Source organism: Crotalus tigris, unplaced genomic scaffold (assembly GCF_016545835.1).
Source record: "Crotalus tigris isolate CLP2741 ecotype Arizona unplaced genomic scaffold, ASM1654583v1 scf7180000021317.425702, whole genome shotgun sequence".
Taxonomy (NCBI): Eukaryota; Metazoa; Chordata; class Lepidosauria; order Squamata; family Viperidae; genus Crotalus; species Crotalus tigris.
In genome coordinates, this window is record NW_024098451.1 from 291,138 (window position 1) to 425,702 (window position 134,565).

General features: G+C 43.4%; 3 protein-coding genes across 11 annotated transcripts; 1 reads left to right on the forward strand and 2 right to left on the reverse strand.

Moving 5' to 3' along the window:
• Positions 1 to 7,994: 7,994 nt before the first annotated feature.
• Positions 7,995 to 38,039, reverse strand: RPUSD1 (RNA pseudouridine synthase domain containing 1). Of its 7 annotated transcripts, none has more exons than XM_039369905.1 (8): positions 37,908 to 38,039; positions 37,238 to 37,347; positions 35,759 to 35,824; positions 20,620 to 20,812; positions 19,873 to 19,996; positions 14,350 to 14,452; positions 13,573 to 13,674; positions 7,995 to 11,222 (listed from the first exon to the last, which is right to left on the reverse strand). In XM_039369905.1, exons 3-8 carry the CDS (start codon positions 35,790 to 35,792, stop codon positions 10,825 to 10,827), a joined length of 954 nt encoding a protein of 317 aa, XP_039225839.1. In that variant the 5' UTR covers positions 35,793 to 35,824; positions 37,238 to 37,347; positions 37,908 to 38,039; the 3' UTR covers positions 7,995 to 10,824. The 7 variants fall into 7 exon arrangements, with proteins under 7 accessions (XP_039225839.1, XP_039225843.1, XP_039225841.1 ...); XM_039369909.1 differs by lacking the exon at positions 37,908 to 38,039 and having other exon boundaries at positions 7,995 to 10,228; positions 10,993 to 11,222; positions 37,238 to 37,884; XM_039369907.1 differs by lacking the exon at positions 35,759 to 35,824.
• A 10-nt stretch (positions 38,040 to 38,049) lies between these two features.
• On the forward strand, positions 38,050 to 93,360 carry CHTF18 (chromosome transmission fidelity factor 18). Of its 3 annotated transcripts, none has more exons than XM_039369903.1 (22): positions 38,050 to 38,212; positions 39,123 to 39,371; positions 40,523 to 40,667; positions 41,466 to 41,658; positions 41,799 to 41,888; positions 46,294 to 46,346; positions 54,924 to 55,074; positions 59,347 to 59,559; positions 60,374 to 60,471; positions 63,391 to 63,514; positions 65,246 to 65,382; positions 66,456 to 66,549; positions 67,280 to 67,378; positions 69,840 to 69,970; positions 71,304 to 71,469; positions 73,689 to 73,913; positions 74,697 to 74,846; positions 86,995 to 87,125; positions 90,001 to 90,127; positions 90,805 to 90,856; positions 91,682 to 91,739; positions 93,109 to 93,246. In XM_039369903.1, the coding sequence occupies exons 1-22, from the start codon at positions 38,125 to 38,127 to the stop codon at positions 93,113 to 93,115; spliced, it is 2,781 nt and encodes a 926-aa protein (XP_039225837.1). In that variant the 5' UTR covers positions 38,050 to 38,124; the 3' UTR covers positions 93,116 to 93,246. The 3 variants fall into 3 exon arrangements, 2 of the variants coding, with proteins under 2 accessions (XP_039225837.1, XP_039225836.1); XM_039369902.1 differs by having other exon boundaries at positions 38,051 to 38,212; positions 90,805 to 90,939; positions 93,109 to 93,360; XR_005559941.1 differs by lacking the exons at positions 90,001 to 90,127; positions 90,805 to 90,856; positions 91,682 to 91,739; positions 93,109 to 93,246 and adding an exon at positions 76,881 to 77,067 and having other exon boundaries at positions 86,995 to 87,131.
• On the reverse strand, positions 93,350 to 121,408 carry GNG13 (G protein subunit gamma 13). Its single transcript, XM_039369912.1, has 3 exons — positions 121,007 to 121,408; positions 95,578 to 95,728; positions 93,350 to 94,293 (listed from the first exon to the last, which is right to left on the reverse strand). Exons 2-3 carry the CDS (start codon positions 95,673 to 95,675, stop codon positions 94,188 to 94,190), a joined length of 204 nt encoding a protein of 67 aa, XP_039225846.1. The 5' UTR covers positions 95,676 to 95,728; positions 121,007 to 121,408; the 3' UTR covers positions 93,350 to 94,187.
• Positions 121,409 to 134,565: the final 13,157 nt, after the last annotated feature.

Here is a 134,565-nt window from a genome sequence, read left to right on the forward strand (position 1 = left end):
TCTAACTTTCCGAAAAAAAAAAACGCTAGAAAGTCTGCCGATCGCCATTTTACTTTCCCTTTCAGCAAAAAGCAAAAAATAAAAAGAAAGACTATAACAAAAGAATAAACCTTTAAATTTAAAATACCTATAAAGTCAAGGAAAGCAAAAAAATAAATCCTCTAAACAACTCTGTCCGCTTCTTAAAAAAAACTCACTAGATCATTTTAAACGCGGAGGTGGCTGCGAGGGCTTGTTTTGTCCCAAGGACAAAAGCAGCTGGGAAGCGGAGACAGTCTGAACTCCGTGGGAGCACTCTATCACCCCCAAAAAAGGAAAATTGGGGGTACATAAGAGGCTCTACCACTATTCAGACTACCCTCTGCCCCCCCCCCTTTGCCCGGGAGGGGGATTTTGAACCGCTGAACAGCTGATGTCTGCTGTTCATAGCGGTTCATTACACTTACCCAGGAGGACGGCTAGAAAGTAGCAGCCATCGCCCAACGCAGATCCACCGGAAGAAAGTGGCCATAATTTTAACATGAACATACCCAAGAGTCATATTTTTACTTGCATAGCTGATTATATATATATATATATATATATATATATATATATATATATATATATATATATATATATCACACATACATACCCTTTATGGATTACTGCCTTGTCGTGGCGAAGGGGCTTGCGTAACTCAATGAAGCTATAAGCTATGCCGTGCAGGGCCACCCAAGACGGACAGGTTATAGCAGAGAGTTCTGACAAAATGTGATCCACTGGAGAAGGAAATGGCAAACCACTCCAGTATCTTTGCCATGAAAACCCCATGGACAGTACTAAAAGGAAAAAAGATATGACGCTGGAAGATGAGCCCCTCAGGTCGGAAGGTGTCCAATATGCTACTGGGGAAGAGCAGAGGGCTAGTACTAGTAGCGCCAGAAAGAATGAAGCGACTGGGCCAAAGCCGAAAGGACGCTCAGCTGTGGATATATCTGGTGGTGAAAGGAAAGTCCGATGCTGTAAAGATTTTTTCTCCATAGGAACCTGGAATGTAAGATCCATGAATCAAGGCAAGCTAGACGTAGTCAAAAAAGAGATGACAAGACTGAACATCGACATCTTAGGAATCAGCGAACTAAAATGGACAGGAATGGGTGAATTTAACTCAGATGACCATCAGGTATACTACTGTGGGCAAGAATCCCTCAGAAGAAATGGAGTAGCCTTCATAGTCAATAAAAGAATAGGAAAAGCAATACTGGGATACAATCCTCAAAATGACAGAATGATCTCTATTCGGATCCAAGGCAAACCATTCAATATCACAGTAGTCCAAATCTATGCTCCAACCACTGGTGCTGAAGAGGATGAAATTGACCGGTTCTATGAAGCCCTACAGCACCTTATAGAATTAACACCAAAAAATGATGTCCTTATCATCATGGGGGATTGGAATGCTAAGGTAGGAAGCCAAAAGATAACCGGAATAACAGGCAAGTTTGGACTTGGAGTACAAAATGAAGCAGGGCACAGGCTAATAGAATTTTGTCAAGAGAATACGATGGTCATAACAAACACTCTTTTCCAACAACCCAAGAGACGGCTCTACACATGGACATCACCAGACGGTCAACATAGAAATCAGATTGACTATGTGCTCTGCAGCCAAAGATGGAGAAGCTCTATACAGTCAGTAAAAACAAGACCAGGAGCTGACTGTGGCTCAGATCATGAGCTTCTCGTTGCAAAATTTAGGCTTAAATTGAAAAAAGTAGGGAAAAGCACTAGGCCACTCAGGTATGAACTAAATCATATTCCTGATGAATATACAGTAGAGGTGACAAATAGATTTAAGGAATTAGATCTGATAGACAGAGTGCCTGAAGAACTATGGATGGAAGTTCGCAACATTGTACAAGAGGTAGCAACTAAAACCATCCCAAAGAAAAAGAAATGCAAGAAAGCAAAATGGCTGTCTGAGGAAGCTTTGCAAATAGCTGAGGAAAGAAGGGAAGCGAAAGGCAAAGGAGAAAGAGAAAGATACACCCAATTGAATGCAGAATTCCAGAGAGTAGCTAGAAGAGATAAGAATGCCTTCTTAAATGAACAGTGCAAAGAAATAGAAGAAAACAACAGAATAGGGAGGACCAGAGATCTCTTCAAGAAAATTGGAGATATGAAGGGAACGTTTCATGCAAAGATGGGCATGATAAAGGACCAAAATGGCAGAGACCTAACAGAGGCAGAAGAGATTAAGAAGAGATGGCAAAACTACACAGAAGAACTATACAAGAATGAGCTTAACATCCCAGATAACCACAATGAGATGGTCATTGACCTCGAACCAGACATCCTAGAATGTGAAGTGAAATGGGCCTTAGAAAATCTGAGCAACAACAAAGCTAGTGGAGGTGACAGTATTCCAGCTGAGCTATTCAAAATCTTAAAAGACGATGCAGTAAAAGTGCTACATCAATTTGCCAGCAAATTTGGAAAACTCAACAGTGGCCACAGGATTGGAAAAGGTCAGTTTACATTCCAATTCCAAAGAAAGGCAATGCCAAAGAATGTTCAAACTATCGCACCATTGCACTCATTTCACATGCTAGTAAAGTTATGCTTAAAATCCTACAAGCTAGACTCCAGCAGTATGTGGATCGAGAACTACCAGAAGTACAGGCAGGATTTCGAAGAGGCAGAGGAACTAGAGATCAAATTGCCAACATACGCTGGATCATGGAGAAAGCTAGGGAGTTCCAGAAAAACATCTACTTCTGCTTCATTGACTATGCAAAAGCCTTTGATTGTGTGGATCACAACAAATTGTGGCAAGTCCTTAAAGAGATGGGAGTACCAGACCATCTCATTTGTCTCTTTAGAAACCTATATGTGGGTCAAGAAGCAACAGTGAGAACCGAACACGGAACCACTGATTGGTTCAAAATTGGAAAAGGAGTCCGGCAAGGCTGTATACTGTCGCCCTGCCTATTTAACTTATATGCAGAGCACATCATGAGAAAGGCAGGGCTAGATGAATCAAAAGTTGGAATTAAGATTGCCGGGAGAAATATCAACAACCTAAGATATGCAGATGATACCACTCTGATGGCAGAAAGTGAAGAGGAACTAAAGAGCCTCTTGATGCGGGTGAAGAAGGAGAGTGCAAAAGTTGGCTTGAAACTCAACATTAAGAAAACCAAAATCATGGCATCCGGCCCTCTCAATTCCTGGCAAATAGATGGGGAAGAAATGGAGGTAGTGACAGATTTTATTTTTCTGGGCTCCAAGATCACCTCAGATGGGGACTGCAGCCAAGAAATTAAAAGACGCTTGCTCCTGGGGAGGAAAGCTATGGCAAATCTAGACAGCATTCTAAAAAGCAGAGACATCACCCTGCCAACAAAAGTGCGTATAGTCCAGGCCATGGTTTTCCCAGTTGCAATGTATGGCTGTGAAAGTTGGAGCATAAGAAAGGCTGAGGGCCAAAGAATTGAGGCCTTTGAACTATGGTGCTGGAGAAGACTCCTGCGAGTCCCTTGGACTGCAAGGCGTTCAAACCGGTCAGTCCTAGAAGAGATCAACCCCGACTGCTCCTTGGAAGGCCAGATCCTGAAGTTGAAACTCAAGTACTTTGGCCACCTAATGAGAAGGAAGGATTCACTGGAGAAGAGCCTAATGCTGGGAAAGATTGAGGGCAATAGAAGAAGGGGACGACAGAGAATGAGATGGCTGGATGGAGTCACTGAAGCAGTAGGTGTGAATTTAAATGGACTCCAGAAGATGGTAGAGGACAGGAAGACCTGGAGGAACGTTGTCCATGGGGTCACGATGGGTCGGACACGACTTCGCAATTAACAACAACAAATATATATATATATATGTGTGTGTGTGTGTGTGTGTGTGTGTCTGTGTGTGTGTGTGTCTGTGTGTGTGTTGAGAAAAGTAGTCGAACACCGGGAAATCATCCGAAAACCAACACATACAGACAGAATTTTACACTACAAGAGTAATCATCCCATGTCACACAAAATAGGCTGTATCAGAACGCTATTTAAGCGTGTGTACACTCACTGCAACACGGATAGGGCAAAAGTTGAGGAGAGGAATCATCTATACCAGGGGTAGGCAACCCAAAATACTCAAAGAGCCACTTGGACCCATTTCCCACTGAAAACAAAACACAGGGAGCCGCAAAACCCTTTGGATATCTAAAATGAAGATAAGACTGCATATATCCATATATATATGGATATATGCAGTCTTATCTTCATTTTAGATGTCAAAAGGATCTCTCTCTCTCTCTCCTCTCTCCCTCTCCCCCTCCCTCTTTCTGCCCTTGGTCTGCTAGTCTTCTTCCCCCTGTGTGTGTGTGTGAGAGAGAGAGAGGGGGGGGCACTTGCACTTCCCCCCTTTCTCTCTTTCCTCTCCCTCTTTCTTCTCTCCCTTTCTTTCCTCTCCCTCCCTTTCTCTTTCCTCTTTCTTCTCCTTTTCTCTTTCCTCTTTCTCCCTCTTTCTATTTACTTTCTCCCCCTTTCCTCTCCCTTTCCCTTTCTTTCCTTCCTCTCTTTCTCCCTTTCTTTCCTTTCTCCCTTTCTCTCCTCTTTCCTTTCCTTTCTCCCTCTTTCCTCTTTCCTTTCTTTCCTCTCTCTCCCTTTTTTCCTTTCTCCCTCTTTCCCCCTTTCTATTTCTTTCCCCCCTCTCTCCTCCCCTTCTTTCATCTCCCTTTCTTTTCTTTCTCCCTCTTTCCTTTCCTTTCCCTTTCTTTTCTTCCTCTTTCCCCCTTTCTATTTCTTTCCTCTCCTCCTCTCCCTTTCTCTTTCTCCCTTTCTTTCCTCTTTCCTCTCTCCCCTCCCTTTCTTTCCTCTCCCTTTCTTTTCTCTTTCTTCTTTTCCTTTCTCCCTTTCTTTCCTGTCTCCCTTTCTATTTCTTTCCTCTCCCTCACCTTCTTTCATCTCCCTTTCTCTTTTCTCTTTCTCCCTTCCTTTCCTCTCTTTCCTCTCTCTCCCCCTTTCTCTTTCCTTTCCCTTTCTCTTTTCTTCCTTTCTTTCTTTCCTCTTTCTCCCTCTATTTCTTTCCTCTCTCCCCCTCTCCCTTTCTTTCATCTCCCTTTCTCTTTTCTTTCTCACTTTCTTTCTTTCCTCTTTCCTTTCTTTCCTCTCTCCCCCTCCCTCTTTCTCTTTCCCCTCCCTTTCCTCTCTCCCTTTCCTCTACCTCCCTTTCTCTTTCCTGTTTCTTCTCCCTTTCTCTTTCCTCTCTTTCTCCCTTTTTCCTCTTTCCTCTCTCCCCCTTTCCTCTCCCTTTCTTTCTTTCCTCTTTCTCCCTTTCTATCCTTTCTTCCTTTCCTTTTTCTTTTCTTTCCTCTTTCTCCCTTTCTCTTTCCTCTTTCCTTTCCTCTCTCCCCCTCTCCCTCTCTCCTCTTTCTCCCTTTCCTCCCTTTCTCCCTCTTTCTATTTCTTTCCTCTCTCTCCCCCTCTCCCTTTCTTTCATCTCCCTTTCTTTCTTCCTTTCTTTCTTTCCTTTCTCCCTTTCCTCTTTCTCTTTCCTCTCTCTCCCTCTCACTTCCTCTTTTCTCTCTCCCCCTCTCCCTTTCATCTCCCTTTCTTTCTCCCTCTTTCTCTTTCTTTCCTTTCTCTCCCCTCTCCCTCTCTCTTTCCTCTCCCTTTCTCTTTCTTCCTCTTTCCTCTTTCTTTCCTCCCTCTTTCCTCTCTCTCTCTCTCCCTCTTTTTTTCTCTTCACCTCCCCCCCCCTTTACTAACAGAACCAGTTCACCTACCAAAACCTTTAACTTCCTCCTTTAGAGATGGGCAATGTGGATTCACCACATTCTGACCAAGAGAAATGCCAGCACCTCTCATCAATTCTGCTGCAGGGACAGCAAACGCTGTATGTTAGTAATATCTGGAGAGCTACAGTTCACCCGCACCTTCCTGAAAGGCTGTCCCATCCGTTGCAATCTCACGCTTTGAAAGGCCCCTCCCCCTCCTCCGCTTCAAGCCGACTGCACCCAGCAGGGAGCCTCAGTAGCCGGCGCGGAAGGGAGCAGGGGAGGAAAAGAGACAGACCGTCTCCTCGCAGCTCACTTCCAATCCCAAAGTGGTGAATCCTGCTTGGGATTTGGGACTGAGAGGGGGGAAATCCTGGCTCCTAAACTGCAGGGACTTCCAACCACAGAGCTTGCTTGGCTCTGTTCCCAGCCAGCGCCACGCGTGCGCAAAACAACAGCAACAAAATACTGCGATCGAGACTTACCCGTCTGCCTGGCTCCCGGACCTCGGTAGCAAGCCATTTGAAGCAAGCAGCCTCATTCGCAGAGAGGAGAGGAGAGAGTGAGGGCGGATGAGCTGAGTTTGTGGCAGGGATAACAAGGGTTCGGGAGAAGCTAGCACGAAAGTTCCGTGTCTTTTGACTTAGCTCACCTTGTCCCCCACTGGTTCTTTGCCCGAACAAGTCACCCTCTCTCTTTCTCTCTCTTTCCTCTGCCCCCCCCTCTCTCCAGATGAGGAGAGAGAGAGAGAGAAAGCAAGGCAGACGGCGCCAAAGGGGCAGGGAGGGGACGGAGGCAGGAGGTGGTAAAAGTCGCTGAAAGGTGCCCGGGACCCCAGGGACCAGCCCGGGGAGATGCATGGTGAGCTCGGCTGCCTAGGGAACGGCCTGGGGACGGCCCAGGAAGTGATGCCCCCCTGCTGCAGCCTGCCTGGCCCAGGGAGACATATGGCCGGGTGAGTGGCCCAGGGACGGCACAGGAAGCAATGTCCCCCTGCCACCCAGCCCGGCCTGGGGAGACGCAGCCGCCGCCCCAGCCAGGACTGCCACCTGGCCTGGGCAGACACGTGGCCAGCTCGACGGCCCAGGAAGTGATGTTCCTGCCGCCCCAGCCAGGATTGAAGCCTGGGGGGGGGGCAGCAGGAGGAAGGAGGGGGAGGGGGAGGAGGAGGCTCCGGAGCCGCAGGAGATGGCTCAAAGAGCCGCATGCGGCTCCGGAGCCGCAGGTTGCCGACCCGTGATCTATACCATATTTGCAGACAAAATGGCTATCCAATTGATTTCATCAGACGGTACAGCAGGCCATATGAACCTCGCAGAATGTAACACACAGGCACCACGACATGGACAACTCTGCCATACATCAATGGGGTATCAGAGGCGACAGCATGGATATTGGCACCATATAACATTAGTATTGCCCATAAACCAAATCAAACCCTTCGTGCCAAAATAATGCGCCCCAAAGATCCACTCCCCAATGAAGAAAGATCTTCAGTGATATATAGAGTGAAATGTAAGGATTGTCACTGCAATTACATTGGGGAGATGACCAAACGGCTTGGAACTAGAATCCATGAACACAAGCTGGCCATTAATTGACATGAGCAACGCTCGCAGGTGTGAGTCCATATGACCAACAACAATCACACGTTTGACCTTGCCGGGGCGGAGGCCATCGCACAGGGTGTCTCCAAGTGTGGCCGGTTACTGAAGGAAACTTGGCTGTTGGATGAACATTCAATGAATCGCCACATAGAGTTGCTGCCTGTTTATCAGGCACTAAGGAAGTGGGAACAACAATGCAACAACCCACAACGAGTGCAACAGGTATAGCCTATGCAAGACCAGAACCTCGGTCTCATGCAACAACAAAGAAATACGACCAGCAAAGGGGAGAAATCCCCAGCACGATTCATACAGGAGTTAATGATGGGAAGCAGAGTGCCACACTCACAACAAGGGATGGCCATAAGACAGGATGCACTGGAGGATCATCTTATAGCAAAGTACCCAGATATGCCCAAAGCGGGCAAAGAGAGTGGCAATAAGAGAGGCGGTGATCCCTGAACTTACAAATATACAGACGGATGCAAGATTATTAGAAGTAATACGGTCAACTGGGGCGGGCAGACCAGTGATGCGTTCTATGAGCAGAGCACAAAAACTGCCAGTCTTATGAGCAGGCTTTCAAATCTCTGGCATTCCACTCTGATGATGTTGGCAGTTAGCCGACGAAAGCTAAGTTTATCAAACAGTTGTTAGTTTATTAACTACTTTTCTCAACATACATACGTACATACATAGATACATACATACATGCATACATACATACAATTTAACGATGGTTTACTGCTAACCTTGTACATTTAAGGACTGCAGCCACAAATAAGACCATTTGCAGAGTGAGCATTCTCTAGTGAAAAGAGCTGTTTAATGCACCAATTTCAAAGACTGAAATTAGAATATTGGAAAGCTAAGGGGAGGAGTTATGCACAGAATAATCTATACCTGGTGTGATTTGTACAAAATTCTACTTAAATTGTGAATATAAATAACATACATTACAATTGGTTACTAGAGTTTTAAAATATTGGCAAACATTTAAGCAGTTTCACAAGATCATAGGTATGACATGGGCAAGAAAGTATAGAACCAAGGAGATAAAACCTGCATTCTATGTGGACGCCTTTCATACAATCTCTGGAATCTACCAAAAGACACATTTTCAAAACCTTTTGTCCTTTACTTAAGAGAAACTGGAATGCAGCCCCATCATTTATAAGTCAAAAATAAAAGCATTTGCCTTGTCATTTCTCCATCAGACTTCAGCAACAATCAGAATCAAAAACTCATAAGCTACACCTAACAAAAGGGAAGATGGGGGAATATCATCTGTTTGGTATGCAATTAACTTAAAGCCATTTGAATATTTTATGCATTTAGAAAATGCACCACAAGCATTATTTTTAAAACAAAAATATTGTGGTGAAAATAATTCAGACATCCTAAAAATATATTATTTACTATAATGTTCTGGAACAGATCTTACTGTACTGTTGAATAAAGGCTAGTTTTCTCTCAAACATCTCTGCAAGTTAAAACCGTGAGTTTGATCATTGGCAAGCAAATAATTAGTCAAAGGTGTGCTTTGATGCCACAAAAAAGCGGAAGCCAGCCAGGCAGCTTGGCACATAGAATTATCAAAAGGCTGTCAAAATATCCTTTAGAATTTGGCAACTGCAATCATACAAAGCCTCACCCCCTTTTTTTACTCCGTAGATATGACACGCATAAAAAGGGGGCAGGGTTTCAATTATAAAGATCTGCTGATATAAGTTCTACAGAGGAATTATTGAGTCTGTCATTTGTACCTCTATAACTGTCTGGCTTGGCACAGCAACCAAACAGGACAGCTACCGACTTCAACGGATAGTTAGGCCTGCAGAAAAAACAATCGCAACCAGCCTTCCATTGAGGACCTGTGTCCTGCACCAGCCAGAAAGAGGACTGTGGAAGTATCTACAGACTCCTCACATCCTGGACATAAACTGGTTCAACTCCTCCCCTCTGGATGCCGCTATAGGGCATTTCATGCCAAATAAACTAAACTCAAAGACAGTTTTTTCCCCATGCCATCACTCTGCTGAACACTAAATTCCCACAGGTAGGCTGTATTGCTATTATCATCTTTCTAATCTTCTCATGTCTCATCTTTTCTCATCTTTCCTACTATCTTCTCCTATTGGTATCTTATGATTTATCACTTGTTTTTATCTTATGATTAATCATTGTAACTGTGATTTATGACCTATCACTTTGTTGTTGTATGTATGTATTCTAAGAGCTTCTCCACTGGAGACAAATTCCTTGTGTGTCCAATCACACTTGGCCAATAAGAATTCTATTCTATTCCATAAAGTCATCCTGAGTTTTTTTAGCCCTCCATCAACACCAGTATCTCCCACACAGCAATAAAACATTCAGTAAATTGTATCCACACGTCCTCCAAGGTTAACCTAACCAAGCCATCAGACCCCCATTTTTCTGTCATTTTTTTTTTTTTTGAAATCATTCCCACATTCCCCACAATCACATGATCAAAATTTAGGCGCTTGGCAACTGGCATGTATTTATGATGGTTGCAGTGTCCCAGGGCCATGTAATGACCTTCTGACAAGCAAAGTCAGAATGGGAAAGCCTGTCAGGTCCACCGTGCTGGTGTCCTGCCATTGTGTTGGAGGGGAGGGGAGGCTCTGCTGGCATTCTTCACATGCTTCTGCTTTTGTTGTAACCGCTTGGGAATTAGGGAGGGGGATTGTCTTTGGACACGGAGCAGACTCCTTCCAAGCTGGTAACAGCCTGGTTCCAAGGCCGATGTGCCCTGAGGATGACCTGTTATCTGTTTTGCACTTCAGCATTCTGAAAACAACCTTGCGGAGTCACATTGGCTGCCAGTGAACTGGTCAGGAAGTTGGGTCTGAAAAAACAAAAGAATTGCTTTGTGCGTTGGGTGGGACTATTAGATTCTGCCTGAATTTACTGCATCTACGTTCTCTCAATAAAAGTTCTTTTGATTAACCTTAATAGAGTCAAGTGTTGTGTTTTCCTGAGAGGACCAGTGGGGCAGGTCCTTACAAAGCCAGCTTTACAAAACAACTGTTACTAACTTAACAACTGCACTGATTCATTTAACAACTGAGTCAGGAAAGGTCATAACATGAGGCAAAACTCACGTAACAACTGCCTTGCTTAGTAACAGAAATTTTATACTCAATTATGGTCATAAATCAAGGATTACCCATATATCAATTTAACCCCTTTGTACACCCAGTAAAATCACCAATCCTGCCTGCCTGTCCTCTCTCCTGACTGCTGAGCCAAGAGAACTAAAATATTGCAATGCAGGCACATGACTTTTAGAAATACAATCTAGGAGTGCAGTGTTCCTCATTCCTTGGGAATTTTGCGACTAAAGCAGAAATGTGTCCCTATTTAGTCCTGGGATCAAGGCTGTTCACCAGCCACAGTGTAAAGAGAGATGGCTTCAATTTCAATCACAAAGATGTAGCCATTTCATTCCAGCACCCATTCAGACAACCACTGCTTGCAGTGGGTTTGCTGTTCCTCCATCTCTTGGGTCTTTGTTACAAGTATGACCTCACAATTTGGGACAGCAGATGGATCTTCCTGCTTTTCTTCCTCCCCTGCCCAGATGCTCTTGTCTTTCAATTCCTGGATTACCTCATCCAAGTGGTGTGTAAGACGCTGAGGGACCCAACTCCTGTCAAAGGAAGGAACAAAGGGATCTGGAGCGCTCACTTCGATAAGCTCCTTGCTGGTTGGAATGCACAAATAATGTGCATGCAGCATCATCCGATATGGAGCACTGTCCTTCTTAAAGCTATAGGTAAAGTCCCCCACAATTGGGTGCCCGATGGCATTGCAATGGACTCGGAGCTGATGGGTTCTTCCTAAGAAAGAAGACAACAAGGAAAACAAGTTTCCAAACAGGGAAATTTAGGCTGTTTGTGCAAGATTGTTTCCAATTCTCTAAAGATGACCTTGTGCAACAACATGCATATTTGCTATAAGTACAGGAAATTATCCATGACCATTTATCAAGCTGTGACTTAACACCATTAACACCATATTCTGGAATCATTCATTCAGTCATTGTTGGGGTGATACAGAGTTCTCCTCATTACTATTATTTTGATGCAATGGCTGGATGATACTAAAAGCCACTATTGGTAAAACTTTCTCCCAGTGGGGTACTTCGCTGGTATGACAAATACATTCCCAAAAGTAATGCCACAACAGAAACACCTGCTTTAATTTTATTTACATTGCATGTTTCATTAAAATCCAATATACTTTACGAAAGCCACTATCATATAATCAAAGCTTTCACCTTGACACTTTGGACCCCCCTGCAGACCCTCCCCATTTTATAAAGAAGAGAGTATTTAGTTTACTATTATAACTATTTTTAATCAGAAAACATTAAAACTGAAATTGAGTAAGAACTTTTGGAATTCTGTGGTGTGCCTCTGGAGTCTCAAGCTCTATATACCCTCTGCAAAGTCCCTTGGCTAAGGTGCCACCTCTGCAGAGGGTCAGCTTTTCCCTCCATTTACTCAGCTACAGGATGGAGTCTTGGATCTCTTGTGCTCAAAATTGATACTAGACAAAATGTTGTCTTATGTTAAATGTTTAGAGTCTGGCAGAAATCTTTCCCAGCACAATTTGGAGATCAAACCTGCAACCCTGCAGACAAATCCACTGCTCCACCTCTGAGCTTTAGCCTCTGAGCAAAATTATAATCAGTTTTTGGAAAATCACTGAGCTAAGAAGTCAAAAGTCTCAGTCTAAGACAAAAGTTGCAATCTGTAATTTTTCTCCTGGAATGTACAGATAGGTCTATACCAGTGGTTCTCAACCTGTGGGTCGGGACCCCATTTGGGGTCGAACGACCATTTCACGGGGATCGCCAAACAACGCAATCTGCCATTTTTTCCCCCTTTTCCTTAGCTGTGCTACTCCCTTTTATTCTATTGGCTTTTGAAAGCCAATAGAATAGACTCTCTTGAATAGAGTCTAATTCTATTGGCTTTCAAAAGCCAATAGGAATTGTCCAGGCTGTCTCTGCCCTGCTGAGCCTGCCAAAAGTCCCATTCTGCAAACGGTGCTGAGTAGTCCTCGACTTACGACTGGTTGAGTAGTCCTCAACTTACGACCAGTTAGGGGTCGTGGCATTAAAAAGGTTGAGAACCACTGGTCTATACAGTCAAGACTACAAAACTGGCCTAACTCTAACTTTTATACTGCCATGTCCTGGAAAAAAGCAAGCAAATAGAGATATTTTTACTTATTCAGTGTGTACATGCTGTCATTCTAGTATCTGACTAACAGAGGCTTGACTAATATATATATGTCATAGGACCATTATTGTTTTTATTTATTTAAATTTATTGGTAGCCCAATTCTAGTGGACTCTGGACAGTGTACAAAACTAGAAAAAATCATAAAAGCTAAAAATATAACATCAGACACCAGTGATTAAAATTATCCAACATAAACAAAATCAACAAAAGAGGAGCCATTGAACAAAACAATAAACATCAAGCTGGGAGCAAAGCCAATTTTTCAAACTTTCCAGAACCCTAGGAAGGAGAGTGCCATTTTTCTCTCTGGGGGGGATGATATTCAGAGGGTGGAGGCTGCAACATCTTCCCACAAGATGATCATGTTTAATGGACGGGACTTAGAGCACACCCACTCTGCTGGAACATACCTGGCAGGGAAAAACAATTGAAGACATGCAATCTCTCAGCTATCCAGACAACATGCTAACTATTATCTTGTTTTATTTCATGGACTGTATCTCTTTTACCATTTCACATCAGGAAGGATTTTTAAAATGCATTCAATAGTTAATACCCCTCACTTTCCAAAATGTCAAGAATTTAAGTAACTCTAAACTGTCCATTACATAACAATGTTTGGAACATAACAGAATTTTTCACCCATTAATTTGAAATAATTATATGTGGAGCAATTAAAATTTAAAATTAATTTTTAAAAAAAAATATTTTTTCTACCACAGATCATCAGCAATACATGTAATTTCGAAGCTTACTTTCTAAAGGTTCAGTGGACAGGGAGATGGGTGGCACATAACTTAAATAAACAAATGGTTTTAGCATTATTTGTACCAACCAAGCTTAAAAAACAATAAAGAAACAAGGAAGGGTGCAAACATCTCTTCTGTGTGGCAGAAGAGGAATTTTGTGCTAATTCTGGGGGACGAGATATCTGTACCTGTGAGAGGCTGTAAAAGCACTTTTGTTGCTGGCTCTCCACTGTACAACCCATGTTCTAGGACTACGAGTTCTGACTGACAAGGTTTTGGGCTTTTGCAACCTGTTAAGAATTAGACATTGTTTTTGTTAAGAAGCGATAACAGTAATTCAGCAGTTTCAAAAAATTCAGCATATGGTCCAGTAAGATACATTTTACTACTATTATCTTGAAATCTATGATGCACACAGGCTGATACAATGTCTGTCTTCTAGGAGAAAGAGGATAGTATTTTTCTAGGATTATGTATTCAACAAATCGACAAATTAAGGCAATCATGTGTAGTTCTCATAAAGAGACAAACTAATTATGGTTTGTTTTCTTTCCCAAGTTTAAACAATTCTCTGAATTAAGGATTGGTTGAAAAGCTAGCTGTCTTAAACCTGGCTCACAAACCAGTGTTTGATGCACAGACACTGTCCTTAAGTTAGGTACAAAGCAGATTAAAGCACAAAGGAGTACAAAGGCAGATGACTGCTTAAAAGGCAGGGAGCTGCCTGCACCTGAATCAAGCTACAAAGTCATCTGGACTAAGCTGCATTTCCTGTCAGAAGTATTTGGGTGTTTCAGAGGGCATCTCTTCCAGGTCTGCCTAGAGGATTGGATTGTGAACTTTCAGCTGCTAAAGCAGGTACAAAGTAAGGAAACATACAGGGGCTGAGTAATGAAAGTAATTAAAAGTAAAGAGAAAACCAATCTATTAGTAGATGTTATTACTCAACAGTCATAGCAGCCTACCATCGGTCCCTTCGACACACATCATGTGAGTCAGCCCTTCAGTCGTGTTCTTCCCTATAGCGAAGCAGATCGTCCTCTTTGCCTCCTGGATGTGACCTCTCACCTGTCCAAACAGAAGACACTTCTGTTACGATGCCATGTTGGTTAGTTTGTTAGACTAATATACTGCTTTTCCTCCAAGAACTCAAGGCAATATACATTATCCTCTCATTTTTCCCTCAACAACCACGTGTTGTAGATTGGGCTAGGAGGGTGGAAGTAGCTCGGAATCCAATCTGGGTCTTCTTCTCCTTCATCATCCCACTTTGGTGATACCAAATGTCATTGCTGCCATTAAGAAAAAAATACAAGGTAATATAAAAATCCTATCTGTAGGAGTACGAAATCAATAGAGCATGGGTATATCTACAGAACTAGAGAATCTGAATTTTGTTCATCCATCCATCCATTTGATTTATTTACAGATAGTCCTCAACTTATGACCATACATTGAATTACAATGGTGCTGTAATTAGTGACTTATGACCGGAAAATGCACTTTGTTGTTTTCTGTTTATTTATTTTGAAACCTGCTAAAGATCTGAATTTATTTAACTTAATCATCAAATATTCTATATTATTTTGGGGGTCTTGCAGGAATATAACCAGATCATCAGCAAATGCCCTCAGTTTATAAACTTCTTTCTTGATACTTATGCTCTTTATCTTGTTTAATATCTCTAATTGGCTTGTCAGAAGCCAACTGGGAAGGTTGCAAATGGGTTCACAATCCACGGGCACTGCAGCCATTGGTTGGTTGCCAAGTGTCGAAATCATGATCACACCACCATAAGATGCTTTTTCTGTTCCAGACATTACCAATACTTGCAACTGACGTCCCATTCAATCAGTGGCAAAGGGATATTTCCAAGTTCATACGGCAAGGGAAGAAACCAAGAATTAAATAGAAGTTATTGCAAGATGCTAAGGAAAAAGAGGGTTTGGGTTTACCAGATTTGAAACTGTATTTGATGCATGTTGCCTGGCCTGGTTAAAAGAGTGGGTGAACCTCCAGAATAAGAGGCTACTTGATTTGAAAGGTCATGAACTAAGGTTTGGATGGCATCATTATTTATGGTATGATAAAGTTAAAGTTAATCTTGATTTTAATAATCACTTTGTCAGACATGCCATATTACGAGTATGGAACAAGTATAAAACAAGATACTCTACAAAGTTGCCTCTTTGGACATCCCCAAAGGAAGCTTTTTTTAAAGAAAAGAAATGGTTGTGAAACCGGACTAGTGGATCTATGGTAAAATAATACTTTTCAACTCAGGTGACCCTATTCTTAAATCGAGGGAAGAGTTAAAATCAGAGGGTTATGTTTGTCATTGGTTTACATACCAACAACTGAAAGAAAGGTTTAAACTTTAGCTTTGACTTCATTAAAAATGAATTTGAAACATTGTGTGGTAGTGAAGAACATATTATTGCTAAGACTTATAAAATGCTATTGAAATTGAATTTGGAAAGTAAACATGTAAAACATTGGGCAAAGAATTTTGGTTATAATGTGATGCTGGAACAATGGGAGAATATGTGGATGAAAAGTTTAAAATTTACATTGACTTACAACTTAAAACTTCTACAAGTTGATGTATGATTATTATTTAACACCAGACAAGCTATCTAGAATGTATAAATGTATTTCAAATGAATGCTAGAAATGTAAATGTAAAGAAGGGACTTTTTATCATTTATGGTGAACATGTGATAAAGCATGATTGGAGAAGGATTCACATTTTGATAGAGAAAATCCTTAAAATAAAAATAAACATGAAACTAGAAACTTTTCTTTTGGATTTAATGGAAAAAGATTTGGAAAAAAAAATTGATCCTGTAGAATCTTTGATGCTGTATATGTTGATGGCAGCAAGACTACTATATGCACAAAAATGGAAGGACATTTTGATTCCCACTATGAACAAATGGCTACAGAAGTTGATGGAGTTGGCAGAGATGGCAAAATTGACTGTTTTGATTAAAGAAAAGAATATAAGTACCTTCGTTTCTACATGGAGACCGCTTCTGGACTTTGTGCTTGAGATGGAAAAAAATGAAACCTTGATTCTGGTTTCACTGAATAGACCAGTGGTTCTCAACCTGTGGGTCGGGACCCCATTTGGGGTCGAACGACCATTTCACGGGGGTCGCCAAACAACGCAGTCCGCCATTTTTCCCCCTTTTCCTTAGCTGTGCTACTCCCTTTTATTCTATTGGCTTTTGAAAGCCAATAGAATAGACTCTCTTGAATAGAGTCTAATTCTATTGGCTTTCAAAAGCCAATAGGAATTGTCCAGGCTGTCTCTGCCCATCTGAGCCCACCAAAAGTCCCATTCTGCAAACGGTGCTGCACCAGTTGAGTAGTCCTCGACTTACGACCGGTTGAGTAGTCCTTGACTTACAACCGGTTGGGGGTCGCGGCATTAAAAAGGTTGAGAACCACTGGATTAGACTGATTTGTTGTTACAGAAATGGCTAGTTTTTACTATTGTGAAAAAGTAAAAAGTTGAGGCTTGACATTAATGGTTTATTCTACTGCAACAGGGGATGTCGAAAGTCAATCTCTTTTTTTTTTCTTTCCCTCCCTTCCTTCTCCCTTTTTCCTCCCCATTGTGTCCTAATATCTGCTTTGTATTTTACTTTACAATTTAATAAAATGTTAAAAAAGGCATTTAAAAAATTTAAAAATTTACTAGAGTTTTTGGCCCCTTATGAAGTAATATGCACTTTTTTGTTGTTGGAAATATCAGGCTATTTTCTAGGAGATGCTTTGCTCTTAACCCTGACATTAAAGTTTATCCCTTTCCTCCCTGTCCACAAGCATCTTGTATTTATCTCCTCCCCCCACCCCCGCTTTCTTGCCCTTCAATTGTCAGGACACTATTGGGTATTTCAGGTACAATGTGCTGATATAGGCAATCTGCTTAGTAGTCCTCCACACTGCTCTCAGCCTCTGCTGTGGGCGCCGCTGCACAGTTGATCTTCTGTACTGCTCTCAGCCACTGCTTGTTCACCTCACTGATCCTCAGGGCACTTTATTGCTGCCATGCAGTTCTGCCCCGCTGCTACTCAAGGTCTGCCATGCTGCTCACAGTTGCTGATGTTTGCTGCCATTTAGCTCCGTTGCACCACTGCTCAGTGGCCTCCATTTGCACTGCACTGGCTCCGTTCTGGTGTCAGGCTGAGTCGCTGGGCTGCCTCTCCGTCTCTCAGCTCAGCTATCTCTCCTTCTCTCAGATGGGTTGCCGGTCCACCTCTCAGTTGGGACCTGGGTTGTCTCTCAGCTGGGCTACCTCTCAGCTGGACCATGTCATAGTTGGGCCCGATGGGCCACCTCTCAGCTGGGCTGCCTCTCGCCAGAATTTGGAACTTTGAATCTAAATAAATGTTTGATTTTCAAGATTTCTCTTCTCTCCAAGTCCAGTCTAAGTCCAGTCTTTTCCTCCATTCCCTTTTTTTAACCTGTGGTTGCAATTCTGTGCATGTTTGGGTTTTTTTTTTTTTTTTTTAGGTTTTTAATTAGATTATTCAGGAGAGCCCCACTTCTGCATGTCTGCTCTCTCCAGCAGCTCTCTCAGTTGTGGATCTCTGGAGCTCAGTCTGAGTGACCATCGGATTCTTGGTCACCTCTCTAAGACCCTTCTCTCCCAATTGCTCAGTTTGACTGGGAAACCAGCACTTGGAAGAGTCCTGGTTCTGCAAACTTCTTCCATTTGAGAATTATGGAGGCCACTGTGCTCTTAGGAACCTTCAGTGCAGTAGAAATTTTATTCTAGCCTTCCCCAGATCGGCCTTGTAATAATCCCACCTCTGAATTCTGCAGACAGTTCCTTTGACCCAAAGATGGTAAGTTCCCAGATCCAGGTGGCCCTAAACCCAAAGCTACTCAGTGTTGCCAGGATTGAACCAAAGCCTGTTGTTCCCCATCCAAGCCCCTATGATCTCCAGACTGTGACAGGATGTTGGCAGCATTGCTTACTTCACTAGGGAAGTAAACAAAGTATATAGCTAGCTGGGCATTAAAACCCAAGGTTATGGATGATCTCATCCAATATCCTATAGAGGTTGAACAGGAGTGGACAGAGTACCAAACTCTGTAGCACTCCATAATCAACCAGCCATTGAGGACGGAAGAGAACTAGCTCAATGCAATGCTCATGGACCGCCTGAACATAACCCAAATAAAATATGATAATATTTTGTTTTAAAAACACTTCAATGTGGGGAAAAAAGCACGCGCAGCAAACTGCCATGCTTCCCCCCCCCCACAAACCTCATAACCTTTTGATACCCTTTGTCCCAAGGAAGCAGCCAAAAGATCACCCCCTTTTGACTTAATACCTTACCTACCTAAATAAATAGTATGCTTTAAGTTCCCCCTTATCTCTTCCTGTCTTTATCTCTTCCTGTCTTTGTCAGTTCTTTCTCCTTTTTAATCTACCTGTATTTGTTTTTACCTGCTCTCTGAACAGGTAATATGTTACTAGAAAATAGTTGCTTATATGAAGGAATTTTTCAATTACTTTATGTCAACAGCTAAAGGTTAAACTTATGAATGTAAAATGTCAGCAGTTAATGGTAAAGCCTATGTATGTAAAAAGTATATAAGAAGCAATAAACTCAAGAGTTTGTCAAGGTGTGTCCTGCAGCTTCAAACCTCTGCTCAAGAAATGCCTGAGTCTTTTTCTTAGCATCGTTACACTTCAAAATGTTTTTTAAAAGCCATAGAAGCCAGTGGAGCACCAGGGAGGGGTGGCGGACGCCTTGACCGCAAGAAACAAGGAGAAAAATCCTCCTTACGGAGTGTGAAATTTGCTTACTCTGCCTTCGAGTCTCCGTTCCCCACATTCGTTGACCTGTGCCATGGCTTCCTCCTCCTCCTCCTCCTCCTCTCCCCTTTCTCTCCTGGCTCAGTCTTGCTCCTTCTCTCCCTGCTTCCCTCCTGTCTCCCTCTTTCCCTCCAGTGGCACCTGGAAGAAAGAAGATCTGCATGCGGACCCACCGTTCTGTCCCCCACCTCCCCTGCACCTAAGGCTGCTAGCCTATCCCTTAGCATGCAGATTGCCCGGCAGATAGTTGTCCTGCGCCACGAATCAGCCAGGGATAAGTGTCCCTGGGTGAATCACCCATGGCCACATGGTGAGGAATAGAGGACAGGGGACTAGTGCTGGGGCAGGAGTGCTGGCAGAAGGCCAGCTGAGAATGAATGCCTGCGAAAGTTCAGCTGCGATGGACTGCCCAGGGTAAAGCGGGCATGGCAATATCCCCATGATCAATAATCCCATTCCACTACAATAGAGCAGCTTCTCTTGTTATATGACAATTTTTTTCTTATCACCCGAACACGCTACTGCTCAGCAAAGTCTATCCTCTTCATTCAAAATTTAAACATTCAGAAAAAAATTCATTTCCATTTCTACAATCTAGAAAACACTGCAGTTTGGCTGTCACATAGTGGAAAGAACAGGGGTAGTTTACCAATGCAAGGTAGGCTTTGGTGACTGTCCGGTTTTTGAAACACTTGTATACACTGCCAGCTGCCTCTCTGTTCAGTGCCACACAAAGTGCTCCACTGGTGGAGAAATCCAGCTGGTGGCAAAACCTAAAAATAAAAAAAAGTACTCAAAGTATGTTCATATGTAAACCCAATTAAAATATTTGTAGACCCTTACTCATTATATTTCAAAAGAGTTAAATATGACATGGCTGAGGCCTAAAAGAGGGTCGGTTTCTTGTTTAGAGCCAAAGGACTATACCTTTTGTGGGATCACAGCTGTTGCTTTTTGGTAATGCCAAAAAGCTGCTCACTCCCCTTCAGAAGCAAATAGAAACTTATGAAGTTATGATAAAAAAATAAAACACAACCAAAACACAACCGATCAGAAGGCAAAACTAGTAACATCAGAAAAATATAAAATGGGCAACCTAGCAGCAATGGAAGCATTGATCTAAAACAAATTGTATAGGATTTTAGAAAGCAACCGTCCCATTCTCAGCAGGAACATCGAGCAGCTAAGAGAAGGCCTTGCTATAGTGCTGAGCTCCAAGCATTGCTCCAAACAGGAAAGGCTTCAATACACAAGGGAGTAAAAGCAGCATTCCCAGATGTAACAGTGTTGGAAACAAGCATTGGTGCTGAACTAGTTGCCCTCTCTTAACAGATGGGACTCATGGTCTCCATCATCAACACTCGCCACCCTGCCTCACGGAAACCTACCCACTTACCGGAAGCCATAGTAAGTGCCTGGATCAGCAAGTTCTGGAAATCGGTATTTCAGCTGACTCTGCAGTGTCAGCTTTTCATACCACATCTTGCTGTCAATGCGGACATCCCAGTGCTTGTTGACCACGATGAAGTCCTCACTTTGATACAAAATTGACAGGTTGTCAATACTTACAGGCTCCATAGTGGCAAACTCTTTGGAGAAAAAGACAGGAGTTCTGAGCTTTGGTAACTGTTACACTGTATTTTTCATCAGATGTTTGACAAATACGATTCACACCATTAAAGGATTATAGTGTCCTCTAATCAGAAATGTTTGGCAATCAGTTAGGATTTTCCAATGGGAATGGGAAATCATTCTGCACATATCCCTTGACTCAGTAAAGTATCTGCAAAGCACCAACCCAATGTTTTATGAATAGCTACTAAAGTTCAGTGATAGACCACCAACTAAGTTAAAAACCATATGATTAAACAAATGCAGAATTTGGATATATGGTAGTAATATTTATGCAACAATGGGAATTTTAATGGCAGACCATTACATTAATGCCAAATATCATACTTAGAGAAAACTGTTATAAGTTTTATTATTAGTTTATTACTTCAGTCCCGATCTCTAAAATGATATTATTTTTTAATAAAAACACTAGAATGATCAGGTCAGAACGTCTATGGAGATTCTTAATTCTTCAGGTCATAGTTGTCCCAAGAGTGCTTTTTCAAAGGGCAACTGGACTGTTTTTTCCTTGAAAGCGTCTCATCCAAGAATCTGCTTCAAGTCTGACTGACTTGTGGGAATTGAAGGAATTATATTCCTTGCACTCATCTGGTCGTTAGCGCTTTTTCTGAGAGCTGTTGAAGCCACTTGGGGGTTTATCTGTGACCTCAGGATCACCTGAATCAGAATGCAAATGGGTGTGGAACCTTCTTGGAACTGCTGAAAGGACCATGTTGTAAAAAGAAGATAGATGATGTCTTATCCCTCCCCCTCTGTTGAGAGAAGGATGTTAAATTTTAACATACATGATCTCTTTGACCACTCTTTCAAACTAGTGGTCCTCTCTGTCCAGAATGTGGACTTTCATCATCTTGCTAAAGGAAGATGCACAGTTATCTTGAACACAGATGACTACAGTGTCAAGGTTAACAGTTTTCTGAAGGGCAGTACTACATATGAGACTCTGAGGAGAGATCCCACTAGCAGTTATAAGAAAAAGATTGATTTCCTGCAACAACTACTGAAGGACAATGCCACCAACAAACCACAATGCTATCGCCTTTAACCTGGGGAAGCCACTCCATGCATATATGGACTCCCCAAAATCCACAAAGAGGGCACTCCACCTATTGTCAGCAGCATCAACTCCATTATCTACAACACTGTAAAACATCTAATCACATTAGCTCCTCCAGTCGGCAACACTACCATCACATCAGTAATTCACAAGATTTTGTGAGCAAGGTTTAGAAACTAAACCTGGATCCGGATGAGACTATGGTTTCTTATGGTATGATTTCATTCTTCACCTGCATTCCAACAACTGAAGCTGTCACGGTAGCGAAGAAACGACTACTACAAAACAGCACATTAGGAGACAGAACTAAACTCAGCCCAAACCACATATGTGCCATGCTGGTCCTCTGCCTGACCATGTATTCTAAATACAATGAAGGTTTCTACAGACAAAAACATGGCTGCACCCTGTGTTCTCCCTTGTGCCCAATTTAACACGAAAGAGATAGAAACCAAAGCCCTAAACTCCTTCACAGGAATTCCACCCACTCGCTGATATAGGTATGTGGACCATACTTGGGTCAAGATTAAAACACAGGAAGTAGAAGCCTTCACCAAACACTTCAACTCTGTGGACAGATACATTAAATTCACATAGGAAGTTGTTAAGGAAAATAGTCTGGCTTTCCTGGACTACACAGTACACATTAAGAAAGATGCTTTAACATTGAAGTTTACAAAAAACCCACACAGATCAGTATTTACATTTTGATTCTCATCACTCACTGGAGCACAAAATGGGAGTGATCAGAACCCTACCACTCGGCTGAAGGTTTGTGTCATGGTTCTTATAGACGAAACCAGTAGAAATAAGAACTCCGAGGCAATTGCTTTCCTCAAAGAACACATTTATTGGCTACATAATATTGGCACGAACAAAGGTGAACCCAAGTCTGAAAGTCCCCCCCCCGATGGTTACAGAGTAAAAGTTGAACTCCCCACCCCTGCAGTGTGTTATAAATCACAATCCTCAATTAATTACTTTGGCGGGCTTTCTAATGGTAGCTTCAGCTCGCCAAGCACTTAGGTAACTTGACCTTGGTTCCCACAGAACAATTTATTGTTGTCTAAACTAAAAGAATACATCTCCCCCCTCCCAATACTGTGGCAACCAAGAACAAAACAAAAAAGGCTGCAGCCAAATCCGGGCGAAGATTGACAGTCAGATCTCCTAAAGAAGAGAGAAATCCTGCAGGCAGAGAGTTAGAGTTAGGGTTTACTCTGGGCTTACTCAGATGTCTATCATAAAATTTGCGTATTAATCTATCAGTTTTTACATCAGTACTTGTAACCCAGGTGGCCTCTGATAGTGGGTAACCTTTCCGCTGCACCAGATACTGTAACTTTCCCTTGTATAACCAAGGATTCATTTTATTTCGTAATGAGTCTCTCCCTCAACAAGAGGACCAGGTGCTTGTCTTGGAGGAGGTCTCAGTGAGGACTCCCTGTATGGCTTCAATAGGCTGCAGTGAAATACAGGGTGAATTTTCCCTAAAAGACGAGGGAGCTTTAACTCCACAGTGACTGGGTTTATAATCTGCACTACTGGAAAAGGTCTAAGAAATTTAGGTCTTAATTTTTTACTAGACAACTTGAGTCTTAGATATTTTGTAGAGATAAACCTTTTCACCCACACGGAATGGCCTCTGGGGGGCCCTTCTCTTGTCTGCCTGCTCTTTGTAGATTTTTGAGGATTTTATTAGAGCCGTTTTTGCATTGTCCCAAACAGCTTTCCAAGAAGTTACCCATTGATCTAAAGTTTGAGAAACAGGAAGGTCCTGAAGGAGTTCAGGCATGGGAACGAACTCCCCACCAATAACTATTTTAAAAGGAGTGAATCCAGTGTTGCTATGCACTGTGTTATTGTAAGCTACCTCAGCAAAGGGGAGGTCGGCCCATGTTGTTTGTTGCTAGTCAACATAACATCTAATGTATTGTTCCACCATAGAGTTAGCTTTTTCAGCAATTCCATTAGTAGATGGATGAAAAGCCGATGACAGCCCCTGCGTAGACCCAATAAGTTTCAGAAAGTCTCTCCAGAACTTGGCAATGAATTGCACCCATCTGAAATAATCTGCTTTGGAGCTCCACAGAGCCAGTAGACATGTTTCAGAAACATCCTTGATAGCTTCTTTGCAGAGGAAAGACCTGTGCAGGCAATGAAGTGAGCTTGCTTAGAAAAAAGGTCAATCACAGTCCATATTACTGTATTTCCCCTACTTTCAGGTAATTCCACAATAAAATCCATAGCAATCTCTTCCCAGGGTTGGGAAGGATCTGTGACTTGCTGCAATAATCTTACCTGGGTGCTTACCTGGACGTTTTTTCATTGGGTTGCACAAGTTGCATAGCTTTTCACATAATTCTCAACATCATTCTTTAGCCTGGCTATCAAAACTGCTGTCAAATTAAATGTAAAGTTTTTAGGTATCCAAAGTGGCCTGCTTGTTTGCTAGTGTGGCTGCGCTGGAGGGCCTAAACTCTAAGGATTTCTGGTAGGTAGTTTCAATCCTTTCCAAGCTAACCTGTCCCGACAAGTCAGTATGGTTTTATTTGCCAGGAACTAGGAGTCAGTCTTCAACTCCTCCTTTAGCCTGTTTGTTAACAGGCTACCAGGTTCAGTTGATTTTTCCCATGATGCCCCCCCTGTAGTTACTTGAGAGACTGACTCTGGTTGCAGAATGATAGAGTTTACAATCTCTTTTCAACAGCTTTTGTATCAGGGCAGTCTGGACAGGGTGTCAGCTAGGAAATTTTTTCCTCCCAAGATGTATTTTAGTGTGAAATTGAAAGTTAAAATATTGTGCCCACCGAACTTGTTTAGGAGATAACTTATGGGGGGGGGGGGTTCAGTGCTTCTAGATTTTTGTGATCAGTCCACACTTCAAAAGGCAAGTTGCCCCCTTCAAGAAAGTGATGCCAGGTGAGCAGAGTCCACCACACTGCAAAAGCCTCTTTCTCCCAGACCACCCACCTTCGTTCATTATCTGTTAACTTTTTAGAGGTGACAAGGCTGCAAATCCCCCTTCCCATTCCTTTGCATAGCTACATCACTAGCATCGGCTTGGATGATGAATTGTTTCTCAGAATTGGGATGTTTGAGAACGGGTTCTGCTGCAAACAGTCTCTTTAAATTCTCAAAAGCAGTTTGGTATTCTATGGACCAAGGCAGGGGTTGGCAGGGATGTGGCTTCCCCTGTTTTTTCTGTTTTTAACAGTTCAGTAATTGGCAAAGCAATCTCAGCAAAGGAAGGGATGAATTGCAACTCTGGAGTTGCTTACAGGTCCTTGGAGTTTGCCAATCCAGTACAGTTTTTACTTTAGCTGGGTCCATCTCAACACCTTCACTGGAAATCCTGATGTCAAGACTGCTAACACCGGATGTTCTTGCTTGCCATATATGAAGAAGCAAACATGTTTTATTTAACCTGCATATCACTTCTAGAGTTAAAGTCAGACAATGTTAGAATAGCGGGTGGGAAAGTATGTTCTCAGGGGATAGTTAGCCACAACAATATTTCAGTACAGTATTTCCAAGGTCAGCTGTAACCAGAGGAGTTACAGGAGGGAAAGTTCACACTTCAAATTAATTGAAGAACATGATTGATGACTGTAAAATGAAGGAGTGAGTTATGCTTTGTTACGGGTGATTGGGGGTGGGAGGATTCAGTTTTTGGCTTCATTATGTACGTGCCGAAGCTATGTAGCAATAAAAGGATTCTTTAAGGTAAACAAAGCCTCAAAGTTCTTTGAAAAGCTGCTTCTTTTGGAACCATAACACCTATATCCTAGGTCAGTGGTAGCAAAACTATGGCAAGCATGACAGAGGCAGCACTCAGAGCCCTCTCTGTGAACACACACACCGTTGCCCCAGCAGTTTGCCAGAGTAGCAAGCACGTGGCGTATGGAAGCAACGGGGCAGGAAGTGAGCAAGCAAGCAGTGTTGGTCCCCCGGGGATGCCCCGGAGATGGCGAGGGACTGGTCCCCGCTGCCCGGGTCCTGCCCGGCCTGGCGGCCAAGGCACACACACAAGAGGCGGTGAGTGCACAGGGGCCAACAGTATCCGGCAGCAGGGACTGTGTAGCCTGCTGTGAATATCGGGCTGGCCCTCCAGCAACGCCATGGTGGCACCGGCAGCACACAGAGTCAGGGAAGCACGTGATGTGGACTGCTGGACATGCCTACTCCATCCCATCTCTTTTTGGTTGGAGAGCTGGTTGCCATTGGTCATCTCAGCCCCCTTGAGGGTCTTGTCCTTGCTTAGCGGGTGGAGCACATTCCCCTCGCGCACCTCAGTACCTACCTCAGCTGCTAGCCACTCGCGCAGGTCCATTAGGCTGCTGCCCAGAGCTGCAGGCCCACCCAGCATGAAGGAGATGAAACAGTCGGCTAGGAAGTCCCACGTAGAGGTGGTAGAGCACACCCAGGACCAGCAGGCAAAAGGCCACCCCAAGCGGGGAAAGCCGGATCCCCATCGGCTTCATGGCCACTCAGGCCCAGCAGAGATGGGGGGAGAGGCACGCAATCCTAGCTGGGATTGGGGGGGCCATGGTGTTGATGGGGATCTGGCTTTCCCTGCTCGCAGTAGCCTTTGGCTTGTTGGGCGTGGGCATGCCCTACCACCTCTACTCGAGCTTGCTAGCTGGCCAATTCACCACCTTTGTGCTAGGCGGGCCAGGTGCTCCAGGCGGCGGTGGCAGCCTAATGGACCTGTGCGAGCTGCTGACAGCAACAGCCCGAGTCGTGGCCAAGGTGCGTCGGGTACGTGAGGGAAATAGGCTCTACGCGCAGGGCAAGGGCATGATCTGTGAGGGGGCTGAGATGATCAGCAGCAACCTGGTCTCCAACTGCAAAAATAGATAGAACGGAGTAGGCGCGTCTGGCAGTCTGCATCACATGCCTCCCCCCTCCCCTAATCTGCCTGCTGATGGAGGGCTGGCCCAGTATTGGCAGCAGGCTGCGAAGCCCCAAAGTGCACTGGTCGAGGGGCTGGCAGGCTGTGGCTGCTGACGGACACCATGAGCCCCCATGCGCTTGCTGGCCTCTGTGTGTGAAGACGGATGGTGTCAGGCAGCAGCCACTCCAGCCCGCCTCGCCTTGCCCCACGGCAATGACACCCCCGCCCTGCCCCGTCTCACCCCACAGGACAAGCCTCCTGCCCACCACCCCACCTGCCAGAGAGCCCCTGAATTTCCTCAACCCTGCCCGGCCCCCACAGGCGTCCCCCCCACAAGCAATATTGAGGTGGCCACACCCACACCCACCCACTCTGTCATGACCACTGTAATCTACTTTGCAATAAATAAGTGGGTTTTGGGTTGCACTTTGGGCACTCAGTCTCTAAAAGATTTGCCATCACTGTCCTAGGTAATCCAGGCGTGTTTGGTGGAACTCGCATTTTGATAAGTTTGTGTAAAATTTAATATTTAGCAGTTTTTTGAACACTTCACATACTAATTTGACATGCTCTGCCATGGTCTCTGTATAGATGAGGATGTCACCAAGGTAGACTAAAAACCCCTTATACAGATGATTATGCAGTACTTGATTAATTAATTGCATGAACACAGTAGGAGCCCCCTGCAGGCTGAAAGGCATCATATTGAATTGTAAGCTTCCCAATGGGCTGTTAAAAGCCGTTTTCCACTTGTCTCCTTCCTTGATCCTCACTCGGTAATACACCCCTCTTAGGTCTAATTTAGTAAAGACTTTTCCTTTTGCTAAATGAGCTAACATGTCTTTCATCAAGAGAAGGGGGTATATATTCTCCACACTGTTTAACCCCTTATAGTCTATGCACAGCCCCATCAACCCATCTTTTTTTTTTCTTAAAAAGTACAGGGGTGGCCACTCAGGATTTTGCTGGCTGGATCTTATCAATGGCCAAGTTCTTATCAATATATGCCCTCAATTCCTTCAGTTCGCGGATGGTCATTGAATACATTTTTGGTTTGGGTAATTTGGCTCCTGGTAAAATTTCAATAGTAGTCTGTGGTTCTGGGGGGGGGGCAGGACATCACACTCCCCCTCGCTGAACGCTTCTGCAAGATCTCTCTATTCGCTTGGGATGAGTGGCTCTCCTGGTGGGGGACTCACAGAGGACTTCAAGGTCTCCAGGTGCTGCCCTTGGCTGTCACTGGAGCTACTGACTATGGGAGGAGGAGAAGGTCCTGTTGCTAATCTCAGAGTCCTCATTCTGTTCTTCCACCAGATCATAGGGTGCCAATTATCAAGCAAGCTAGCCTTAGGATTACTGCTTCTGTCATTTTGAGGATCATCACAAAATGGATTAGCTCCCAATGCTCCCCTATCTCTAAGTGCACTAATTCAGTTAAGTGGGTGGCTGGAACCCCTCCTATGAGAGACCCATCAGCCTGCTCAAACCTCATGGGTAGAGGCAGCAGTTTTGCTCTAATGCGCAGTTTTACTACAGTGGGGAGGTTGATCAAGCATCGGGTGCAGCCCAAATCAACTAAAATGTTCAAGTCCATCTGAGCCCCTGATTTAGGTACCAACAATTTGGCAGATAGAACAAATGGTGGGATAGGCTGACTCACCATCAGGTCGTCTTCTCCTGCATCATTGCTGTTGTATGGGTATGGCACGGGCAGGCATTCAGCTGAGTCCTCTTGCTTCTCCTGGGGAGGAGAAGTGACTTGTACAACTTATCCCTGGCTGACCCAATTCGATTCCTCTCGCGCTGGGGGAGGGAGCTGAGGGAAAGGGACCAGACAGTCTACTGCTCGACAACCAAGTTGCCAACATCTGAAACACTTGATCTGGGATCTAGCAGGAGCCCTAATGGATCCAGTCATCGCAGGTGAGGGGCATTGAGACGTTTGGCGTTTCACTAGATCTCGCCTTGGTCGGGGTCCTGAAGCTGCAGGCTTGTGGTACTGGGTCAGCTCGGCATCCAAATTCATAGCCAAATGGTACCAATCATGGAGTTGCTCAGGATTCCCACAGCAGATGCATGTCCTGGAACAGATTGTGGTCCAACCCTGCTTTGAAGTAGTGGATCAATGATTGTCCTAATCTGTTCCACTACCTTCGAAATTCTCTTATGTGCTCTTTTGCAGACCGACCCCTCTGCTTCACATTGTGGATGTCCTTTTTGGCTTGCACAGCTTGGGACATCTTCAAATCTGGCTCTTAGCCCACGTATGAATAGATCGAAATCTCATAGCTCTGGTGCCTGCTCCTCACGTAGGGCAGTCATCCACTCCATGGCTTCCCCCTCCAAATTTGCGGCTACAATATCAACTATTTCGGTGGCGTCTAAATAACAATTTACATGAGACCACACGTAGTTCGGGGAAACAGTCACCTTCTCGGGATCATCGTCAAAAGTGGGCTTGGGTGGGGTTGGATCTGCTGGTCATCAGTCTCAAAGAGCCTGCAGCAAACCAGACAAGTGGGATTGGGGTTGCTGAAATCCATCTCGATGGAAGACCCTTGGCAGGGGTCCCGGGCTGGCAGGATGTCGACGGTCAGGACTGGCACGACACTGGTAGCGGTCAGAACCAGCTGGGCGTTGGTAGCGGCCTGGGCTGGTCAGGTGCCACCGGCGCTCAGGGCTGGCATGGCACCGATAACAGTGAGGGCTTATCGGGCATTGGTAGCGGCTAGGAGAATGTCATTGACGGTCCAGGCTAGGAGGACATCATTGATCTGGGCTAGCGTGATGCTGGCTCCGGTCGGGGCTGGCAGAACACTGTTAATACTCAGGACTAATCTATCGCTGGGGTCGATCCAGGCTGGCGTGGTGTCGGTAGGAGTCAGGACTCTGCCAGTGCACTGGACTTCATATTAGGTCTGGATTTGGCAATGGGGAGGCGGCCCACACCATCACTATGGGACTGGGACTTTGCCAGAGCGGTGGGGTTTCGTGAGGTCACCTGCCTTCTTGCTCACCTGAGATCAACTGGCATGTGGCCTGTCCTTTGCCCATCTCCAGCCTGTCAAACTTCTCCCTCACTAAGTGGCTGTGATAGCAGTCAGGTATTTCCATTCCCCTGACTCATCCCAGGTGGCTGGCATCATCATAACAGGGGAACAGAAGCCCTGGGACGAGATCAGTGGGAACTTGACCTTTGCAGCTTTTACCGTGCTCTTGAGAGGTAGGGCAACATTTGACTGCTAGGTCCCTCCGAGGATGAACGCTTCTTCTCTCTGCATCAGCTTCTCCAACGGGACCTCTCGGGCCTTTGGTCTCACTCCGGCCACAAGGATTGCACTCTCCAGCAACTTGCACTTCATCCACTGCTGCCGCTCCAAGGCTCAAGATTAACTTCCCTTTCTTTTCCATCTCTGTGATCTTCCCTGAGTCTTTATCGTCCTCCTAGAGGCTCAGGTTTGGAGATTTTTTGGAGTCTTGGATTAATGTCATAGTTCTGATAGATGAGACCAGTAGAAATAAGAACTCCAAGGCAATTGCTTTCCTCAAAGGACACATTTATTGGCTACATAGTATCAGCACAAACAAAGGTGAACCCAAGACTGAAAGTTCCCCCCTCAATGGTTACAGAGTAAAAGTTGAACTCCCCACTCCTGCAGTGTGTCATAAACCACAATCCCCAATTAACTACTTTGGTGGGCTTTCTAACAGTAACTTCAGTCCATCAAACACTTAGGTAACTTGACCTTGGTTCCCACAGAACAATTTATTGAATACATCTCCCCCCTCCCAATACTGTGGCAACCGAGAATGAAACAAAGATAGCTGCCGCCAAATCCAGCAAAGTTTGACAGTTTGCTTACCAGTAAAGAGGGAAAAGAACTAAAACACATCAAGGAAGCCTTCAGAACTTGTGGTTACCCCAATTGGGCCTTCATCAAGTCCAGAAAAAGACCCAGCAGAAGCTCTTCCATAACAGACAAAGGGAACAAGGAATAGAATAGAATAGAACAGAATGGAATGGAATAGGACCTTGGAGATCTTCTAGTCCATCCGTCTGCTCAAGCAGGAGAACCTATATCATTTCAGATAAGTGCCAGTCTAGTCTCTTCTTAAAAACCTCCAGTGATAAAATGCCCATGATTTTTGAAGGCAAGCTATTCCACTAGTTAATTGTCTTCACTGTTAGGACGTTTTCCCTTAATTCCACTAATCAGCAGATCGTAAGCAGCGTGTTTTGAACGGGGTGAGAATACTGATTCTTTCGCTACTATTTTGATACTTGATTCCCTGGAAAAGACTAACTTCCAAAAAGCAAGAAAGTCCCCAAACGTGAGAAGGGGATTTTTGCCCTACCCTTCCAGAGAAACGAAAGTGGTGGCCCGATTCTTTTTGGGGGACAAAAATAGAGAAGTATATAATACTAAAGTGGAAGTAATATAAAGATATAGCTTTGACAAACTTGAGAACTTAGAAAACTGTTAAGATTTTTCTTTTAGAAAGAATATTGGGGTGAACTTTAAGAAACTTTAAAGCTGAAATAATTTTTCGTTTTCAAGTGCTGGAAAATAGATATCTAAGGACATCTGGTGGTGGAATAGAGGTACAGCACCAAATTTGTTGTGTTTAGAGTAGATTTTGCACATAACTGAGATATGAGTTGGATAGAAAAGTTGTTATAAGCTGGAACTATTTTTATTAGGTATAATATTAGAAAAATATGATGAGGAGATATATACTAAATGTTGCATGTATTAATAGCAGTAAGAATTGTATTTGCTTAGTGTTGGAAAAAATGAAAAAACACTATCTGAAGAAAAGAGGATCAAGTAAACACTGGACTGTGTAGAAATGGACAGATTAATATTGAAGGATAAAGAAAAAAAAGACATAGAATAATTCCAAATATAGAATGTAGCTTATCACTGGCTGGAAAAAAGAAGTAGAGATTAGGAATTCAATGTGTATTATTAAGTAAAAAAGGGTCCCAGACAACATGTTGTTTATTAAGCACGTACAATTTGTAAAAATAGAAAATTAATAAAATATTATTATTTAAAAAGAGATCTTGTTGGATCCTGAGCTTGTCTTCTGGAGTGTTGGCTATTCCTGCCAGTTTAGTGTAATCTGCAAATTTGATGAGTTCCCCTTCTATTCCCTCATCTAAGTCATTTATTTATTTTTTTATAAGTGTTTTATTCATTTTCTGTTATTACAAATCATAACTGCTTAGTAAACAACATGATGTCCGGGTCCATTTGTTACTCAATATTGCATCTTAATTTCTTTAATATAAATCTATTCAATGCTACACAATCCAGTGTTTTTCCCCGATCCTCTCTTCTTCCCATAGTGTTTTCATTTTCCCAACATTGAACAAATACAATTCTTACTATTATTAATACATACAAAATTAAATATACCCATCCTTTTCATATTTTTATAGTGTTATACAATAACAGTAATAATTTATAACCTCTTTTCTAACCACTTTATATTTTAATTGTATTTGCAATTAAAGTCTCCTTATTCAATCAATATCCTGTTTTTCAAGCTCTTATTTAAGTTTAATTTCCCATTGGTATTCAAAATATCTTTGTCAGTTAAGTTTTTCTCAAAGTTAGTTACATTTGTGTATAAATTTCATTTATACAAGCCATCGTAGTGTTTTTATAATTCCCATATCAAAAGAAAGAGTGCTATTCTAATTATAAATTACCTTTCTTATTATAAAAACCTGTTTATACCTATAGTTTATCTATTCTTTTGATCATATTCAAACAAATATTGGATCATATAATATCCCATCTGGTAAGTCAGATCTTCTGTTTTTTTAGTCTAACTCTAGCTTTTTTCCTTTGCCAATTAGCTTTCCAGGCCAAAGTTATTAAATCACCAAAAAATCTTCCTGTTTTTGTAAATATTGCTTGGAATGGAAAAAACAATTTAATTAGGGTATTTTTGAGGGGGAATTCTGCCCAGTAAGTCATTAAACACCTCCCACTTTCCTTCTCCCTCAGCTTCTTTTTTCATTTTTTGTCTCCCAATTTCTGGCATTTCCCCTAACAGCTTTATGATCTGTTTTTTAAAATCTTCTTCCTTATTCTCATTTATATTTTGAAAACCTAAAGAATAGGGTGCCTTTTCTATTTCTGTTGTTGTACTTAAGTCTTACAGATTTTTATTTGTCTGTGCCAATTTATGTTTCCCTTCTTTTATATCTTGTGTCTTTGAATCAATTTCCTCTGATTCATCTTTTGTTTTCTGACTTATTTGTTCATTTTTGGTAATCGTTTTCTGGGAACGTTCTAGTTGTAAGGTTAAGTTAGAGATTTGCTCATTTATATTATCAAAATTGTTTTTAATATCATCATGGTTTCTTCTTGCATCTTCTTTATGTGAAATAATTATCTCCTGAATTAATTGTAGCATAAAATGTATATTTCCTTCTAGAACAGTGGTTCTCAACCTTTCTAATGCCGCGACCCCATAATACAGTCCCCCATGTTGTGGTGACCCCCAACCACTTATACATCACTGGGTGCAAGGGGCGTGGCCAAAGAAAAGGAGGGAAAAATGGCGGACAGCCTTGTTTGGCGACCCCCGTGAAATGGTCGTTCGACCCCAAATGGGGTCCCGACCCACAGGTTGAGAACCACTGTTCTAGAAAATATTTACTTCTCCTTGAGGGGTCACCCCTACAGATCCTTGGTACTCCTTGGCTGGAGGCTTCAAATGGGGGTATTAAATATGTTCTCCTACCACTGTTGGCTAGATATAATGGATCCATTTTATTCTCACCCCTCTAGATATTCTGTCAGAACTGCTGTGATCCCCAAATACTAGTTTTGTCTAATACCACCAATCTTAATGTCCATGGAACAAAGTCTCATCTAGTTCTTCTGGTATTTATATGTAGTCTTTATAATCCAGTAGGTTCCAGAATAAAAGTCCACCATTGAAAGCAATATTTTGTAATAGACCTTCTGCTCAGGTGTCCAGAAATTGTCAATTGGCCAAAGTTTGCAATCCAAAGTATTCAAAATATTAAATCACCCTAAAAACAATCCAAAAGCCTCCCCCAGACAAACGTAGCCAAAAGTCAAATTTTCCTTTCTTTCCAAATAGTTCTTAAAAGTCAGAGCTCAGTATATGTTTATAATCCAAGAAGGTCAACAGGTTTCAAAACAATTAAGTTCTCACACTGTAGTAAGTGTACCAACTTTTTCTGTTGCCAGTGCTTTCTGTTGAGTTAAAAGTTACCAAACAACAAAGAAGCTAGATTGTTATCTATTTCTAGGCTTCTTGCCAAGTCTGCATCAATCATTGCAGCTGTGGTTATACTCTAATCCACCACTAGATGTCATTCAATATCCATTTTCCGACTCTTAAAACAGAAGGTTGATTTCTTGTATTTCACCCCACTATACTTTCAGAGAGAAAATCTTAACAATTTTCTCAAGTCTCAAATTTATCAAAACTATAGCTTTATATTACTTCCATTTCAGTGTTAAATATTTCTGTTCCCCATAGAAAAATTAAAATGCCACTTCCATTCCTCTGGAAGGGTGGCGCTACAATCCCCTCCCTTCTCGTGTTCGGAGGTTTTTAGCTTCTGGGAGCCTTTTCCAGGAAATCCAGTTGTAAAATAGTAAAGAAAGGATCAATATTCTCACCCTGATCCAAACACACTGTTTACAATCTGCTAATTAGTGCTTTCTTTCTTCGGTTGTCAGTAGCTGGCGGCTGGCCACATGAATGCAGCCAGTCTTTCCCCGCCGATTCAGAGGGCTTTCCTAGGATGAATCTCTCCATGATCTCTCCGTGATTGACGATGCACTCCTCCTTCTGCATCACCTCTCTGGGGCAATTTTAGGCCCTTTTAAGCCCCCAGCAGGGCAAAATTGGGCACAGAGCCCTACCTTCCTGCATATGTATAGCTACGACACCAAACCGGAAGTCTCATCTAAGTCATTTATGAAGATATTGAAGAATACTAGGCCTAAGACAGAGTCTTGTGATACCCCACTGCTTACTTCTATCCATGTGGATGTATTACCATCAAGGAATACTTGTTGAGTACGATTTGTTAGCCAGCTATAAATCCATTTGGTGGTAATGTTGTCTATTCCACATTTTTCTAGCTTACCAAGAAGTAGGTTGTGGTCTACTTTGTCAAATGCCTTACTGAAATCTAAGTATACCATGTCCACAGCATTTTGCTGGTCTATTAATTTAGTCACTTTATCAAATTAAGCAATATTGTTATTCGTTATGTTGTAGAAATATCTGAAAAGCTCAGGAATATCTGAAGAGCACACAACACACATGCACACTTTAAACCGAAAAATACACTAAGGCAGAAGCTTGTCTACCCCATGGATAAAACACAGAGACACAAACTGAGCTACGTGATATATACAATACAATGCACTGAGACATGTACAGATCTGTACATTGGAGAAACAAAACAACTACTTCACAAATGCATGGCATAAAATAGGAGAACACATCGGGACAAGATTTAATGGTCTATCTGCATTTGAAAGACAAATGTCACTCTTTTGATGACAGACACAGTCCACATTCTGGACAGAGAGGACCACTGGTTTGAAAGAAGGATCAAAAAGATCATCTACGTTACAGGTTGAATAGCCCTCTCTCAACAAAGGGGGAGGGATATGACACCACCTGTTTACAACACAGTCCTTTCAGCAGTCCCAAGAAGTTTCCACATTCTGATTCAGGTGACCCTGAAGGCACAGATAAACCCACAAATAGCCTCAACAACTTTTAGAGAGAGTGCTAATGACCAGATGACTGCAAGTCATATAAATCTTTCCATTCCCCCAACCATTCAGTCACAATTGAAGAAACTTCATGGATGAGAAGTGAAACACCTTCACGAAAAAAACAAAGACAGTTCAGTTGCCTTTGAAACATCACCTTTGGAAGAATCGGACCAGAATAATTCTTTCATATCTGGTGGCAATGCTGTAAAGCTCAATAATTCTGAAAAACAATCAGAAAACATCACAATGAAATAAAGTTTAAAAGTTAAATTTTCTTTTCCATCCACGATATTCTTACTCTGCCTCTAAAATGTATACAGGTAGTCCACAAGTTACAATAGTTCATTTGAAGTTACGTCCCTGAAAAAAGTGATGACCGTTTTTCGCACGACCATTCCAGCATCCCCATGGTCACGTCATCAAAATTCAGATGCTTGGCAACTGACTCATATTTATGATGGTTGCAGTGTCCCAGGGTTATGTGATCACCTTTTACAACATTATGACAAACCAAGTCAATGGGGAAGCCAGATTCACTTAACAACCATGTTATTAATTTAACAACTGCAAACAAATGTGACAAGAAAAGTCATAAAAGGGGGCAAAACTCACTTAGCAAATGTTTCACTTAGCAACAGAAATTTTGGGCTCAGTTGTGATTGTAATTATTTACTGTATTATTTAATTATTGTAATTATTTACTGTATTATTTAAAAACAGTAACTTTGAAAGGGACCTTGGAGTCCTAGTGGACAATCACTTGACTATGAGCCAGCAGTGTGCAGCAGCAGCCAAAAAAGCTAATACAATCCTGGGTTGTATAAACAGAGGCATAGAATCAAGATCATACGAAGTATTAGTATCACTTTATAAAACTTTAGTAAGACCACACCTGGAATACTGCAGCCAATTTGGGTCACCATATCACAAAAAAGATGTTGAGAATTTGGAAAAAAAAATTCAAAGAGCAACTAAGATGATTAAAGGTCTGGACACCAAAACATACAAAGAACAGCTGCAGGACTTGGGTTTGGCTAGTCCAGGGGTAGGCAACCTTGGCTCAGGAATTCTGTGAGTTGAAGCCCACGAGTTAAAAAACAGCCAAGGTTGCCTACCCCTGGGCTTGTCTAAAGAAAAGAAGAAATAGGGGACACATGATAGCAGGGTGCCAGTATCTCAGGGGCTGCCACAAAAAAGACGGGGGGTCACGTTATTCTCCAAAGCACCAGAGGGCAGGACAAGAAAATGGTTGGAAACTGATCAAAAAGAGAAGCAATCTGGAATTAAGGAGAAACTTATTCTATTCTATTCCCACAAAAGTATGTTGAACATGTTAACCGCTGCAATGAAACCTAACAGATTCCTTCTGGCCACCTATTCCATGGTTGGTAGATCTTATCACCAGAAAACTTCCTCATAGTCCTAAACATGACTTGTTTGGTTTGAGTTTATTTCTTACAAAATGTATATCCTCTTCTCATTCGCAAGATTCAGTGAGTTGTGTGAATCCCAGTGTTGTAATTTTTAAATTTGTGGTTTATGGCGCAAGGGGCAGCCAGAGGCCCCGGGCTGCCCATTGTTTTGCAGTCTTGGAATAGCCATCAAGCCTATACGAAAACTGACTGCACAGTACCTTATCACCTTTTACCAGACCCGCAAAACCAGTCCTTAAGGCTCCTGGGCACACCCCCGACCATTTTCCAGGGGCAACCCCCGGGTCAAGCAAAGTGAGATGGGCACCACCTAAATTTGAAAAATAAATAAAATATAAATAAATACGGTTGTGTTCCCCACTAAGAGCAACTAGGCCTAACAGAGATCTTGTCTAACGGGCGGCCACCCGCCTTTTTTGAGCAGTCAGGGAGAAAGAACTCTGCGCGTGGACAGAAGCTCTGCTCTCCAGCCATTCACAAGTTCGCCCAGCCCGCAGTTTGGGGACGGGGAAGCAGCCTCGCGCGCCTTCCTTCGGGGCCGCCGCGGGGCTCCCCGAGCCTCCTTCGCTCCTCCCGCCACTTCCCAGCCTGGGCTCCGTCGCGGTTTCCCCGCAAGGACAACCGGGCCCGCCCCGCCGAGCCCCCCGATTTGGGCTGAGGGGCCGCAGCCCAGCCTCCGCGGCCGATCTCTGGTGCCCGGGAGGCGCGCCGCTCCTTTGGCCGGATAAGCGTCCCGGCCATCGACGCCTCCCCCCTCGGTGCGGCCGCTCCGGCTCAGGGCCGCCAGCCTGGGCAAAGCAGCCAGGCCTCCCCCACCCGCGCGCCGCAAAGGGAGGGGCCAGCGAGCGAGCGAGCGAGCGGCCGACCCACCTGCCCCGGTCCCAGCTGTCGGCGAAGCCGGCCCCTCGAGGACCGCCTCCCGGCCCGCGCGGACCAATCAGCGCTTCCCTGGGGGAGCGGAGGATGGCTGGGAGGCTCCCCCGGAAGTACAGGTTTTGCGCGCGCCCGGCTGGCTCTCCGGCCGGAAGAGGGCGGCCCGGCGGGCGCTCCTCTTTCCCGCCGCCAAGCGGAGCGGAGGGGACGAGCGATGGAGGACGAGCGGGAGCTGTACGGCATCGAGGACGAGTTCGAGGCGCAGTTCGCCGACGAGCTGGAGGTCCTGGCGGAGCTGGAAGGTGGGCAGAGCGTGGGAGGGCGCGATGCGCTAACGCCGCCTCTTCGGGACTCGGGGACAAAACCAGACGCGCCCCGAAGAAGAGGGACGAGCTGCAGAGGCCCGGGGCGGAGGTGGGGAAAGGGCTTGTACGAGGGACTCTGCCGCCTCCCAGGACGAGAAGTTCTCCGCTCGGGGAAGGCGCTGCCGGCTCCCCACTGCGAGGGGAGGCTCTGGGGCTGCAGCTTCCCCTGTAACTAGACGGGCTGCTTTATCTGGGCCCTTCGTGAGCAGCTCAGCCAATGCCCTCCGCATCTCTGCTGCCATCCCGAGATGCCCTGGATCTCGGCAGCCCGGGTGCCTCGGAAAAGGGTCCCAGAATGCCACCTCCAGGCAATTACTGTTTAAAAAACCAAACGGATTCAGCTCTCACTCCAGGCCTCGATGACCAGGCTCAGGTTATCCTGCTTCGGCCGTGCGAAGACCCAGCTCTCTGGAGATGCCGGGAAAGGCGGACAGAGAGGCAGAAAAGTGGATGGACTCAGTTGCAGTGGTAGTGAATGCACCATGGGAAGACCAGAGTGGACACAAATCATCCCTGGGAAAATCTCATCTGTCTCAGTTATGGCTGTCAGTGACCTGACAGCAATTAATGGTCTCCCTTTTCTAATTATCTACCATATGTCCTGACCTGGTCCTAGAGGGTATTTCCATGCATATCAGTTGAGAGTACTGTTCTCTATAGAGAGTGTACCAGCAAACTTTTTAACTTACTTGGGCTAGATGAAATGGTTTTGAGACCAGATTTGGCCCATGTAATCTATCGTTGCCTAAACCATGGCATGGTCGAGGATTATGAATTGGTTTGCTCAACCCAGCTGGAGATTTGTCTCAACATGTGAATTGTTTAATTGCTGTCCTATTCTTCGCAGGTCCAACCCTAGCAGTAGGATGCAATAAAGTCTCAAAGTTCCGAAGCCAAAAGCGCACATTTGAAGAGGCGCTCTCTGCTGGGGACCTCCATTTTTGTCTGGAAAAAGATAGCCAAAACCAGGTTTCCCCCAAGAAGATGCTGGGTGAAGGTGACCCAAAATGTGAGGGGACAGAACACCCCCCGACAATCACAGAAATGGTAGAAGATCGTGCAGATCATCTTATCCAGAAGGTTGGCACAGCTCACAGTGAGTTTTAAAGTCCATTGTACAATAAAAGTGATGGTGTTTTGTTTTATCTGCTGATTTACAAAAAGATGGCTGTTACATTTAGAGTTTAATTAAAGAGCTGAAGGCAATTTGACTTTACAGAGGCTGTAGCTATGACGTGGACTGCTTGTGCTCTTTGGTGTTGGGGCAAAAGGCGAGATGGCATCTTTTGGCAACAGTGCCTTCCTAGATACTTCTTTGGGCCCTTTAAAGAGGAAGTTGGCATGTTGCAAAGCAAACTTCTCAGCCTTGTGGCAGAAATTTTTATCCCTTGAGGTGGGATAAACTGGCAGAATTAGTGGCAGAAATTTTTATCCCTCAAGGATTTGGAGTAATTTCAGTCTCCCAAGCATTTCAAACATTCTAAAAATAAAGGATTTTCCAATTTTAGGGAAGATACCAGTAAAGAAGGGAGACAGGATGCTCTCAAAAAGGAGATCCAGGAATCTGGTACAGCTAGTAAAAAGCCAGAGTCCCTGGGAATCATTGGAACCTACCTTTGGATGAAGATGGGGACTCAGTGGAGGAGTAGCATTGAATTGACAGCGAACTCCACCTCTCTCTCATTCCTGCTTAGGGAAGCAGGGTCTTTTATTGTCATACTGACTGTCTTTTATTGTCATATTGCTGTATCCTCATTGTTTCTTTTTTCATTGTTTATTCTTTCCATTAGAATTTGCTACTGTTATATTTACACTTTTTATTTCTCTGTTTTTATTGTTGTGAGTTGCCTAGAGTAGCCCCACAGTGAAATAAGCAGCAAATAAATTCAACAAAGATTCCCAGAAGAGGTTCAGATTCTCTGACAGGAGACAGAAATACCTGTCTAAACCAGGGATGGATAGCTTTTATTTGTTGGGGGCTGCAAGAGCATGGCCAATGAGGTGATGATACTCAAAACATAGACGTGGGCAAAATATTCAAATCCTTAAGCCTTGCAGAGGGTTAAAACTATTTTATTTCTGAAAAATGACAAAATTTGGGAAAATCTATTGGAGTTGGGAACGAAAATTTCTGAACTGGCTGACAAATTATAGGGGCTGAGGTCCCGCCCTGCTAGAGAGTACCAGGCTGAGGAAGGCCCATTTACAAACAAAACAGCTGTTCTTTGCTCTCTGGCATTCTGACAGCACCAAAACCAAAGCGGCGACGACTTGAAGCTGTGAAAAGGCTGGACTTTGGGCAGCTCAACAGAATTGTCTCTGAAGACTCACCACAAGATAGCTCAGCACCAACTCTTTCTCCTAATGCCCTTTCTGAATACCTGGATGCAAGGTTAGCTCATCAAGACTAACAAAACATGCTCAAGGTGGTCGGTGTTAAAGAGGTTTTTGTTCAGTTGGGCAGGTCAACCAAATCCCCAAAGTCAAAATGATACTAGATCTGCCCTCATAGGAAGTATGAGGAGCTTCCCCAGTTTTTCACCATTGCAGTGGGATATTTGTAAGATCCAAAGGCATCCCAGAAAATAAAAATAGTGTCTTTTTCTTTTTAAATATATTTAAAAATATATATTTTTAAATAGGACAGTGATAGGATTTGATAGGCTACTACAGTGTTTCCCAAACTTGACAATTTTAAGGCATGTGGACTTCAACTCCCAGAATTCCACAGCCAGCAACGCTGGCTGTGGAATTCTGGGAGTTGAAGTCCACATGCCTTAAAATTGTCAAGTTTGGGAAATACTGGGCTACTACACTGAGTTACTGTTGACTATTAGATGACAGCGGACAGGTACGAAAGCCATAATGACTGCCATCTAGTGGTTGTCCACCACCTTGCAGTCCAGTTTTGGTAGCCCAAGACTGAGGGAGGCTAGTGGGCAACAAGAGAAGGGTCTGGGAGCACATTACTAAAGGAAGATGAGTTATAAATAAGGTTGTGAAATGTGGTTACAGAAACATATATCTTCCCTTTGGCACAGAGCATGTGCCTTCCAGATACTTGAAAGTACATTACTTCTCATGACCAACCAGATGAGTTATAATCTGGAGACCACTGGAGCAAGCCTGTGTGCTGCCTTTTCAAAGGTTTGATAGCAGTTGTTCTTCTTTCCCTACTCTAACTGGGTAGGAATCCAAGACCTGATGTCGTAGACCCGGAGGAAATAAGTGACATAGTCCTGCTGCATGACACACCTCCAGGGAAGAAGGAATCCGGGAAGGTCCTCAAACGTCCACCCATCCTGCAGGACTACATCAATGTGACCTCTACTAATGGCACACGAATCTTTATGGTTGTGAAGGAGGATGACATAGCAATGGAGGTACCAATCGAAGAAGGGCTTGAGTTTTTGTGGAAACTCACGTGGTCTTTTTCTGCTTGTCTGGAATAGGGTGGGATAGGTTTGGAAGTGGATCACATCCTGCTACGCCTGTTATAGAAATGCTTTGTTTGGTTTTGCAGTTTGTCAGTTCTGTTAGTTGGAAGAGACAGAGACCACTTCACCTTCTGGGTGTCCCATTTGCCTACCTTAAAGAAGAAGTAATGGAAGAGGTACAGTTCTTCTCTACAACCCTCCCCTTCCCCCAAAGCAGAATCCTGCCTGTGTTCCATCCCCCCTGCCTGGTTCATCTGGCTTTTGCCTCAGCTTTTGGCAAAGATACAGCAGTTTGTATTGTTTGTATACGAAAACGCCAGGTCCAGCTTAATGTCAACTATCCCACTCAGTCATCCAGCAAGAAAGACTCCTGGAATATATTTTACTAAAGCTTAAGTAGTTACAGAAATAGCAAAGCTGGATCTGGCGTTTTCGCATGCAAACAATGCAATTAACTTTTTTTTCCCCCAGCCATCCCCCTGTTACCAAGTAATGTCCACTTGGGTACTTGGGTATTGTTTGGGTATCTTGGGCTTTCCAGCTTTGCATGTCTGGGGCTGGCTGTTGCTTCTCACACTTCTGGCCAGCACAGCTTGGTTCCCATCCCTCCCCTAATTCCTCTCTGCATTCCCATCCTCTCTTCCCTCCCTCCCTCCCTCCCACCCATCCATCCCTCTTGCTAATGTCAGGCAATCAGCTTGCGGTGCTTGGCTAGCAGAAAGGCAGCCATGACAGTAACTTTATTTTTAAATTTTATGGATTGAGGATGGCTTCACATTTCTATACTCTTAACCATCCCCAAGTATAGAAGAGTCTTTTCCCTAGCCCGTTTCAATGTTTTGCCCTCAGCACTACTCGACAGGCGATTCAAGAGGCTCCTGTTTAGTGAGCGACTATGCCCCTGTGATAGGGCTGAAGTTGAAACTGTGGCGCATGTCTTATCGTACTGCCCTACGTATAACACAGCCAGAATTAAATTACTGTCTCTCCTTGGAATGGATCCCTCTGGTTCTAATGTTAGTAATTTGGTCTTATATTGTCTAGGGGATGACTCCTCCTATATTACTTCTCAGGTTTCTAAATTTCTTTTAAGGGCTGTGACTATTAGAGGAGAATGTTGTAATTCCCTTTAGTCAAGGCTTCTGGTGTTAACTGTTTGTGATTGTATTTTTCTTGTGTTTTCTTTTGTTGCACTTGCATTTTGGTCTGTGACTGTAAAATAAAAATTATTAAATTAAAAATTAAATTATTTTTAAATTAGTGTGGTATAAATTCAAACCTGCTTAATTATAATAAAATTCAACTGCGAAATATTTAACAAAATAAACATGCAATAAAACATAAATATTATTACATTTTAAAAACTCCAGGCTCACAAGGAGTCCTGCACAGTTTACTTGCAGCCATGAAGAGGGCTTGCTGAGCAGGGTTCTGTCTCAGCCTCACTGCACCCTCACCCAAAATCCTTGCTGCTGCTGCTGTTGCTGTTGCTGCTGCAGTTACGCTGAGGCAGTGAGCTTGTCTCTCTTTCCTGGACAGCAGCAGAATCTACCAATTCTTACAAAGGATCTGGTCTTTCAGAAAAAATAAGTATTCTTTTTTATTTCCATTTTTATGTCTCCCAGTAGCCATAGGTTCTAGACTGCCCAATATTTTCAGTAGTTTGCCTTGTGGTCTCAATGTCTTTGCAGAAGTTCTGTCATTTTGTGGACAGACCGCTCTGTTCCAGTCTCCCCTCAGACACCAATTTTCATATAAGTCCAGTAATTTGTCCTTAAATCCATTAAAAATGTTACTTTATCTTCAATTGGTGCATAAATATGGCTTAACTCCCATTTAAATTAACTTGCATCCCCATTTAGCTACCATAATAGTCAGCCAATATCAATTCTGGTTATAACTGGGTAGAATGGCCCCAGGACGAGATAGGTGGTAAATAAATTTAACAAATATACAAAACATCATTTTAAAGGGTTTTTTTATATCAGTTCTTAGTTCTTATTCCTATCAAGAAAAAAGAAGAAAGTGTTTTTTAATATCAATATACAGCCCCAGGGAACTTTGTGTTGCCCCCATTTCTACTTCGCTGAAGTTAAAAAGCACTGCAGTAGAGTTTTTTTCCAAGCTTTTTCAGATTGTAGAACTTGCTTCTTTAAAGCAAAAAATCCTCTAACCATGAGGCACAGTCTAGTGTTAAAAAACTGACAAAATGTTCCCTGTCAGGTGACTATTAATTCCATAGCAGTTAATCCCGCATGTCAACAGCAGCATTACTGCAACATGAGTGTGATGGATTCTGTTAATATCTATGTAGTTCCCTTTTATACCTGATGCAGACAGGCAATCAGTGGGATAGATAATTCATTTTATTGGAGAACATACCGCATCCAACCCTCTCACTTGTCTTCTGATTGGAGAGACTTTGAAGTGAAGGCGGGTCCTGAGGATTCTATTTGGTATGTTAATTTTCATGGCTATCCACCCAAGGATGATAAAAAATTCTCTTTTTTAGCAAAACTTGCTAAGGATAAAAAATGTAATTTAATTGGCTTTCATTTAGCCACATCGCTTACCCAAAATTATATGTATCTGAAAATTATATCAGATGATCAATCGGCAGAATTCACTTATTGACAGTAAATGTGATGGTTGCAATCTGTTTATGCAAATTTATATGCAAAAATTATTTGAATTTTATAAAATGGATTCCCCAGTTACTATCCCAGAAAATTTCTCCTATATAAGTATAAAATAAAACTGTTGTATTTGCAAAATGAATATTTCAAATGTATAAAAATTAAAACTTTATTTCCCAATTATTTTGGAGATCAGTGTTTTACTAAACAAATATATATTCAATGATTGTGACATCATTGCTTTTCCTTAGAAAAAAAATTGCTGCAGACGCCCTGGTGCATCCATTTTGCCCTTAAGATTTCACAAAAACCCATCCTTCTAATGCAGGCATGTCAAACTCGCCAGCAGTTTGACATGCCTGTTCTAATGGAACCCTGGGGTTCTGGGAAGCGCTGTTTAAAAACCCTCTTCTAAACACTTCTGTGCCAGTTGTCATGGCCTCTGGTCAGAATCTAAATGCTGGATAATTACAAGTTTGTTCTTGCTCTCATTCAGAAATAATCCTCTTTGCATGGATCGTGTTTGCTTTTTCCATGCAATTCATTCTTCCATTTCTTGGCACACACAGGTTGAAGATTTCCTAGTTTTCATTAAATATGTTTTTTCTATTACATCTGAATTGGGAGCATCTGGGACAAGCCTGGAGCCACAATTCCAATTGGTTTAATTAACCAATATCTCACAATCAGACTTTACACCAAAGATGTATAGCTTCATACAAGAAGTCTCCAAGTGTGGTGGCCAAAGGAACACACGGAGGGCTTTTGTTGTATATAAATTCAACAACAACAATAATAATAATATAAAAAAGTTGGAAGGGACCGTGGAGGTTATCTAGTCCAACCCCCTGCTCAGGCAGGAAACCCTATACATTTCGGACAAATGGCTGTCCAGTCTCTTCTTAAAAACTTCCAGTGTTGGAGCATTCACCGCTTCTGGAGGCAGGTTGTTCCACTGGTCAATTGTTCTGTAAGGAAGTTTCTCCTTAGTTCTAGGTTGTTTCTCTCCTTGATTAATTTCCATCCGTTGCTTCTTGTCCTGCCTTCAGGCGCTTTGGAGAATAGCTTGACTCCCTCTTCTTTGTAGCAGCCCCTGAGATATCATGTCCCCCCTTGTCCTTCTCTTCATTAAACTAGACATACCCAATTCCAGCAACTGTTCCTTAGATGTTTTAGCCTCCAGTCCCCTTTGTTGCTCTTCTCTGTACTCTTTCTAGAGTCTCAACATCTTTTTTACATCGTGGTGACCAAAACTGGTTTCAGTATTCCAAGTGTGGCCTTACCAAGGCATTGTAAAATGGTATTAGTACTTCATATGATCTTGATTCTATCCCTCTGTTAATGCAGCCTAGCACTGTGTTGGCTTTTTTGCCAGCTGCAGCACACTGCTGGCTCATATTTAAGTGATTGTCCACTAGGACTTCGAGATCCCTCTCACAGTTACTACTATTGAGCAAGGTACCCCCTATACTATACCTGTACATTTGGTTTTTCTTGCCTAAATGTAGAACCAATAGGATACTTGAAAACTGTTATTCCTATATTATCCAGATAAGATCCCTGCTTAGATAGTGAAGATGTGGCAGTTGGATCATAGAGGATAAGTATCTCAATTTCTTATTTTGTGATTGAATTTTCATTTTGCACAAAGCCAGCATGTAGTTTTTTTTCAGCTTAGTCCAACATGTCAATGCAAGCATAAGCAAGTAAACCATGACTTAGCAAATTGTATGAACTAGGCTAATATAACTGAACAAACCATGATTAATAGCCATAATTTAGCAAAATTTTATATGGAGAGCTATGACATTTGGGGTGCACAAATCCAGATGGCAACTAATTAATAGAAAATTGCTACTTTCTAGTTTGGATTCCTCTCAGCTTATATCTAGTAGCTCATTTACATGTGAATCTAGCATTCCTGACTTTATTCTCTGTATTTCAGCGCCGGAAGCAGATCCTTGAGTCTTCGGAGCAGTTGATGGAAGTTTTGAGCAGGTAAGCTTCATAGCTCCTCTTCCGGTGGCCCAAGGAATCCCTTTGCCAAGTGAGATCCATGGTCTATCGCAGACACTCAGCTTTCATGACCTGATGCCTTCCAGCTATTCTGGGCTTTCAACTCCTGTCACTTCTAAAGAACACCACAATATAGTCAAAGTTCTTATTTGAGTATATAAATGGTGCTCTTAATTTCACAGGTTATTGTCTTTGATAATAGCTTTTCCCTTTTTTACTTTTTAAAAAATGGCAATGAATTCTAAGCTTGAGAAGGAAAGTTACATTTTCCAAGGTGAAATCCAGACCCTTTTGCTGAACTACCAAACTCATGCCTGGGTTTTCAGGCTGTAAGCCCCTATGGATAACTAGCTTGATTTTTGGGTTCATACAGTATGTTCCATGAGGCTTCAATGAAGTGAGCTAATCTGTGGTTGAGGGCCACCCAATGAATATTAAAATTTGAACAGCTTCAACCTGGGGTGATCTCAAGAAAAAGGGAGGTGGGATGGTTAGTACTTGGATAAGAGATTCCAAAGGAAATCCCAGAGCTGTGACTAGACCGGAAGGATGAAAAGCATTCAGGAAGACATCAGTAGCAAATCACTTTCATAATGCTGTGAAAATGCATATATGTCGCTTCCAGAGTCGAGCTTGACTCAAGAGGTTCTTTAATTTTGTACTTTCAGCCTTGTGGAATTTCCAGCTTCCCTTTTCCAGCTGCTGCTTATTGGCTCTTTCTCTAGGCAGTCTATGGGATAAACAAATTCTGCTTTAAATTTTTTATTAGTTTATCAAAATATAAAGAGAATGAAAATAAAGGGAAACTAGGGGAGGAAAGGACGTAAAGGAGAAAATGTGGGGTAGAAGGGGAAAAAGAAAAAAGGCATTGATTCTGACTCTTTTTAGCACAGTAGAAGAAGATAATAATATTACAGCTTCAGCTTTTTGCTTTTACACAATAATGTATACTAGCCACTTCTATAACAACAAATCTATCTAGTCAGCAATACCAAAATCAAAGTTTCATTTTTTTCCATCACAAATACCTGTCCTGTTTGGTTGCTATGTCAAACCAAACAGTTAGAAGTACAAATGACATTGGGTCTGTCATTTGTACCTCTATAACTGTCTGGTTTGATACAGCAACCAAACAGGACAGGTATAGATTTCAATGGATAGTTAGGACTGCAGAAAAAAACCATCACAGCCAGCCTGCCAGTGTACAAGCCTGAAAGAGGGCTGTGAAAATATCTACAGACTTCTCACATCCTGGACATTGCATGCCAAAAAAATAAGACTCAGTTTTCCCCCCATACCATCACTCTGCTGAACACTTAATTCTCTCCGTGCTTTCTTGGGCCTAAGGATACCTAATCTGTAGTAGGACTGTATTGCTATTATCCTTCTCACTTTTCCTATTACCTACTCCTTTTGGTATCTTATGACTATCACTAGTTGGTTGTATCTTATGATTTATGATTTTATCATTTTGTTGCTTGTATGTATACTGAGAGCTTCTGCATTGGAGACAAATTTCTTGTGTGTTCAATCTTACTTGGCCAATAAAGAATATTCTACTCTTAAAAAATATATACCCAGAAGAAACAAATGGAAACAAACATAGATACGTTCTTTTTTTTAATAACACAATCAATTTAATCATCTCTACTTTTTTTCCTTGCTGTGGGAAATATTTATTTCTATTTATGCTTATTAATCTTTATAGACATTTATATTAACATAATTTACTATACTCTCAGATTGTTTAACCTTAAAGGGTGAAAAACATTTTTACATCCATTTTAAAACTAAACTTTTCTTTAAAAATATTTCTAAAATCAATAAATTCTAATACATCTTTTTTTACTTTCCTTTAACATTAATACTTTCAAATTCACCTTTAATAATACTTTCCAAACTTTAGGAATTAATCAAGCATTATATATGAAAAAACTCAAACTCACTTCAGACTTCAAACACAAAGCTACATTACATTTTTATTTCAAAACATATAAAAATCCATCCTGAGTTCAATTATTAAATTTAAATCACTCCTTCAAGCTAATCCTCACAGAATAAAATATTTTTCTTTTCTTGAATGTCTATTAAGTCTCTTTTTCTCAATAAATTCTCAACTTTGTTAATATCCATGAAGAAAAAATCCCAACATTGTCTTCTTGAGAATTGTAGATTTGTTTGGAGCAACAACAACAACAACAACAACAACAATAATAATAGTAATAAAGTTGGAAGGGACCTTGGAGGTCAACGAATCCAACCCCCTGTTCAGGCAGGAAACCCTATACCATTTCGGACAAATGGCTGTCCAGTCTCTTCTTAAAAACTTCCAGGTTGGAGCATTCACCATTTCTGGAGGCAGGTTGTTTCAGTGGTTAATTGATCTGTCAGGAAATTTCTCCTTAGTTCTAGGTTGCTTCTCTCCTTGATTAGTTTCCATCTGTTGCTTCTTGTCCTGCCTTCAGGTGCTTTGGAGAATAGCTTGACTCCCTCTTCTTTGTGACAGCCCCTGAGATATTGGAACACTGCTATCATGTCCCCCCTCGTCCTTCTCTTCATTAAACTAGACATACCCAATTCCAGCAACTGTTCTTTATATGTTTTAGCCTCCAGTCCCCATTGTTGCTCTTCTCTGTACTCTTTCTAGAGTCTCAACATCTTTTTTACATTGTGGCCAAAACTGGTTGCAGTAATCCAAGTGTGGCCTTACCAAGGCATTGTAAAATGGTATTAGTACTTCGTGTGATCTTGGTTCTATCCCTCTGTTAATGCAGCCTAGCACTGTGTTGGCTTTTTTGCCAGCTGCAGCACACTGCTGGCTCATATTTAAGTGATTGTCCACTAGGACTCCAAGATCCCTCTCACAATTACTACTGTTGAGCAAGGTATTCCCTATACCAGTGATTCTCAACCTTTTTAATGCTGCGACCCCCCAACCAGTCGTAAGTCGAGGACTACTCAACCGGTCGTAAGTCGAGGACTACTCAACTGGTGCAGCACCGTTTGCAGAATGGGACTTTTGGCAGGCTCAGCAAGGCAGAGACAGCCTGGACAATTCCTATTGGCTTTTGAAAGCCAATAGAATTAGACTCTATTCAAGAGAGTCTATTCTTTTGGCTTTCAAAAGCCAATAGAATAAAAGGGAGTAGCACAGCTAAGGAAAAGGGGGAAAAAAATGGCGGACTGCGTTGTTTGGCGACCCCCGTGAAATGGTCGTTCGACCCCAAATGGGGTCCTGACCCACAGGTTGAGAACCGCTGCCCTATACTATACCTGTACATTTGGTTTTTCTTGCCTAAATGTAGAACCTTTTTTCACCATTGAATTTCATTTTGTTAGGTAGTTCTCAGTGTTCAAGTCTGTCCAGATCCTCCTGTATCTTCAGCCTATCTTCTGGAGTGTTGGCTATTCCTGCCAGCTTGGTGTTGTCGGCAAATTTAATGAGCTCTCCATCTATCCCCTCATCCAAATCATTGATGAAGATGTTGAAGAGCACTGGGCCCAGAACAGAGCCCTGGGGCACCCCACTACACACTTCCCTCCATGTAGATGCGGTTCCATTGAGTACCACATGCTGAGTATGGCCAGTCAGCCAGTTACAAATCTATCTGATGGTATTGCTGTCTAACCCACATTTTTCTATCTTGTCAAGAAGTAGGTTGAGATCTACTTTATCAAATGTCTTATTGAGGTCCAAGTAAATTACATCCACAGCATTCCTCTGATCCACTAATTTTGTCACTTGGTCAAAAAATGCAATAAGATTTGTCTGGCATGATCTGTTTTTGACAAACCCATGTTGGCTTTTTAGTAATGACTTTGTTTGCCTCTAGGTGTTTGCTGATTCGTTGTTTGATTATCTTTTCCAGAATCTTCCCAGGTATTGAGGTCAGGTGGATAAGTCTGTAGTTTCCTGGATCCATTTTTTTGAAGATAGGAACTACATCAGCTCTTTTCCAGTCCTCTGGTAGTTCCCCAATGCTCCAGGATCTTTGAAAAATATAATTCAGTGGTTCTGAGATCACACCTGCCAGTTCCTTGAGAACCTTGGGGTGTAATCCATCTGGTCCTCGTGATTTGAACTCGTCTAGGCTGGACAGGTGCTCACTTATCATTTTCTTGCCTATATTAACTTGTGTTTCTGTACTGTTTTTTATGGCACTATTTTTAATATGTTGGTCTATTTTTTCCCTTTGTGTAAAGACAGATGCAAAAAAAGAGTTAAATAGTTCTGCTTTCCTCCTGTTGCTTGTCACCTTCTTGCCACTTTCACCCACTAATGGACCAATCATTTCCTTCACTTTTTTCTTGTTTTTTACATGTTGAAAGAACTTTTTTTTTTGTTATTCTTGACTTTGGTCGCAAGCCTTAGTTCATTTTGAGCCTTAGCTTTCCTCACTTCATCTTTGCAAGCTCGGGCTATTTGCTGATATTCTGCCTTAGTTATGTGCCCCTCTTCCCACTTTCTATACTTGTCCTTTTTATCTTTCAATTTATCAGAGAGTTCTTTATGCAGCCATGCTGGTTTCTTTTGAGACCTGTTATTTTTCTTCTTCATTGGTATTGTGCTAGACTGGACTTTTATTATCTCACTTTTCAAAATTTCCCAAGCTTCTTGAGTTGTTTTCCCCTTGAGGATTCTCATCCATAGAATCCTTTCCAAGCCCTCTTTAAGTTTATTGAAATTAGCTCTCTTAAATTCCAAGACTCTAGTTTGACTGTGTTCTATTGCTTGTGCTTTCATAATGTTGAATTCCAATATTGCATGATCACTTCCTCCCAAGGTTTCTGTGGCTTCAACACCTTCTATCATTTTGTCTCTGTTAGTGAGAATAAATCCAAAATGGCTAATCCCCTAGTTCCCTTCTCTTCTTTTTGGAAAACAAAGTTGTCTGCTAGGTTTGTCAGCAATCTGTTTGATCTTCCACTTGGTGCCGAGTTTGTCTCCCAGTTGATGTCAGGGTAGTTAAAGTCCCCCATTACTATTGTGATGTGCTTCCTACATACCTTAGTTAGCTGACTAGCAAAAAGTTCATCTATTTCCTCTGGTTGGGTGGCCTACACCTATGGCAATGTCATTTTTTCCCCCTTTTATATTGACCCAAATGCATTCAGGACAGTTTTCATCATTGTTGTGCTCTATTTCTGTAGAAATGTAGTTATTTCTTATATAGAGAGCAACTCCTCTTTTGTTTGGTCTGTTTCTTTTAAATAATTTAAATCCCTCTAGCTGTGTGTTCCGTTTGTGGGTTTCATCCCACCAGGTTTCCGTAATGGCAATAATATATCTGCCCTCATTAACCTGAATTTCTAGTTCACCCTGTTTCCTGTTCATACTCTGTGCATTGCTGTATAGACATTTGAGTCCTTTATGCCTGACCCTGTGTTTCCTTTCTACATAACCTGTGTGGTGCCTGAGTTCCCCTATTTTCTTATACCTATTAGGTTAGTACACTTTGTGTGGCACACGCTATTAAAAGCTTGATGTTGCTTGACAGCAAGGTTGATATTGTCCACACACACATCTATGTTACATGCATTGATAGCCCTATAATTTTTAGATTGCCAGGGACAGGGATGTTCTGTATCATTTAACTCACTGTCCCCACTGTTTAGTTTAAATATTGCTCCAGAAAACCTGAATTTATTGCTGAGTAACTCAGTCTCTTTCTTTGATGGATGCAAACCATCTCTTTTGTACATTTTTTCATTGGACCAGCTACAGACATTGTGACTAATATAACCAAAGCCTTCCCCTTTACACCACCAATTTGCTATACACTGGCCTTTTCCATTTTGCTCCTTATACACTGGTAAAACCTCTGAAAAAGTAAGCCTACAGCCTATTCTGCTAAGTTCCTGCCCCAAGCTCTGGAAATCATTCTGCACAGAGAGCACATCTTTTTGGGACAGATCGTTAGTGCCAAGGTGTACTATAGCCTCCACATCACAGTCCTTGCTGGCATTCTTCATTATTTTAGAAATACGCTTCTTGTCCCTACTGGCAGTAGCACCTGGAAGACACTTGACCTCTTTCGAAACCTCTGTGTGCTTTCCTAAATTTACATCCCTTATAATTGAATCGCCAACCAGAAGGTGGTTTCTTTTTTTGGATGTCTTTCTGTTCTTGCATGACTGATGTGTAATACCTGATTCGCACTTCTCCCTGTCGAAAACAAGTTTTTCATCTCGGACCACGATCCCTTGCTCATTTGAGTTATCATCACAAATGCCTTTACCTGTCTCCTTAATGTCCCTATTAAGTCAGCAAGGACACTGTATCTGTTGTGCAGGGACACGGCGAAAGCTTTGTGTTTATGGTTCACACCTCTCACCCTGCCAGATCCCATGGTTGTCCACACTGCCCTTCTCCTGCAGGATCTTTGTAGTAGACGGGGCTGATAGCATGGAGGCTCGATAGAGTAGAAGGGCTGAACTGGACACCTAATTTCTGCCTGAAGAGCACAAATTACAGACCCTAGATCAGTGGTTCTCAACCTTTTTAATGCCGCGACCCCCAACCGGTCATAAATCGAGGACTAAATCGGTCATAAGTCGAGGACTACCCAACTGGTCGTAAGTCGAGGACTTTCCCTGCCCGGGAGCGCCACGCATGCATGGTGCCGTCCCCTGCACCGACCGAGGCGTAGCTGGCAAGCGGTAGAGACGGAGCAGGCCGACCCCCAGCTGGGCCACCAGTTGGCCCAGCCCAAGGGAGGTAAGGCACCTGACGAAAAAGGGGAAAAAAATGGTGGACAGCCTTGCTTGGTGACCCCCGTGAAATGGTTGATCGGCCCCAAATGGGGTCGCGACCCATAGGTTGAGAACCGCTGCTCTAGATAAATAATCTGTCCTTGTAGACTAGTGATTTCTTTAACTTATTCTTCTTTCAGCTGCGCTGGGAGTGTTGTGTTTAAACCATCATCGTAATAAAGATTGGTGTCAGATTTGTATTCCAAAGTTGCAGTTAAGTCCTTGCACTGTCAGATATTTCTGAAATTGCCTCAGTGGTTTGGTAATTTTCAATGCATGATTGCATCTCTGAATTACTGATCATTCCATCTTTGGAACATAATGGATCTATAAAGGAAATAGTTTTCTGAAAGTGTTTTTCAAATAGCTCTCTAAAAATATGTTCAAATTCATGTTTTGCCATTTTCTTAGCTCCTTGTGATCAAGAAATAAATGTTTTATAAATCAATTAATAGTTCCTGGCCAATCAGAGTTCATAAAAATCTGAACATTTCAGCCACCTATAACAAAGCAATCCAGAACTACAAATTACTTTAAGACAGTAAAATAAAACTACCTTTCTCCATCAAAGTGGAAAAAAAGATACTCCACTTCCTTATTTGAGCTCACCTCCAGGAACCGTCTTTCTTATCCTTTAAAAATGTAAGTCTCAGAAATGGGACAGATGTTCAAAAAGGAATAAGAGGCTCTACCTGAAAAGAGCCTCTTTTAGCTAATAAGGATAATCCCATAAAATGATTAAGAAATGACAGGTAGAATTTTATTGTTGGTTTGAAAAATAAATTCCCAAAGGGCTGCTTTTTCAACAACCAAATGATTGAACGGCTCCCTGGCTGTTCCAAAGCACAGCTCCCGGGGCTTCTGCAGAGGATATTGTGGGGTGATTCTGGGACTCTTCCATAATCCAGGAATCACATATAAACTAAGTGAATACTTGTTACTTCTGTTGAAAAAGCACAATCCAGAGAGACAAGCCTCCCTGGGCTTCTAGTCAGTCAGCCATCTTCACAGAAAGTCCTACGAGAAAAACAAATTCAAAGGGAAACGGTGATTTGCCACGCAGAGTTGGCACTCACCTAGCACAAGTCAGCAGTTTCTTAAACAAACTTTGTCTTTTCCAGCTCCTATGTGATCCCAGAAAAGCATATATTTGGTTTAAGGTAATTCCATCATACATGTGTTTCCCCCTTTGAAAGAAATTCAGCCCTATAAGATTATGCTGAAATTTACTTCTAGATGAAAGTTTCCCAGATTGTCTTTTTATTGGCTTTATGGGAGATTTCTTGAACAGTGCTGGAACATTCAAAGGCATGCTTCTTGCTTTTAATCCCATACATCTGTGCATACATCAGAAAACTCCTTAATACCTCATCCTTATTTTCACAAGCAGAGATTCACAGGATTTCCTTGGCTTGGAAACTGCTTGAACACTTTTGGGTTAAAATCTCTACAATCAAAAAGAGTCCGTAAGACTGTCCAATCAGCTGCTGTGTTCTTTGCCTTGATTAGCAAGATATGGATCCATTATGCAAAACGAAATACCTTAATTTGAGAAGGTCATACAGATTGAAGAGAGTGTTTTTTTCTTTTTGTTTTTGTTCAGCTGTTATATTTGTTAATTACTGCATTGTGTGCCACCAGAATCTCGAAGTTGTTTTTGATAAAACAAAAATTAACTGACTAGATTAAGCCTTACAGAAAAAATGGGTTTAAAGCCCTTCAAATAGCCAGGTTGGAGCAGAATTCCCTCAGTTCAAGTTTCAGCTTTTCCCAGACACGTTTTCAGCCAGATTCTCCTTCTTGCAGACTGGGGGCTGAGGAAACTCAAGATAAAGCCCCTGGGCCTAATGGGGAAGAAGAGAGCAGTGACAGATCGGAAGCAGAAGCATCTGCCCAGCACTCTCTCTGGGTTGACCGGTTCACTCCCAGACGCTACATGGAGTTGCTCAGTGATGATGTAAGTGTTTCCTTCTGGGCATCCTCGAAGTCAGAAGAAGGTAGGTAGCTGGGTGCTCCGCATATCTTTTGGAACTACAGTTCTGTATGCTGGCCAGACTGATAGGTGTGGACGGATAGATGTCTAGAGATGTTGCATCTTTAGCCACGTTGTAGTGCAACAAAGCTAGTTGGATATACTGTTACCCAAGAGAAGCCCAGCATTCCTGCTGAATTGCATATTTCCCTTAGGTTTCATGTTTTTAATTTAGTTTATTGATTAGTCCAGTGGTAGTCAACCTGGTCCCTACTGCCCACTAGTGGGCATTCCAGCTTTCATGGTGGGCAGTAGAGGTTTTATCCGATACTGAAGCACTTTCCTTTTTTTAAATTTAATTGATTTTTTAAAAATTTTTCATAGCATTATTTGAAAACATTTTCATTAGGTTTTCATAAAATTCCTCGTGACAATTTAAATTTCTGAAAATATACTATTTGTATCGCCCGCGCATAAGTTTAGTTCACGTTACATAAGTGAAACTAAATGGCGCTATAGTGCGACCGCAAACAAAAGAGCCTCGTCTCAGAATAGTTCGCGCATCTCCCCCCACACCACCCAGCTGTAACAGACAAGCAGAGCTGGTAGCCGGCACCCCCCCAAACCCAATCCACGATGCGTGAGAGGCATGCGCAGATGACGATACACGCGCAGGCTCTTTTGTTTGCAGTAGCACTGGTCAGTACGCAGTTAGATTTGTGAGAGTGAGCATGTGCCTACAGTTTCAAACAAAATATTGTGAGTCCATGTCTCAAAAAAAGAAATAACGCTCGTGGCTATTTGCCAGAGTATCTGAAGATGGGTTTCATAGAATCTGTTGTAAATAAACAACATCCAATGTGTTTATTGTGTCATAAAACAATGTCCAATGAGGCAATGAAGCCAAATGAATTGCGAGAACATCTTTCTACAAAGCATCCAAATGAAAAAGACACGCCCATTGAATATTTTCAGGAAATATATACAAAATTTCAAAATCATTCAACAATCGTTGCATCATTTAAGAAACAACATGCAGCGAACGAAGATGGATTAATTGCCGCTTATTGCATTTCACAATTGCAAAAAGTGGTAAAAGCTATAATATTGGAGAAACTGTAATAATACCCTTTATAAAAGAATTTATCTCAACAGTAACGCATCAGGATATACCTGAAATTTTAAAAACGTTGCCCCTAAGCGATAGCACAGTAAAGCGACGAATTGAAGAAATGGCAGACTTCATGCTTCTATATATGCAAAGTATAAATAAAAAGATAGGATTTAACTACAGTAAGTTGTTTTATAAAAATTTATTCTGCCAAACTTAGTGAAAGTCCGACATAAAGTATTTGGTAAGTATTTATTATTATATGCTTTAACTTGCTGTAACTCTGCTTTATAAATTTTATAAAGTAAAGTTACTTCCCTACTTTATAAATCACTATTACTGTGGAACCGGAGGGCGGTTAGAAAATGTTACTATTAACAGAGATACAAAAGTAGGCGGTAGGTATAAAAAGGTTGACTACCCCTGGCCTATTGGGACGTCCTCAATAAGTTTTTTAACATCTTCCAAGGTACAGACCCATGGACAATAAGAAAGATGGCACAGTTTAGAACTAAAATTGAATTTAGAGCTAAATTCAACTGAGAGCTTCCCAGTTAGATCAAATTGGGGTCAGTTGCTGAGATCATCTTACTTGATTACTTCATTATTTGTTGTATCCCAATACACTATTACTTCATTTGACATGGCCATTAGACTAATCCAGGGGTAGTCAACCTTTTTATACCTACCGCCCAGTGATGAAATTCTCTCTTCAATAGATTATAACGAAGTAGTTCAAGTTTGTCAATAAATAATGACACAATACTTTGGCAACCTATAAGAGTTTTATTAGCTCCTTGAAGCTGCAAATTGACATCATGAAATCTCTTGAAAATATCTGCCAAATAAAAGGCATCATTCTTTACTGTTTTTAACTGTTGATACAGATTGGTCTCATTATTACTTTCAAAAAATTGTATGACACTATCATATAATGCTACAAAATGAGCCACTGAACTTCTGTATGCAAAAGTAACGTAATAAAATCTTCATTATTGTCCTGGCAAAGCTGTCGAAACATTCTATCATTTTTTGCATTGGATTTGATCTGGTTTATGGCTCGAATTATTATAGTTAATGATGAATGGAGACTTGTATTTAGATGTTTTCCTGCAAGATGTTGTCTGTGCACCACACAATGAATACATAAAACATTTGGCATTTCTTCCTTCAAATAAGCAACAAATCCACGATAGCGACCTACCATTGATGGTGCTCCATCAATAGCGCATGCAGCAATATTATTCAAAGGAATATTATTTTTTGTAAAGTATGATTTCACAGTATTAAATATAGATAATCCTCTTGTATCTGTAATGAGATTTATTGCGAATAGCATTTCTTCTCGTAATGTATTGTTTTCATCAAAATAACGTACATATGCCATCAATAAAGTATTATTATCTGCAATGGTAGACTCGTCCAATTGCATGGAAAATGAAGAGTTTTGGAGAATACTTATCAGTTTTTTTTCAACATTAACTGCCATTTCTTCAATTCGTCGCTTTACTGTGCTATCGCTTAGGAGCAACGTTTTTAAAATTTCAGGTATATCCTGATGCATTACTGTTGAGATAAATTCTTTTATAAAAGGGTATTATTACAGTTTCTCCAATATTATAGCTTTTACCACTTTTTGCAATTGTGAAATGCGATAAGCGGCAATTAATCCATCTTCGTTCGCTGCATGTTGTTTCTTAAATGATGCAATGATTGTTGAATGATTTTGAAATTTTGTGTATATTTCCTGAAAATATTCAATGGGCTTGTCTTTATCATTTGGATGCTTTGTAGAAAGATGTTCTCGCAATCGACTTGGCTTCATTGCCTCATTGGATAATGGTTTTTTTTTTTTCCAGCTTTGACTTTATTTCAAAAAAATACAGTAAACTAACAGACATGTCCTACAGGAGTCTTCTCAAAAGCCATCCAGCTGCATTCGGTGGACTTAAAGCATAAGAGAGGTTCAGGCATTGAAACACTTGGGCTGATTTCTTTAGTCCAGGGGTCTGCAACCTTGACAACTTTAAGACTTGTGGGGACATGATAGCAGTGTTTAAACACCTGGGGAGTTGCCACAAAGCTATTCTCCAAAGCGCCTGAAGGCAGGACAAGAAGCAATGGATGGATTGCCTCGCAATTCATTTGGCTTCATTGCCTCATTGGACATTGTTTTATGACACAATAAACACATTGGATGTTGTTTATTTACAACACATTCTATGAAACCCATCTTCAGATACTCTGGCAAATAGCCACAAGCGTTATTTCTTTTTTTGAGACATGGACTCACAATATTTTGTTTGAAGCTGTAGGCACATGCTCACTCTCACAAATCTAACTGCATACTGACCAGTGCTACTACAAACAAAAGAGCCTGCGCATGTATCGTCATCTGCTCATGCCTCGCGCATTGTGGATTGGGGTGGGGGGGGTGCCGGCTACCAGCTCTGCTTGTCTGTTACAGCTGGGTGGTGTGGGGGGAGATGCGCAAGCTATTCTGAGACGAGGCTCTTTTGTTTGCGGTCGCACTATAGCGCCATTTAGTTTCACTTACGTAACATGAACTAAACTTATGCGCGGGCGATACAAATAGTATATTTTCAGAAATTTAAATTGTCACGGGGAATTTTATGAAAACCTAATGAAAATGTTTTTAAATAATGCTATGAAATTTTTTTAAAAAGTCAATTAAATTTAAAAAAAGGAAAGTGCTTCAGTATTGGACAAAACCCCTACCGTCCACCATGAAAGCTGGAATGCCCACTAGTGGGCAGTAGGGACCAGGTTGACTACCACTGCAATAGGCTATCCTATTAATTAGTGAGTCCAAACTCTATGCTCTAGCTGAAGCATATAGTTGGCAGTCAAACAGAATATAACTGTCATGGTTCCAACAGATGAAACTCTTCAAAAGAACTACAAGGCATTGTTTACCTTAAAGAATCTTTTATTCGAGAAACAAAGTATTGGCACTACATAGTTAAAGCCAAAAACTGAATCCCTCTCCCCCTGGGCACAAAGTAGCAAAGCACAAGACGAAAACAAGGTCTGTCACATTTGCCTGTTTTAATCGTTTGGTCCGGTTTGCAATGTGATTTGTGTATCCTGGAGTTTCATCCACTTCATCATCATTTTTACTTCAGTATACAAATCGGTGCCTCCTGAAGTGGCTAAAGCTGTGGGATGTGCTGGTGTTTGGGAAGGAGAAACCCTACTGGAAGATGCCACTGCCCTCCGGGATCCACCCTCCTTTCAAGCCTTCCAGAGACCAGGGAACCAGGTGGAAGACCAAAGCACAAATGACAGAGGAGGTGTTGGAGGCTGAACTGGACCAGCACAATCGACCAAAATTCAAGGTGGGGAAGCTGGTGACTGTGGCAAAGGCTCAGTTGAAAGCATAACCTTTGTACTTCAGGTTAGTGAGATCATTTTAAGCTAATCCATCCTTGACAAGAACTCCTGTCCTACAAGTTGAAAGTTGCCAAGGAGTGGTGAACTCACAGCAAAAGTTAGATGTGAATTCTAGATCCAGTAGGTTTTTTTCATATATGCATCACATGGAAGTTTGCACATCCAGTGTTATCTCATTGGCACATTTTACTACTGCTCTTCCACTTTCCATTTTGCATCTGTCTCAGCCTCCAAGGCAGGCAGAAAATCTTCTCTTCCTCACAAAGGAGACCCTTAGGAATGACTTCATCCCCTTCCTGGCTTAGAAAAGAAGGGGCTGCAGTGCCCTTAATTTTTGGTGCCAATGAAATTTGGTACTGCTGGTGAATGCTGCTTTCTTTTTTCTCCCTCGACATAAAAGATTCTTCTCCATTGTCTTCTCGCCATGTTTTGCTTTTTTGCCTTCTGCTAATCCATTTGTTCGTTTGGAAATTTTAAATTGTTCCACAAACTTTCCCCCCCCCTTCTAAAAACTGTTGAAAGTTTAGGGCACATGGTATCAACATTCACATGGGTTGCAGGTGTGTTTCTTTGTCTCCCACCTTCTGACTGTAAGTGAGTAACGCTCCTGGGGATCGAAGGTTATAAATGCTTATTTATTCATCCCTTTCCCCTCCCTAATTTTTAGTTTTGGGCTATTATTTTCTACACCACACTGATCAGCAATGAGTTTTGGAGAGCCTTTAAAATGGCTATAAATCATTTCTATTCTACCTGTAGATTGCTCTCCTTTGTGGACCACCTGGCTTGGGGAAGACTACTCTGGCTCACGTCATTGCAAAGCATGCTGGATATAATGTGGTGGAAATGAATGCCAGGTAAGTTGTAGTTCCCTTTTCTCAGCTTTAATGAAGTCAGGCAAAACTGCTGGACAACAAAGTGGTGAGTGCTAGAACACACTTTGTATATAAAAGAATCTAAACCCCTAAGCTCAAGTCAAAAACAGGCTTCTGTTTCTTTTCTGTGATTTTACTGTAACAGTCATTGCCTTCCTGCACGTCTGCCCTGTATCCATGCGAGCACCTATTCTCTTCTTTTGAGTTTGATAAATAGACCCCAAGAGTAGCGAACACAACATTGGTTCCCTTAGGAGGATTTTCACATAACGGAAAGGAAAAGGTGCTGTTGAGTTGAGCTGGAGAAGGAGAGAGAATGGCTCCATAAGCTTTGGCCATTGAAGATTCGTTGATTTTAGCAAGAGGAATACCAATAGAGTTGGAAGGGGAAGTGCCATAATGGAGAATACTGTACATGTGAATTAGGATTAGTTTTCTTGGTGTTTGGCATTTTCCTTACAAATATTCATTACCTTCCTTGGTAACATCATGAGTCTGATGTGGGGAAAGTGAATTTTTTTACTGTTTTTTATTAGTGAATAGAATAGAGCTGGAAGGGATCTTGGAGGTCTTCTAGTCCAGGAGGACTATACCATCTCAGACAAGTGATTGTTCAGCCTCTTCTTAAAAATCTCTAGTGATGGAGCGCCCACAATTTCTGGAGGCAAGCTGTTCCACTGGTTAATTGTCCTCACTGTCAGGAAGTTTCTCCTTAATTCCAGGTTGCTTCTCTCTTTGATCAGTTTCCAACCATTGTTTTCTTATCCTGCCCTCTGGTGCTTTGGTGAATAATGTGATACCCTCTTCTTGGTAGCAGCCCCTTAAATACTGCAATACTGCTATCATCATTTCTTCTTTTCTTTAGACTAGCCCTGTGGTGGCGAACCTATGGCACGCATGCCATAGATGGCATGCAGAGCCCTCTCTGTGGGCATGCGCGCTGTCACCCCAGTCCTAGACCTTCAGCTGTGTTTTATAAAACCCTTTTCGCTTTAGGCCTCCGCTGCCGTGTGCAAAAAAAAAAAAGATCAATTTCAACTTTTCGCGGGAAAAAAAAATCTCGCAAAGTTGGAATTGATTGATTGAACTTTTTAGTCCCACCCAGTCTGCCGTTATTACTGCAGCCACACCCACTCAATGGGCCACGCCCATCTGACACCCAACTATACATATGTGGGTTTTGACTTGCAGTTTGGGCACTCAGTCTCTAAAAGGTTCTCCATCACTGGACTAGCCAAAACCAAATCCCGTAGTCGCTCTTCGTATGTTTTAGTCTCCAGGCCTTTAATCATCTTAGTTGCTCTTCTCTGAATTTTCTCCAAACTCTCAACATCTTTTTTGTGATATGGTGACCAAAATTGGCTGCAGTATTCCAGGTGTGGTCTTACTAGGGTTTTATAAAGCAGTACTAATACTTCGTGTGATCTTGATTCGATGCCTCTGTTTATACAACCCAGAATTGTATTAGCTTTTTTGGCTGCTGTTGCACACTGCTGGCTCATAGTCAAGTGATCGTCCACTACAGTCCTAATGTAATGCCAGTTCAGTGTATTCTAAGAAATGTGTAGTATGGTGAATATTGCTGAGCTTTGCCATATAAGATTTTGATATTCAGTCAGATTTCTCAATATTTTCCTTTTTTTGTAGTTTTCTTGTTATGTGCTACATATTTGAGAGTACAGGTGGCCCACTCATTCAGTGATTGTTCAAAGTTACAAAAAACACCGATCAAGTGTTCCTTATGATCCTTGTACTTCTTTCATTTGCAGCATCCCCATGGTTACATGATCGCCATCTGTGCTCCTGTTCACATTTATGACAATGTCCCATGGTCACATGTTCACCATTAGCTACCTTCACTGCCAGCTTTCTACATGCAAAGCCAACGGCGAAGCTGATAGAAGGTCACAAATGGTGATCGTGTGATGTCCTCGCTTAACAACCTGTGATGATTCACTTAACAGCAGCAGCTGTAAGTGCCAGAACCGCTGTCACTAAGTGGCAAGTCATGTGTCACCACACTTTACAATTGCATCCCAATTAACTGTATTGGAACCAGGAGAGAGCACCAAGTAGCAAAGACTTGAGATCTTAATTTTGTCTTGTTAATAATCTAAGTCTTGTAATCTAAACAATTTATTGTCTCTGTAATGACCAAATTTCTCTGTGGTTTCTTCATCATAAAAGTCGATATTTGGTAAGGAAACAAGGAGAGATGTTTGGACTTATGTTTTACCTGTATTTATTCCAAACATTAATTGTAAGTTAACAACAGTAATTGGGAAGGGAATTTTCATCACTGTGTGATGCGGTCATATGGTGTAATGTCATATGACCATGTGGCCTAATAACAGCAATCTTTGCAGTCTGATTACTATCATTAAGTGGAAATCGCAGATTATTAAGCAAGCACCTTCTCACAATTTCCTGTTAGCTTTCCAAAACAAAGTCAGTGAGGACACCAGCAGGAAGTTGTGACTCTAGACAGCTAAGTGACTGCTACAGCCCAGGGCAAGTGCAGCTAGGCTAGGGATGACCTCTGCCAGCCCAACTGACCTTCATTGTCTTTTTCCTCCCATTGTTAACAAGACACACCTGAGCTGGCCCCTGGTGAAGTCGCAGTTACTTCACCCAAACACTGTAGTGGAAGCCATGGCTGCCCTGGCCCAGGACTAGGCACAAAACTGCAGCCATCCCATCTGCAGCTGCACTTGCTGTCCTGAACTGCATGCGCCCTGTGCTCAGCTGCCCCCAGCTGACTTTCCAGCGTCTTCTTACTCCTCCTACTGACAAGGTGCATCCAGCCTGGCCCTTCATGAGGCAACCGCTAGCTGTACGAGACTTCTTCCTGAGGTTGTGGTGACTTCCTTAACTGTCTTTAACCCAGAATGTTTGTTTTAGTGACGACCGTAACCCAGATGTTTTCCAAATACAAATTGAGGCTGCCACTCAGATGAAATCGGTGCTGGGAGCCAATGAGAAGCCGAACTGCTTGGTCATTGATGAGATAGATGGCGCTCCAGTGGTAAGGGAGTCTTGGCTGATTTATCTGTCAGTTCTTCTGTATTCTGCAGTTAATGATGTGAGAGAGCTTGACCTTCTCTGTGAAGCCCTGTGAAATAATAATGGTCGTTCCACATTCTCCTCTCAGAGATAAACACATCTAGCTCTCCTCAATTGCTTCCTCCATCTTAACAATTTCTATGAATCTTGTGTGGAATCTTTTTTAAGAGGTGCTTTATCCTCCATTTGGATGAATTGCTGTCCTGCTTAGGTCCTGACTCTGGTCCACCTGGGGTTTTCTATTTTCCTTCTCTTGGTTGCTAGGATGAAATGGTTTGAATATTCCGCACTCAAAACAAGAGACATTGTTGTCCAATGTTCAAACGGAGTATACTCTGTCCTTGTTTAGCAACTGCAGTTGGTTCCCATGAAATGGTCATTAAGCAGCATGATTGCTAAGCAAACCCCATGACTGAGAGACATTGAAGATTGCTGCTTGCTGCTGTCTCATTCAGAAAAAGTTCTCTCATGCAGCAGTGTCAGCAATGCTCCCACTTTGGCATGTGTTGTTATCAGGAACAGAAATTTGGGCATAAGTGTATGCATCGATCAGAAATCTTTCTTACTATGTGTATTACTGTCATACTTGCAAATAGTTGCCAGAAGTAGTCACTAAATGAGGACTGGCTGTAGAGCATTTGTGGTGTTAAGCAAATCTATTCGTTTGAATTTGCATTTTTGGCTGCAACAGGCAAAAAACACTGAAATTTGGTTACGTGATAGTGGAGTTATAAAGCTGACCTGCCCAACCTGCAGTCATGTGACAGCATTTATGGTGGCCACAGATGCTTTACAGACCATAAAGGACATGCTCCATGCCATCGTAATTTCAAATGGTTGTGAAGTGGTTGGTCGTTAAGCAAGGACTACTTGTACCATATGTGGGAGGTTGGCTACATATGCTGGGTCCATCATGAAAAAAAATTCCCTAAAGAATAATATTTTTTATTTAAATGAACAGTTTAAGATATGTGAAAGGAACAGTAGAGGCAACAGTGAAGCATGCTTTCTACAGTCTGTTTAAAAATATTTTAAACAATTTTGTCCAAATCACCACAAGCCAAAAAAAAAAAAAAAGGTAAGACCCCCTAGATGGACTGCAGAGAAGAGTAACAAAGATGATTTGTTTAGGAGCTAAACCATATGATGAATGATTGAGGGAACTAGATATCTCTAGCGTATTGAAGAGAAGGATTTGGGGTGACATGATAACTGTCTTACAGTATTTGAGGAGCAAGAAGTAATAGGTGGGAGCTGGTTAAAGAGACATCCCACCTAGAACTGAGGAGAAATTTCCTGACAGTGAGAACAATTGGTCTGTGGAAAAGATTGCCTCTTTGTGGGTGCTCCATCACTGGAGATCTTCAAGAAAGGACTGGATAACCATTTGTTTGGGATGGTGTAGAGTCCTGCCTTGGGCAGGACATTGGACTAGAAGACTGCCAAGGTCCCTTTTAGCCCTATGATTCTATGGGTAGAAACTATGGCTACTAGTCATGACAGATGAAAAAGTCTCCATGTCCAATGGTGTAGGATACCCTCTGGGGAACGTTTGGTCTACCTTCTTCCTTGCTTGTGATATGACTGGTTAATGATGTAGTGTTCAACTAGATTGATTCAAGATGACCCTTCTCAGAATTTTCTGGCCCCATGTATTATCCCTGCAATTATTTTGGCCCTCTTGTCTTTTCAGGCATCTATCAATGTGCTGTTAAGCATAACCAATCAGAAAGCTGGGATGGTACAATCTGAAGACCGACCAATTGGGGCAAAGAGCAGAGGACGAGGCAGGCTTCTTCTCCGTCCAATCATCTGCATTTGCAATGACCAGTAAGAGACTGTTTGGGAAAAGTATCTGTGAGAGCAGGTGCCACACTGGGTGCAAAGCACTGTGGGATTTTCATCAAGATCTTGGCAGGCTTTCAAGGCTAATACACCTTGATAGGATAAATCTCCCATTTATTAAAGTTGTCTGAACATTTTATTTCAAACCCCTCCTCCCTTTTTTATGTGAGATCTTGCTATTGCCCAGTCACCCTGATTCCCTATTAGATTCTTTGTTCTTGGGGAAACGTCTTCATTTGGTGTCATGGTGAAGGCACCAGACTCAAAACTGGGAAATTGTGAGTTCTAGTCCCACCTGGAGTGCAAAGCCAGCAGGGAACTTGGGCCAGTCGCTTTCTCTCAGCCCTAGGAAGGAGGCAATGACAAGCCACTTCTGAAAAACCGGGCTAAAGAAACCTGCACAGACTAGTCCAGGCAGTCACTAAGAGTCAAGAATGGACTCAAAGGCACCATAAATTAAAAAAAAATCCTCAGGAGGATCCCAATAGCATACATTTTGTTCCCATCTCTTTGAGGTAGGATGGGCTAAGAGAAAACTGGCCCTGGATCATCCCATCAATTTCTCCCAGGTCCCAGTACAACATCCTCACATCTGCAGTTATACCAATTTGAATATACACTTTTTTCCTATTTCCTTTTTTATTGTGATTATCAAATTTTATTGATGAATTTTGTGTCAGGGTAAAAAGAATACAATTTTAAGAAAAATAAAGAGGAAAGTGATGAATAAAGAAAAAATAGAGAAAAAAAGAATAAACAGCTTCCAATTCTCTTTACAAACGTTAGATAAATTTATCATCTGTCCTCCCTCTTTAACATTACATCATGATTCTCTTCTTCCCATATTTTACCCTTTCTAATCATCAAATCTATAAATTACCAATTCATTTTTTCCATTTTCAGCAAAAAGGGTGTTTCTAGTCACAAATGTCTTTTCCTTAATCTAAAAGTCAAATTTGTCATTTCTCAAATTCTGTTATTGTTACCAGCCATTCCTCTCTTACAAGTATGTTCATATCTTTCCATCTTCGTGCATATTTTTTTCTTCTATTTTCCAGATATGTTCCTGCTTTGCGGCTTCTGAAGCAGCAAGCTTTTATTCTTAATTTTCCTTCAACTTTGCAATCTAGACTGGTCCAGAGGCTACATGAGGCAAGCACACCCAACAACATAATTTTATATTTCCTTTTTTGTAATCATTTTCTCTGCAGTAAGAATATTGTGTGAGTAAGCATCGAAGGATGGTACAGGTAGTCCTCGGCCACCAATGAGCCCAGCATTTCTGTTGCTAAGTGAAATAGTTGTTAAGTGAGTTTTGCCCCATTTTACAACCTTTCTTGCCACAGTTAAGTGAATCATTGTAAATGTTAGGTTAGTAAGATGGTTGTTTAGTGAATTTGGCTTCCCCACTGACCTTGTTTGTCATGTCACAAAAAGTGATCTCATGACCCTGGGACGCTGTAGCCATAATGAATATGAACCAGTTATCCAGTATCCAAATTTTGATCACATGACCATGAGGATCTGCAACAATTGTAAGTGAAAAATGATCAGTTTTTCAGTTCCTACGTGCTTGTTTAGAATTACGGAAGGTCCTTTTATCCTTTTGTTGCCTGCAATGTCAGAAGGGACTTTGATGGCTCTCTATCTTATAAGATATCCTTGATGGCTCTCTATCTTAGAAGATGGACTTATCTGTCACTCTTAATGTTCAGAAGCTAGATAAAAACAATACTGGTACAAAGGTTTTTTGTTCCAAGCCATAGTCAGGATTTTGCTAATTACTTATGCTAATTACTGTAATAAAACAACTTTGCTAATACATTTTGTGTACGCAGGGCCATCTGTGCAGCAGCATAATGCCCATCCTTATGCTTTTCAGATTGCCATCCTACAGGGCATGAAAGCTGATATTGGGGCACTCACAGCATTGTGTGAGAAGACCGACAATGACATTCGCTCTTGTATTAACACTCTGCAGGTTAGTTGTATTGTTGGCAGATTCTGTTTTTCCCCATCTTGTAAGTTGAAAGCAGAGTTTGAATGCCATACAAATGCTCTATTATTATTTGATAACCATGCTCATACCGTCAGATTTAAAAGGTTTTGAATAAAAACTTCCCTATCATGGTACTGTTGGGTCACTATAAAAATGTGCTGCTGGAGAACCAGATGTGCAGCTCTAAAACAGGGCTTTTCAACCTTTTCAGAGATTGTACCACTTTTAGGATATGGCAATATTCAAGTACCACCAGTGGCCTATCGGGTGGGCGTGGCCTGCTCGACACCACTCACTGGACACAGCTGACTCGAGACAACTGGGTCGGAACAAGTCGCACCAGCCAACTCAATGTGGGGACGACTCAGTGCCCCACAAACTCCTCGCCTCCCCAAACTGCTAGCACCCAAGCGCATGCGTGCGTGCACACCGCATTCTAAGTTTATCCACAGAGGAAAGAGGGGGCCTTCTCCCCAAGCCTGGGCGTGATTGGCAGTTTGCTAGCTCAGATGTGGATAAAAGTCTCCAAGCTTGGAATGTTGTGTGTGTGTGCATGTGCATAGCATTCCAAAGGAGACATTCTTCCCCCAATCCCAGAGATCATTGGTGTTTCCCTGTCCGATGCCCCCTCCCAGCAAAGCAGGAGGTGGAGGACAACGCTGCTGCGTGTGGAAGCACAGAGAAGAAAGTTTGCAGGAAGCCATTTCCTCTGAGTCCAACTTCTGCCTTGACAGATCTCTGGAGAGCAAGAGGAGGTGGCAGGGGAGCAGTGCTCCCAGGTCCTGCACAGGGAAGGCTGGCTCTTCTCGCAAGTGAATTCCTGTTTCCAGTTGTGCCTGATAAGAATGCTGGTTTGTTGGGCAGCCTTCCCTCAAACAGCTCCTCTGCCACCCCCTCCTCTCCGGAGATCTGCAGGGGAGACAGAGATTTGGAGGGCAAGGTGCAGCCTCCATATTGGCCACTTCTACCTCTCCAAGCCCTCCTCAATTAAACATACATTATATAAATCAAAACACAGCCAAGAAAACATAGTTAAATCACTAATTACAGCTCTTCACATATTTTCTGGAAAAACCACCTTTATTGATGTTAGGAAGGAAGAGCAAACCTTATTAAGGAACTCTTAACAGAAAGGGAATTGAAGACTCCAAAAGGTCTTGTTCTTTCTAATCTGCCTTCCCTTTAAGCCTTTAGTTCTCATTATTTTATTATTAGGTATTTAAGAAGATGATCAAAGGTCTTCATAGCTCAGGATACTCACCTTAAAATCAAACCCATAAAAATTTAGTTAATCCGCAATACCCGCCTATGAAGAATGAAGATAATCTTTGGGCCCTGAGAGCATGCAGGTGTCAAGTCAGAATATTAATGGCACACCTGTCAGCAACTGGAAGCACATAAGTCCATGAACTTCCCGTTCCTGTCCCACAACTCAATTGATACATTCTTTAATTTTCAGACACATTGTTTTCGCACAGCTCCTTAAAAAACCCACAAAGTATACTGTAATTAGCAGGAAAAATAGATCTAGCATTTCTGAATTCCTTCTCCAAGGGGAAAAGGAAAGTTCACGGCCTGCATCTAGCAAAGTCATCAAATAACATAGTTATTGCTATTAAAGGCAAGAATAAATAAATCAATTTTGCAGCTCTCTCCTGTTACTACATCCTCTTACCTCCAGAATGTGGTTTAGGATTGCACAAGGGGTTAGGCTAAAATCCAGTTGACTGGTTTGCAGCCAGATGTTTGGTACAGACCTTGCCAATAGCCCAGGAAGGGGTAGAAAATCAGAGGAAAACTTGGCAATCAATAAACCATGATGGACTAGGCTTGTTTTGTCCTATTTTGATTCTCCTCCCCAGCAGCAGCCCATTGATTTTAGAACTACCTCCTTCGGAGACTTCCTGATCCTAATGGGGCTGGATCCTGCTTCCCCCTCCCCCCTGCAGCTATCTCCTTTGGAGCCTTCCTGATCCTGCTGGGCCTGCTGGCATGACATCGGGCAAGAGCGCCGGATGAGCCCCGCTTTGCAGGATGAAGCAGGCAGACTCAAGCGCTAGTCAGCCTGAGCTGTGCGCCAATCAGCTGGAGCCCCAAGATAATCCTAAGCACTCAGCAGAGCCCCGGCAACATCGCAGCTCCAGCTGACTCTCCCACAGTGCTTTTCAACCCGTCCTACGGCTACCACCTGTTAGGTGCCAGTGTACCACCAATGGTACATGTACCATGGGTTGAAAAGCCCTGCTCTAAAAGACAAGTGCAGAACTCAAAAATTGCTGCATGTCCATAAGGAGTAGAAATTTGGTGAAAGATTCTCAGACAGATGAACTTTTATCTTTTGCTTGCTCAGATTCTTCCTGAGCTAAGCTAGTAATAATCAGAATCCGGCATTTTTCTTCCTGTCTCCATCCACCCCATGTGACCCAGTTTCCTCTCGTTCAAGTTCCTGTATAGCCGAGGCAAGAAAAAGCTGAATGTGAGGACAGTTCAGGCTGCAACAGTTGGCTTAAAGGACCGGAACAAAGGGTTGTTTTCCATCTGGCAGGAGATCTTCCAGCTGCCCAGAGCACGGAGGTGAGAAAGAATTGTTACTGTGTCTTACTCAACCCTTTCTAGACAGGAGGAGACCAATTGCACAAGTTACAACCATTGTGTGCTGATTAAGAAGTTTGACTTCGAGACCAAAAAGACCCTCTTCAGCCCTACAACCTCAATAAAGTAGCCCTGACTCCGTTATACTCTTTCAGCTCAACCTACCTTGCCAGGGTGGTCATTGGAAGAAGTGTGAAAGATGCACAATGTAAATGATCTTTTGATCCTGGGGAACAAACAACAGCCTCCATCAGAAGCAGGAGCATATATAGATCAAAGCAAATCCAGTCAGGCCTCCCATTTTTAGTTTTGCTATATTTGCAAAACTGATTTTATTTCATGTTAATTCTCTGAAACATTCTTGAATTTTTAACACTTTGAAATTCTTTCTTAATCATTGTTTCTGAGGCCTGTGGAACAGGTTTTGCTGAAATTTTTCAAGTTCGTATCCAGAACTGTCCAATACAGATCTCAAAAGTTTTAAAACAGAAGTGCCTAAATCAGAATGACACAGGATAACTGCTTGTATGCGGCAATAAATTAAGTTGCATAGGAATTCATCAGTTATCCTTATTTGTGCAGAGGGACTTTAGGCCAGAGTTCCCCAACCTTAATGGCACGGGGGGGGAGGGGGAGGGAATGGTTTTGTTGGAGGGCCAGGCATGCACAAGCACCTGTTTTCCCATGAGTGGGGGCATGAGCATCCACAACACTCGTGTGAGTGGGGCTGCGCACGCACACACCAGCCAGCTACTCATACGGCCCAGTTGCAAATAGGCCACGGACTGGTAGTGGGCCACAGCCCTTAGGTTAGGGACCCCTACTTTAGACCCTTGAAATATTTTGTTCTGACTGGGAAAATAACAAACTATATATCATGACATTGAATGCACCTTATTTTATTATGATATTTGAAGAAAGCTAGATACAAGAGTCAATCCCCTTGGCTGATTAAAAAGGTTGCTTATCGTGTCACTGGATCATTGACTCTGCATCCTTCAAGCAAGACTCTTGCTCTGCTCTTTCTTCTGTGTGAAGTGTGAGTGCACTTTCCATTAAGGTTCCAGATATTAACATGTCACAGCTACCAGGCATTGGGGAGCAGATAATAGTATATTCAAACTTTTATTATCTAGAGGCTTTTCGTTTTCACAAATTTACTAAGATGAAGCATTCATTCATTTATTATTTAAGGTATTGACTGCCCTTTATCTGTTCCTTAACTGAAATAACATCAAAATGCCATTTATTGTCTTTTCTTTGCTATTCCCAAAGAAACCAACCTCTGTCTTATTGCTTCCTTTTTCTTACCAAGGAAGAACTTAGGAACAAACCCTTCCCTTCCAGCCAGCCTTCTTAGCGGAGCTGATGATGAGTTTGGCAGAGGAGAAGGTCAGACATCCATCAGTTCCTCCACTCAACAGTTTCATCACATTTTGCACCTCAGCGTCTCTTCAGGAGAACATGAAAAGCTTAGCCAGGTATCTACCAATGCTTAGATTAACTTCATTTCCTCTGTTCAAATCTGTCTCCCCATCTCACCACCTGTGACCTATTTGGCAGTGATCCAATTGTGTTTGGTTTGCTGAAAGAGTTCTATTGATTCATCAGAAAGAAAGAAATTGTATTAAAGTTTTTCACAAAAATAAAGCATGAAATACAGAGAAAGATACAGGTAGTCCCCGTGGTACGAGCCTAATAGAGCCTGCCCATTAGGCTCTAATCATCAAATGAATCAGACTCAATATTACTGTCATGTGTCTGACTAATGAAACACTTCAAAGTACTTCCAGGCATTGTTTAACCTAAAAAGCCTTTATTAGTGTAAGGAAGTGTCAGCACGGCATGGAGAATGCCGAGATCTGAATTTCCCTTCCTTTGCACATAACATTCCAGGCATTTCCCCTCCCCTATTTTGGGGTCATGATTCACATCTTCCAATTAACCTGGAGGGCAAAGATTCACTTCCGTTCCCTTCTGCCCGCTTTTCTCTCCTCTCCCATTCTCATCTGAATTAACTCTAAAAGTACCAGACAGTTCTGCATATTTTGTCGAAGGAAGAATATTCAATATTGGCAGCGTTGACAATTACAACATTTTAAAATCAAACTCATTAATTGAATCAAATGGATTGTTAAATAAACAAAGATTTGATTTACTATTTCCTCCAATGGCTGCCTGAAATGAGAGACTTTTCTCACCGCTGCTGCAGGCTGTTTCCAGGCACAAGTCAGCTATTTCCGGTTTCAGTAACCACAGAACTTGTAAACTGCCTCCCAAGTAGGCAGTAGACTTTTTTTTAAAAAAAAAAAAGCCCATTTGTTGCTAGGCAGCAAGCTTCTTCAGGGGCGGGTGGAGAACTCTGCGACTGCAGCTGCCCCTAAAATAATTTAGCTTAAGCATCTCCAGGAGTTTACAGAAATCTCTGATTTCTTTAAAACACACACACAAACACTTGCCGGCCATTAGCTTAAGCATCTCCAGCCAGGCATGCAGAGGGAGATGAGGGTGGAGTTTACAGAACTGTTGGTTTACAGAAGGGACCTTGAGGTCATCTAGTCTAACCCACTGCTCTCACAAGAGAGTACAGTACTGTACTGTACTTCTGATAAATGTCTACCAAGACTCTTCTTAAAAGCCTCCAGTGAGGGAACACCCACAACTTCTGGAGGCAATTTAAATTTAAAACCTTTTTTTAAAAAAAATAAAACACTGCTCCTTATCAAGACAAGCCTCCCCAGCCAAAATCCAAAGGGGGGGGGGATTTCCTTCCAGTAATTGTTAGCAGAATCTCTGGTGGGTCTATGCTAGGAAAAGGAGCAGCAGCAGCCACATGCTGTAAGTTTCAGGCAAATGCAATCAATCTTGCAAAATACCGTACTTACAAAACAATAAAAAGCAGAGCAGTTCCCAAAGTAATTACAAACAATACAGTACAGTACTATAGAGTAACAAAAAAGAATATTTTAAAATACTTATAGAAGTAATTCTAGCTCTCTACAAGCCAAGTCCTCAAGCCCAGCAAGCGGCAGATCTTCCACACGCAGCTCCAGGAAAACAAACAGTCCTACGGCCTGATCTTGCTTGTGCTGACCAGGCACAAAAAAACAAAAACAAAAAAAAACCAGAAAACCCCACTTCCGGCTTCTCGTAGGCCCGAACCGGCCCAGGCAAGTCAGCCGAGACTGAATCCAAGTCACATGGCTATAGAGGCCTGTTTTTGATTGCAATTTGGAATGTCTAATGTAAGTACCCTTTCTGAATAACCTCATTTTTGTGAAATCTTGCTAAATAAACACTCGTATCTGGGGGATTACCTGTAATGAAAAAGATACAAAAAGTGTGAAAGGGAATAGAGATAGTTTCTTTCTGTTCTTTGCTATCTCTCATGCTCTTCCTTTACATCTCCCATCAATAGTCCCCTTCCCCCTTTTGATCCTCTGTCGTATTCCTTCTTAGCTAAGGTGATGTGTTGCAAAATGTATTTGTATTCATTTCATATGATCCTCCTGTCTCCTTCAGCTCTGGCTAGCCAAGAATAAATGCCTGCGGTGGGTCAGCTGTGGGGGTGGGGCCTGTGGTGGAGGGGGTGCAGCCGTGTTCCCATGGTTAATTGTCCTGGACCCCATCTACATAACGGTCGGTTTAGTTTGGGACTCTTCTGTTGTTCCTGGCTTCACCCCGGCCATCTTTCTTGCAGGGCTTGTACGACAATTTCCTCCATATGAAGGTGAAGGATTCCAGTTTGGACTCGGTCTGCTTGGCCTTGGAGTGGCTTGGCTTCTCTGACCTGCTGGGCAAGGCAATCCTGTACAGCCAGAGCTTTCAGCTGATGAGATACTTACCCTTCCTCCCAGTTTCTTTCCACCTGCTCTTTGCTGCTTCCAGTATTCCCAGACTGATCTATCCACACAGCCAACAAGAGGTATGAATGAAGAGAAAACCATTGGGGACTGGCTAGGGCAGGGGTGTCAAACTGCCGGCCCACAGGCCGGTTGCATCGTGCAGAGGCCGCGCTCACCCCAGCTCCTGCAACGCGAAAAAAGTCACGATATGTTGCAACACGTCATGTGACATGGCAAGTTTGACACCCGTGGGCTAGGGAAAACAAAAAAGTGAGTTGTAACATCAGGTACCTTCAGGATTCAGAACATTCCCAGATGATCTTGAAATGGAGAACAGCCCTTTCCTCTCCTTGACTCCTGATGTGCCTGTTTTCAAAGTTCATATGCCTCTTATGGAGATGAGCCATAGTTTAAAGATAAAAAAATTGCAGTTTTGCATGCAAATTCAAACAGACTCAAGTTTGGGAAAACTGCAGAAAACTCCTAAGTGGAAGATCTACTGAATTGGTATCAGCCCTTCCAGTTAGATGGAAGAAATGAATGCCACAAGAAAGATTAGAACCTCATTTTATTATAATAAAAGAATCATGAAAGCCTATCAACATTTTTCCTTCTTTCTCTTTTATACCAAAGGTAGTCAAGGTGGGGTAATCTTGACTTTCTTTCCTGAACTAAGTTCATGTTTTCCCAACAATTGTTGCATTTTTCCTTAGGGCTCTCTATAGAAGGCAGCTTCTTAGGGAGGCTTTGACAGGCAAAAAAAAACTTTTCACAACCTTTGTGGAGAAACTGCTCTGTTTGTCAATATTGTGCATGACAGTTCTTTGAAACTTTGCCTGTCTCCTGTTGTTTTTCTCATTCAGGCTCTATCAAAACTGACCCAGATGCATCACCTGGTAGATTCCATGATTTCTGGAATTGCACCCAACTCGCGCAGTCGTGTCAGACCTCAATCTTTTACCCTCGAAGTCCTTTGTCTCCTCTTAGAGATTATTTCACCAAAACTGAGACCGGTAAGAAAAACTCCTTACTGGGGGTTGGAAGGGTTTCATAGGTCTGGACTGGCTGAAGAAGCAACACAGTGGCTAGAGAGACGATAAGATCCAAATCCTTAGGTCAAAGACATTGCCCCAGAGCTGCAGCTCAATCTCTGCTTTGCTCTCATTTGTGTTCTGTAGTGTAAGACATGAACAAGAGCCAGTTCATGGAGGTCTAATACTGCCTAAGCAAAAATCCAGCTGGGTGATCTTGGCCCAGCTTCTTTCAGCAGACAATGGCAAACCATTTCTGAGATCTTGCCAGGAAAACTGCAAGGACCTGTCCAGGCAGTTACCAGGAGTCAACAATGACTCAGAGGCACGCGTGCACACACACAGAGCATGAATGCAATAAAATGCATTCTGGCAAGTGATGATAAACAATACCAGCTGAAGCAAGAATGGAGAGCTACTTACCGAGAAAAACAATTTTGTGCCAGCCTGCCTTGCCAATTACTCTCCAGCTTAAGACCTGTCCACAGATTTGCACTGCTATAGCTTCCAAATAAAAATATTCCTATGAATAGAAAACCATTGTCTCGGGAAATGTTAGCAACATTTTCTTTTCTTGCCATGCTAATCTCAAGAAAATTTGTCTTAATGTATTCCCTGAAGTCTTCCGATAATTGAACAGTAACATATATCTATCAGATGCTAGAAGATCCTGCCTGATTGCTTCCAACTGACAAGATTCTGTGATTCTGAGTGAGTTCTGCTTGGCAACCTGGCATGATGTGGCCTATCTAATCAGCCAGCTTTAGATGCTGGTCTAAGCCATGAGTTAACTGTTTTTTGAAGTCTGCATGTAAGAAAGCAAAACCAAACAACCCTATCTCCTACCCCCATTTGATGGTGTTTGAAAATGCAGCTCATTTAGGAGAGAGAATATTATTCCTTCCCAGTTAACACAAATTGCTGTCTGTTACAGCGGGTGGGTAGAGCAAATGCCATAATGCACCTCTTGACACAAATGATGCAATTATTAATCATTTATGTTAGTTATATTGTGTCCTTGCAACATGTGAAATATTCTGATACCATTGTGGCCTCCGTCAGATGCCCAGGACTCTCCTGCCTGAGCATCAGTGTGTCCAGGAAGCTTTTTTGTTACCTCCCAGGTGCCTAACTTACTTCATTAATTAAAAATATTACTTGGAAAGTTTGGTGCAAGCATTTGTGGGTCATCTCTGATGTGTCCAGTTCCTCCAGTGATCCCTGTCCTACAAAACTGAATGGTGTTACACACTCAACCCCGGCAAAGGGCATTATCCAGAAGGACCTGGGGCTTCAAGAAGCCTAATTCTGGAGATAAAATCTGTACCAAACCCAGATTCAAATTCAAGTCCACCTCCAATTTCCAGGCTGGTTATAGACCAGTCACTCACTTTTCATCCAGCTTCCCTTTTTGAAGTATTATAGCGGTGATTATATTGGAGAAACAAGGATTAATTGTATCTTGTGCTGTCCCACTCACTCACAGTGGTGCAACAGTGGTTTAATGGGTTTATTAGTATTGCCCAGCAATTCCCTTCACCAGAAACCCAAAACTGTCCCAGTTAAGTTCAGCCAAAAGCAGACCAATGTTAGTCCACAGAGCAGTGGCCAATGAGTCCACAAGGGAGGGCTATCCTGCTGCAGCTGTGTTTCAACCAAATCATTCTCAGCCGGCTGCTCAAAGCCATTGACCAACTCCCCTTCTGGCGTTTCCCAAAGAAGACAGATCTACCAGGCAAAATTAAATCCACGACACAGGATTCACAAGACAAGAAAAGTCCAAAGTTCACAAGGCACGATCCAAAATCAAGGCACCATGTCAGTCGAAAGCAAGGCAGGAATCACAACAACCAGGAAATACACAGCTAGGAAATGAACACATTCCCAGCATTGTCTTCATCTGTCTGCTGTGCTTCTGGTGCAGCCCATCAAGAAGGACAAAGCTGCTTCCTCATGAGTAATCAGCTGACATTCACTGCTATTGCTTTTTCTCTGCCTTACATGTTCTCGTAAAAGATGCAGAAGGCAGTTCCTCATCATCATCATCATTAACCAGCTGCAGCTGTGTGCTTTCCCTCCTGAAGCCTCGGGACTATCCTGCTGCAACTGTGGTTCACTCTCAGCCAGCTGCTCAGAGCCATTAACCAACTCCCCTCCTGATGTGCCTGGGATTGGTTCATCCTCCCAACTGACATCTGAAGAGGTATCTGAAAGAGTCATCACACATCTAGATTAGCTCTAGACAAGAGTAGGGACTAGATTGTGGAGTATTATAGCATAAGACAAATAATCCATGATTGTAGACACCAAATAACATATGTATGTGTGAATCAGGACATAGCACAGCAGTGGATTGGGACTAGGAAGAGATCTGTTCCCCTCAGCTCACTTAGCACCTTTGGGCCAAGCATTTCTCAGCCCAGGGAACTTTGGAAAGAGAAGTGGGAAAAAAACTGGAAGGGGCAAGTTGTGAAAGCTTGAATGACTAGACAAAATAACAACAGCAATAATAATATAATTGTTACTTTTTATTTGGAAAATGTATATTTCCACCTACTTATTTATACCGACTCAAGGCAGCTTACAGAAAATAAAAACACAACATAAAAGAAATAAAATAAAATAACCCCACCAGGCGACAACACACACTCTTACCAGCCATTTAATGGGCTCCATCCCACTCTGGGTCCCCCAGGCTTGCTGGCAGAACCAGGTCTTCAGGGCCTTCCGAAAGAGTGTCAGAGTGGGAGCCAGTCTAATTTCCAGAGAGATGATGTTCCAGAGGGAGGGAGCCATCACAGAGAAGGCCCTTCTTCTGGATCCCGCCAGATGTATCTCCTTAGGGCACGGGTCGGCAACCCGCGGCTCTGGAGCCGCCTCCTCCCCCTCCCCCTTCTTCCTCCTTCTGCCCCCCCCCCCCAGGCTTCAGTCCCGGCTGGGGTGGCGATGGCATCGCTCCCTGGGCCGTCCCTGGGCCGCCAAGCTGGCTATGTGTCTTTCCAGGCCAGGCCGGGCAGCAGTCCAGGCTGGGGCAGCAGCAGGAGGGCATCGCTTCCTGGGCCATCCCCGGGTAGCTGAGCCAGCCACGCATCTCTGCAGGCCGGGCTGAGCAGCAGTGGGGCGATGGGAGCATCGCTCCCTGGGCCATCCCCGGGCCACCGAGCCAGCTATGTGTCTCCCTAGGCTGGGCCGGGCAGCAGTCCCAGTGGCAGGAGGGCATCGCTTCCTGGGCCGCCCCTAGGCAGCTGAGCCAGCCACGCATCTCTGCGGCCCGGACTGAGCAGCAGTCCCGGCTGGGCTGGGCTGGGGACATCGCTTCCTGCGCCATCCCCGGGTCGCCGACCCGGCCATATGTCTTCCTGGGGCGGGGCGGGCTGCAGGAGGGGGCATTGCTTCCTGGGCCATTCCCTAGGCGGCCGAGCTCGCCACGCATCTCCCCGGTCTGGTCCGTGGTGTACCGGGCGCCTTTCAGCGCCTTTTACTGCCTCCTGCCCCCCCCTGCCCCTTTGGTGCCGTCTGCCTTTCATTTTCTCTCTCCTCATCTGGAGAGAGAGGGGGGCAGAGGAAAGAGAGAGAGAGAGGGTGACTTGTTCGGGCGAAGAACCAGTGGGGGGCAAGGCAAGAGAAGTCAAAAGAAGAAGAGCTTTCTTGCTAGCATCTCCCGAACCCTTTTTATCCCTGCCACAGACTCGGCTCATCCACCCTCACTCTCTCCTCTCTCTACAGACGAGACTGCTCACTTCAAATGGTTGGCTACCGAGGCCCGGGAGCCAGGCAGGTGGGCAAGTCTCGACCGCAGCATTTTGCTGCTGTTGTTTTGCGCGCGCGTGCGGCGCTGGCTGGGAACAGAGCCAAGCAAGCTCTCTGGTTGGAAGTCCCTGCAGCTTAGGAGCCAGGATCTTCCCCCTCTCAGTCCCAAATCCCAAGCAGGATTAACTGCGAGGAGATGGTCTGTCTCTCTTCCTCCCCTCCTCCCTTCCCTGCCGGCTACTGAGGCTCCCTGGTGGGCACACTCAGCCTGAAGCGGAGGGAGGGTGAGGGGCCTTTCAAAGCGTGACATTGCAATGGATGGGACAGTCTTTCAGGAGGGTGCGGATATTGCTAACATACAGTGTTTGCCGTCCCTGCAGCAAAATCGATGAGAGGTGCTGGCATTTCTCTTTATCAGAATGTGGTGAATCCACATTGCCCATCTCTAAGGGAGGAAGTTAAACGATTTGGTAGGTGAACTGGTTCTGTTAGTAAAGAGAAAAAGAGAGGGAGAGAGAGAGGAAAAAGAAAGAGGAAAGAAAGAGGAAAGAGGAAGAAAGAAAAAAGAAAGGGAGAAGAAAGGGGGAGAGAGAGGAAAGAAATAGAAAAAGGGAGAAAGGAAAGAAAGAGAAAAAGGAAAGAGGAAGAAAGAAAAAGGGAGAGGAAAGGGAGAGGGAGAGGAAAGAGAAAGAGGAAAGAAAGGAAAGGGAGAAAGGAAAGAGGAAAAAGAGAAGGAGAAAGAAAAGAAAGGGAGATGAAAGAAAGGGAGAGGGAGAGAGGAAAGAAATAGAGGGAGAAAGGAAAGAAAGGGAGAAAGGAAAGAAAAAGAAAGAAAAGAGAAAGGGAGAGGAAAGAGGAAGAGGGGAAGAGAGGAAAGAGAAAGAGGAAAGGGATAAAGGAAAGAGGAAAGAAAGGAAGAAAAAAGGAGAAAGGAAAGAGAAAGGAAGAAAAGAAGGGAGAGGAAAGAAAGGAAGAAAAGAAGGGAGAGGAAAGAAAGAGGGAGAAAGGGAGATGGGGAGAGAGGAAAGAAATAGAAAGGGAGAAAGGGAGAAAGAGAGGAAAGAGAAAGAGGAAAGGAAGAAAAGATAATCGATGCTGGAGTGAACTGCGTTGTTGTAGGCAACTTCTGCGAAGGGAAATAGATCAGTTGTGCTGCTGATAATTAATAAAGCATCTTAAGTATTGTTCTAGTACTGAGTTCGACCGTTCAGCCCCACCATTCATTTCTGGATGATGACTAGATGACAGTCCTTGGGTGATTCCTAATAAGCTTAGGAACGCTTTCCAGAACTCTGATGTGAATTGTACTCCTATATCAGATATGATGTGCTTTGGGGCTCCATGAAGTCGGTATACGTGTTGAACGAAAAGCTTTGTCAGTGTCTTTGCATTGGGGATTTTTGGGCAGGGAATAAAATGTACTTGTTTGGAGAATAGGTCCATTACGACCCAGATGACTATGTTCCCCCTGTTTTCTGGTAACTCCACAATAAAGTCCATGGAAATCTCCTTCCAGGGCATTGAGAGGGTTGCTACTGGTTGCAGTAATCCAGCTGTTTTTCCTTGCAATCTCTTCGCTGAGGCATAGATTGGACAGCTAGCCACATAGCTTTCAGTGTCCTTTTTTATTGATGGCCACCAAAATTGCCTTTTGACCAGGTGCAACGTTTTCACATACCCGAAATGGCCTGCTGACTTTGAGTCATGGCACAACTGCATGAATGTTAATCTCTGGCTTTTGAGTATGTATAATTTCCCCCCAACCCATGGCAGACCATCTGTTATGGTGCATAGGTTCTTGTGGCTTAGGAACCATTCATCTGTTTCTAGCGCTTTTTTGAACTCGATTCCTGCTTGGCTTGCTAAAGGTTTTTGGAGTTTGGCTTGTGCTCGGGTGGTGACCTATGCTGCTAGTTGTTTATTTGGCATGAGTAGTTTCATTACGTCACTTTGATTACTGTTACACTGGGGCAGTCTGGACAAAGCGTCTGCTAAAAAGTTTTTTCCTCCCGGCAAGTGTTTTAACATGAAATTAAACCAGTGGAAATGTTGTGACCATCTCGCTTGTTTAGGAGTTAATTTCCTGGGTGTTTTTAGTGCTTCCAGGTTCTTGTGGTCAGTCCACACTTGGAAAGGAATTTTGTTCCCCTCCAGGAAGTGCCACCAAGTGAATAGAGCCCATCGCACTGCATAAGCCTTTTTCTCCCATACTGCCCACCTTTGTTTTGTCTCTGTGAGCTTCCTTGATGTGTATGTGCAGGGTTGTAATTTCCCCTCATCATTTTCCTTAAAAGTACAACCCCCACAGCTACATCACTGGCATCAGCCTCAATCACAAAAGGTTTATCAGTGTCAGGGTGTCTCAAAATCGGTTCCATGGAAAATAGTCTTTTAAGCCTTTCAAATGCAGCTTGACATTTCACTATCCATTTTAATGGTTGGCTTGGCTTGGGTTTCCCCTCCCTTTTGGTTTTTAGTAGGTTCGTAATTGGTAATGCAATTTGGGCAAAGGAGGGGACGAATTGCCGGTAAAAGTTAGCAAAGCCAAGGAAACTCTGCAATTGCTTTCTGGTGCGGGGCGGAGCCTATTCTAATACTGCTCGGACCTTCTTGGGATCCGTCTCTATGCCATTTGGTGAGATGAATATCCCAAATAATCAATTTTCTCCTTATGGAATTCTCCTTTAGAGAGTTTGGCTTATAGGCAAGCTGCCCGGAGCTTTTTTAAGATGGCTTTGACTAGTTTCACATGTTCTTCCATTGTCTCAGTGAATATCAAGATGTCATCTAGGTAAACAAGCACCCCCTTGTATAGGTGCTCCCGAAGTACGTCATTTATCAATTGCATGAATACTGCGGGTGCTCCTTGTAATCCAAAAGATAGAAACTTGAACTGGTAACATCCTAAGGAGCAATTGAAGCTGTCTTCCATTCGTCCCCCTCCTTTATTCTCATTTTGTAATAGGCTTCTCTCAAATCTAGCTTTGAGAAGATTTTCCTCTTTGACAGGTGGGATAGCATGTCTTTCATGAGGGGAAGAGGGTATAGATTGCTCTCACTCACTGCATTCAGAGATCTGTAATCTATGCAGAAGCGAAAAGTCCCTTCTTTTTTCGGAACAAAAATAAAACCTGAATAAAACCTCTTTCTAAATTTTTTTCTATGAACTTCTGCATCTCTAATTCTTGCGGGCTCATGGAATACAATTTGGTTTTGGGGAGTTTCACACCCGAGCGGATCTCTATGGAACAGTCCGTGGACCGATGAGGGGGCAGTTCATTGGATTTTTCCTCGCTGAACACTTCAGCTAGGTCTCTGTATTCCTCCGGAATCTCTGGTAGTTCTTTTCCCCACCCTACTGCGGCTTTCTCGGCAGGATTTCCACCATCTTGGGGTTGAGCTGGGTCCTTGGCTGGTTCCCCATTTAGGAACCTGAGTTCTTCATTCTCCAGTCCACCTGCGGGTTCCACTTGGTCAGCCATGCCATGCCCGGGATAAGGGGGCATTCCATGCCAGGGGTCACCACAAATGTTATAGTCTCTACGTGGTCCCCTATGGTGAGTTGGACTGGCAGTGTGGCTAGTGTGGCGGGTGTCCCCCTTGCTATGGACCAAATGAAATCATTTTCTTCAACCTCCTCACTGGAATCCCCAAATTCCCCACTAACATTGGGCTTATGAGGCAGCGGGTGCAGCCAGAGTCATTTAATGCCCTGATTTCCACTCTCTCGGGCACTCCAGGGCTAAACAATTCTACTGTCCTGGGGAGGGGTGCAATGTTTACCAGGGGTTCGTCTTCTGAGTTGTCGTCTGACGAGTTGGATGTCTCTCCTGGGGGTGTTGGAGTTCCCTTGTTTGGGTGAGGCAGGGAACTCGATGACTTCCGTGCTCTTCATGGCTGTCTCTTTCGGCTTTGCTGTAGTCTTCCTGGGTTTCCCAGCCGGGGCTCAATCAGGTTTCCGGACAGGAGTGTGTGAGCAGCATTCAGCTGTGTGGTGCCTTCTTTTCCTCATTTGAAGCATCCTGACGTGCTTTTGGCAGCTGGAGCTTGCTTCGATGATTCATGGGTTGGCTCTGATGGTGATCTTTCCCACGATTCCCCCCCGCGCCGTTGCCTCTTAGCCCAGTCAATCTACGCCTCCTCAGCCAGGACATATCAGTCTTGAAGTCATTCGGGGTCTCCTCGGGGGATGCAGGCATCATATAAGTCATAGTTCAGGCCATCCTTGAAATGCCCGATCAGGATGTCCTCTAGCCAATTTAGTTTGCTGGCCAGGGCTTGGAATTCTTGGGTGTATTCCGCTACGGGTCGCCTGCCTTGTCGGACAGTTTTTATTTGCTCCCATGCCTTGCGGTCAGCTAGGGGATCTTCAAAATGATGTCTAAGAGCTGCCATAAATTGATTAAGGCAATGCAGCTCTAGGGCATCGGCATCGTGGAGGTCTACCATCTAGTCCGCTGCGGTGCCATCCAGGGCTGCTTGCACGATGTGAATCCGGCCCTGGTCACTCGGTATGTCGCGGCCATATTCCTCCATGTAGTTTAGCACCTGGGTTAGGAAAAATCCCAGGTGCCGTGGCTCCCCATGGTATTTCACCTCCAACAGCAGGAACTTTTGAATCGATCAATGTCCATTCTTCCATTGTCCATCTCTGTCTGCAGGTGATGCTTGGCCAGGGGTGGCAGCGGCGGTTGTGATGGCTCCGGCTTCAGCGGTGCTTGCAGAAGGGCCCGGGACTGCTGGCTTGGCCCCCCCTTCATCTGTCCCTTCTGTGGAGTCTAGGTTGACGATGCCCCAATGTGGTCAGTTTTCTCCTCCCTCAGGGAGTCGAGAGTGATTCTCAACATGTCAGTGGCTTTTTCCAGAAACTGGCTTCACTAAGGCGGAGTGACCTCTCCATCTCGAGTTTCCAACCTGGTTGATGACTGCCTCATCTGAGCATCACCTTTCTGGCTTTCTTCTCTCAGTCTTCCTTCTTCCCGACACCCATCGACCACCTGGGCTTGTGGCGGCGTTCTGCAACCACTACCTCTTCTGACAAGCTCGAGGGTTCAGAGCTGTATCCACAGGGATTTGCTTGGTGGGAGGCTTCCCCCCCCCCAATAGCAGGTTCTTCCCTTTCCATTCCGTTATCCGGCATTGTTTGCTAATTACCCCAGTAAGGGTCTTCCTTCCGGGCTGACTGTTACTGCAGATCCTGCCTAACGTCAGGGCCCACTTCAAAACCTTATCCTAAGAACGCAGAACTTGTGGAAGCAGTTTCTTCCAAAAGGAACTTTTATTAGGAGAAGCTGATAGCAGGCATAATAAGTAGGATCTGAGGGTTTCCCGCTCAGATCAATAGGTTAAAAGAGTCCCAAGCAAACCTTACCCCAATAGTTCATCTGGTCAGTTTGAATGGGCCAATCCTCAGGTATTAAGTCTGCTGTGGAAAAGGAGCTGATAATGCAGGTCTTTCCCAGGCTTGCATCGATGTTGTTGGGTCTTCACACCTTCCCTTCTGTAATGGGAGATAAGCCAGATGGCCGGAGGCACATTCCTTTCTCGCCCCAAGGTAACATCAAGAGAGAGACAGTTCAAAGAGTAAATGTGCAGAAACTTTGGAAGGGATACATTATAGCAACAGAAAGAAACAAAGACAGCCCGCAACGTCTTCTCCCCTCCCCTTCAGGAGAATGGCAGAACCTGGAGCAATGAAATAAAAAGAAATAGAAAAGAGTCCCCCTTAATAATATATGGATTCTGACACTCTAGACTTCTGTTTGTCCATTTCATCCCTCTCAGTTCCTCTGTATATCACGGAGGACAGAGAGGTCTACGGGTGAGTAGAGGTTGCATGTGCGCAGTCCTATCCAGAGCCTCAGTCACCTTCCTATTCCAAACAAGTGACTAAGAACTCAACCCAACTGCAACAGATCCATAACAATAATAGTAAAAGTAATAATAATGCCTATATATTCAGACACTACCTTAGCAGCTCTTGGGTCCTTGGTCAGGACTTGAACTGTTAAGTGTTTACCAGTTCTAGACTGAGAATCAAATTGAAGATTAACTATTACTACTACTACTACTACTACTAATAATAATAATAATAATAATAATAATAATAATAATAAAGCTAACCTGGAGCTGGTTGAGATCAGGGGTGCTGAAGAAAGAAACTGAAGGCTTCACTTTGGCTGCTCAAGAACAAGCCTTGCAAACCAATTCCATGAAAGCAAAAATGCAACATGTCAGTGACAACAGCAAATGTTGCTTATGCAATGAGAAAGATGAAACAGTGGACCACCTTATCAGTGGCTACAGCAAAATTTCACAGACTGATTATCTACAATGTCATGATTGAGTTGCCAAAATCATACATTGGCAGCTTTGCCAAAAATTTGGTTTGAATGCAGCAAAACTTACTGGGAACACCAAGTTGACAAAGTTCTTGAAAATGAGCAAGTCAAGATCCTGTGGAACTAAATAGACATCTGGCCCACAACACATCTGACATCACTATTGTGGAAAAGAAAAAAGTTTGGTTCATTAATATTGCAATACCAAGTGATGCCTGAATTGAAGAAAAACAACTAGAAAAAATAACAAAATATTGTGATTTGCAAATTGAAATTGAGTGATTGTGGAGGAAGAAATCAATGCTTGTGCCAATAGTAATAGGAACCCCTGGAGCAATACCAAAAGGGCTGGAAATTTTGAACTTATTTTACCTGAATATTCTGATTTTGCAAAAAAAAAAACATTCTATTCGGAACTCAGACATTACCTTTACAGCTCTTAGGTCCTTGGTTAGGGCTTGAACTGTTAAGTTTTTACCAATTGCAGACCATGAATTGAACTGAAGATTAAGCAGTAATGATAGCCAATGTAAGGACCCACTCCAATTTGCATCTTAAGAAGACAGAACTCTTGGAATATTTCTTCCAACAGGCATCTTTATTAAGAGAAGATGGTTGCAGGCATTCTAGACAGGACCTGGGGCCCAAGTCCTCCCATTCAAGGTTTCAAGTGGTCCCAAGCAGCCCCACCCCCACCCCACCGTCCTTCCAGCGACAATCCCAGGCGTTACATTTCCACCCCCTTTTCCCTCACTGCTGGCAGAAGGGAGGCTTCAGAGAGGAGTACATGAAAGGTGATGGGCCCTATTGTTATGGTTAGTCCTTTTGGTGATATCCACATTCAGTCCCTTTGAAGTTGTAATGAAGGAAATGGGAGCCATAAAACCCCTTTGCTCATACCCCTTCCCCTTTGTAGTATGACAGAATCCAGAGAGGGCAGAAATGGGGTTTTCCATAGTCGATAACTAGAGATGAAATATAATTGGATTCTGACAAGGCGAAACAATTATTTAAACTTTAGTGATTGCCATCTGTTGGATTCCAGAACTTTCCTATTCTTTTAATCAAATTTTAATGTGTGAAATAATTAGGAAGCATTAAATCTAATAATCATAACCTCATGATTATTCATTCTGTATAAGTTGTAGTATTGATCATTAGTTTGATGACTTTAGTGGAGAAAAGCTGATGTAAGGACCTGCCTCAATCAGTCCTCCCAAGAAAGAATTTCAAAGGGAACTTTTATTCGGAGATGTTGACAGCAGGAATAGAAGGCAGGATCTGAGAATTTCCCGCATGAATCAATAGGTCAAAAGAGTCAATGGTAACCCCACCCCAACTGTCCATCTGGACGGTTCAAACAGGCCAGTCCACAGGTGTAAAGACGCTGTGGGAACAGAGCGATAAGGTACCGCTTCCAAGTTTGTTAGGTCTCTCTGCACCGCTTCTTCCACATCCAGAGATAAGGCAGATGGCCAGAGGCACATCCATTCTCACCCCCGATCGAGAAACATCAAAGAGGATAGAGCAAGGAACAAACCAAAGGAAATACACATCAGCAACCCCAAGCTTCTCCCTTCCCCCGGGAGAATGGCAGAACCTGAAAAGAACAAGAAATCCCGTGCCCATAGAAAGATAGGGTTCTGACAGCTGGTAAAACCTGTTGGCGCTGAAGACTCCATGATATCTTCACATCCCTCCAAATGCCCATTTTGGAGAATACTCATGGGAGGAGGCCTGGCCTCTGTCTCCTGCTTGCAAGCATCCCAGCAACATGGTTTCGTTGCTGTGAAAAACAAGACACTGGACTAATTTGAGCTTTGGCCTGATGGACCAGAGCTTTTTTGATGTCCTTAAGACTTGGGCTGCTTTCATACAGGATGATAGGATGAATGCATAGAGGAAGCCTCTACATTATCTTCAGACTGAGGGCAACTCTCCCCAAATATTATTGAACAGAGATCTGGTTCTCTGTCTCCTGCTTGCTGGATGGTGGGAGAAGCAAAATACTAAATTAAGATGATCCATTATCTTCTTAGGTGAACACACAGCTGTACAATCAGAACGAAAAGGAGCAGTTATCACAGCTGATCAATATTATGCTGACATACAATCTTACCTACCATCAGGAGCAGACTCCCGAAGGCCAGTACATCTATAAGCTTGACCCGTAAGTACCACCTTTTCATGTAGCAGATAGGTTTTTCATGATTTCACAGTTGTTCTCCCTGGAAATGCAATATCTCAAGCAAGTGTAGTCTGGACCCTTTGTGAAAATCAGACATGCCAGTGGTGATGGTGCTGGACCCTGAGTTTTATGATGCAGAAGAACCAACTGATTAAAAGCCAGCGGCATTTCAATCTACCAAATGGGATGGTTGAGTCCTAGTTACCTCCCTGAGAAAACCAACTCTGTGGAAAAATCCCTTTGGTTTCCAGGGTTGTGCACACAGGAGTTTTATACAAGGTTATGTTCAAAAGTGGCATCTCATAGCCAGAATCTGAAAATGCTTAGGGTTTGTTCAGTGGTGGGATTCAAATAATTTAACAACTGGTTCTCTGTCATAATGATTGTTTTAAGTATAAAAAAAACGATATACCAAAAGGTAGTTTATTATTTCATGTATTTAATACTTAAATAAGAACAATAAAAGAGGTACACAAAACTAGAATATGTTACCGTGTTTCCCCAAAAATAAGACTGGGTCTTATTTTATTTATTTTATTTTTACCAAAAGACCCATTAGATCTTATTTTCGGGGGATGTCTTACATCAGAGGTCACCAACCTTTCTCAGTTGGCGGACTAGAGGGAAAGGGAGGGGGAAGCATTTTACATGTGTGTGCGCGCACAGGGCCACAAGGATGCCGCAATACAAACATAGCGGGGCTAGCACCAGTGTGATACCAGCCCTGCTTCATTCTTGCATGGCGCAGCGCCCCATTTCCATGCCCCCTGCAGCAGCAGCCCATTTTTGCACCCTGCGGTGCAGCGGCATCCCGTTTTTGTGTGACTTGGCAATAGCCCATTTTTGTGCCCCGCAGCCATGGCACTAGTATGAGTGGGGGGGGGAGTGTGCACACGCACTGGTCAGCCTGTCCTACAGCCCAGTGGCCAACAGGCCATGGCCCACAGGTTGGGGAGCCCTGTCTTACATTACGGCAGGTGGCAAGTGCACTGGCGCAGGGCATGGCCTGCACATATGGAGGCAGCCCAAGGCCAAAGCACCGGCAGAACACCGGAGGGTCAGCGAGGGTGCTGAAACAAGCCATAATGTCTATAGTGCCCATGCTGGTTCCCCCTTCCCTGCCAGAGCCAGGATGCCGCCGTGTTTACCATAAGTGCTGGTACTGATAGATGCTGGCCTTCCCTCTGGTGATGCGCCTGGGCAGCTGTTAGAGAGCGATGGGCCCGTTTCAGGCCTGGCAGCCTTAGGGGGTTTGCCCTCTCACTCCCCTTCCGAGCCAGACTGCTTGCACTTTGGCCACCTGGCCCTCTTCGCAGCTCTGCCCACACAGCCACCGAAATGCCAGGTAGAGTGCCGGAGCCAGAAGGCATTGCATTTCTCTTCCACCATGGAGCTGGAGAGCTTGCCTCACCCACTAACCGCCCAGATGCCCTCCCTTCCCAAAGCATTTCTTTACTAACCTTTTTTCCAGCTCTGACGCGCTCCTCCGCCAACGTGGGCAGTCCCACAAACAAAAGAAATTTGCCAAAGTGGATCCCAGGCTGCAATATGTGCTCCAATGAAGAGACGGGAAGTGAAGCAGCCAATGCAAGGGAATGAGGAGCAGGGAGAAGAAAGAGGAAAAGCAGCCGAGTGAGGATCGGGGCCGTCCCAGCCGGTCAGGCACAAAGCACTGCCTAAAACAGCAGAGTCTTTGTATGCGCCTGCTACACGCTTGCCCCGTGTCAGCCATGCTCTCCATGCCTCGGATCAGCTGCAGCGCACTATGAAGAGCATGGCTAACAAGGGGCGAGTAAGTGGCAGGCAGGCACACGGTCTCTGCTGTTTTCGGTGGCGCTTCTTACTCAGCCGCTTTTCCTCTTTCTTCTCCACGCTCCTCCTTTCCTCACACCTGTCAACGCTGCTAATATTGAATATTCTTGCTTTGACAAAATATGCAGAACTGTCTGGTATTTTTAGAGTTGATGCAGAGGAGAATGAGGGAGAAGGGAAAGCCTGCAAAAGGGAAAGGAAGAGAACCTTTGCCCTTCAGACTAATTGGAGAACGTAAATCATGACAGCAAAATAAGGGAGGGAAAATGCTAGCAAAAATAACTGCTCGGTGGGTGGAAATTTCAGATCTTAGCATTCCCTTTCGTCATGCCTTATTTATTTGTCACATAAATAAAAAGACTTTTTTAGGATAAAATGCCTGAAAGTTCTTTGAAGTGTTTCATTAGTCGGAACCATGACAGCACCGGCTGCTCCACTTCCTGTCTCTCCATTGCAGCAGACATTGCAGCCCGGGATCCACTTTGGCAGCAGCAGGGTTTGGGGGATGGTGAGTCCCCATTCGTGGTGTGTCTGCCGACCAATCACCATGCCACCTCTTGGGAGGGCACTGAAAAAAGCGGAGTCCGTGTGTGCGCCTGCCTCACACTTGCCCCACGTCCGCCATGCTCTCCACGGTGTTGCAGCTGATCCGAGGTTTGGAAAGCACAGTTGACAGGTGACTGTGTAGCAGGTGTGCACACAGGCTCCACTGTTTTCGGCAGCACTTTGGTGCCTAGCCGGCCGCCTCAGGTCAGCTGCAGCGCTCTGTGGAGAGCATGGCAGACGCGGGGCGAGCACGAGGCAGGCGTGCACATGGACTCTGCTTTTTTCGGTGCCCTCCCAAGAGACGGCATGGCGATTGGTCGGCGGACACGCCATGAATACAACTCCTACTTCAGTGGGTTTTACAAAAACTTGTTGTGACCCAAATGCCAAATTGTATTCAAATGAAAGTGCAAGTGTGAAAAGGTGTGCTTTGTTTTTAACATGCTTTGGGTCTTGTTTCCTTTTACAATAATACTGCTGCCTTGGCTGTAAACCCTAGGAATGTGGAAGAGGTTTGCAGGTTTCCTGATCTCCCATTTCGGAAACCGCTGACTTACCAGGCCAAGCAGCTCATTGCGAGAGAGATCCAACTGGAGAAGATGAGGCAGATGGAGGCCCCTTTCCAGGTATCGACTTCCCTTGGGAAGCCTCCGGGCACCATTGGCTGGCTTGGTGGCTGGTTCTGAGGAGCTGTCAGGTCATAAGACTCGTGCTACAAAGGCACCTTTGGAGCTGGTCTCAAACTGCAAAATGCCCGTGCCCTGACGCCATCAGATTGGCAGGCATTTGGTGGTAATTCAGATGAGCCAAGCTCTCGTTTCATTGCCTCGTTTGCAAAGAGTGATTGACTACACCTGCCCATCACCACCTCACTTTCCCCCACCATGGAGTTATTATTCATTATGATACAATATCCAGAGGGCTTCTGAGAAGAAACATGGAAGGGAGGTAATAAAAAGAGGGCAGGGGGATCTTTGTTTGTTTTTCTTTTTTTGCCCATCCCATATCTTAAATCTGCCACTAACTCCCAGGTGTAGTGTTAGGATCACTCCCAAGGTGATCCATGATGTATTAAAAGAGAACAAATGTTTTTAATCTGCTCTTTTTACAAATAAACAATTTGGGGAAAATACACAATTTAATGGGGGCCTTTTGGAACTGATCATAAGGATTTTTATTTTAAGTAAATTTTAAGCGTAACAGTTGAAGATTGCGCATAGCTCTGGTAAAACTGCTGTAATTTTCCCCTTCTTTTATTCTTCCCCCCTCCTAACCACCCCAATGTTTCTCTGCCCTCCCTCAGGCATTAGAGGCCAGGTCACTCCCCACAGAAACCAACCACGAAGCAGGGACAGGTAGGGAGCTGCGCAAATCCAGGATCAGGAACCACGAGCAAAGTCTCAACCAAATTGTGAAGAGAGCGACAGTTGAGGAAAAGGTGATGACCATATATAAGAGCTAGAAGGACAGGATGGTGCAGTATTGTGGAGTTTGGCCAAAGCATGTGTGGCCTTGTGAGGCAAATTGTGCATTAAAAAAAGCCAACACTCTTTGGTCCGAGAAACCGCATGAGCTGCATAGCTAAAGATTCTGGAACACATTGCTAGGCAGTCTTGGAAAGGAGCTTGAGTTGGAGCCCCATCAAAACATCCACTAAGTAAGGAAGCTGCTTCATGAAAAATTACAAATTGCAAATGAAAAACATGATTTCAGTCCCCCAATTCTAGTATAGTTTTTTTTTTATAGGTTATTTTTCATCCCCTCAGATTAGCAAAGTTTCTAGTATAAATTGACCCAGTTCTCAGAAAACCTGGCCATGCCGTGCCCGGTTTTCTAGGCAGGAGGGCACATTTCCCAACAAAGCATCAGCTAGGAGTCACCCATTTTGTCTCAAATCACCAGTGGGGTCTAGTGAAGTCCTAGGGGATTTGGGAATGAAAGAAGATCATAAAGCTAAAGTTGAATTTAGCCTTGTACCTGTCAACGTCCCATTTCTTTTCATTGTTGAAAAATGTAGAGAGAAATTCAATAAAGAAGGTGCCAAGTGGGGCCCCTTTATGCCTCTGGGTGCCCTAGTGGAGATCCAGGCTCTGGCGGAGATTGAAACAGCCGCAGCCTGTTGTTTTTGTGCTGCTCTTTGAGAAGCGTAGTTGCTGATGATCTCTGCTTCCCTCCCCCAGCCAGAAAGAGACTTCTTTGGCCAGGTCATTCTCAAGAAAAAGGCAGTCCCTTCACCAGGTAAGATTTCGGCTAAAGGGAAACCTCCTGGCCCCTCCTCTGAGGAAATGGTGGGTTACAGTACAGTTCGGCTCACCTGTCAGATTGGATTGAAATGTCTCTTCAGGGAAATAACCTCATGGGGAAGAGGAAGCATTGGGTGGGCTGTAGCCAGTGGTGGGATTCCAATAGGTCAACAACCGGTTCTCTGTGTGGATGCCGCTTCCAGAAGTCCATTCTGGGCCTGGGCAACAAAAAATTAGCTACCGGTTCTGCCGAAGTGGTGCGAACTGTCTGAATCCCACCACTGGCTGTAGCCCTTTCAATCTTTGTCCTCTGCAGGGACAACAGGGCGTGATGCGCTCTCTGTTGTTAAAGCATACTGAGAATCATCGGAGTCCTTCCTTGCTTCCTTAGTTGGCCGTGCCAGTAATAGCATTCACTGGGTTTGAAAGTGATTTAAATTTGCAGCATAGAAATTGTAGTAGTTTTGAGCTTTAGTAAAAGGGTTGCTCAGCCCCAGGAAATCAGAAAGCCCATCTTGTCCCTGTAGTCCCCAAAAGGGGGACAGTCAAGGTTGTGGATGAAATTTCAGTGGCAATATACCCCACAACAGTAGTAGCATTCCTGGAATCCCCTCCGTGATATTTTCTTTAATCTGTTAAAATTCTTAATACATTAAAGTGCTGACAGAAACAATGAAAAGCGCTCAAGCCCCTTTAGCTCACTAAGTTAGTGGTTCTTAAACTTATGCAGTGACTATAAATGTATCATGATTATACCAACTTGAATATTTTTCTGTAGTTTATAATTGTGAATTTTTATTGTGATGATTGCACCCCAGTGAGGGACATGGTATAAAAAATACCTTGATTTCCTGACTTGATTAGGTCTGTCTTGAACTGAGAACCAGAGAATGGCTCAGGCTGGTTAAAGAAGGCAGTTCTAACCATGGTCAGTGATCAAGGCTTGCAGCCTGATAATTTCCTTGTCCTTGGATTCTTCAGCTTGTCCCACCAAATAACAGATTAGGGTTATTTTTGTTATTGTTCCCGTTATTTTGTGTTATTGTTATTTTGTTATTTTTTCAAGGGGAAAAAAATACCTTAATCTCTCCTTCAGGTAGGACAAGTTGAAGAACCCAACGACCAAGGAAATCATCAGGCTGCACACCTTGATCACTGATCATGGTTAGAGTTGTCTTCTTTAACCAGCCTGAACCATTCTCTGGTTCTCAGTTCAAGGCAGACCTAATCAGCCACCTCTTGTTTATAAACAAGTCATATAAAGAAGGGGGAGACTTTAGTTGTGTTATTCTAGTCACCATTTTGACTTTATGATTGTCAAAGCCCTTACAGCTACCATTTTTTCTTTTCTTTTTTCCTCCTAGAAATTAATCAGGTACCTGAGAAAAATACAGTAGAAAAGCAAATTGGAAAAGCTGTTGGGCAAAGTGATGTTTGGTTCCAGTTTAATGAAGGTGTTTCCAATGCAGTTCGGAGAAACATTTATATTAAAGATTTTCTCTAGCAATTAAAAAAATAAAGGAAATAAGGGCATGAAAAATCAGGCAAAAGGAGGAATTTTTAATGTATTTTTTGCATGAAATCCTATTTTGGAGTAAATAAAGATATGCTTAGTATTGCTTTATTTCATTTTTATAAACTTATTACACTCATGCAGTTTTCTACTGCAAAACTGAATTTCCTAAAATAGAAAAAAATGAAAATGCTTACAAAATGTATGTTTATATCTAAAGAAAGAAAGAAAACAGCAAACAAAATTAGATTTACAAGAAAGAGCAACTGGTGGGGTTCCTAAGAAGGACTTTGATTCTGCTTCACTCTTTCTGGTTACAATTAATTTCCATTCTTTTAGTTGCAGTGATTCAAAATAGGAAGTCTCCTCCATACAAATTTATCCCTCCCAATGGTTCCCAAATCATGAACCAACAGGTTTAAAATAAGCAGGTCCTAACATACTACAATGTGGCACTAGAGGCTCCCGTCATTCTGTGCCAGTGAAGAATAGCCCACGTTCATTCTGGTTCTCTCCCACCACACAACAGATGGCCAGGCCTCTATCCCTGGTAAGGATAATCCGGCTTTCTGTAGGACAACCCTTTGGAAGCAAACGCACAGCCAGGAGCTGGGAGACATTGTAAATTCAGTGCTGTCAGAATTTTAGAGAGAGCCACTGAGGTAAGGCCCACCTCCAGTGCTCCTTGTGCATGAAGCTGGATCTCTACTTAAGCCACACCCACCCCAATAGTGCCTAGGAGACCAAATGTTTGGGAAGCCTTTAGCATAGTCCTTGCTTAAGGCCTCAGCACTAACAAAGGACTATGAATGAGGATTTAGCCAGAGCGGCAAGCGAATAATTTTGGAGCCTTCTGTTTAATGCAATTTGGGAGCATGCCCAAAGGAAAGCATTTGTCAATCAGGGACAGTGCTGGGCTAAGAACATGGATTAGAGCATTGTGCATTTTCCTCTTTCCACCCAAGGGTTGTTTTTCATTCGTTCTGGGTTCAAGAATGGATCTTCTGGAATCCCCTCCTCGATCCATTTAAGGAATCTGGAAAGAAACAGAAAGCAAGATCTCTCACTGATAGCATCCAGTGTTATACTTGGTTGTTATACAGATTGATGAAACTATCATCTCCAGGAGTAACATTCTCATCTTTAAAAAATGATGCTAAATGGCTTCTAAATACAGTTGCAAGCAGGAATTTACAGGAAAGTAATCTGAAGTGTGAGTAGGAGCAACAAAAAATTTTGCGCATCCACATTACCCATATGAATCTCTGGATGGCTGCCTTTGGTATAATGTTATTTGAAAATTTCCAAAGCGTAGGAAAGTTCTTGGATACCTTTCTGTAAGAATCGCTGTTCTTCCACCATAATAATGGATGTGGCATGTCAGTAATGTACACTCCACATGAACCAGGCCCAAGCAGTTTGCCTTCGGTGACACAAAAAGACCTGGCTGGCTTTATGTCTAAAGGAAGACAAATAGAACTGGACCAGTTTTCTCTTTGCTAGTCCAAATCATCTTCTGTATCAAAGGAGGAGGAAAATTATGCTTCGAAACACACAGCAGAGGTGATTTCTTTACAGAGATGCCAAGTAATCCCAGCAGCGGAATTCACAGCCTGATTTCTCTGCACAGAGGCTTATCAATATGTTATTCTGATCAAAAGTCATTATCTAACTTGGTTTGGTCTACTTCAGGGGTCTTCAAACTTGGCCCTTTTATGACTTGTGGACTTCAACTTCCAGAATTCCTCAGCCAGGCACGCTGGCTGAGGAATTCTGGGAGTTGAAGTCCACAAGTCATAAAAGGGCCAAGTTTGAAGACCCTGGTCTACTTCAACAACCACAATGTTGGAATAACAGACTGGAAAATCTGGCCTGGATCTGGCTGCAGTTTGCCAGATTTCAGACTGGATCTTTCCAATTCTAACTGCAAATCAAATCTGGAAATGTAAATGTGCAGATCCAGCCTCCATGTTAACTTGTTTCTGAACTCATTTTCCAAGTTTGCATGGAATCCTGCTCACCCAACAGGTACAGTTCACGCAGTATACTAATTGCAAATAAATAAAACTCCCAGCCCTGTTGCTTGAATGCAGTTATTCATTATTTAACTGTTAAAATCTTCTACTGAAACCAAATAAAAAGACTGACACCTAATTACTGGAACAATAACTGAATAATCAAAATTCCTGCTAGCCCTTCCCCCTTGTGCATATTTCCCACTCATTTTCAAACCTTTTGTTTGCAACTTTAGGGGCTAGAAACTCAAGGCTTGTAACATTCTAGTTCTCTATTTGCACAAAATAATATCTGATGAACTCACTCAGGAATTGTTTTTGATGACACCTCCCGCTTGTAAGCCAACTGATACTTAAGGCTTTCAATTTCCTTTTTCCACTGGGGGGCATCCCACTCATCCATGGAGCCTGGTCTCTGCCGATCTTTTGGTCAAAGAAGGAAGGAGAGAGGCCTCTCTAAAGAGAAAACAAAAAAAAGGCTTTGTTAATTTCTAAGTACTCCAGTTCCAAAGAGCTTAGGACAAGTTACTCCCACCATCATAATAATTTTTGCCTGCAATACAGCTAGTCTTTGACTTATGACCATAATTGACTCCAAAATTTCTGTTTGCTAAATGAAGCATTTGTTAAGTAAAGTTTGCCCCATTTCACATTGTTAAGTGAAGCATTAATGTTAAGTTAGTAACACGGTCGGTTAAGTAAATCTGGCTTCTCCATTGGCTTTGCGTGTCAGAAGGTCACAAAAGGTGATCACAGGATCGTATTTGATTCATATTTGTGTCGTTTGCAATTGCCAAGGTTGCCAAGCATCCAAATTATGGTCACATGACTTCCTAGTTGCTGCAGTGAGTGTAAGTGTGGAAAAGGACATAAGTCACTTTTCAGTGCTGTTGCAACTTTGAATAGTCACTAAATGAACTGTTGTAAATTGAGGACTACCTGTGTAGGCTAGAGAGAAAATCAATGGTTTAATGCCAAAGGGCACCTTGGACTCTCCATGAATTTCCATCCAGGGAGGATGGATGGATGGATTTAACAGTACAGGCAGTCCTCAACTTACAAACACAATTGAGCCCGAAATTTCTGTTGCTAAATGATCAGTTGTTAAGTGAAATTTGATCCATTTTACAACCTTCTTGCCACCGTTTTTAAATGACTTACTGCAATTATTAAGTTCGGGACCCAGTTGTTAAGTGAATCTGGCTTCCCCACTGACTTTGCTTGTCAGAAAGTTGCAAAAGGACCCTGGGACCCTGTCATAAAGGTGAGTCAGTTGCCAAGTGTCTGAATTTTGTTCACGTGACCCTGGGGGTGCTGGAATGATCGTAAGTGTGAAAGTGGTCATAAATGACTTTCCAGTATGTTTGAATGGTTGATAAATGAACAGTTGTTCATCTGTACTATCTGTAGTTATAAGTCCATTGGATGAGCCAAAAACATAATAGGAAAATCAACAATGTCAAAATCAAAAAGTAATCCCGAAAAAAACCAAAATAACTGCAAATAAAACCCAAGATTGGCATTTGCCATCAAACTAGACCAAAGGGATGTTGAAAGAAAACTCTTGTAACCACTTTCCATCACTATAGCAAAGAAGAGGCTGCATAATGTGTCCCATAAGGTGAGTATTAGGCTTCTAATATTGCAATTGATATTTCTGTATTAAAGGGGTGAGGATGGTAGAGGAATGGAAATTAAACTATAGTCACCTAGAAAGAACAAGAGAGCTCAAGTTGCTAAGAATGGTTGGGGAACATGCTGGACTGGCCCCAAGGAATCCCAACTAAGGCAATTAATGAAATATTATTTCACTGTTTGTCAGTCCTGTTATCGCTCATACTGCTATTATCAAAGGCATGTGCTTGCTTGGTTTTATTTGCAGAAGTCAGTCTGTGAAGCTGTTCCAAGCCTAGTGATTAAAGGTCTTCTTCCTCTTTCAAGGGCTGGTCGAGAAGCATCTCCTTCCTTCTGGAGAGCAAATATTCAGCCCTAACCCAAAAGTGGCAGCAAAGGGGAAATCAGGCTGGATGGCTGGTGAATATCACCAGGAAAGCAGGGGTGGGGGCAGGGGGAGGAAGCGGGTCCACCACCACACTGGGCAGAGAAGAAGCAAGCCAGTCGCAAAGCTGTGCTGTGGCCCAGAAGCCGAAGAGCCTTCAAGACCCTAACCCTTTGGCATGCCGGGGGAGTTACTTTTCAAGCCTGTCTTGTGAAGCCACGCAGGCGCCAAGCAATGCAAAGATCGTTCAGCTTGACTTCCCCTCTTCTGGAGAGAAGGTTCTCAGCTGCAGTGTTCAGCCCTCTGCAACCTGCCCTGGGAGAGGTTGGATGACCAATACCTGAGAGCTGTGTGGCTGGGGATTATGGGCATTAGGATGGAAAAAATAAGTGTGCAAATGGTGAAGTAAATATCTAAGAGGTTGTTTTGGACTCCTTTGCCAGTGAATGCTGAAGGAAACCTTGGTTACCTTGTTTTTCTCACTGGATTTGTGCATCTAGGGACATATAGTGCAAGGTCCATCTGTCCCCTAACCCCCACTTCCCTTCTTTGGGGTTCCCAGGCTTGCCAAAGTTCTGCTGGAGGTTGAAGGTCACCATTCTTCTGCAAGATCTGCATGTTGGACCACCCGGAACTAGTGCTTTTTTTCTAAAAAAAAAAAAAAAAAAAAAAAAGGTGCCGGAACACACATCATATAACCCACCTTGCCTACCCTACAAGCTTCCATCCAAAAAAGGTGCCGGAACTCCGTTCTGGGCATTCTATGAGAAAAAAAACCCTGCCCATAACCACCGTCATTCAGAGAGGAGACATGGGGGGGGGATCATTTGCAAAGATATGCCAACCACTAACGATAGCTTTCCAATTCAGAGATGATCTGTGTGAAATATGGGATCTTTAAAATGGGCAAGCAAGCAGTTTTTCTGCAAAACCTGTGGGCTTTTTTTAACTTTAAGCTTATATCTACTGCCAGTCAAATAATTTTTCTTCCATAAATTGAATGGAATAAATCCAGATTCAGAAGCTCAAGTGTGACTCAGTGTCCATTTCTTTCCTTTAAAGGTTATTGAGCTTACAAAATGACCCTAGCATACTGTATATTCATCCAATATTTCAAAGGCTTGTCCCCAAGTTTCCCTGGGCTAACTGGGAAATAAAGCTCTCCCACCTCACATTTGCATCATTTATCTGGTGGCATTAGCATTTAACTAACAAATCCTTCTAAATGCTGGGGGAGGGGGGGAAGACCAAGCAGCTGCTGTTGGCTAGATGAAAATGCAAAATTTAATCTGATACGAAGAGCTGCTTTGGCAGGCCTGCCTTGGTGGGTAACAAAAGGGCAGGTGGCCGTCTGCTTCCAAAGCAACCCTTCTTTCTCTTGGCCTCAGAGTCCTCCCTAACAGAGTTGGCCCTACCACTTAACAAAAGGGACACAATCATTTAAGGCTCATGGGCAGCCAAGAATGAATTTGCACATGGGTATTTTCCACTTGAGATTATGGACATCGCTGTCCAATTTTGGCTGAGGGGGAAAGTGCAAATGCCAGCTCAACCTCATGTGATCCAAAGATACTTGTGGTACAAAAATGAGGACTTCAAACTTTCAGAAATGTCCAGAGGACACAGGTCATCTGTGGGAACCTCCATCTTTACACTCAACAGGGTTCAGAATACTGGGGTTACCATTACTCTAGTCTTCCACCTTCCGAAGTTCTTTTTAGGCAGACGTCTGTGGCATCACTCTGGTGGCTTTGAAGAATCTTTAGCCTCCATTGATGATATGGCAACTCTGCAGTCCCAATAAATACTTTTTTGAACAATTGTCCATATCATTCTACTGTTTATAATGTCCAAGACAAAGCACTTCCTTCCCTGCTTTTTTAAATGCCAATAATGTCACTGTCAGAATCCAATTATATTTCATCTTTAATTATCAAACATAGAAACTCCCAATTCTGCCTTCTCTGGATTCTGCCATAAGAGGGAGAAAAGGGGGAGAGCAAAGGGGCTTTATGGCCCTCACTTCCTTCAGCACACTTCAAAGGACTGAATGTGTGTTTATTGTGGCCTCTAAGCTTTAACATATCAAAGAAGAGTAATTGCCTTTCATGTAGTTATCTGAAGTCTCCATCCAGACGGAAGAAGAAAGGGGATGGAATTGTGATACTTGAAACTATCACTGGAAGGGGGGTTGATTGGGTGGGACTACTGGGGAACCCCTTAAAACCTTGAATGGGAGAGCTTGAACCCCAAGTCCTGTCTAGCATGCCTGCAACCATTTTCTCTTAATAAAGGATTCCTGTTGGAAGAGCTATTCCAAGAGTTCTGTCTTCTTAAGATGCAAAGTGGGGTGGGTCCTTACATTAGACAGGACTTGCAAAATTAATCCACCTGGAAGGTAGACCCTTGCCGGGGGATTTTGCAAAAATTTACCATGTCAGACAACGAAGCAAGAGAGGGAGAAAACTCCCTGGAAAGAGAGCCGCTGACCCAGTTGGAACCTTGCCAGATGTTGGGATCCGAGAGGCCAGATTTCTCAGAAGAAGAAGTGGTGGAGACACAGGACCACAAGCCTCGCTGGTCGATGGGCGTTGGAAAGAAAAGCGAGTGGGGAAAGGAATCAAGAAAAGTGACCCTGAGACGGGGAACCAAGCAACCAGAATGGAAGCAGGAGATGGAGAAATCCCTGCACGCAAGTGAAGAGGGAGGAAGCTGTATGCCGTACTCAGACTGGATCCTAGAGAGAGCTATTGACCTGATGAAGAGAACTCTCAGCTCCCTAGGAGAGGAGATTCCTGAGCCCTACGCCCGCCCCAGTTCCTGGAGCCACAAAGGGAGAGACACCGAGGGGGACGTGGAACCTGCAACCCCAGGGACATTTACTGATCCAGGAGCTCCCACCCCCTACCGGACCACAGATGGAAATCTGGACGGAAGACACTACCACCCACAATGGAGGCACCGATCCATTCCAAGACGTCCACCGTTGGAGGTGAAATTCAAAGGGGAGCCAACACGCTTGGGGTTTTTCCTAACCCAAGTCCTCAGCTACATGGAGGAATATGGGCAGGACATCCCCAGCGACAAAGCCCGCATCCGGATCGTGCAATCTGCCCTGGATGGACCAGCTGCAGATTGGGTGGTGAACCTGCATGACTCCAATGCCCCAGAACTCAGTAACTTCAACCGTTTCATGTCCTCGTTGAGAAGACGATTTGAAGACCCCCTGGCTGATCGCAAAGCCCGTGAAAGAATAACAACGATGAGGCAGGGCAAACGCCCAGTGGCTGAGTATACACAAGAATTCCGAGCCATTGCCAGCAAACTGAATTGGCCAGAAGACATCCTCCTTGGCCGTTTCAAAGACGGACTAAACTATGATCTATATGATGCTTGCCTGCCCCGAGGAGACCCACATCGACTTGAGGAATGGTACGTCTTGGCAGAGGAAGCAGAGATCGACATATTGAAGAGGCATCGCCGAGGAAAACAATGGAGCCGCCCCCCGCCTGAGCTGACACACCAACCGGTGAAATCATCGGATACAGCCAAGAAGCAGATGGGGTGTTTCAAGTGCGGAAGAGAAGGGCATCGAGCTGTAGAATGCCGCTCAAAGGCCCCCCAGCACAACCCAGACAGATCCCCAATCAACAAACCCAGAGGGTATTCAGCTAAGCCAAAAGAAACAGCCATGAAAATGATGGAAATTGCAGAAAACCCCACCTCTGCTCACCAAGGGGAAAGAACTCCAGCCTACACCACAGGGACGGTGGATGCCTCAGATGACAGCTCGGAAGGCGAACCCCTGGTAAGTGGACGCATCACACCCATCTTCAAAACAGTGACTATATTAATCCCCCCCATGCCCGAAGCTGTGAAGGTGAAAGCCTTAATAGACTCTGGCTGCACCCGCTGCCTCATTAGCCCAACACTAGTGGGGAATCTGGGCATCCCATCCAGGAGACTGGAACAACCAATCTCATTTGGCCAGCTAGATGGATCCATAGCAGGGGGGGTGCCAGCTACCCTAGCCACTCTGCCAATACACCTCTCCCTGGGCAACCATGAAGAGGACTTAACGTTTGTGGTGACCCCAGGTATGGAATGCCCAATGATTCTAGGGATGGAATGGTTGAAAAAATGGAACCCCTGGGTAAATTGGAGGACGACAGAAATCAAATTCCCGAAGGGGGACCCTATGGACTTAAAACCCCAAGAGAGGCTACCAGAATCAAGAATAGAAAAAGCATCCATAGGAGAGGAAAAAAGATTAACAGAAATACCAGAGGAATATAGGGACCTTGCTGAAGTCTTCAGTGAGGAGAGGGCGAATGAGCTTCCCCCCCACCGACCCACAGACTGTACCATTGAATTCAAGCCTGGGGCAAAACTCCCGAAACCCAGATTATACTCCATGAGCCCAAAGGAGAAGGAGGAAATGGAAAGATTTATAAAAAAAAACCTGGAGAGAGGTTTCATTGAACCAGCTAAGCCTAAAGTGGCTGCCCCGGTCCTTTTTAGAGAGAAGAAGGATGGCTCTTTACGTTTATGCGTGGATTATAGGGCCCTGAACACAATCAGTGAAAGCAACCTATACCCGCTGCCCCTCATGAAAGACATGCTGTCACACCTATCGAAAGGGAAAATTTTTTCTAAACTAGACTTAAGGGAAGCTTACTATCGCGTGAGAATCAAGGAAGGGGACGAATGGAAGACTGCATTTAACTGCCCCATGGGGTGCTATCAATTCAAAGTCTTGCCATTTGGATTACAAGGGGGCCCTGCAGTCTTTATGCAATTAATCAATGACGTTCTAAGGGAGCACCTGTTTAAGGGGGTCCTTGTTTACTTGGACGACATTCTTATCTTTACCGAAACAAAAGAAGAACACGTCAAACTTGTCAGAGCGGTTTTAAAGAAGCTGCGAGCCGCTCACCTATATGCCAAACTCTCAAAATGCGAATTCCACCAGGAAAGGATAGACTACCTAGGCTATCGCATATCCCCACAGGGCATTGAAATGGACCCAGAGAAGGTCAGAGCAGTATTAGAATGGGCACCACCCCGCACAAGAAAGCAACTACAAAGTTTCCTGGGCTTTGCAAATTTTTACCGCCAATTCATCCCCTCATTTGCACAGATAGCCTTGCCCCTCACCAACTTACTAAAAACGAAGGGAACATCCTCAGTAAAACCTAGCCAGCCACTAACATGGACAATGGAGTGCCAAGCAGCGTTTGAGAGACTAAAGAGACTTTTTTCTGCCGAACCAGTACTAAGGCACCCAGATATGGACAAGCCCTTCATAATACAGGCAGATGCAAGTGATGTGGCAGTGGGGGCTGTGCTATTACAAGAAAATGATGATGCAGTATTGCAACCCTGTGCATATACATCTAAGAAACTCACGGAAACAGAACAGCGCTGGCCCGTATGGGAGAAGGAGGCTTATGGGATACGTTGGGCATTACTCACGTGGCGACAGTTCCTGGAAGGCAACAAAATCCCCTTCCAGGTATGGACTGATCACAAAAATTTAGAAGCCCTGAAAACTTCCAGGAAACTCAATCCCAAACAAGCCCGCTGGTCCCAGCATTTTCACCAATTCCAATTTAAGCTCAAACATTTACCAGGAAGAAAGAACTTCCTGGCAGATGCACTATCTCGCATGCCCCAATATAACAGCGCACGAACCACAGACTCTAGACCAATAATGGCAGAATCACAACTGGCAGCGCCAGTAACCACAAGAACCCAAGCCAAAATAAAACCACAACTGGACAGCCAAACTGGGATTGAATTCAGAAAAAGTTTGGAAACAGATGATTGGTTCCAGAAAAACAAACATGTGTGCACAATGAGAGACGGATTGCCTTGGGTAGGGGAAAAGTTATATATACCAACAACTCAAAGACTAACTTTCATGCAACTTTGCCATGACACAAAATCAGCAGGGCATTTTGGATTTGTAAAAACGTTACACTTAATTAAACGGCAATTTTGGTGGCCATCAATAAAAAAGGACATAGAAAGTTATGTTGCCAGCTGCCCAACCTGTGCATCAGCAAAGAGGTTGCAAGGGAAATCGCCAGGGCTGTTACAACCAGTGGCAAGTCCCTCAGCCCCCTGGAGGGAAATAGCCATGGATTTTATAGTGGAATTGCCTGAAAGCAATGGGAATACTGTTATCTGGACAGTCACGGACCTATTTTCCAAACAGGTGCACTTTATCCCTTGCCAAAAAATTCCCACTGCAAAGGCCTTAGCAAAACTTTTTATCCAGCACATTTACAGATTGCACGGGGCACCCCAACGCATCATCTCTGATAGGGGAGTGCAATTTACGTCTACATTTTGGAAGGAATTTTTATCCCTCTTAGGGACCACTCAGGGACTGACATCTAGCCATCACCCTCAGACAGATGGACAAGCGGAACGCTGCCAGTCGGTACTTGAGCAATATTTGAGATGTTTTTTAAATTTCCAACAGAGTGATTGGACGGACTTACTTCCTTTTGCAGAAGTTGCCTACAATAATGCAGTCCACTCCAGCACAGGCTACACTCCTTTTCAAATAGCCAACGGCCAAAGTTTCAACCCTATGCCAGAGTTAACCCCAAAAGAACCAACGATCCCTTCACTGAAAGAATGGATGGAAAACCTACAAAACACCTGGCCAATAGTCAGAAAATCACTAGATGAAGCTAGGCGGGCATACAAAGCACAAGCCGATAAAAAAAGGGTTGAGCCTACACCATTCATTATAGGAGAAATGGTGTACTTATCTACAAAATACCTAAAGTCCCTACAGCCCTGTAAAAAACTTGGACCAAAATATATAGGACCTTTTCCAATTAAAAGGATCATAAATCCAGTAACAGTAGAATTAGAATTACCCAAAAACCTCAGGCAAATACACCCAATTTTTCATTGCAGCTTGCTGAAAAGAGAGCATCAGTCACCTCTACGGCCAAAAATCCCCCCCCCACCACCTCCAATCATGGTGGAGGGGGAACAACACTTCGAAATAAAAGAGATCCTTGACTCTAGGAGATATCGTGGAACAACTCAGTACCTAGTTGCCTGGAAACACCTCCCTGCCTCACAAAATGAGTGGGTCCATAAACGTCACGTCAGAGCCCCGAAGCTATTGAAGAAGTTTCACACAGAGTATCCTAACAAGCCTAACTAAATTTTTTACTTGTGTTTTCTTTCAGGTGGATCTCTCTTATTGTTAAGAGGGGCCGGATGTCAGAATCCAATTATATTTCATCTTTAATTATCAAACATAGAAACTCCCAATTCTGCCTTCTCTGGATTCTGCCATAAGAGGGAGAAAAGGGGGAGAGCAAAGGGGCTTTATGGCCCTCACTTCCTTCAGCACACTTCAAAGGACTGAATGTGTGTTTATTGTGGCCTCTAAGCTTTAACATATCAAAGAAGAGTAATTGCCTTTCATGTAGTTATCTGAAGTCTCCATCCAGACGGAAGAAGAAAGGGGATGGAATTGTGATACTTGAAACTATCACTGGAAGGGGGGTTGATTGGGTGGGACTACTGGGGAACCCCTTAAAACCTTGAATGGGAGAGCTTGAACCCCAAGTCCTGTCTAGCATGCCTGCAACCATTTTCTCTTAATAAAGGATTCCTGTTGGAAGAGCTATTCCAAGAGTTCTGTCTTCTTAAGATGCAAAGTGGGGTGGGTCCTTACAGTCACTTTTCCCCAAGGTGTCTCTCCCTTGGATCATCTACCATTTCCTCTCTCTTGGTCAGGATTAGGTCCAGAATAGCTGGCTCCCTTGTTTCTTCTTCCAGCTTCTGAAAAATGAAACTTTCATAATCTGTTGTCGGAGTTTGTCTTCCAGCAGGCACTGGAAATCTCCCATTGACCTGTCCTTTGGAGAATTTAGCAAGTTGACTTAGAACAGTGGTTCTCAACCTGTGGGTCGGGACCCCATTTGGGGTCGAACGACCATTTCATGGGGGTCGCCAAACAAGGCTGTCTGCCATTTTTTCCCCTTTTCTTTGGCCACGCTCCTGGCACCCAGTGATGTATAAGTGGTTGGGGGTCACCATAACATGGGGAACTGTATTATGGGGTCGCGGCATTAGAAAGGTTGAGAACCACTGACTTAGAAAGATATTGTTCCCATCATCTGCTTTAGAAAGATGGCATATACGAAACTTTTCAGTTGTACCCATTTATTTCTTATTCCTTCCAATCTTAAACAGATGCTTTCAACAAGTTCTTGCATTCAAGGACATGAATTTGGGTATGGGCATATAGACATCTTTACCAATATCCTTCAGGCACTACATTCACAAGTTACATCCTGCTTTCCCATATTAGTATTCCTAATTCCTTCTGTTTGTTATCCATTTGTGCATTGTAGTGGGGTTTGGGGGAGTCCCCATGGATTGGTCTCCATGCATTGAGCATCTGAAAGTACTCTTTCCTGCTTCAGGAGCAGCCATGTTTTCTGTAGAGAAGTTATCTGACTGAGCCTCTGATTTCGACTCCCTCTCCTTTTCAGTCAATTCAAGCTTAAAGTCTGAATGATAAAGTTCACAAGGATCTCAACAAATATATTTTCAACTTCTGGTTTGATGTTGCAGTGAGACGGACACAGGAAGATCGGGCTCTGTCTTTCAGATTTGAATTTGCCCCACTGGAGACCCTGGAAAGGGTCAAAAGTCACCCCAAAGAGGTGACAAACAAGGAGGGGACCCTCGTTGATCACAGGAGGGCAGCAGCCCTTTCTTTTGATCCAAGGAAGCCCTCCAAATGGTGGGGGGAGGAAGACTGGCTACATTCATGTAGCCAGTCAGAAGCTGCTGACAACTGAAAGAAAATAAGCACCAATGAGAGACTTTTCAGCAACGTGGATGAAACTGGATGGGACCCTATCCTCTCTTTATAACTCTAAGACTTTTTCTTGGAAAAAATTGCCCAAAATGCCCTCCCTGATGAGAGAGGGAAGGGGAATTTCCACCCCATTCCCTCAGGAAAAGAAAAGCAGCAAACTAATTGCTTGGGGAAAAAAAAGAAAATTACAAGATTAACTTGGAATTAATATACATATATGGTTTTGAAATTTGGGGACTAAAAGTGCTTTTGAGACTTTTTTAAAAAATGACACTTGAAAAGTTTGTAATATAAATTTGGATTTAAAAAGCTGGAAAACAGTGCTGATGACATCTAGTGGCAAATTATGGCACTACAATTTGTTATGCCTAAAGGAAACCTGGCTTGAAGCCCAGATTCAGATAAGACTCTTGCTGTCCTTGGAAACTTTCACTTTTGAAGACTGCAGCTTGGAAAAGGGGGAAAAAACACAACAACTCTTGGGTTGCTTATAAGTGTGTCAGAGATGATAAACTACTTTGAAATCAGCCTGCCTGAACTATGAATATAAATATTAACTGACTTTCAGAGTTGTGTTGTGAAACTATTTCCCTGCAGGAGAAACACACATCATTGCTTGAGATGATGGAATATTTTGGATTACAAATCTTTGATTGATGAACAATTTTTAATATAAAGACCACCTGCAAAAAATAAAATGGGTGTCCCATACTCAGCTTTAAACAGTAAAAAACCATCCTCAACACCTGTCCTCAAAGTCTTCAGATTGATATACCACCAAGAAAATATGGATGAAGCTCAGAAAGAAATTCTCTCCATGTTGAAATCAATACAAGAGACAATTGATTTAGCTCATGATAAGACTAAAAATAACACAGATAAAAGAACAATTTTCTAATCTAAATTTACAAACCCAGAAAATGACTACAAAGAAGGAACTAGCAATCCAGGAAATAGAAGGAAAACTAGAGGAAGCAGATCCAAAGATGGAGGACCTAAAGGAAGGAACTAACAGACAGACTCAGACTATTGAAGAACTAGAAGACATAGCGATAATATCAGAAATGGAAAAGACATCTTACCAATCAAGATTTCAGAACACATTTGAGGAAAAGGAAGAAGAACTGATTGAATGGAAGATAGAGCTGTTAGGAGAACTGTGGGGAACTGGAGAAGGAGGGAGGCTGTTTAATGAGTATCAATGGATTGAGCATTCTTCCAAAATACTTTAATCAAATGGTCTTTCTTATTCCAAACAATATACACAAAAACAAAGGAAAAATTAATTGATGATTCAAATGCATTGACTTGAAAAGGTAGTTGGCAAAGGAAGAAAGCTAGAGTAAGACTGAAGAAAATAGAGATTTTGACTCATTGGATGGGATATTAATATTAATTAGATGCTTGAATATGGTGGAGAACAGATCATACTAGAAATATAAGTATTATCATAACTAGAAAGATAAGATTTGTAATTAGAATATTAGATTTTGGTATAAGAAGGGAAACAGGAAAATGCTAAGAAGTTTGAATAAGGGAAGCTTGTGGTTACCCAAATATAACTTGTTTTGAAATTATAAACAATAGAGACATTTTGAACACTGATGGGAAATTAAAATTAAAAAAATGCAAAAACAGGATACTGATTGAACATATGGATATTAAGTGCAAAAGCAATTAAGACAGGCTTGTCAAACCCGCAATGTCACGTGATGTCGCACGACGTATTGTGACTTTTTCCCCATTGCTGGCAATGGGGTGGGCGCAGTTTCGGCATGACGCATCCAGTCCATAGGCCAGCAGTTTGACATGCCTGAATTAAGATATGTTTTGGTTAGAAAAGATATCTTAAACTGACATTATTGATATTATTAGAAAAATGCAACAAAGATGTTGATATTCAATTGTATATTTATTAATAACAATAAAAATTATATTTGCCTAGTGTGGGAAAACAACTATTACCAGAAGAAGAAAGGAAACATTTGATGATGTAATATTGATCTAGATTGAAGAAGTTAATATATACCACTGAATTATTAATGGACCTAGACAACACATTGTTTATTAAATATTTGACTGTAAAACTAGAAAATTAATAAAATATTTATACAAAAACAAATATATTTTCATCTGCTTTGTGGGGTGTAATCCCTAATGGGCCTTAAGAAGGTAGACAGACTGGTCTGGGAATCCAGATCTTTCTTGATGCCACCATCTTCTCTAGGCAATTGTTCACCTCCATGAGCCTTTCTTGCTCCATTATAATTAACAGGAAGAATGGATGAAGACACTATCTGCAACTTTACTTTCTTATCCAAGACTTTACAATCACTTTTAACCCTATAAAGAGTTTATCCTCTGCTAGCATTGTTTGTCCCAACATTGATAAGCAAGAATGGATAGCAATTGGTCGATTTAATGCAGTTTGGTCATCTTTCCACCATGTTCTGGTGAGTTTTCTACAACTACCTCAGAGGAAGCCTTTGGCTTTGATGATCCTTGCACAGTTGAGAATCTTTTCTATTATTCTGGAGAGGCCAGGATGATAATAATATCACAGAGGTGTTGAAGCTCACTTCCTTTGTGAGCTTCCAGTTGGTTGAGCAGCCTCAGTTCCATGGACCTTCTCCTGTTCATCCACTTCTTCTTGCCACTAGCTTTTAAACACTAACTTGCAACTTCCACAGGAAGTAGTTACTGTACTTGCTACTTCTGTTGGATTACTTCTTTCTCCTTGGGGGGGGGGTCTTTTTCTGATCATAATTTCTTATACTCTCTTCTTCTGCTGTTGCTAACTTTCCTGGAGAACAGGAAGGAGTGCTGCAGAAGTAGAATGGATGTATATAGTCCCTATACCTGCCATATGTCCCGTGCATCAAGAGATAGTTAGAAAGATGATCAAAGGCATCAAGGTGGCCCTGCCATTCATCCATAAATGAAAACTAAAGTAGCCATTTACAAATTCCATGATTCAATAATCACCTAACCCCTTTTTTATTTACAGCAAATTGCAATAAGAGTCTGTGAGAATCTAGCTTTCTGGTTGGGAGTGGCTGCTGGAGGTTTGAGTAGAGCCCTGTGTGCTTCATCTTCCCTGGAGAGGATTCCCTCTGGTCCTCTGACATTGCTGTCAGCCCCACAGGACAGGACAGGGCAGGACAGGCCAAGAAACCAATTCCACAGGAACCCTAAAACTACCTTTGCTGAGATTGCCTATCATGACATAACCTTGCAAGTCTAATTGTGTTGTACCTTCTCCCACTTGGGTGAATCAGAGAGGCAGCTGCCTGAGGCATTTCCAAATGGTATCTGATAGTTCTGGGATTAAAAGGAGCTTCAGCCCCTTTTTCCTAAGCAAGGGCCTCTGTATATCTCTGTCAAGGCCATCTTCCATATATATATTTGCTATATTTGCATCAGTAACAGCTGTGGCTTACTTATGTCTCTCACATGCTTGGCAAATCAGCCCTGCTTAGTCTCATTTCAGCAGCATCGATCAGCTTGTTCCTCTCCTCCTCCATAAAACACCCTTGCAAAGTTTCCTTTGCTTCCCACTCTCTGGTCACAGGTTCCCAGCTGCCTATCTTTTCTGGGGGGGGGGGGAGAGCAGGCTGAGGAAGAGGATGACAACAAAACTGCCCCAAATCAGGGGTAGGTTTCCTTCCTTTTGGGAGTGCAGAACTGGACAAAAAGGGTAACAATGATTTCTAAAAGAAACTTCACATTGTTTAAAAACTTGCATACCTTCAAAGAAGAAAAAAAATATTCTGTTTTTAGCACTATCTCTTCAGAATACCACTCGTTGGCACTGGTTGAACTATTATAATTCAGTACCTCAATCAACCCAAAGAATTGGATTAACTGACTAAACCATGTGTGTTTTGTATAAACACACAACCTAATTGTACAAACCAAAGATTTGCCCACTTGTGCTACACAAGACTTTTACTGCTGTGGTTGCTATGGTTCAGCCTTCATCTCTCTTCCTTTTAGCCTGGCCTCCATCACATGCCTAGAATTAGCCACAGCAGAGATAAAACACTTACCTTCCCCAGGGAAAGGCAGCTTGAAGCAACCTCTGCATCCTGGAAACAGAGGGATTGGTCTCTCTGTGAAAGTGGGGAGGCGAATGCACTATTGGGACCTGATTTGATTAGAATTTGAATGGGGTCAGAAGGTTGGAATAAGAGAAATGCCACACTGTGTTTGGCCAAGAGAAAATTGGCATCTTGGAAAGAACTTGCTCACTTCTTGTAAGGACCCACCCCACTTTGCATCTTAAGAAGACAGAACTCTTGGAATAATTCTTCCAACAGGAATCCTTTATTAAGAGAAAATGGTTGCAGGCATGCTAGACAGGACTTGGGGTCCAAGCTCTCCCATTCAAGGTTTTAAGGGGTTCCCCAGTAGTCCCACCCAATCAACCCCCCTTCCAGTGATAGTTTCAAGTATCACAATTCCACTCCCTTTCTTCTTTCTTCCGTCTGGATGGAGACTTCAGATAACTACATGAAAGGCAATTACTCTCCTTTGGTATGCTAACACTTCGAGGTTACAATAAACACACATTCAGCATTTAGCTCTTTGAAGTGTAAAGAAGGAAGTGAGGGCCATAAAGCCCCTTTGTTCTCCCCCTTCTCTCCCTCTTATGGCAGAATCCAGAGAAGGCAGAATTGGGAGTTTCTATATTTGATAATTTAAAGATGAAATATAATTGGATTCTGACATCTGGCCCCTCTTAACAATAAGAGAGATCCACCTGAAAGAAAACACAAGTATAAAATTTAGTCAGGCTTGTTAGGATACTCTGTGTGAAACTTCTTCAATAGCTTCGGGGCTCTGACATGACGTTTATGGACCCACTCATTTTGTGAGGGAGGGAGGTGTTTCCAGGCAACTAGGTACTGAGTTGCTCCATGATATCTCCTAGAGTCAAGGACTTCCTTTATTTCGAAGTGTTGTTCACCCTCCACCATGATTGGAGGTGGTGGTGGGGGGATTTTTGGCCGTAGAGGTGACTGATGCTCTCTTTTCAGCAAGCTGCAATGAAAAATTGGGTGTATTTGCCTGAGATTTTTGGGTAATTCTAATTCTACTGTTACTGGATTTATGATTCTTTTAATTGGAAAAGGTCCTATGTATTTTGGTCCAAGTTTTTTACAGGGCTGTAGGGACTTTAGGTATTTTGTAGATAAGTACACCATCTCTCCTATAATGAATGGTGTAGGCTCAACCCTTTTTTTATCGGCTTGTGTTTTGTAAGCCTGCCTAGCTTCATCTAGTGCTTTTCTGACTATTGGCCAGGTGTTTTGTAATTTTTCCATCCATTCTTTCAGCGAGGGGATCGTTGGTTCGTTTGGGGTTAATTTTGGCATGGGGTTGAAGCTTTGACCGGTGGCTATTTGAAAAGGAGTGTAACCTGTGCTGGAGTGGACTGCATTATTGTAGGCAACTTCTGCAAAGGGGAGTAAGTCCGCCCACTCGGTCTGCTGGAAACTAAGAAAACATCTTAAATATTGCTTAAGTACTGAGTTCATTTTTTCAGCCCCCCCATTTCCTTGAGGGTGGTGGCTAGATGTCAGTCCCTGAGTGGTTCCTAAGAGGGATAAAAATTCCTTCCAAAATGCAGACGTAAATTGCACCCCCCTGTCAGAGATGATGCGTTGGGGTGCCCCATGCAATCTGTAAATGTGTTGGATGAAAAGTTTTGCTAAGGCTTTTGCAGTGGGAATCTTTTGGCAAGGGATAAAGTGCACCTGTTTGGAAAACAAGTCCGTGACCGTCCAGACCACAGTATTCCCATTGCTTTCTGGCAATTCCACTATAAAATCCATAGCTATTTCCCTCCAGGGGGCTGAGGGACTTGCCACTGTTTGCAATAGTCCTGGCACTTTCCCTTGCAACCTCTTTGCCGTGGCACATTTTGGACAACTGGCTATATAACTTTCAATGTCCTTTTTCATGGATGGCCACCAAAATTGCCGTTTAATTAAATGTAAAGTTTTTACAAATCCAAAATGCCCTGCTGATTTTGTGTCATGGCAAAGGTGCATGAAAGTTACTCTTTGAGTTGTTGGTATATATAACTTTTCCCCTACCCAAGGCAACCCGTCTCTCATTGTGCACACATTTTTGTTTTTCTGGAACCATTCATCTGTTTCCAAACTTTTTCTGAATTCAATTCCAGTTTGGCTGTCCAGTTGTGGTTTTATTTTGGCTTGGGTTCTTGTGGTTACTGGTGCTGCCAGTTGTGACTCTGCCATTATTGGTCTAGAGTCTGTGGTTCGTGCGCTGTTATATTGGGGCATGCGAGATAGAGCATCTGCCAGGAAGTTCTTTCTTCCTGGTAAATGTTTGAGTTTAAATTGGAATTGGTGAAAATGCTGGGACCAGCGGGCTTGTTTGGGATTGAGTTTCCTGGAAGTTTTCAGGGCTTCTAAATTTTTGTGATCAGTCCACACCTGGAAGGGGATTTTGTTGCCTTCCAGGAACTGTCGCCACGTGAGTAATGCCCAACGTATCCCATAAGCCTCCTTCTCCCATACGGGCCAGCGCTGTTCTGTTTCCGTGAGTTTCTTGGATGTATATGCACAGGGTTGCAATACTGCATCATCATTTTCTTGTAATAGCACAGCCCCCACTGCCACATCACTTGCATCTGCCTGTATTATGAAGGGCTTGTCCATGTCTGGGTGCCTTAGTACTGGTTCGGCAGAAAAAAGTCTCTTTAGTCTCTCAAACGCTGCTTGGCACTCCATTGTCCATGTTAGTGGCTGGCTAGGTTTTACTAAGGATGCTCCCTTCGTTTTTAGTAAGTTAGTGAGGGGCAAGGCTATCTGGGCAAATGAGGGGGATGAATTGGCGATAAAAGTTTGCAAAGCCCAGGAAACTTTGTAGTTGCTTTCTTGTGCGGGGTGGTGCCCAATTTAGTACTGCTTTGACCTTCTCTGGGTCCATTTCAATGCCCTGTGGGGATATGCGATAGCCTAGGTAGTCTATCCTTTCCTGGTGGAATTCGCATTTTGAGAGTTTGGCATATAGGTGAGCGGCTCGCAGCTTCTTTAAAACCGCTCTGACAAGTTTGACGTGTTCTTCTTTTGTTTCAGTAAAGATAAGAATGTCGTCCAAGTAAACAAGGACCCCCTTAAATAGGTGCTCCCTTAGAACGTCATTGATTAATTGCATAAAGACTGCAGGGCCCCCTTGTAATCCAAATGGCAAGACTTTGAATTGATAGCACCCCATGGGGCAGTTAAATGCAGTCTTCCATTCGTCCCCTTCCTTGATTCTCACGCGATAGTAAGCTTCCCTTAGGTCTAGTTTAGAAAAATTTTTCCCTTTCGATAGGTGTGACAGCATGTCTTTCATGAGGGGCAGCGGGTATAGGTTGCTTTCACTGATTGTATTCAGGGCCCTATAATCCACGCATAAACGTAAAGAGCCATCCTTCTTCTCTCTAAAAAGGACCGGGGCAGCCACTTTAGGCTTGGCTGGCTCAATGAAACCTCTCTCCAGGTTTTTTTTTATAAATCTTTCCATTTCCTCCTTCTCCTTTGGGCTCATGGAGTATAATCTGGGCTTCGGGAGTTTTGCCCCAGGCTTGAATTCAATGGTACAGTCTGTGGGTCGGTGGGGGGGAAGCTCATTCGCCCTCTCCTCACTGAAGACTTCAGCAAGGTCCCTATATTCCTCTGGTATTTCTGTTAATCTTTTTTCCTCTCCTATGGATGCTTTTTCTATTCTTGATTCTGGTAGCCTCCCTTGGGGTTTTAAGTCCATAGGGTCCCCCTTCGGGAATTTGATTTCTGTCGTCCTCCAATTTACCCAGGGGTTCCATTTTTTCAACCATTCCATCCCTAGAATCATTGGGCATTCCATGCCTGGGGTCACCACAAACGTTATGTCCTCTTCATGTTTGCCCAGGGAGAGGTGTATTGGCAAAGTGGCTAGGGTAGCTGGCACCCCCCCTGCTATGGATCCATCTAGCTGGCCAAATGAGATTGGTTGTTCCAGTCTCCTGGATGGGATGCCCAGATTCCCCTAGTGTTGGGCTAATGAGGCAGCGGGTACAGCCAGAGTCTATTAAGGCTTTCACCTTCACAGCTTCGGGCATGGGGGGGATTAATATAGTCACTGTTTTGAAGATGGGTGTGATGCATCCACTTACCAGGGGTTCGCCCTCCGAGCTGTCATCTGAGGCATCCACCGGCCCTGTGGTGTAGGCTGGAGTCCTTTCCCCTTGGTGAGCAGAGGTGGGGTTTCTGCAATTTCCATCATTCTCATGGCCGTTTCTTTTGGCTTAGCTGAATACTTTCCGGGTTTGTTGATTGGGGATCTGTCTGGGTTGTGCTGGGGGGCCTTTGAGCGGCATTCTACAGCTCGATGCCCTTCTCTTCCGCATTTGAAACATCCCATTTGCTTCTTGGCTGTATCCGATGATTTCACCGGTTGGTGTGTCAGCTCAGGCGGGGGGCGGCTCCATTGTTTTCCTCGGCGGTGCCTCTTCAATATGTCGATCTCTGCTTCCTCTGCCAAGACTACCATTCCTCAAGTCGATGTGGGTCCCCTCGGGGCAGGCAAGCATCATATAGATCATAGTTTAGTCCGTCTTTGAAACGGCCAAGGAGGATGTCTTCTGGCCAATTCAGTTTGCTGGCAATGGCCCGGAATTCTTGTGTATACTCAGCCACTGGGCGTTTGCCCTGCCTCATCGTTGTTATTCTTTCACGGGCTTTGCGATCAGCCAGGGGGTCTTCAAATCGTCTTCTCAAAGAGGACATGAAACGGTTGAAGTTACTGAGTTCTGGGGCATTGGAGTCATGCAATTTCACTACCCAATCCGCAGCTGGTCCATCCAGGGCAGATTGCACGATCCGGATGCGGGCTTTGTCGCTGGGAATATCCTGCCCATATTCCTCCATGTAGCTGAGGACTTGGGTTAGTAAAAACCCCAAGCGTGTTGGCTCCCCTTTGAATTTCACTTCCAACGGTGGACGTCTTGGAATGGATCGGTGCCTCTGTTGTGGGTGGTAGTGCCTTCCGTCCAGATTGCCATCTGTGGTCCGGTAGGGGGTGGAGCTCCTGGATCAGTAGATGTCCCTGGGGTTGCAGGTTCCATGTCCCCCTCGGTGTCTCTCCCTTTGCGGCTCCAGGAACTGGGGCGGCCGTAGGGTTCAGTATTCTCCTCTCCTAGGGAGCTGAGAGTTCTTTTCATCATGTCAATAGCTTTCTCTAGGATCCAGTCTGAGTACGGTGCCCAGCTTCCTCCCTCTTCACTTGCGTGCAGGGATTTCTCCATCTCCCTGCTGTCACATTCTGGTTGCTTGTCCCCCCATCTCAAGGGTCACCTTTCCTTTATTCCTTGCCCCCTCACTTTTCGTTCCACGCCCATCGACCAGCGTGCTTGGTGTTCCTGTGTCTCCCACCACTTCTTTCTTCTCCTGAGGAATCTGGCCTCTCGGATCCCAACATCTGGCAAGGTTCCAACTGGGTCAGCGGCTCTCGTTCCAGGGAGTTTTCCCCCTCTCTTGCTCCATTGTCTGACATGGTAAATTTTTGCAAAATCCCCCGGCAAGGGTCTTCCTTCCAGGTGGATTAATTTTGCAAGTCCTGTCTAAGGTAAGGACCCACCCCACTTTGCATCTTAAGAAGACAGAACTCTTGGAATAATTCTTCCAACATGAATCCTTTATTAAGAGAAAATGGTTGCAGGCGTTCTAGACAGGACTTGGGGTCCAAGCTCTCCCATTCAAGGTTTTAAGGGGTTTCCCAGTAGCCCCACCCATCAATCAACCCCCCTTCCAGTGATAGTTTCAAGTATCACAATTTGTTTTTTTTTTTTTGTTCATTTTTATTTTTTTTTCGTTTTATCTTTATTGTTACACAATTTCTTTATTGGGTTTTTTCCACTCACACCTTTCTTCTTTCTCTCCGTCTGGATGGAGACTTTCAGATTAACTACATGAAAGGCAATTTACTCTCCTTTGTATGCTAACACTTCGAGGGTTACAATAACACACATTCACATTACTCCTTTGATTTTAAGAAGGAAGTGAGGGCCATAAAGCCCCTTTGTTCTCCCCCTTCTCTGCCTCTTATGGCAGAATCCAGAGAAGGCAGAATTGGGAGTTTCTATATTTGATAATTTAAAGATGAAATATAATTGGATTCTGACACTTCTGTTCTCCTGGCCTCCATCTTTCAAGCTCAAGCTGCCTCAAGTCTTCTACAGTTCTGGTTTGTGTTGATGCTGTTGGTTTAACTTCTCTCTAATTTGCTTTTACAATTGGAGAAAGCAGAAACACTGAGAAAATAAAAAAGTCCCTCACTGTTTTGGAAGATTTTGTTTCAAAAAAATAAACACCAGGTGGAGTTTTGTCTTGTAAGGTCATTTCTGCTTAGGGCAGGAAATCTTTGCCCAAGTCAAGCTCCCTTAAACAGATAAAAGAAGAGTATATTATCTTTTGGTTTCTGCTCAGCTGGAGATCACAGCATATTTCATCCTCAGCCACTGTTGCTTGGCCTGTTTCAGACTTCACAGGTTGTGTGAATTCTTTTCCAACCCACAATTTCTGGCTCCCAGCTTATGTATATTCCAGTTTGTTGTTGTTAATTGCGAAGTCGTGTCCGACCCATCACAACCCCATGGACAATGTTCCTCCAGGTCTTCCTGTCCTCTACCATCTTCTGGAGTCCATTTAAGTTCACACCTACTGCTTCAGTGACTCCATCCAGCCATCTCATTCTCTGTCGTCCCCATCTTCTATTGCCCTCAATCTTTCCCAGCATTAGGCCCTTCTCCAGTGAGTTCTTCCTTCTCATCAGGTGGCCAAAGTATTTGAGTTTCAACTTCAGGATCTGGCCTTCTAAAGAGCAGTCGGGGTTGATCTCCTCTAGGACTGATCGGTTTGAATGCCTTGCAGTCCAAGGGACTCGCAGGAGTCTTCTCCAGCACCATAGTTCAAAGGCCTCAATTCTTTGGCACTCAACCTTTCTTATGGTCCAACTTCACAGCCATACATTGCCACTGGGAAAACCATGGCCTGGACTATACGCACTTTTGTTGGCAGGGTGATGTCTCTGCTTTTTAGTATACTGTCTAGATTTGCCATAGCTTTCCTCCCCAGGAGCAAGCGTCTTTTAATTTCTTGGCTGCAGTCCCCATCTGAGGTGATCTTGGAGCCCAGAAAAATAAAATCTGTTACTACCTCCATTTCTTCCCCATCTATTTGCCAGAATTGAGAGGGCCGGATGCCATGATTTTGGTTTTCTTAATGTTGAGTTTCAAGCCAACTTTTGCACTCTCCTTCTTCACCCGCATCAAGAGGCTCTTTAGTTCCTCTTCACTTTCTGCCATTAGAGTGGTATCATCTGCATATCTTAGGTTATTGATATTTCTCCCAAGTTAGTTGTGGCTTATTCAATAAAGCAAGATTATTCAATAAAACAAGGCATGGATTAGGACAACATGTAATCCAGGTCACTTCTCTACAATCACCAACTCTGATTAAACCAGGGTTGTGTGGGTGGGCTGTGGAATAGGTCCCAGTTCCAGTTCCAACTGGACTGGTTGGATTCTTTGGTTCCAATGCTGCATGAAGCCAACTGTAAGGACCAACTTCAATCCCACATCTTAAGAAAGCAGAACTCTTGGAAACAATTTCTTCCAACTGGTACTTTTATTAAGAGTAGTTGATAGCAGGCATAATAGACAGGATCTGAGGGATTCTTTACAAATTGATACTTTAAAGTGTCCCTAAACAAACCCACTCCACAGTTCATCTGGAGGGATCAGACCGGCCAATCCCCAGGTGTTAAGTCCATTGTGGGAAAGGGAAGATAACATCACTCCGGCTCTGTTTGTAGCACGATGTTCCAGAGCTCTTCACACCTTCTTTTGAGGCCGGAGAAATAAACCAGGTTTCGGATGTTTGTATTTCTCCCCCCCCCCTTTTCCTAGCTGCCAGGTTAGGGAGAAGAAAGTTCAGAGAGATACATAGTGCAGGAGGCAATTTGTTACATTGTAATGGGCAGCAGACTCAGAGGCAATAAACAAAAGGTTACATTATAGCGCATAGAGGGAGTGAAAACCATAAGCCCGCAGGCATATCCCCCTCCCACTTGGGAGTATGGCAGAATCCAGGGGAAGGTGAGATTTGGTTTTAGATCAGAGGATATAGATAGATATGAAATATAAATGGGTTCTGACACCAACATTTGTTGAAACTATATTTTGTAAAGTGGTCTGTGATTTAAAGTTACAAGTTTTAGAGTATATGGAAACAAAACAAACTATATTACAGCTTAGAACAGCATAGCATGTCAAGCCAACAGCTCTGGTCTTGTACAAAGTGTGAAACCAGACATTCAGTTCTCTTCTCCAAATGAAGGCTTCCTCTCAGATATTCCCTGTGGCTATTCCTGGAACCCCCTGCCAAGTAATTCTCGGCTCCTTCCTGCTGCTGGACTTTGACTGCCTCTTTTTTAGATTGCCAACAGCCTCCCCCCAAACCCCAACCTGTCCTGAGGCTGGCAGGAAGCACCAAGTGGGCCTGCACAGAGTCAGAGTCAGCAAAGGCTTTTTCCAACCGCCTCAGGTACTACGCATCTCCTTGAATGAACGCCAGTATCTTTGTGGGTGGTCCAGGTCATTTTCTAAACCACAATGTGAAAAGACATTCCCTTGGCATCTGGGATGTTTTGATTGCCCAGTCTAGCCTCCAGCCATGGATTTTCAGGTGGTCTCTATCCAAAAACTGGCCTTTACCTCTCATTAAGGAGCACCTCAGAAACACCCAAGAAATATCCCCCCAAAGGAGATTTTTAAATCTACAGGCTTAACAAAACTGTTTTAACACACCCAGAGATATTTTTTTTCTTATTTAAAATCTATGGAAATATTTATTTATAAACTAGAAAAATTCCTTTTGCATGGCAAATTCTAGTGAACAAAAAAACTGGATCCAATCTAGGTTGGTCACCAGGACCAGAGGTTTAGTCTACTGAACTTTTGGACTTGTGATGGAGCCCATCATCAGGGAACCTCTCTCCAGCACTTTGGGCTAATCTGTGTGTAATGTTTATATGGTGCCTGATTGTGTGTGGCTTTTTAGTTGTTGATTGGGGTATTGATGGCCAACTGTTAAGTCATTGACTGTTGTGTTGCCAAACAGCATCAACAGGAATGCTCATTTACCACTAGCTTATCAAGTACTCAGGAGGCAAGGGCTTGGCAACAGTAACTAGTGACAGTAACTAGTGACTTTATAGCAGACCATCAACATCTCAACCAACAACTAAAAAGCCACACACAACCAGGCACCACACAAACACCACACACAGAATAGCCCAAAGCACACATTCTGGTGAGATAGAACTTATCCCTGGAGATGGGGTCCAGCACGAGTCCAAAAGCTCAGGAGACAAAGCTACTGGTCCCAGTGACCAACCCGGATGGATCCTGCAACATTATCCTGGGACATGTAAATTTGCCTTCATTCATGAGAAAAACTTGGGCTATATACAGTATTTGAAATCAAACTCTCCAATGGATGTCTTCCAGGCCTACAAATGTTCACATTTTAAATAACTATTTTTTAAGGTAGGGAAACCAAATAGAGTAAAACTTGCATCTTGCGATTTCCATGGATCTTTCCTCTGATTTTAATCTCACAATCATCCGTGTGTCTTGCAGCTATCAGTCCAGTGAGTTTTATGACCTGCTTTGGCTACATTTGTGTAATCTTTCTGGAATAATTTGAAAGCAATCGGAAAAGCTGATAAAATCCTGCTGGTCCATAATCCCACATGAAACCAAACCTGCCGCACGGTCCTCTGGCAGAAAGCAGATGAACTCAGGTGAACTCCCAGGAACTGTTTCACCATCGCTGGTCTTCAGGAGCAGAAAAAGGGGCACTTCTGGCCAGAATCTGTTTCCAGAACTGCAGAGGAGGAGGACTGAATTGAAGGGGTTTTTCTCCAGAGGAACAGGATCAGGACCTCCTGGAGCTGGAGGGGCATTTTGGCCATCAAGGGCAACCCCCTACTTAATGTAGGGAACCCAATTAATCCAGTGAAGGGAGGCGCATCAGATTTTCCAGATGTTCTGAGTTAGTGTCTCATCACATCTCATTCAGGCTGTTCTGATAGCCTGAAGCAGGCAGGATTTTTCAGGAGGTGTATCTCAAAATGTCATGCTTTCTTTTTTTAAGAATACCAACATTCAGGTCATATGTTTAGTCTTGAACATAGCAAGATCCCTTAGGCATGATGTGATTTTCCATCAACCTATCTTCCTCCCAAATACCTGCACAGCTGGAATTAAAACTAGTTTCCAAGGCATTGAAGGACTTATGTTCAGTGAACAAACACCATGCAATAAATTTTCATATAGCCTTTAAAAGAATCAGAAAGCTGACCACCACAAATAGAGAGAGACAGAAGTAAATTCAATAACCCCTAATAACTGATCCCCATGTCCACAGTTATGTCAGTTGCACTGTCTCTTGGATGTCTTAAGAAGCCAAGCAAAGTCAGCCCCCTTTCCCAAATAAATCCTCCAATAAGTAAATTGTCAAGAAATTGGAACCAAATCTCAACCGGTTCTTTCAGAAATAGAGAACGCACACATACTTAGTGGGATCAAAGAAAATGTTCAGCTATTCTAACATCTGCACCCAGAGCCAAATATATCAAGGTCTACCTTGTATTTGTCATCAGCATTTTGACACTCAAAGTTAAACTCTTTCTGATCACGGTGATTCTATTTAGTTACATGGAAAACTGATGATTCCAGTTCATTCCTGCAAGAGGTAAAGGCTTTGAAATCATTACCATCTAATAAAAGTAAACCAAACTTATACTCTACCTTGAAGAAAGAGCAGCTCCTTAGGCCAAATAAAAGTTGTGATTGTTTCCTCACTGATGCGTATGGCAACTACACCAAACAAAATCCAACAAGGATTCTATTCCGGCTGTTAACAATCTCAAATCTTGAAACTAATCTATTCATGTACAGGCTGCCCAGCTGCCTCCAAAAAGAAAAAAGAGGGGGGCGATAATGAGAAATCTCTCCTCCCCCAGGGCTGTGTGCTCCGATTAACAGTTGGCAGTCAAGATAAGCTGAGAGGAAGAGAGCGCAAAAGACAGCAAGGATACTCTTTGACTACTTCTGGGAACAATGTCTCCAAATGACTCGAGGAACAAAGCCAAGGAATTTGCAAAGGTACATCAGATGCCTCATTAGGAGACTGGAGATGAAACCGAAGGTAGACTCAAGGTGGCCTCTGAAGTTCAGGTACCATAGATACCTTTCCTGAGGATGGCAACTTAATTGAATCCCAGCGGGTGAGGTACACAGGGAGCAGAACAAGAAAACATTGCCAGAGACAGCTCCTCCCAGAACTAGCAAATGGTTTTAAGACCATCAACTCTCACTTTGGTTGGGGTGGGTGAGGGTTGACCAACAAACCCAAGTTCATTCTGCCATGTCACCCCTCCCACTGAGGCATTAATATATGCAATCTAATTCCTGCAGATTATTGTGTTATATAAACAAATCAGTGTTTTCTGTACTGTTATGTAGATCCATAATATTCAAAATAAGCAGTCCAAATCTGATTCAAATCCTTCCCTCAGTACAGAAAATCCCTGAGCGGACTCTGTACCAGTCCCTCAATTTGCCTTAGCAAACTATTTCTGAAAATGTTGCTGCCAAAACTTCATGGAAACTCATATAGCAATCAGGAGTCAAGTTTGAATTGAAAAACTCCATTCTAGATTTCTGGGATTGTTAATGGCAAAGATCTATAGCTTGGGTGGAAGCTGAGGACGGAGGTTCATTCTCCGAGCTTGGGGATAAAGCCCCACAAGCTCAGAGACCAACCTCCACCTTCACTTCTGGGATTTAGGTATTTAGATTCAATTTTCTGTCTGTATAGCTGTATCAGATCACTTGTCATGTACCATATATGTAACTGGGTCATTTGTGGATCATTTGTGTCCTGTGGCAACTTCAGAACAGGATTAATTGTCCCAATTACCACCAGGACATGAGGTTTAGCCCTGAACAGACCCATCGTGCATTCAACTAATTGCCATTGCTGGACCATCCATTTTACCAACACTTCCCCCTTCTGACACTGAGATGAGGCCCTCATCTTAAAAGGGGACTCTCAAGTTATTCTTGCCTATGATTTTTTGGTTTTTCACTCCCTTACCAAGCCACATCAAGGGAAACAAGCAGAAAAGGGTAGAAGTTAACTAAAAGAGCAAAGATGCCTTCTAGCTGAGCTTCAGGAATATAACTAGGTAGCTTTCTTGCAGCAGTACAGAAGTGGCCTGCTATCTCTTTCTCCCTGGATGTTTTTTCAACTTTTCCAACTGCTCTACATCCCTGGGGTTTCCCAGAGGTCCCCAATCTAAATACCAACTGGGTTTGACCCTTTTTAGCTTTTTCAAAATTTTGCAAGGGACACCAAAGTGTTGCAATTCACTGGCTAGATGGTTAAGACCTTTCCCTTAAATCTCTCCACAATGTCTTGGTCCCTAATAGTTCTGTTATGAAGGTTTTAAGTTTTTCCATTCTGATTCGAAAAAAGGGGAGCAGTAGAAAGTGACAGCCTCTCAATGTCCTTCATGTTGATCAGAAGAGCTGCAGCAGAGACTCAGTTGCCCTGAAGCATTCCCCCCAGCCCAGTGTTGAGAGGCCTGACTAAAAGAAAGAAGCTGGGATCCTTCTGATTGTGGGAACTGGTCCAATGATCCTTCCATGAGAAGATGAGGGTGTAAGGACCCACCCCACCTTGCATCTTAAGAAGACAGAACTCTTGGAATACTTCTTCCAACAGGTATCTTTATTGAGAGAAAATGGTTGCAGGCATTCTAGACAGGACCTGAGGCTCAAGCCCTACGGTTCAAGGTTTTAAGGGATCCCCAGCAGCCCACCCCACCCCAGCATCCTTCCAGCGACAATCCCAGGCATAACATTTCCACCCCCTTTTTCCTCACTGCCAGTGGAAGGGAGACTTCAGAGAGGAGTAGATGAAAGCTGATGGCCCCATTGTTATGATTTAGTCCTTTTGGTGGTATCCACATTCAATCCCTTTGAAGTTGTACCAAAGGAAGTGAGGGCCATAAAGCCCCTTTGTTCACCCCCCCTTCCCCTTCATCGTATGACAGAATCCAGAGACGGCAGAAATGGGGTTTTCCATAGTCGATAACTAGAGATGAAATATAATTGGATTCTGACAGAGGGTGAGATTCAGATGGCTCCAAGGATGCCTTGACGGCCATCAGGTGTTGCTATGAAGGAAACCTTGTGAAACACAGTCCTGAAATGAAACATTCCCTCTTGGGATCTTTGCAGCAGGAAAAATGTCCTCCACATCTAAGTGAAGCCCCTGGCGTGAGGGCTACTGCCGCAGAGTGGACAACACCTTCTGGCCTCCTACCCTCATGCAGGGAAGCCACCCTAGTAATATGGCATAATTTGGAGGGAGCAGGTTAAAAATCCCCCTCCCTTTTCCTTCATTTTTAAAGGGTTGGAAAGGGAGGGGGAATTGTAGAAGAAAAGCTCCATGAGGCAAAGTGTTCTTCTCCTATCCTTAAGGCTCCCAGACCTCCCAGTGGCTCCATATTTGGAAATGTGAATAGGAGGGATCTGCCCTCTCCTCACTTAGCATTCTCGCCTTTCACAAGTCAGGCTAAATCACTAAAATTGCTTTGGGGGTTAATGGTGGGAAGGAGAGCAGAAACGTTCTAAAGTTCACACAGATTTGATCATTTGGCCATACAATTTAGAAACAAACAGTGATTGCTGGTTGTTCAACTCTGCCCCAAAGGAAAATGTCTGAAGCCAGACAGGTGACTGTGACAGAGGTGAAGGGGCAGCTCCCTGGAATGGGATCAGAGTTGCCTTCCCACCTTCCCCACCCAGCCTTGTCAAAACAACAGCTGGCAAATTCCTTTTCCCTCGAGAACACCATATGACCATGAAATAAGTCAGAGATAATGGATTCGAAATACAAGATTATCAGGCTGTTTGACATCAATTGCACCTTTTCAAAGAATCATCGGGGGGATTGCAAGGTTTTAATGGCAAAGTGAAGGTTAGATATTTCAGAGATCCAGCTGATGAGTCAATGAAGGACTACAAGAGTAACTCTAATGGGAGTGGATTTGGAGAGCTGCCAACCAGACAACAAAAGAAAATGGGCTGCATCCAGCTGAGAGCACTAAGATATTCCCCTCCCCCCAGCCCATTTTTACATCAGAAAGTATGGTTGTAAGGGAAACAATAGACCTGAAATGGCAGTCATAGTTCTCTTGGTGCTGATTCTTCTCCAGTTGCTAACCTCAAGACAAACTCTGCTTTCCAGTTCAATATATTTCAAATTGAATAGTTTCCAAATAGACAGTCTAAATCTAAGTGGCTTCAAACCAGGATCATGGCTTCATTCTCACAATCAGGTGATGAATATCAATTAGGACATAATTTCTCAACCTTGGCAACTTGAAGATGGGTGAACTTCAACTCTCAGAATTCCTCAGCCTGCATGGAGTTGAAGTTCACATGTCTTCAAGATGCCAGGGATGAGAAACACTGAATTAAGATTTTTCTAATTCTAACACTTCAAGCATTCAGGAGACCTTATGCCATATAATATCTTTGTTGCTAGCCAAAAGAATATTCTGAGTGTACCATGCACCCTCCCATTTTTTTAAAAAAAAATCTCCCAAATTAGCCAACCACAATTTAACCTGGCTTGTTGGACAAGCAACAGTCCCCTGTTGCCCTCTCATGCCCCAAACTGAGCACACCCATCTTTGAAGCCCTGGCCTGGAATGGATTAGCCTTCTGATCAGCTGCCTTCCTTGCTCTTTCCTCCTTGCTCCTTTATGTCCTGAATTCCAGTTATTAAATGCTGCACGAGGGAACACAGCATTTTTCATCTACTTCTGAAGGGAATGGAGACCCAATGGGGTTAACTGTGGTTCCTTCCTTTGGGAGTGAACTCTCCATCAGTCTTTTTAATCATGAAGAAGCCTTAATCCTAAAAGTACTTTTGACAAGACAGAGTGGAGTTGTCTCAGGCCAGAAAGTTTGCAGAAATCATTTCCTTTCCTCTGCCACAGCTTCTAGTCACAGGTAAAGGCAACAAAGTCAATGCAGCAAAACAGAGAGCATCAGTGGCAAACGTTATGCTCCAATCAAATTGTATGAACTGTAAATTCAAAACCATTTTTTTCTGTGTGATTATTGTTATTAATGTCAGTTTGGTATCCATTACCCCATAACCACCTATTTCCTTTTGCTACTGCCTTGTTTCTGCTTGGCAGGAATATGTGATCTGAGGAGAAACTGGAGCTTGCACATCAATGGGGTACCTCCTCTTGCACCCAAAGAGCTAAAGGCATGAACCTGGTTTTGTCACTCTAAAGGAGGGTCACAGCAGGCCTGAACTGCACTTCCAAAATCTTCGTGCAGCAGGCAAGTTCTACCCCAAATTCCAGTAAGAAATAAGGGTTCCTGGGGAAGAATCATGATTTTCACAGTGGCAAAAAGCCCATGGATAGCTTAGCTCCAATGGACCAAAAGGTGCCCAAGAACTGTAAAGCTACAAAATCTTTTGCTGCAGTGTAAGAGCATGTAGGAATGACCTTGGGAGACATGGAAGAGACTAGACCAGAGATCCCCAACCTTTTGGGTACCAGGGACTGGTTCCGTGGAGAAAGGTTTTTCCATGGACTGGAAAGTGGGTGGTTTTGTGTGCTGCCTGCACTCCATGGACAGGGCTTTGCTTGTTTCTGCAGACTGGTTGGCATGCCATGGATCGGTACTAGTCCCTGAACCGGGGGTTGGGGCTAACCAACAGTCAATAAGATAAGCTGTGCCAACAGAAAGACTGTAGACTACTAAATATCTCAGAAGGGACCCTCCCTAAGTTCTCGGACTATAAAGGGGGGGGATAAATGTACTTTCTGCAAAATTCTGTGAATGTAAAATTACACTAAAGTGGAATTAGTTCATCTGGATGGCTTCCTGTCTGGACTACCTTGCAAGGCTAACATGCAGCCAGGAGAATAAAGTAGACTCAGCCATGCAAATAAGCCCATTGGTCAATCAACTTTGTATGACACGGTATCTTTAAGTGATCAATTTACCTAAGCCAACATCCTGTCCATGAAATTTTAATGTTGCTAGCATTTGGCATATCCTTGAGAGTTACATCACAGTCAGTCCACTAAAGAAAGAAGATGGCAAGGAAGTAACAGGCAGCAGAGAGAAAGCAGAGCTGCTTAACCCATTCTTTGCATCAGTCTGCACACAAAAAGAAACTATAGCCTAACCTACCAAAAACATAACTTTAAAAGAAAGACTAGAAATAAAAATTAAAATAAGCAAAAAAATGGTAATAGAACACTCATCTGATCTTGAATGTAAATCACCGGGACCTGATGGATTACATCCCAAAGTTCTGAAGGAACTGGTAGATGTTATTTCAGAACTATTGTACCATATCTTTAAAAAATCCTGGAGGACTTGGGAACTACCAGAAGATTGGAACAAAGCTGATGTGATTCCTATAATGTATTGAGTAAAGTCCGAGAATTAAGACGCTGAGAACTGTGAAGAAACGGTTACCTGGCCATGTGGCCAACAAGCCAGACTTTCTGTCTGCAGACTACTTATTATGCATTTAAGCGGGAGAATACTGTGTTCCTATTGGCTGCCGCCTTTTAGTCTGAGTGTATAAGTATGGGTAGAGCATTGGTTGTTAGTTTTCGGTTTTGACTTTAAATAAAGAGAGTTGCTTTTTCACCTACTGCCTCTTCAATGCCGCATCGAACAGAATACATAACACTGGTGATGAAGGTGGGATCGTGCTGCCTCATCACGAAGAGCTGAGACACTACGGGGGTTAGGCCTAGCAGACATTTGGTTGGAACGGCGTTCCCCCCCCCCACTCTATCCTACCAGTATGGATACACTGGAGGAGAGTGCTTCCAAGAAGCCGCCCTGGAAGTCCCACAGAAGTCTGCACAGCATGAGGCATTGAGAGGCCCAAGAAAAACTCACCATGGCTAAGATGTCGCTCATCCAGAGAGGTGGAGCTCCTACATCGTAAGAGTTGAAAACTACCTGCGGGTTAACCAAGTTCGAGATGATGGTTTGAAGGCCGCAATGCTGCTGTGTGTGTGTGGTCAGGCGACATTCGACATCGCCGAGAACTTGGTTGCACCAGCTCCGCTCGAGTCCATTGTGTACTCAGAACTTAAGAAGATGCTCAAAGAACATTTTGAGCCCAAGCTATCGGTCATTGCCTGATGGCATGCTTTCGAACGGCGAAAGCAACATCCTGGCGACTTCATAGCCGCTTTTCATCAAACAGCCCGACTTTGCGAATTCAAAGACCTCAAAGAAAGACTGAGGGACAGTTTAGTTTGTGGTTTAAGGAGTTGGGAGCTTCAACAGAAGATATTCATGAAAGAGACTATCTCATTCCAAGATGCATTGCAGGAGATCACAGCCGAAGAAGCAGCTGGCGGAGCCATCAAGGGCCTATGACTTTCAAAGAGGCCATCCACCAAGAGGACACCGAGAGAGGCGAAGACTCCGAATCAGACCATGAAATCGATCGTTACAGCAACCACCTGAAAGAAGGCCCCAATGACCAGTTGACAAGACAGTTCTCTTTTCTCGATGTGTCAGGTGTGGAGGCCGACACAAACGGGCAGAATGCCAGTTCCGCACAGCAACATGCAGGGCATGTGGCAAGCAAGGCCATATCGCCGCTGTTTGTAGGGGTCGCAAGAGAGAACACTCATCAGAAGAGTTGCCTCATAGCCAGGAAATCAGTCAAAATCCTAACTGACAGGCTTAGTGTCAAGACTACTAACATTGGATGTTCTTGTTTGCCATATATGAAGAAGTAAACCTGTTTTATTTAGCCTGTATAGCACTTCTAGAATTAAAGCAGATAATACTAGCTTAGTGGATGGGAAAATATGCTAGCTAACCATAACAATATCTGAGCACATTATTGCCAAGGTCAGCTGTAACGGGAAGGGCACTTCACACTTCACATTAATTGGAGAATGTGATTGATGACTGTAAAATGAAGGAGTGAGTTATGCCTTGTCACGGGTGATTGGGGGAGGGAGGATTCAGCTTAAGCTTTGTATGTGCCGAAGCTATGCAGAAATAAAAGGATTCTTTAAGGTAAATAAGCTTCAAGGTTCTTTGAAAAGCTGCTTCTTTTTGGAACCATGACACTTAGGGCCATCTTGCAGTGTTTCTGTGAAGCAGGGCTGAAACTAAAGCAGGAAAAATGTAAAATTGGGGTTACTTCAACAGAGTTCCTCAGTTTTCGTATAGATGCTAAAGGCATTCATCCTGCCGAATTCAAGCTCAAAGAAATTCAGCAGGCACCCAGTCCCAAGACAAAAGGAGAACTTCAGGCCTTTTTTGGGACTCCTTAATTTTTATCATGCCTTCCTTCCCCACAAGGCTGCAGTGGCAGAGCCGTTACACCAGCTCTTGGACAAGAAGGCTCAGTGGAAGTGGACGAGCGTCCACGAGCGTTTTGCAGCAGTTACATCACTGTTGTCATCAAATGCGATGTTGACCCATTTTAATGAGCAGCTGGCAATCAGCATTACATGTGATGCATCCCCGTACAGGATCAGAGCTGTGTTAAGTCATCTTAAGGCTGACGGAACACAAGTTCCCATAGCCTATTATTCTAGGACCCTCTCTTCAGCGGAACGCAATTACACACAGATTGATAGGGAGGCATTGACCATTGTGGCAGGTATAAAAAAGTTTCATGACAATTTTATGGCCGCCATTTCTCAGTCTTCACAGACCACAAGCCAGTTTTGGGATTGTTCACTACGAACAAGCAAACACCCCAGATTATTTCTCCTAGGATGTTGAGGTGGTCAATATTCTTGTCTGCTTATAGTTATTGACTGATTCATAAACTGGGAAAAGAAATGGGCCACGCAGACAGCCTTAGTAGCTTACCCCTACTGCACTTAAAGACAGACCCCGCTCCAGCTAACCGCATCCTGGCTATCCAGGATGTAGCTGCTGAGACAGCTTCAGACAACACACTGAGCTGCGTGTTGAACTGTGTGCTCACAGGATGGCCGGAAACGTGCCCGGGGCCTAACTTTCAGAGTTTTTGGAGAAGGAAGAATTATTATCCACTCATAAGTGTTGCATTTTGTGGGGCAGTTGGGTCATAATCCTGACCTCACTGAGGACTAGAATCCTCAAATTTCTGCATGAGGAACATTCGGGAATATTCTGGATGAAGGCACTCACGCGAAGTTACCTTTGGTGGCCTGGGCTTGATAAAGATATCGAGGCCCAGGTCCACAGCTGCATTATTTGCCAGCAGTCAAGGCCAGAAATGCCACATGCCCCGATTCACAGATGGGAAACCACATAAGCCCCAGGGTCGAGGATTCATATTGATTTTGCAGGCCCTTTTCAGGGGCAACTCTTCCTCATAGTAGTGGACAGTCACTCTAAGTGGTTAGAGGTCACTCCAGTATCCACTATGACCACTACTAGGACCATCCAGGTTCTGTGCAGCATCTTTGCAACACATGGGCTCCCTGATGTCATAGTTTCAGACAATGGGGCTCAATTTATTTCTGCAGAATTTCAATCCTTTTTAAGAGCTAATATGACTAGGCACACCATCTTGACTCCTTTTCACCTGGCCTCTAACAGCCAAGCGGAACGCATGGTTAGAACAACCAAGGAATCCTTGAAGAGGATTGCAACTGGCAGCTGGCACCATAGCTGGCAGATTTCTTACTCTGCCAATGCACAATGCCCTGAACTTTTACGGGAAGAAGCTCGGCATAATTAAGATGGGGGCGGCGCTTGATCACAAAGCTGGACCGCTTATATCCACACAGGATTGCTTCACAAGCCCAGCAGCCAAAGGCTCCAAGGCACGTGCAAGTTAGTAACCCAGTGTAGGCATGGAACTACGGGCAAGGGGCACTGTGGGTGGTAGCTGTGGTTGGTAAGGTGTCAGGGCCGCTCTCATATGAAGTGGTCCTGGAAGACAATTGTGTGCTTCGCAGGCACATTGACCAGCTGTGATGGAGAATAGCAACCCAGCCGCTAGCTGATGACTCTGTTCAGGGGGAGGAGGAACATGATTGCGATCATGCATCCAGGTCCCCAAGCGAGGACGAGACTTTTCAATTGCTGAACAGGGAGGTTGCAAACGGTGAGACTGCCCCTAACTCAGGCACTTTGGCTACAGGACAATGCCATCAATTGGCTCCAAATGTCGGTCTGGTGGGCCCTGCTCCACCGTGGGACACTGGCTCAGGTCTACCAGGACAGACCAGCCACAGAGAGATGGACACAGGCTCGGGTCTACCTGGTCAGATCAGCCTCCAAGAATCGGCTCTACCCGTGACGAATGGAGCACACAGCCCCGGTCTACCAAGTCTGGCAGGCAAGCTCGTAGACTCGGAGCTAACGGCAGCTCCGAGATGTTCAGAGCAGATAAAAGGGCCACCGAAGTACTTAAATGACTATGTATGTCATTGTAAACTTGAATGCTTATGTAATTTCTTGCCATTGGAACAGTGTAATGTTTTGCACAAGTTTATGCCATTTTGCCATTGGAACAATTAGGGCTTTTTTTCTTATAGAACGCCCAGAACAGAGTTCCTGTAAGGACCCACCCCACTTTGCATCTTAAGAAGACAGAACTCTTGGAATAATTCTTCCAACAGGAATCCTTTATTAAGAGAAAATGGTTGCAGGCATGCTAGACAGGACTTGGGGTTCAAGCTCTCCCATTCAAGGTTTTAAGGGGTTCCCCAGTAGTCCCACCCAATCAACCCCCCTTCCAGTGATAGTTTCAAGTATCACAATTCCACCCCGTTTCTTCTTTCTTCCGTCTGGATGGAGACTTCAGATAACTACATGAAAGGCAAATACTCTTCTTTGTTAATGCTAATGTTCTCTGGTGTTAACGCTTTGAGGTTACAATAGGTTACAATAAACACACATTCAGCATTCAGCTCTTTGAAGTCTACTGAAGGAAGTGAGGGCCATAAAGCCCTTTTGTTCTCCCCCTTCTCTCCCTCTTATGGCAGAATCCAAAGAAGGCAGAATTGGGAGTTTCTATATTTGATAATTAAAGATGAAATATGATTGGATTCTGACATCCGGCCCCTCTTAACAATAAGAGAGATCCACCTGAAAGAAAACACAAGTAAAAAATTTAGTTAGGCTTGTTAGGATACTCTGTGTGAAACTTCTTCAATAGCTTCGGGGCTCTGACGTGACGTTTATGGACCCACTCATTTTGTGAGGCAGGGAGGTGTTTCCAGGCAACTAGGTACTGAGTTGTTCCACGATATCTCCTAGAGTCAAGGATCTCTTTTATTTCGAAGTGTGGTTCCCCCTCCACCATGATTGGAGGTGGTGGGGGGGGATTTTTGGCCGTAGAGGTGACTGATGCTCTCTTTTCAGCAAGCTGCAATGAAAAATTGGGTGTATTTGCCTGAGGTTTTTGGGTAATTCTAATTCTACTGTTACCGGATTTATGATCCTTTTAATTGGAAAAGGTCCTATATATTTTGGTCCAAGTTTTTTACAGGGCTGTAGGGACTTTAGGTATTTTGTAGATAAGTACACCATTTCTCCTATAATGAATGGTGTAGGCTCAACCCTTTTTTTATCGGCTTGTGCTTTGTATGCCCGCCTAGCTTCATCTAGTGATTTTCTGACTATTGGCCAGGTGTTTTGTAGGTTTTCCATCCATTCTTTCAGTGAAGGGATCGTTGGTTCTTTTGGGGTTAACTCTGGCATAGGGTTGAAACTTTGGCCGTTGGCTATTTGAAAAGGAGTGTAGCCTGTGCTGGAGTGGACTGCATTATTGTAGGCAACTTCTGCAAAAGGAAGTAAGTCCGTCCAATCACTCTGTTGGAAATTTAAAAAACATCTCAAATATTGCTCAAGTACCGACTGGCACCGTTCCGCTTGACCATCTCCTTGAGGGTGGTGGCTAGATGTCAATCCCTGAGTGGTCCCTAAAAGGGATAAAAATTCCTTCCAAAATGCAGACGTAAATTGCACTCCCCTATCAGAGATGATGCGTTGGGGTGCCCCGTGCAATCTGTAAATGTGCTGGATGAAAAGTTTTGCTAAGGCCTTTGCAGTGGGAATTTTTTGGCAAGGGATAAAGTGCACCTGTTTGGAAAATAGGTCCGTGACTGTCCAGATAACAGTATTCCCATTGCTTTCAGGCAATTCCACTATAAAATCCATGGCTATTTCCCTCCAGGGGGCTGAGGGACTTGCCACTGGTTTTAACAGCCCTGGCGATTTCCCTTGCAACCTCTTTGCTGATGCACAGGTTGGGCAGCTGGCAACATAACTTTCTATGTCCTTTTTTATTGATGGCCACCAAAATTGCCGTTTAATTAAGTGTAAAGTTTTTACAAATCCAAAATGCCCTGCTGATTTTGTGTCATGGCAAAGTTGCATGAAAGTTAGTCTTTGAGTTGTTGGTATATATAACTTTTCCCCTACCCAAGGCAATCCGTCTCTCATTGTGCACACATGTTTGTTTTTCTGGAACCAATCATCTGTTTCCAAACTTTTTCTGAATTCAATCCCAGTTTGGCTGTCCAGTTGTGGTTTTATTTTGGCTTGGGTTCTTGTGGTTACTGGCGCTGCCAGTTGTGACTCTGCCATTATTGGTCTAGAGTCTGTGGTTCGTGCGCTGTTATATTGGGGCATGCGAGATAGTGCATCTGCCAGGAAGTTCTTTCTTCCTGGTAAATGTTTGAGCTTAAATTGGAATTGGTGAAAATGCTGGGACCAGCGGGCTTGTTTGGGATTGAGTTTCCTGGAATTTTTCAGGGCTTCTAAATTTTTGTGATCAGTCCACACCTGGAAGGGGATTTTGTTGCCTTCCAGGAACTGTCGCCACGTGAGTAATGCCCAACGTATCCCATAAGCCTCCTTCTCCCATACGGGCCAGCGCTGTTCTGTTTCCGTGAGTTTCTTAGATGTATATGCACAGGGCTGCAATACTGCATCATCATTTTCTTGTAATAGCACAGCCCCCACTGCCACATCACTTGCATCTGCCTGTAGTATGAAGGGTTTGTCCATGTCTGGGTGCCTTAGTACTGGTTCGGCAGAAAAAAGTCTCTTTAGTCTCTCAAACGCTGCTTGGCACTCCATTGTCCATGTTAGTGGCTGGCTAGGTTTTACTGAGGGTGTTCCCTTCGTTTTTAGTACGTTAGTGAGGGGCAAGGCTATCTGTGCAAATGAGGGGGATGAATTGGCAGTAAAAGTTTGCAAAGTCCAGGAACTTTGTAGTTGCTTTCTTGTGCAGGGTGGTGCCCAATCTAATACTGCTCTGACCTCTGGGTCCATTTCAATGCCCTGGGGGGATATGCGATAACCTAGGTAGTCTATCCTTTCCTGGTGGAATTCGCATTTTGAGAGTTTGGCATATAGGTGGGCGGCTCGCAGCTTCTTTAAACCGCTCTGACAAGGTTGACATGTTCCTCTTTTGTTTCGGTGACGATAAGAATGTCGTTCAAGTAAACAGGACCGGCCGCTTAAACAGGTCTTTTGCGATCCCTTAGAACGTCATTGATTAATTTCATAAAGACTGCAGGGCCCCCTTGTAATCCAAATGGCAAGACTTTGAATTGATAGCACCCCATGGGGCAGTTAAATGCAGTCTTCCATTCGTCCCCTTCCTTGATTCTCACTCGATAGTAAGCTTCCCTTAAGTCTAGTTTAGAAAAATTTTCCCTTTCGATAGGTGTGACAGCATGTCTTTCATGAGGGGCAGCGGGTATAGGTTGCTTTCACTGATTGTATTCAGGGCCCTATAATCCACGCATAAACGTAAAGAGACATCCTTCTTCTCTCTAAAAAGGACCGGGGCAGCCACTTTAGGCTTGGCTGGCTCAATGAAACCTCTCTCCAGGTTTTTTTTAATAAATCTTTCCCATTTCTCCTCTCCTTTGGGCTCATGGTCAAGTACATAATCTGGTTCGCTCTCGGGAGTTTTTGCATTGCCCCCAGGCTTGAATTCAATGGTACAGTCTGTGGGTCAGTGGGGGGGGGCGAGCTCATTCGCCCTCTCCTCACTGAAGACTTCAGCAAGGTCTCTATATTCCTCTGGTATTTCTGTTAATCTTTTTTCCTCTCCTATGGATGCTTTTTTCTATTCTTGATTGTGGTAGCCTCCCTTGGGGTTTTAAGTCCATAGGGTCCCCCTTCGGGAATTTGATTTCTGTCGTCCTCCAATTTACCCAGGGGTTCCATTTTTTCAACCATTCCATCCCTAGAATCATTGGGCATTCCATACCTGGGGTCACCACCAACGTTAAGTCCTCTTCATGGTTGCC

Bases quoted from the DNA above. Each gene is read 5' to 3' on its own strand.
- RPUSD1 (XM_039369905.1), bottom strand. From the start codon at position 35,792: ATGAAAGAATTATTCTGGTCCGATTCTTCCAAAG. The intron at 20,813-35,758 runs GTGATGTTTCAA...TTTTCTCCAAAG, and splicing joins CTGGTCCGATTCTTCCAAAG to AGTTTGCCACTATGGAGCCT. The intron at 14,453-19,872 runs GTAAACTACCCC...CTGTTTGGACAG, and splicing joins CCAAAGCCTACCTTGCATTG to GTGAGAGGTCACATCCAGGA.
- GNG13 (XM_039369912.1), bottom strand. From the start codon at position 95,675: ATGGATGAGTGGGATGCCCCCCAGTGGAAAAAGGAAATTGAAAGCCTT. The intron at 94,294-95,577 runs GTGAGTTCATCA...GTTTCTTTCCAG, and splicing joins TCATCAAAAACAATTCCTGA to ATTCCTTAAATGGATCGAGG.
- CHTF18 (XM_039369902.1), top strand. From the start codon at position 38,125: ATGGAGGACGAGCGGGAGCTGTACGGCATCGAGGACGAGTTCGAGGCG. The intron at 41,889-46,293 runs GTACAGTTCTTC...TCTGTATTTCAG, and splicing joins AAGAAGAAGTAATGGAAGAG to CGCCGGAAGCAGATCCTTGA. The intron at 73,914-74,696 runs GTATGAATGAAG...TTTCTCATTCAG, and splicing joins ATCCACACAGCCAACAAGAG to GCTCTATCAAAACTGACCCA.